The sequence below is a fragment of the Drosophila obscura genome, unplaced genomic scaffold (assembly GCF_018151105.1).
Source record: "Drosophila obscura isolate BZ-5 IFL unplaced genomic scaffold, ASM1815110v1 contig_200, whole genome shotgun sequence".
In the NCBI taxonomy this organism is placed as follows: Eukaryota; Metazoa; Arthropoda; class Insecta; order Diptera; family Drosophilidae; genus Drosophila; species Drosophila obscura.
The window spans coordinates 6,084,891-6,187,025 of NW_024542791.1; the positions used below are offsets into that span (position 1 = coordinate 6,084,891).

Below are 102,135 nucleotides of genomic sequence, written 5' to 3' on the forward strand. Positions count from 1 at the left end.
CAATAAAATTTCAACCTGTCTTTCTGTTTATTCGCTTTTAGCATTCTTAATACTCATACATATCTTCCATCCAGACAGACAGAGAGACAGACAGACAGCACTGCTTCTCTTCCGTTAGCTCCATGTTTGCACTGAATGTCCAATTCAGTGAATCGCAACCCACGTCTCTGGTTCGTGTTCATGTTATTCATATCGATGCTCATGCGAGATCTGGTCACGCCATCTCCCTGCTATGTTTATTTAGAGCTTATGGCAGTGCGGCATTTTTTTTTATTGCTTTATTACATTCCCCTTTTTGAGGAGATATGTGTTTGGCCAATTTCTGGTTGATTTGTTTATTTAATGACGCAAATTGTCTGTAGATGGAGACTACTCATACTCAGATATGATTGTTGCGGGTATTTCCTACTTAATTGGGGATGTTAATTATCACAAGGACTGCCAATTGGCTGGGTCACCTTTAAGCAATTAGCTCGAGTTTTGCGCCCTTTGTCCTGGACTTCGTTACGTCTTTTGCTCCTTTGGCAAGCAATTGATTTACGCTTCAGTGGGGTGGGGGACTTCGTATGCCAGATACTGGTACGGTACGGTATTCCGAAACATTTGAAAGCTGGGGGAAACCATTAGCAGAGGACACACAATACAAACACCCAAATTGGCACACATTTTGCGTAGGACTTAAAGGACTATTTTGGCAGCTGGGGTTTTTGCTGGCTCTCAAGCCCTCTAGCGCCTGCTCTCCTTTTCTATCTGCTACTCTTTTCCCGGATAGCTTTTCTGTTCTCTTTCTCCTTTGAGTGTGCAATGCCAACTCGATTGCGTCCTTGACTGCTGCAAATGCCTTTTGTCAATAGCACACACACACACACAGACATAAAGCCCCATGGCTAAGAGTTGGCACAAGGATCTGGAAAACAGGAGGAAAACTAGGAATAGGTGAAGTTCGACACACACCCATATGGAAGCAGCATCAAAGAGCTTTTAATTAATCAAGAGGCAATCCACTTTGGCGTTGGAAAACTTTACCTTTCCCAATATGCCAATACCAATAGGGGAGTAAGTCAACTTACCTCAGAGTCCCAGCTCCGACTTAACTCTATCTTTGGCTCTGGCACTCGTTTGCTACCAATACCAACTTCCTCTTAGCCTTTGCCTTGCTTGTTTATTCCTTTGTCCTCGCTGTATGTGGAGGATGGGCACACCGACAACTCCCTTTTGCATTTTTCCTTCCTGCATTTCATGCATTTATCGATTGGATTTCGCATTTCCTCCTCCCTCTCTTTATGTTCTACGACTACTCGCATCCTTTCCCTGTGCCAGGATCTGCCTGGGCATACATGATTAGTTTGTTTCGTGTCCAATTCGCAGCGATTTGTAGCTGTCACTTAGTTCCACTCTGTGTATATGGTATGTGTAGTATGAGTTCCACTAATTTGACAGCTGAACCACATTTGATTATCTCTGCGGGAAGTGTAGGAGATTTTCCAGCAGTATTTTTTATAGTCAAGTAAGTTGAGCAACTTTCTGGCTCGATGTGATTTATAGCCAAAGTCAGAGCGCAGTTTCATGTTTGATGTATGTAGTTTTAGTTTGCTAGTTTGTTTAGTGGTACTCATGCCACGCAGCATATGTGGGAGTGGTTAGTTCTAGACGATTTCTGACGATGAACAATATAAAATGCTTTCCTATACTGTCATAGCTGATTTCATGACGCGGCACAGAAGAGAATACCAGCAAAAAGAACATACATTATATATCCATTAATGCTCGACTCGAGATGCACAAGCTAATGCGGCAAATGCCCAAATGACGCGACAGCGTGGCCACCGCTGATTTAAAAGGCTTGGGGCTGTGCAGCAACAGCGTTGCGCCTCTGCAAATAATCTCGATGGTATAATTATGACGGCAATAAAATAATTAAAAGGCACGAATTGGTTTATGGGTTCGTCTTGGAAATACAAGTCGGTTTTCTTCTTAGGTTTGGGATCAGAAAATAAATCATTAAATACATTTTACACTGACCCGCACAGTAGCTGTTATTTTTCAGTGCCAGTCAGAATAAATTAAAAATCTCTTAAGTAAGACTAGGAATTGTTTTGTTCTACAAAGAATTTAAAAAATGTACAATAATACTCGTTAATTACCCAAGTAACTTGATACCCATATGACTAATCACATAAATAATCATAAACATGGCAAGTTTCAATTTGCCAGAGAAATATTTAAGTATCTTAAGTGAATGAGTGTAAAAATGTATACCAGACATAAATAATAACCCAAGTAACTCTGCTGTCTCTTAGCCCGATTCTTCTTGAAATGATGCGTAAAGATAAAAGACCCAATTATACCAAGCAATCAAAAACAATCTTTGAAAGATAACAAAAGTTTGACTTTACATTTTCCTATAGATTTTGTGCAGATTTTCCTAATCAAATATACTGAAAAAAAATCCTGAAAAAGTGGATCAGTTTTATTAAAAGAATAATCAAACAGTTTAACACAAAACACAAAACAACTTTTCAATGTTAGCATAATTTATATGACTACCCCCACCCCAATGCAAGCCGCCAAAACACAAAGTCTTTAAAAATTAAACACTCGCAACAAAAAGTCGCTTAAAAACTTTTACCCAAACCAAACCGAACCGAACTGAAAGAAAGCGAAATGGTAAAAAAAGACCATCAAGTGGAGCCAAAAAGTGAGTGTGTTTTAATTTTTATTTACACGACATAAAATGAGAATCTCCCTGGAGAAGGAGTAAAGGAGCGCGAGAAATTCGTTTTAAAAGGCAAACCCCAAGATGGGACCAAGAGAATGGGTTGTACCGCCAAATGTGTGGCAAGTGTAAATATTTTTACGTAATTAGTGCCGCCCCAAAAAAACAAAAAAACAGGAAGGTCTCAAAATGTGCTTAAAAGCGCGTGAAAAGTGCGAAGCTCATTTTGTAAAATAAACAAATTCATTTAATTACGTTTAAGCGACATGTGAGTGGGGTTCCCAGACCTCTCTCTATCTTTTTTACCGAAAGAGAGACAGACAGTGCATGACAAATGAGATAAGAGAAAAAGCTGTGACAGGGACACCAAATGTTAACCGGTAATGGAATGTAATTTCAGCTTAAAGCCAATTTCCCCTTTTACCTGCAACTTTAATTTCATTTGGGAAGGATGTACATTGTACATATATATATCACAGGAATGAAAGAATAAAAAAAAAGACCGAAGGTTGACATACTCTTGGAGATCACACTCGTTGGATATTACCATCATCCGTGAGTAAGAATATGCTGCTATTGGAAATGTTGCTCAAAAATACTTTTATATATGATAGATTCAAATTCCTGTTATCCAGAGGGTACATATGTACATATATACTGTATTAGATATGAAGGTTGTCCAATGACTCTGTAGTCCAGTGGCGAAGCGATCCACTTGCATTGAGAGCGATACGTCCGTACCCATCTTGAGAACATATTCGTATCACCCTCTCGAAGGGTATACAAAGGATATATTATATATATTGTACATATATATTTTTAATTTTATCAATTCGATTAACAATAAAAAGTCAGTGGAGAGAGCAAACACAGGACAGGGAGCAAGAACCCTGGAGTGTGGGCAAAAGACACAAAGGCAAGAAATCAAAAGAGAGAAAAATGCAATCATGTTGAAAATATTTGCATATGCGCAGCCCCCCATCCGCTGTTCTTTTCCGTGCCACACACTCCATGCCACTCCACTCCCCTTCGTGCCCCATGCCAACCGGAAACGGAAGTAAACAATGGCCAGCGCGGAGACCCGTCACAAAAAGGCTGCCCGGCGAGCGCCCCACGCGTTCTCTGAAAGCGCCAAAAGCGTTCCAATAAAACTGCAGGAAACAAAACGGGCGGGAAAAAGGAAAAAAAAAATACATGGCCAAAGAAATAAGTCAAGCCAAAAGAAGAAGTGCTTCCCCATTGATGATGAAAAATCGAAAATGGATGCTCGTTTTTGGATTGCTCGCCCGTCCATTGTTGGTTCAGGATGGGGAAAAAAATAAAAAAAGAGAAAGGGTGGAGAGGGGAGAGAAGACTAACGGGGAAAAACTGATGAAATTGAAGAACAAAAATGTGTTCACACACACAGCGAGAAAAAGGCTAACTACGAGTATATTGTATGGTGAATGCAGGAGATGGGGAGTATTGAAAATTATATGACGACTAAAGGAATACGAGTATACTCGTATACTACATATATGAGGGAGGCTGTATGGAATGCCATTGTTCCTGTCAAACAAAACGAAAAAAATTGGTAAAAAGCGACATCGGCCTCATTCTGGCCGATTGTACTTTCATTTTGTATGCTTCATTGTTGATCGGGGATAAATGAAGAATGAGATATGATAAATATATTTGGGTAATATTCGATTAAAGATTTCGAATTTCATTAAGATTCTGAACATGGAATGTCATATTTTTTGCGTGTGGCTACTTGATTGGCAGGGGTAAACTTTAATTTCCATAGCAATCAACAAAATTATTGAATAAGTAAAATAAAAAATTGTAAATCATTAAAATCATTGAACAAACTCAAGCTAAAAATTTGAATATTAATTATCTAGAGATAGAAACTTCAAAGGAAATCCTTATCGATGGGAAAGACTTCGAATGAAAGTACATAAACTTGGATATAAGTTTTCCTCAGCTAAATCGAATCTGTATTGTAGAACCTTGCAAAATATTCCAGTTACACGAAAAGATACTACTCAGACCATTAATTATACATTCGAAATAATGTGTGAAGACACTAAGCGACATTGTTCACATTTAATTAGTCACATGAGCTTCTTTAAGCTTTAAATGCCAATAAATATTTAAAACGATTGCAAAAATTGTAATTTGATTTCATTAATGAAACTTTCAGGAATAACCAGGGGGCTTTTAATTGTAATCTCAAAAGCCTAAATTAAAGTCAATTGAATCTTATCAGCTTGTAAAATGTTGTGGCTGCCTCAAGTATTTTAAAAATCATATCATAAACATTAATTCCATTGATAAGATATTACCAGACAGATATTACCCAACAGAAGCAATAGTAAAGATTATGCATAGATTGATTGGCTTATATATTGAATTGCTACCGTAGCCGGCCGGACTTAAATAAATTCATGTCTGGCCAACGATTTTCAAGACAATTAACAAAATGTCTGTAATAATTTGCATATGCAACACTTTGTGGCGTGCTAAATATTGCACTTGGCCTGCAGCTGTAGCTGTGCCTGTCTGCGTCAGACATTAGAGAATGGGAACCAGACACCGACATGGATACAGAATTAGATTCAGATACCAACGTATAGATATGGCTTGGACAATGTTTTGTTTGCACTGGCCTGCTACCATGCAGTCGCACTCCTGCACTCGCATGTGTTGTGGGACAAGATTGACAACTCGAGATTAGCAATTTTGCAATTCCAATTACCAACCTGAATGGATATTTCTACGCGACACTACGAGCTTATCGCGATGGAAAACTGTGAACAAGATATGTCCAATGAGATAGCAACATATCAGAAATTAAGCCAAGTGCCAGCTTGGCAACAAACCACAAATAAATGATGCTTTATTGTATACTTAACTCTTTCTTATCCGTAGAGTGGTCAATATACATACATATGTGTTTAGCTTATCTGAAAAGACTGCTTTTACCTCCTTTTTTTTGTGTGCTGATAAGCCACACCATTATTTGTTATCTGACTGATGATTGGTTTTATAGTTATTGTGCATTGCATATTGGACTATATTGTTTTATACTACATAATAAATATATTCTCGTATCTTTAATATAGCGAATTGGAAGCTTTATTTATTTTCCAAATCGCAATAACATATAAATAAAAAGGTATTTCAAGAGTTATATTTATCAACCTTTCGGGATCTGTGGTATATCCTTTGTTTTATAAATGAACTTGAATGACCATCTAGATAATGAATCATGGCCATATTCCACATTGCCGCTATTCATTCCGCTCCATTCGGTCCATTGTTGCCGTAAAACAGCTGCTGCAACGCATCCATCACACCACACACTAAACACCATCCAAAAAGCTACCAACTTTCGGAAAACAATGAGCACAAAGGATGGCGCCGCCTGCCACTGCCTCGGGAACATCACTCAGAAATGATGTGTACTGGTATCGGAAGGAAGCATTGCATGGGATGCCTTTGGGTCCGTCTCCAGGCTATGGGCAATCAGTTTCAGCTTCAGTTCCAGTTCCTGGCCTTCGGCTTGGACTTGGGTTCTGTTCTGTTCTGTTGAGGTAAACAATGTCCAAAGCCAGTTAGCCAAGGGCCTTTTGTTGTTGTGATTTATATTGATGAGGAGTCGGGCCAGCTAGTCAGTCATTCAGTCAACCAGTCATCCATTCATTCAGCCAGCTGTGTCCCAAGGAAATTGAACGCACTTGGCTCGCAATGAATTGGAGTTGACTCTGACGTGGGGGCTCTGGTTTTGCGGAAGCTCAGAGGTTCTTTGTCCCTCCAGTTAGTTGTTTCCAAACAATGCCCAGAGTGATCGCATCTGTGCTGGGTTTAAATTATGCCAGGAAACCAGAAATTCCACTTGATCGTTGGGTATTTCTGTCCCCTTCAATAAACTTTCCATTTCCACTGGATACATGACATAAGGTTTGAGATCGCTGATCGAGATGTGCAGACGCTGCGACAATATCCCAGTAATGTGAACATCATCCAAGCGAAAGTACGGTGATCTTTGGGCTTCTGCATAGAGTTTCTTTGCAACATCTGTACTGTAAAGGACCGCGAAACCTGGACAAAAATCGGGATAACGAGAGCCAGAGTACTCCCTGAAGCTCACACGCCATTTGGAGCGATAGGAACGCAAAACTGGATCTTTTACGACCTTCGTACACAGCAGAAGTTCGCTGCGTTGCTGTATGAGATTGTCTAGCTGCTTATTGGAGAGTTTTGGTTCTTTTAAGTTCTTCAAAAGTAACGGAGCATTCACAAATATATCGTCGTCCACTTTAAGCAGAAACTGAGCACTATTGCAGTGGTAGTTGAACCATTTCAAGGCCATCACATGCTTGTAGGTAATGTTGCTGTATGTATCTATGAAATTGCCCTGCAAGAGATCACCATATTGAGCCTGCTCATCCAGAATCGCAGATTCCAGGGAGCTATTCTGAATGTTTCCCAGAGCAAAGATCAAACGAAGTGGTGAACCACTGGGGGAGTTGACTCCACCCCAAGTCTCACGTATCACTGAACGTTTCTCATGATTATCGGGTGCTGTGTGGACTATTATGAGTCCCTTGGTATCCGATTCACATGGTAACTGCTCTATTATATAGGAAAAGTTCCCGAAATCAATCAAATGTGCTTCATCATTCGGAAAGTTGTATTCCACTAAAGTGGGTACATCCTTACGCGTTTGATTCGGTGGTATAAGGTAGATCATTAGGCAAAGTTTCACCCAGACAATTAGAGTTATCCAAGAACGTACGTTGGACATTTTACGTCACTTTTTGTATACTTTAATTCCCGGAACGTTCTGCACGCGACTCGTTTCCATACTAAACTGACAACGAAATGTTTCGCCGCGATGTATACCTTATCAATTTCCCAACTGAAAAGCGCACCTAATGATTGCTGTTATCTGAACCAAAATGAGTTGAGTTCGTAGATAAAGGGTTGTATAAATAAACGTTCGGAAGTAGCTTCCCACGTAGTCCAGGTTGTTAACATTGGGAGCTGGGATTTAGTAGAGTTCAAGTTTATCTTATCTGAAATTTGAGTTTGTATTTGTATCTGAAAATCAAAAGTTAAATTGAATGAAAGAGTTGCAGCTGCATTTATGTATGTGTATTAATGAACCTTTATTTGTTGGGTGATTTCTGTGGCGATATTTAAATATTAAGGAGTCCATTTCCTTCATCACAACATGACAACTTTCGCAATTTCGCTTTTAGAAAGTAGTGTGGCCTTTCGCCTGCAAATTAAATGCAAGTTACGTCAATTTTTGTTACAACTAAAGTTTTTCCATTTCATTCGATGTTGGTACGTTTTTCCCGCTGTCTTTTTTTTTCCACCGCCTCTTGCACATCATTTGCATGGCCATGCAAATTGTTGAGGCTTTTCATTTAATTGATGGCAATCGCAACAATGTATGGCAGGATTGTGCACAATGCGTAAGCTTTTGTACAATATTATGGCAATTACTGCCAGTAGTCATATGTATATATTTTTTATGCAATATATATTTCAATTTATCGCAATCATAAAGGTTTGTTCGGGGTCTACCAGCTGGTACATCGGCTAACTTGTTTATCATGGATTTATAATAAAAATTATTTTTATTGAATGAACGGGATTTTCAATGATAAGCAGGAAGACAGAATATAGGTAGGAATATAGATATCCCACAGCATATTCCATTTAAAGCAATACTTTGAGATATTTTGCGTAGTTTACAGACTACCGAAAACAACTCTATTATGTACTTCAGTAGAAATTTCTTTAAGTGTCTTTCCCTTTGCATGACTCTTTTACTTTCTAAATTTTTCGGAAAAGCAAATTGTTTTTATTTCGTGTAACATTTGGACTGTATATACTCGATATGACTTGCTTGCAAACGTAATTAATTTTCTGTGTTTTTCTAATGCTTTTAAAGTGACCCAAGAAACCGTCACCTGCTCAACGACCAAAGGTCAATCATCCATATATGTCAGTTATGCTCTACTTCCTCAAAATATCAAGTAGTTCTGTTTGAAAATCGATTTGTGGGCGACAACAATAAGAAATACATGAATATATTCCAAATTTTGTTGTACTCCCTTACTCCAAATATTTAAATTAACTCAATTTGTCAGATCGTGAGATGCGAATTGACCTTGACCATTGAGAGCGACGCACGACAACACAAACGACCGAGTGAACGAACGAACGAACGAGCGAACGAACGAATCGACCCATAAACTGACTCATCATATGAAATGCAGATGCCTTTGACACCTATTATACCTCTCAGGTCCCCTTGTATGCCTGGGGAACAGAACCAGTTTGACGCTCATGGATATGGATTGCCCTTGAATATTTCTCTGGTAGTGGTGGCTGCTGCTCTGCGGCTGCTGCTTCTCAATGCCCATTCACAATATGCACAACAAGTTTATATTTTTCTGATTTTGATTATGCCCATACGGATTTAATTGGCCAGCCAGAGGTTGTTCGGCCGGCCTGTAATTTGTGCCTATCAGAGACCTTATCAATTTATCAAAAACAAAATGCGGGGAGCATTCGTGCATCTCATTATGGCTTGTAATCATCCAAGACTTGACAGCAGTTGTCAAAATATTGTGACATGATGTACGTACACGTACATCTTTATGGGTTCAGATGAGAGTTTGATTGAGGTATGTCTTTTGGCATTTAATTTATATTTACATTTTGATTTTAGGCAGTCAATTTACACAAGGGAATTCGAGTATCTTTTATATACCCAGTAATTTATTTAATTGGTTCTTTGCGTAGCTAAAAATAATTGCTGCTCAAACAATTTCCTACGATATTTTTTTCATTTATAAAAAGCAAAACAAATAACCATTTCCCTAATAAAATAAACCATTCAAGTGGAATTATTGTTTCAATGAAAGCGAAAATTCATTCTCTTGCCCAATAAATAAATATTCAAACGCAGAAATGCATTAAGAAATCAGAGACCAAATGGAAGAGAAAGTTCAACAAGGAAGTAGTTTCTCATAAAAAGTTCTTTCAGCCCCATATCTCATTGGTGCTTTGCGCATTTATCAGGAATCCAACTTTGACCCACTTATGGCACACTTTTCCATGGGAGTGCACATTTCATTGGCCAATTTTCCAGACCATAAAGGAAAACATTTATTGGCCAGCAGCTCGACTTTGACTTCACCTTTCATGAAGCGAAACTTCAAACACATTTATCGGCCGCACTTATCGCATTTCGTTGCAAATTTCCTTTAATTGCTGCTAATTTTTTCCATTGCTAAAGACAAACAAAAAAGCGAAAAGCTAATCTCCTCCGCGCTGCAGTGGCAACAATTGGCCAACAGCAATCTTCATTGGCTTTATCTTTTGCATTTGGCTTGTGCGCGGCCCCTTTCAGTTTTTGGCCAACTCAAGACCCACTCAATGTCGCTCCAGGCGTTGATTTGAGCAAGTTTTTTACATTGTTTCATTGGCCAATTTCCGCAGTTTTCTGTTAATGGTTTGTTTGCCTTTTAATTGCGCGCATAATTTGTCTCTTGCTGGATTATAAAATCAAAGAGTTTGCATTGATGATGTCATCCGTCATCTGGGATTACTTTAGATTCCTCCTTCTTGCACTTTGACTTGATTTGATTTCTTTCCCTTTATTTTCTTTTCTGTGGCAGATTTGCGTTTATTTGTGTAACGACGCCGACACTTTCCTTAGCTTCGGATCTTTATGCAAATACTAAGCTGCTGCATTAGCCGCTGTAAGTCCCGCAAACCGAATCGACTCCACCGACTCAACCGAGCAGCTGCTCTCACATATGGCCAAGTGCACTTGCACTCTTGGCAACGTCGATTGACTGAAATGTTTGCATACGGCTTTTAGCATCCGTTCGGCACTTGGCTAAAATTGTCACGTTTTGGTCAGTGGATCGATGGGGTGGGAAACGAAAATGGAAGTGGGTTGGCTCTGCAAAGTGGGTAACTTTTTAGCAGGTGCTGCAAAATACATTTGCCATTAGCCATTCAACTTTTTGGTTTTTATTAAATTTATAGCATCGATAAAACATAAATATTAAGCACGAGTTAATAGTAATAAATAATTTAATTTATTTATACTTGCTCTTTAAATTTAAATTTAAAATGTAAATTTCAAACCCCCAAAGTGTGGTGTCCTCCCGAGAACAATCACAATCCCAAAAGAGCATCCGGCCGTAAATATTTGATTTCCAGTTTACGCATTAAATGGGCAGAATGCCGCTGCCGAAGTGTCAAATGCACAGAACACATTCCTATGAAAATTTAAATGTAATTTACAAATTTATTCTACGAGTATTTTGCTTGAAATTAAATTAAATTTAAGCCTAACCAATTGGAGTAAAATACGAATCGAAATGAACATGTCACATTAAAAGGTGAGTAGCGTGGATTAAAATTAATGCCAATTGGCATTTTAATGCCACAAGGGACTCCACAGCCTGACAAAACATTATGGCAGGGAAAAAAATATATTTTGTCAGGTCGAAAATGAAATAAAATTGGACTAAATGAACGGAGATGAATGCTGACACGCAGCCAGTGGAGCAATGTTAAAATGTGTGAATAAAACTAACAAAATTTATGAAAACTTTTGGCTCTGGTAGAAGGAGGTGGATGAGGATGTATTGCATGGCAGAACCCACAAAAACCATTGGGAGGCAGACTCGCTGTCAAATCTGGCTAGCTGACAATGACAGCAGTAGCAGGGCAGACGTCAAGTTTTACAGCAAAATAAATTGTTTTCGTTACACAATTTTTTGGTGTTATGCGCGCCACTTGACTTGTAAACGGGCGATGGCCCCAAACAACCAGAATAACCACAAAGGAAGCAAAGGCATCGCTGGGAGGAGGACCTCAAAGTGCGCTTCCTCCTTCCCATTGTTGACCCAGTTATGAGTCAACACACAAATAACAGCCAAGGCGGCATCTACTTCAACATATCCCCGTGCCATTGCCATTCCCTTGTTCTGTCTGAAGAATCTTTCCCGCTAATGACAGCAACTCAAGTTTGGTGCGCTGAAATGTATGCTATGGCAAATGTGCTGACATAACAAGGAGCATAAAAAATTAAAGATATATGAACCCCGACAAAGACGCGGAGCAGCCAAGAATGTTGACCATAAAACTGGCAGATAGAAACCACAAGCCCAGACAGCATGACGCCCAGGGGAAAGTTCTGACACAGGCGGAGCAGCGCAAAAACCCCAAGAACCAGACGAAAGTTTTCTTCAACGGAACTCCAACGGATTGGGGCATGGGAGTGCTCTGGTGACAATAGTCTATGAGCTTGCCGAAGGAAGTTTAACACATTAAACAGTCGGATTAGTTCTGGGGAATGCATAAACAAATATAATTGGGTTTTGCCCTAAATATAACTGGTGGGGGAAAGATTGAAATGATAAAACGGAAGGCTATCAGAGACACTTTGTTAAGTAATGGAGGTCAAACTTCCATGGGAAGAGCAAGGAACAACTTTGTTGTGTTAGACTCTACCTAACCTAACCTTCAGTGGCCTGTCACAATTATTGTTTCAGTGTGGCATCCCTACAGCATCTTCTATTCTCAACAAACACTTTACCATTCAGTAAGTGCTTTAATTTCCCACAATTTGATTTTCACAATATGTCAAATGAATATTTATTTGGACAATTATTTCCCTCAAAATATTTTGCTAAAATTCACCAACTAAAATGTATTTTCCCAAGCTTTTAGCATTCCTCATTAATGTCAGCTTCGACTTATATCCAAGCCCAGAAAAAACCATTTTGGAAAACTCCCATTTAAACTCCCAAATTCGTTCAGTTTCTGTGAACAAAATCATCAACCAACCCCGAACAAACAATTCAATTCAATCTCTAACATTGTTGGCAAAAAGTCAACTTTGTCCATAACTACAAATGATTAGTTTTTCCTGGTCAGGAGTTGATGGTATGGTCCGTGCTATCCACTTTCCACTCTACTCGATCTATGCAGACCCCGAAAATATTTCAACCAAATGAGTGAAACTAAAAATCTATTATAACTTTTGCCCACACAAAACGTCGAAACTTTTCACTGGATCCCGCTGCCCCTGCGGGGTCCCCTCATCAGCACTCATTCCTGGTTGGCTGGTGGGAAAAGTTTTTACATGGGCCAACGCGGCGTATGCGGAATGTGCTGCCAATTAGAAGTTTATGTTCGTCAGAGAGAGAGGGAGAGGGCTCAAAAGGGCAGACAAATTAATTTGCCACTACCTCTGCCCTTTGCTACTCGGAAAAAAACTTTAACTCAATTTTTTTTGTGTTAATTAAATAGACATCGCCCGAAACAGGGCCCTGCAGGGTGCCAACATTTGTTACAGTTTTGTCAGCTTATAATAATTAACTGCGTGACCCGGCTTAGGTGGGCGGCTTTCTAGGGTTACGAGGTGAAAGTCTGAGCGATAAGAACGGTAAGAAAACAAATCTCTGACATGACCGCAATAATCCTCCACAAATATTGCATACTTTAGGGCGGCTTAGGGGCCAAATACTTTTGGTATTCCACTCAAGACTCATTTATACCAAAAGTTTCCCAGAAATGTAGCTTCCTCTTCCACAATTGTGTGTGTATGTGTGTGTGTGTGTCTGTGTGTCTGTGTGTGCAACCAAATGTGGCAATGAAATATGCGATTGCATTTCCCGTCTCCGGGCCCCATGTAAACCCCATTAAATGCCACTTACTGTCCTTAATAGTTTGCTTAGGCAACAATATGTTGCCCACTCTTTGGAACGACTTGCCCCCACTGTTCACCCCATACCATCCATGGTGTCTAGCCGGGTTTTACCACATTAACCTCATGTTTTACGACATGGCAGGCCGCATGAGAAATTTATTTACATTTCATGGCGCTCTGGCAACATGTTGCACTGCTCCTTTCCTCCTTTAACGCACATACTCGTATATACATATTAAATTGCTATTGCATATATATTCTTATATACATATATACATTTATGTGTGTGTGTAGCTGTGTGTTGCCTGGGTATATATATACATATATATATTTGACACGAGTCCAAAGAGGCCAAAGCGGCCGACAATACATAACTCAAAGTGCAGGCAAACAGCTGAAGGCGGATAAAGGCAAACACCAGGAGACGGAGAGCCGAGAGTCGAATTCGTAGCAAAAGCCAAACGTAAGTTGACATACGGCCAGCCAGCGAGGGTTGCTTGAGGTGTTTCTGGAGAGTGCTCAAAATGGAGAATCACAGAAAATCACGATGTCAGATGAAATATCAGAAGTAAAATAAAATCTGTGAATGTTTAAAACTCAAGTAATTATAATAAAGTTTCTACATATTTTGTTACCCGACAAGCCATAAAGCCCGTAAAGAAGGGGAAAATCCAGATGAAGTGAGATGCCTTTAGAACTGCCCAAAGATGTATTTTTACGTCGCAAATCTAATGGCATTTATTTCAATTTGAAGAACTCAAATACATCTTATATAATAAAAAAAAATATAAAATAAAAATAACTTCTTTAAATTTAAGAAAAATACGAGCTCTTAAAGCTCTTTCGTAACTCTAGTATTCATTCCCACCCAAACTTATGTTTTTCATCTTGCAATCTCTTCAATAAACCCTCGTTCCACTCGACTGGGAAAAAACTGCAATCTCACTTTAGCGGTGCAGCTTAGCGGGTTTACCGTCTCGGATCCGCTTCGCTCTGCGCCGCTTCTCGCTCGTCTCTTCACAGCTCTTCCCGCTTGTCACTTTTAAGCAAGCGGAAATTCTATTTAAATTCTCTTGCTCTGCTTTTTTTCGCGCTACTTTTGCCAATAAATTTGTTGCCATAAATTTGGGCTCCGCATCGATGTGGCCCCCCCCTCCACAAGAATCGTGTGAGGCTGCTGCTGGCCACGCCTTAACTGTGGCATCCCACATGTAGTTCCCTCTCTTTTTATCCCAGCAAAGAACCTCATCCTCTTTCATCTGGGGCAGTTTTTAATTGCGCCATAAATCAAATCTACGATAAATGGCAAGCAGTTAAAGGGCTGCTAACCAAATGGGAGCCATAAGCTGATAACAGACTGTCTAAGGGGGGGCAATCTGGGGCTGAAGCAGAGGCAGGAGCAGGAGCAGGGCCAGATTGTGGCAGAAACCTAGGCAGGTTGGGGGGATCAGTGTAGGTGGTCGACGTGCCAGCGATAAGACCACCGCCGTCTGGCTGCGGCTTTAAAGTGTCAAAGTGCTTGGCACCGTATCCGGAATCAGTCGCCGTCATCCGGGGAGTTGCCGCCATCTCCATCTCCCCCCCGCAATCTATTCGCAAGCCACTTTAGTCATTCTCATCGCGTTTAAATTTAATGCCCACGGACGATGGACGAGAGTCAACGTAATCAAGCCTCTAATTAAGTTGATAAACTTTGTCGGATGTGCCACGCCCCACAGCCTGCTTGGTGCTTTTCTTTTGACTCCTGTCATGGCATAGCCAAAAAAAAAATTAAGCAGACTGTAGAAATAGTTTTGGTGGCCGAAGCTGCAGATACCCTTGGAGGTCTTGCGAGTGCTTTCTTTTTTAACTAAGGTGTATCGGTATTTTATTGAGCTATGACATACGATGATCCTTTCTCTGCACTTCAAAGACTTAGCCAAAATTATAATACTCTTTTGTTTTCCAAGGGTACATCACGAAAGAATCACAAACTAAATTCCGTTTGGCAGACGAAAGTTGTCGGCCATTTTACGGCACAGTGAGCTCTGGAAGTAGCCACGCCCCACCCCACGCGACTTACACGACCACCAAAAGCAGATGTCTCCTCAGACTGAGGACTGGAGCGCACAACCCCCCTTTTCCACTGCCCCAAAAAGTTTTGGCATTAGTTTTGTTGATTTGCTGCGAATGTCGCCGTCTGTTCGAGCGCCGTTTTATTCCTGACTTTTCGCATCGTTCTGGTGCCACTGTGCGAGGGGAGAGCCGGTCGCCTCTTCTAATTTAATTAAGTGCGGCGACGCGGCGCCTGTTGGTTTGTTTTGGCCCCGAATAGAGCAAAAAAAGTTTGCCGAGCAGCAGCTGAAGCTGGTAGCTGGGCGAAAAAAAACGCGCCACTGAAAATAGAATTTGGAAAAAATATAAAAGGGAAACTTGGTCCAACTTGGTCCAACAGTTGGCGCATTTAATTTGCTGGTTTTATACTTTTTTAATTGCTAGACAAATGGATGAAAGGCGGCGAGTCTGTCGAAGTTTTGTCCCAGGAAATTCCTTCTATTTTAATTTGTTTGTAGATTGTGGCAAATATTTGGCAAAAAGGAACGGCGTCAGTGGGTCAAGCTAAAGACGAGAAAATTGCAGATGATTCGACTTAAGCCATAGAAAAAACAATGAGGAGAACTTAAAGACAGCGGAAAGAGATATATTGGGATCGTTATATCAAAGAGGTTTAGTAAGTCAGAAAATGGAAATATTATGTGCAGTCTAAAGGTTACTTTAAGTTGGAGCACAATTTACGCATGCATTTTATTACGTATATACTTAGAACATATATTTCCTATGTCCACATTCCACTACATGTTTCCAAATAAAAGTTAAGCAATTACAGGTGGCAACTTGTGCATTGCAACTTCCACCTAATGTTGCAACTCCATCATCAGCACCCCTCCCACATGCCCCGTACCATTTGCCCATCGCAGAGCCCACCAATGCAGTCGTTCGCTTTCAGAAATTACACCTCCATTGAGGGAACAGCAATTGAAGTTTTTACGATCGGAAATTAGTGAGTTTTTGCTCTGGGCTTTTGCCAGGGTCATAGCACTCCCCTTGCACTCTGTACTCTGCACTCTGCAGTCCTCTAGCAAATCGTTCCAATGCCTTTGCCCTTTTGGGGCCGCCTCAAATGAGGTTGCCGGCTGCTGGGGCAAGACGAGAATTTCTATTCGATTTGTGTAACGAGTTTTCTATAAACATTTTTAGCTTTTAAAGTTAGCAGCTGACAGTTTGCTGCAGTTGTTGGCTATTGCAAACACACACGCAATATAGCACTCGGACACTACCGGACATACGTATAGAGACACTTGTACATGTTCCATTTACTTTTATGGCATTGCAGGGCAACTGATTCTCATGCTCCTGCTCCTGCTCCTGCCCTTGCTCCTGCTACATCGTGAGAGTTTCGTTTGCCAATTGGCTTGCTCTCTTTTTGGATACCCTTGACGGACGCATCTTCAACATTATAGAGGATCTACAGCTAATCTATCCATATAAGAGTCTCAGTTGGCGAATGACTCTAGGCTTACAATAAATAAAGTTTGATAACTTCCATGGAAACGAAACATATATAAATGCTTGGTCTTATTGCTGGAAGATGGTTAGCAAAATGCCTGTTTGAAATAGTTTTTTTGGTCGTAGCAAAAGATTGATCATAGGGTACACAACCTTCGGTAACTCGAAGGCCCTGCCTTTCTTTCTTGCGTTGCCTTTGAATTTTGTGTTGAGCTTGGACTTGTCCAAATGCATTTCACAGTTGTTTGTCTGCTGGGTCTCGGCTCTTGTCCTGGTCCTGCCTGGCCGCCATGTGTCATGACCCTGCCCGCAATTCTGGCAGCTCATTTCGACAAATGGCCAACAGGAAAAGTGTTCGTGTGCGCTTGCACTTTTCCCCATTTTCTATCCGCACAAGTTGACATTTAGCGACTTAAAGCGCCTTCTTAAAGTCTCCTAACTCGCCGTCCTCTCCACACAGTGCACTTGAAGCCACAAAGAAACTACGAGCCTCAGCTGGGTCACGTAATCTCCACAGAGAGAGAGAGGAGAACTTTTGTTTTTGTGTGGAAATTGTTTATTATTATGCTGCCGGAATTGATTGAGTTAAAGTTGATTCAGCCAGCTTTTTGCCTTATTGACACATTCATTGAATTATGGCTCAGATAAATACATACATCTGTACGCATGAGGAATATACTCGTTGTCTGGCCAGAAGCCACGACTGTGTCTCTGGGCCTCATCCATGTTTGGGTCAAGTGTGGCTGACCGCGCATAAATCAACCAAAAACCCAAAACCAAAAAGAAAGAGAGAACCCAAACGATTTCGAGTCCCATTGCTCTGGCGGTCCCCCCCATCCTGGCATCTCAAATATTTACAGGCAATTTTCAAGCAAATATTTTTCTTTTTACTAGACACTGCCGATGTCCATTTGCACCTCCCCAGCCCCTTATCCACTCCATAGAGACTGGCACGGAAGCGTGACCCAAATATTTGCTTGATTTATTAGCTTTGGATTTTTTGTTATGTGCTATAAGAATACTTGAAGTAGTAGGAGTATGTGCGCTTGGGGTATCGTTAATGCATGATGAAGTTTGTGCAAAGATGGGGCAAGGATTTTATGGGGATTTTGTATGATTTGAGAGTATAATAGGAGGACTGATTTGAGTTTGAGTTGAGTTATCCATATCATGTTTAATATGGGGATTTATAAGGGCAATTCGAATTGATGTAGACTTAAGCAAAGATATTTGTTTCTTAACAAAGGGAACTGGCTTGTAAATGTATCAGACTTGATTGATAGGCTTGTTAAGACTTCCTATTACTTACCTGAGAGAAGGTGCTAGGCTACCACACCATTTATCATTATCAAGACAGTTCTGACTATCATTCCCAATTATACAAATTACCCCAGAAGTAAACCTTTTCCAAGAATATAATAATCTCCAAATAGAGTATTCCTTGATTCCACTCCATAATTCTTGTGAATTCAAGTGCTGCACTCGAAAATGATGTGCGACAGTTCGCACAACTTCTAAGATGCAGCTGACGGATAGAAAACAAAGTTTCGACTTGAAACTATTTGTGTGTGGCTAAACAAAATTCTCACCTAATTTTTGGCAGTACATATTTAAGGTTACCTTTGGACAAGATAACCAAACAACAAGTGGAAGTGGCTGGGCAATGAGGAAGCGCAACCGAAAGTATCTTTGGGCTGCGCCTTCCTTCTGCAGCTGGCTTTCGATGATGGGTCTGTTGCATCTTTGGGCTGGTAGGTTGTTTGTTTTGTTGCAGCACCTTGTTTATTTTCCTTGTTAGGGCCCGTGCCGTGGCCGTGCCGTACTGAAAACACTGTGAAAAATCTGCTGTGGCAAGTGCCGTCGCTGAAACTTGTTTACGGCACGATGCCGGTGCCGGGGCCGGTGCTACGCGACTTGCGCAAGTTTGTGAGCAAAACTTTGATTCAATTTCCACTCGGAATTCTTTTTGTTTGTGTGCTCACTTTTTGTTGGTCAATTGGATTTGTTTCTTACGGGCTTCTTTACGGGCGAGGAGACGGAATCAATTGGCCAAGCTAAACCAGATAAATTCCTTTTGGCTCAGGAATTTATGACTCCCAGTCCCAGTTCCAGTTTCCTTTCGTTTCGTTTGCGGTCTCGTTTCGCTTTTCTCTAAACAATTTGTCACGCTCTCTCTTCAAGGGCTGGGCAATGTCAAAGCCATAGACAATTGGCAATTTGCCAAAAATAAAAAAGAAAAGGACGAATACTTGTTGAGTATCTTGAAATGTATCTTCGGTATCTGTTTGGGAGAGCGGGAGCCTTTGTGATGTTCTCAACACTTCAATTATTCAAATGCCTTGCGATTCCGATAGGCCAGCACCGCCTCCCGCTGGGAATCGCATTTTTACCCCAATTCAGTTTCCTTTTCTTTTCATCTGCCTCTTCTTTTGTGGATTTTCCATTTTACTTTTCATTTGCATTTCCCTTGATTTGAATCGACTCAGGCCATTGAGGCAGGTCTCTCACTGCCTCTCTCTCTTGCATTCTGAATTGAAATGCTTTTAGCCCTCGACTTGTAACATAAAACTCTGTTCTAATGGTTACTAATGGAGTTCTAGAACGTCTGTGAGTTGCTTTACCCCTTTATCCCTTTGGTTCTTCCTTGGGGTTTTCTGTTTGATGAGTCAGATGGTTAAATTGTGGTAACTCACCTGCGATGTGGCCTGGTTATGTCTGACTATAATAAATGTCTAAATTTCTGGCTTAGAACTATAGAATGCATGCAGGGGAATATTATTAGAAGCTCATAAATTATGTGACTTTGTGAGAGTTTAATTTTAACTATTTAAATATTTAATTTTTCAAATAATTTTCCACACTTTACTTTGAATTAAATCAAGTGAAATTTGTGCAATTTCTAAACCAGAATCAATACCTCCCTCTGCTGTTTGTCAACTGTTTGGCTGCACCATCCCATTGCCAAGAGTTGCATTCGAAAACCTGCCCAAAACCAGCAACCAACAACCCATCAAGCATCAAAACCTCCTGAAACTGTCAATTGCCTGTGGCTAATAGAACTGCATGAAGATGGAGGGGGGAATACTAAGGAAAACCGACTCACTGACAGACAGACAGCTGGACATTTCAATCAATGGTGTGTCTCTACCTGTTGGACGATGATTGCTAATCACTTGACTGCTCCATTTGCCAAGGCTCTTGAGCACTCTCGAATCTCGTGCCCCAGTCCGAGTGAAAACAGTTGGCAAATGAATTTGATTTATGCAACTGCATTCGATTGGAATGGTCTCAATGCTACTTCTAATAACTGGAACCCAATCGGAGGCCATAAATCTTGTCCACGCTGGCGGTCTGTCTGGTCGAAGGAAAGGAGGAACGTGCCTTGTGTCTAATCGGTGGCATCATGGCCTGCTCAGGGGCCACCTTTCTTCCTCCATATGCTGTCATGTTGAACCTTCTTCAACATCCCACCCGCAACTCCTCTTATGGTCTCACAAAAACTTTTTCAATTTTGCTTGAAAAAGTTGTAAAGTTCCAACCAAAAATTTAAGCCAACATTTTTAGGGAATGAGGAATGGGGATGGGTAAGGGGTAAGGGCGGGTATGGGGTATGTGGATGCCCATCTACATAATGCTTGCTCTATATGTATCTCTTGCGCTGTATCGCAATGTGGACACGGACATGCGGCTGCATGTACTGCACTCGTGGATACTCGTATCTGTATCTGCATCTTGCCACCACCATCTTGTTCTTCCTGCTTCCTGTATCCTCTGGCTGCATGCAAATTTGATGCAAAAATATGTGAAATTTTCGATTTTAAATGACGCCGCTGCTGCGGTGCATTCTGCATCTCCTCGAACGCCCCTTCAGTGTGTTACTGCCACTGCGACTGCTACTGTGTTACTGCAACTGCCACTGCCACTGCCACTGCTGCTTCTTGCCTCACAAAAATTTATGGCGTTTGCATGTCTGAATTTATCTGCTTGTTTCACATGCAAATGCAGCGAACAGCGGAGGCAGAGGGGTACTATTCGAGTATGAGAAAAGAGTTTGGTTTGGGCACTGGATCTGGGACTCGGGCTCCGACTTGTACTGGTGGTATTTTTCCATCTCGTAATGGTGATAAAAATAGAAACATTTTACTGGCAAAACGCGAGCACAGCTCCCGCACAGAGCACAGAACATGCCAACTTGTGTGAGTATTTGCTGGAAGCAGGCCTGCCTGTCCTGTCCCTCTGCCTCCCTGCCGCCCGCCGTTTGTCTCTTGTCGGTCTGGGTCTCCGTTTCGTTTGGCTTCGTTTGGCTTGGTTTCAGTTTGGCTGTCTGTGCGATACCTTTAACAGATTTTCTGTTTTGGCCTGGTTAAGCGAAACCATGTCAGTCCTGAGGTGGCCTCCAGGGAGGAAGTGGGTTGGTTGTGGCAGGAAGGGACGGCAGGTTGCACTGCACGAAGGTGTGTGTTTGTCGAAAAGGGCCGCACCACGCACTGTGGGTAGGCCGAGGACATTAACGTCTTAAAATGTATCAGAGTGCTTTCGATTATAAATAAATAATAAAATATTAGATTAATCAAGTGAAGATACAGCAAAGAATTTGAATAAATAGAAATCGAAATAAAAATGTTTTTCAACATTTGTGCTTCCTGCCTTTAGCGCGACGATCTCCCATTACCCTTCGCTTTTTATTTAACATCCGAAACGTTCTTTTTCCATCTCTATAAAAATATACACATACTGTTCGTCCAATCAGTCGCCTGGTTTTTAGTGCTCGCACTCCCATTGTAGGCTCCATGGGCGCGTCGCGTTGCTCTTTCATCATACGTGTTCATTCATAAAAATTTTATATTTATTTGCATGCACAAACAAGAGGCAAAAAGTGGGGCCCCAAAAAGGAAAACGAACACTGAAACAAGCCCCCGATGCTGCTGCTATCCAACATCCTTCATTCGTGAGTGTATACATATATTCTGACGACCTTGAGCTATGGCACAGCTGAGACCAGGCCAAGAGGCCCACTGTTAGCCAGTCAGCTTTTTGGGCTCTACAGTTTCAGCGACTGTTTTAATATTCCTTCAAGATACAAATACGAATATGCAAGAGAGAACTGCCTCCTCGACCTCCTCCACTTCATTGGATCCCTTGGCTGTGTGTGTGTGTGTGTGTGGGGGGGGGGGGCTCTCTGTGTCCATTTGAGCGATTCCTTCAGTTTTTTATTATATTCTTTTTCGGGTCGTTTATAGCTGGCGGTTATTTGTTGCCACCTACGTGACTCGGACCCCCTCTCAGCCACACTCCACTACAAGCCCTCTTTGACTACGTTGCTGGGGCAACAAGTGTGTCCAGGAGCGCAAAGTGTAGGTGGAGCGAGCGACCAACTTCAAAGTTGCCTTAGGAACATTTCAACATTTTCTTTAAGGCTCAGTTTTCTTTAAGGCCCCCAAAAGTTTTCGGCTTAAAAGTTTTCTTTGGGTCCCAGCGACAAAGTCTGATTTAAGCGAATTTCTGTTGCCATTTATGATGGCTTTTAGATGGTGAAGTTCTAAAAGGCCTTTTGAATGCGTTCTCAAAGCGTCTTTTAATGGTTCAAATGGTACTGCTGAATGTTGTTCAACTTGTGGGTGTTATTGGATGGAAATTATTGAGTTAAAATTTACTGAAGGCTGAGGGAAAGCAAACAATTTGAAGTGGTTATTGTGCATATTATAGCATTTTTGTTGCTGTTATACATCTTTAAAGACATTCGCTTTACTCTAAAATTATTCCTTCATTTATCCAGAACGTTGGCAAATTCTGTAAGCTTTGCCTTCAAATAGCCTTTTTAAACTGGTTTCTTGAACCTGGCTTTAAAGGTTTATTGGACTGTATTCCTTTTGCCATAAAAATATGTTACGATACTTAAGTTGCCCAGGATGTTGACTCTTGATGAGTGTCATACTTATGGCTCACTCTGAGTCACTTGTGAGTCATCGTGAGCACTTCACTGATAACATTTAAACGGTTTGACTGACGGTTTCCCATGCCCCTGGTAAACTACTTCTACCATCTGAGACCAAAGTTGTTTGCCTGTGTGGCCAGAACTTCCGTTTAGCAGGAGGCATTACCTTCCTCTACGGCATCTTCATCTCCGTCATCAATGGCAGCATATTGTAATAGAGCACTATTCCCTCTCTTCCTCTGTCCCTGCCTACCACTAGCGTTAAACATTTCAACTTAAGTGGGAAAAAAAAAGAAAAGAAGAAAACATTTTAGTAGACACAAAGCGGCGCCTTCTTTTCTGGCCAAACAAAGGGGGCCTATAACCCAGAAAACAAGAAGAAAAAGAGAAGGAAAAAAAGCCTGGCAATAGAACCCTACGAAGGAAAAGAGGTTAAGCAGAGGAGTAGATGGAGGGATGGCTGAGACAATGGATGAGGACACCAGAGATATATATATGTATACGAGTATAGAGGAGAGGAAGAGACGCGTTAAACTCAAGCGTGGGACCCAGGAATGAAGGAGCAACGGAAGCCCAAGGAAGTGTCTGCCTCCTGGTGTTGTTAACAAGCCAACAGCAACACCAACAACAACAATAACAACGAGAAGAGTTGTAAAAAAAAGGAAAGGAAATTGTTACCCTACAGATAACTCTCTGTATAACGGAAAGCCAGACATATTTTTTCACAGATTTTAACGAGGGAAAAGAGACACCGACGACGACGACGACTACGACACTGATGATGCCCAACTCGTCTTCAATGGCAAAGGCATTTGTCTCTGGCCATAGGAATACCATACATATATATATGTATATATATATATATATCAGGATATCTCTTGTCTTATGTGGGTGGGTGTAAAGTGGGCGTGGCAGTTGAGTTTACGTGCTCGTATGACGATGGCAACATTGTGCACTCTGGCTTTCGTTTCGTTTCGTTTTGGGGTTATATTTGTCATAAAAGTGGCTACAAAGTGTGCCAGGTAGAGGCGAGTGATAGACAACTGAAAGTTGTTGCAAAAGGAGATAAAAAAGGGGTGAGCAGCATGTGGTGAGGGGACGTGGAAGATGAAATGTAACTACATTCCGGTGTCGGAATTGTTTCGATATAAAATCCTATTGGATAAACTTGTTTGCACTCAAAATGATTTGGAAGTTTAAGAAGTTGATGGGACAGGCGCAAATTTCTTGGTTACAATATTAGCTAGTGGTTCGAATTAAATTCAAAAATGATCTCTTGATTTATGACTTATTTATCTCAACTGAATGCCCCTTCTACAAATTGATGCTACATAGTACCATTATTTAAGTAAAGGGTGAAAGAGTGTCTCCTTCCGAATTCCATTTGCAGTTTTTCCCCAACTTGAACACAGCTTGTCTTGGAGTTCTTCCTTCCCGCTCTCTATCATTCTCTCTCTCTTTCTTAGTCTTTGGGCCATCGGTTACTTAGTCTGTTTGTTCATGACTGCCGCACCCACTCCTCCTCTGCTCTGGGCTCTAAGCGTTTCCTCTCGTGCATTCCTGCACTCGTAGACTCTCGGTGCTTAGTAAAGATATCAACTTGAAAATTGTTAGAGACACGCCCCAAGCACAACGCCCCCCACAAAAAAAAAAACAACTTCATGTTCTCCACTGGTAGCTTCTCTTCTCTCCACCGAATCCTTCTCTCTGTCTCCTCTTTTGGCTAAGCCAAAAGGAATTCATTCATTACAATCACAGCAACAACAGCCACAGCTACGGGGAAAACAATTTGAGCCAAAAGTTGCCCCACCCACTGCCCCGTCTCCGCTTCCAATCATAGCTCCCTCCCCTACCAGATCTGTGCTCCACTTTGTTTATCGCTCTTGACTTTGTTGGCCTTTTGATGCCCTGGAATAGGGTAATATGGTTAGGGCCAGATGCTTGAAACCAAAAAGACAAAAAACTTGTATATTTCATAAGAAATTTCTATAAAATATTTCTGCTTAGTGTTTCCACCACTATTCCCTATAATTATACTGAAATTTTATCACTATTTCATGTACATTCCATATTAAATATCCAACTTAAAGGGCATCTAATGCTTCGGCTTAAAAATTATATATTTTCTTCGTACTTTTTGGCCATGTCCGTTCTGTTATTGTTTTGCCTGGAAGTTTATTGGCATTTAACCTGCAGACCCGCCCCCAATTCAACTTCCCCCCCACCCCACTGATTGATTAGGGCGATCAGGAAATGCTAATTATTGTCTGCCCCTCCGGCGTTTAACGTCGATTTCCCATTTATTTTCCCACTCCAAAAAACTGTAATTAACAATTTTAATTTTGTCGCAGAGCAGAAATAATAATAAAAAGTTTTACTGTTCAAATTTAATTTAATTGTAGTTTGGAAAGTGATTTATTTATTTATTTACCTTCTTGATGTCGATAAAATTAATTTAAAAGATACATTTTTAATCCTTTTTTCTCAGCTCGAAAAACTTTGCTGCCGGCAATTAAAAAATGTTGCAACAACAACAAAAACATGGAAAACTTTCTGGCTTGCGAAAACTTTTTGCATGGCTCTGTGGGCGGCTGTGAGGTAGGTGGTGACAGGCAGGGGTTGGGTAAAAGGGGTGGAATCGGCTTGGTTTTAATGCCTTAACCCATCATTGCCCACCACAAAGTTTGTGTCGCTACTGAAGCATTTTAGTCAACCTAATTAGCAACTTGATGATTTTTTAACGCTTTATCGAGCACTGGCAATGATTTCATTAGCTTGGCTAAGTGCAACAGAAGGAGTGGCAGTACTGGATAGTGGGTGTAACAGCAGGGAGGAGTGGGTGGAGGGTCTTCACTGAAGTGCAGCGTAAATTGCTTCATGATTATTAAATTGCCTCTCGCTCTCTGGCTGGGATTCAGTTTTTGGGAAAATCTTTTCCATCCCCCCACCCAAAAACTTGTTGAGAAGTTGAAAATGTTGCAAATTAGTTGGGGTTAGTTTCGGCTTAGGGGCTTGACGCAACGATGCATGGCAATGGGTTGGGGGTTGGGAATGAGGATGGAGATGGGGTTTAAGGTGTTGCATGAGAATATTTATAGAATTTCATATATAAACAGAACCAAAGTTTAAGGGATAATCTAATTGAGCAAGGGAATTGAATCGACTTTAAAGTTCAACTAAAGCAGGACCTTTCCAAGGTTCTCAATCTTTATTGTTGCTAATTTCTTAATCATCATTCAACAATGTTGAACATTGTTTTACTTTTCTCTATTTATTCCTTTGCAACCTCCAAATCTCTCTATCCATATTTTTGATATAATCTACCTTCTCCCCCGCGCCACATTTCTCTTTGCAAACTTCTTCTAAATTCCCAGAAATGTCTCTTCTCCCTGACAGTCAAGACTCATTACCTTGTAAGCATTTCAAATTGAGCGTTAAATTCAACACGTAATATAAGTTTTATGAGCGTAGAAGCGCATAGCTTTATAGCTTATCACCTACCGTTACTCACCCCAGAAAAGATACAGATACAGGCACAGATACAGATACAGATACAGATATGTACACCCAAACATGTTATAACAATCTTTAAACGCAAGAAAATGAAACTTGTTTTCCTTTGAGCTTAACAAATTCAAACAAAGAACAAAGTTACGGGGAGGAATGAGGCTAAAGAACCTTTAAAAGAACTAAGGTACATAAAAGACACCATCTATCAACCCATAATTCGTTATAATCAGGCATCTTAGCATCTTTGATTTAGTTGGAAAACACACACACTATTTTTTATGGTAGCCCCGACAAATCCTATTTGCACGCTTACCAAAGAAAATCAATTGATTCCAGCACAAAAAGGAATCATAAAATTCCAAGTCTTCATTTGGGACCACCTTCAACCCCTTTGCCCCGTCTTTTATCATTGATCAGGCTTAGGTAAGGTTAGGGGACTGTTTTTTATGATCACGCTAAGATGTTTGCTTCCTTTTTTTAGAGCTCTGACTCATGCCGGATAGCCTTTTTGTGTTTTATTATTTGATTCGTTTAATGGCAATTAGTTGGAAAATTGTTTGACGTGGTTCAAGGTTATTAAATCCCAGGATTCTCTGGAAATCACACATGGAAAAGGGTACACTACGCTCTCTGAAGAAGACACAATCTCGTTATTATTAAATAATGTAGTGTCTGTTCATCGGCCCACACACAAAAATCCAACAGCAGCCAACGCAAATCTTAGGAACTCGAGTAGAAGTTCTCAAGTAAAAGGTAAATGTAGGCATGGGCGTCTGATGATGATTACAAGAATTTAAAGAGGTTCAGCAACAATTGCCGATTGTGTGGGTAATCTTTTACCATTAATCTCTTGAAACTAAATTAAATTTGCATCGCTTTAAGCTTTGTTTGGATCATTTGGCTAATAGATTTTGCTATCAATTTTCTACTATTCAAAACCAGCTCCATGTTGCTGGCAGCATGTGGCCAGCGTTCTCCTAGCTACCTTTGTGGATCGCAACATTTGCTGCCAGTGTAACGTGTATCTGCCAACATTGCATCTCAACATTGCGCATCTCCACCGTTCAGAATCCATCCGAGATCTCGTGCCGCATTTGTTATCTGTAAGTCGTCGGGTCTTGTCTTTAATCGTGGAGCCAGCCCCGCCATTTGCATAGACCAGAAATCAAGCCACACGCAAAGTGATACGTGCCGCATGCCCCATCTATGAGGCCAATCTTCCCATCTTGCAAAGTAAAACCAAACAAACAAATTCGTGCACAAACAACCAGATATCAGTAAAGATATAGGAATATATATATAGTACTTATATACGTACAAGTGGATCTGTGCATCTGTGTGTCAGTGCAAAGTGCGTGAGTGTGTGCGAGGGCGTTTTTGTCTTGCCGCTGGCATCACGGCAAAAGTCGCGCGCGTATTTTTTGAGCGGATTTGTAGGCGATTTGCATAAATGTCGACAGAAAAGTGCTCGAAAAAAGCCAACACAATTTCAATTAATTAAAATTTACTGAAAGTTAAAAGAAAATTTAACAAGAATATAAATATTTAAAGTGTCATATAAATACAAATATTTTGGCTGAAGTAGAAATGAAAAATTGAACAAATAAAATACAGTTAGAGCTCGTGCGAAAAAGCCCTAAAGCAAATTTTATTCAAAATAATTAAACAGAAAACAAAAACAAAATAAAATAAACGTTTCCATTGTTTAACCAAAAATTAAGAGGATACCAAAGTTTCATTGAAAAGAAGTTTGCATCTCAAATAACATTTCATCGGAAATTTTCCAGATGACAAATGGTTGTAGAATACGAAAATAAGTGTCATAAAATAATCTGCGTGCCATAAATGTTAACAATTAAAATTCCATTAATAAAAAAATAATGAAAATATACATTTAAAATTACACCTGAACAGAAAGAAGGAAAATATTTAAGCACAAGTGTCGGCAAGTGTCAAAACACAAAACGCAATAAGTAAAAGCTCACAAAACAAAGGAAAATGTTTTAAAAAATGAATGCATAGATAAATACATATATGCTAAATTATTTATATAGATCAAACAACAAAGGGATTTAAACAATAAGAGCGTGTGAAAAAAGTGAGACAAAGGGAAAAGAAAACAGAGAGGATCTCTCAATTCGCATTTAAGAGCCCGAAAGTAATACTCGAAATGGCGATGCCTCCCCAAGGAGGCGGTAGAGGCAGAAGCGTGCTACTGCTCTTTAATTTTATGGCGATTCTTCTACTGCTAATACTCATCGTGGCCGGGAGTGATCTCAAAGGAGCATCGGCAGTGTTCACTACCACAGCTCCACAGATGGGAAATCACAGTCCCCATCAGCAGCAACGTCTGCAGCTTTTGCAGGAGGCCCAGCAGCTGGAGGCGGCCCATCAGCGTCATCACCATCTGAGGCACGAGCAGCATCTGCGTGCGGAGCTCGAGGGTAATCATAAGCCACCATCTGTGGGAGTCGGACCTGGAGCTGCAACGGCCATGAAGCTATTCGATCAGCAATTGCCGGCGGTGGCCACGGGACAGCAGCAGCACCATTTGCGTCATCACAATCGCCACCATGTGACCTGGGAGCAGAGAGTCTTCCCCGCGCTGCGTCACCAGCAGCATCGTCTGGCCATGAGCTCCACTGCAAGACCCATCGTCACCACCGATGCCCCACATCCACCCCATTCAATGATGAGCAATCACAGTCGCTACTTTGATCGCGATGGAATATATCCGCCATGGGCTGAACCCAGGTCTACTCGTGGACCCAACTGGCGGCAGGAGGTGGAGGTGGATACCTCATCCGAAGACGATGATGATGACGACGATGACGACGACGATGATGAGGACTACGAGTATGAGGAGGATTCCAGTTCCAATGCCGTGGATGAAGAACTGGCCCGACAAATGCCGCGTTATTCGCTCTTCAGTCAAAAGTTGCCACACATCGAATCGAAGGAAGAGGAATACGATGCCTACGATCAGTCCGACGAATCGGATGTGAACTCTAACAAAAATAAGCATCCCAGTGTGGGTAATCCCCATGACAAGGCAGCGGCCAAAAGGAACATCTTCGATTGGCTCTTCAAGAGGGATAAGGAGAAGGAGCAGGATAAGCAGAAGACCCACAAAGACCATGCTCTAGTGGTTGTCAGGAAACCACACACGACAGAAAAGCCCGCAGAGAAGGCCACAGAGAGACCCACAGTGAAGCCCAAGTTGCAGCTAATCGACGCCAATCTGCAGGAGGAGGACGAGGAGGACTCCCCCGATGACTCCGACACCGAGGAGAGCTTCTCCAACGAGCAGTGGAACAAAATCGAGCACGAACACCATCTCAAGCAGCAGAAGCACCAGAAGGAGCTGCAGGCCCTACGGGAGAGTAGTCGCAACACGAACACCCCACTCATAAGGGGAGCCGGTGCCTCTTACAACATTGAGAATGAGGTGAGTCGTCTGGGTTGGCATTGCGCCCATTGTGTGCGCTGATAAGGCGGCGTCTCATCTCCATCCACAGATTCCATGATGTCATTAGCTTTTGTTGTTGCTCTCCCTGATCACTGACATTGCTCCATTGTAGTGTGGGGCGGCTGTGTGATGCTCTGTGTGGCACGAGGGCAGCCCCCTCTGTCTGATAAGAGATATGTATAGTGGCTGTTGGGGGATTCATTCAAAGATTTCCACAACAAAAACAGAAAAAAAAAAAAAGCTGTGGCCACAAATGACCAACAGATTTCGGAGGGGGGTCTGCGAGTATTTGGCTGTGGGCTCGGTTTCGAGTTTGATTTTGATTTTGGTGATTACTCAGTTGGTAAATCCATAAGTAAACAGAACGAAACACTGTGAGAAATTACTGAAATTTATAACATTTTATTATTGTAAGTTATAACAATAGGAATGCCATTACATGAAGACATTGCTCTACACCGTGAAAAATGATGTGAATTTATTGCATTTATTTTTAGTTGTAGTTCCTGAAGGAAATGCGAAAAGTCATTGCATATATTTTTGTTCTGTTTTCTGTACACACCTGCTTTATTTTCTGAATTAATAATTCCAAGCTAATTACACGAAAATTTTGCAATCTTTCTCCCAATTTCAATCCAATTTCTACCCATCTATTTCGCTCAGTGCTTTGGCCATTCCTCCTGCACAGAACGCACTGACCATGGCTAATGCCGTTTGCATTTTGGCTTACAACAAAAGCAATGCCCCATTTACAGGCAATGCGAACCAACAACTACAAACAATTTTGCTTTGCCCTCTGTTCTTGTCAAATATTTACCCAGTGTCGGAAAAGGCCAGGGGGGCGTATGTGGACGGCCGGCAGTTGGAGACCAGCGGTGGTCTTAGAGGAGGCGATAGGATACCAGAGAGCAGTTGGCGCTTGCAGCATTTGCACTTTTTGGCTTACCAGTCACCATTCACCATTGCGGATTGGCTAATTGAAATCAGCAGCAGAGACAACAATTACAAAAACAAAACCAACAGCTGCAACATCAATTACAACAACAGCTACAACAACAGCTACAACGACATCAGAACGAACTAAAACAACAAATGCAAAAACCTTGGACAAGACAACACCAACACGTTCAACAACAACAAGCCTCACGTTGCGAATATTTTGATACCGTTGCAGGTCGATTGCAGTCTCCTCTCGGCTATATAGTTTGGTAATACATATTTAAGTTATGTTTTTATACAACGAAAGCTACCTTTCTTGGCTATCTTTATTTTCTTTGTTGCAAATATCTGATCCAAGTCATCATACCCTTTGTTAAAGGGTACAGCAATTAATGTTTTGAATTTGATTTGAACTTTTTGGATTTCATTCCATTCTGTGAGATGATGGTGTTTGCTTTGAGTCGTTGTTTGTTGTCAGTTTTCGTATTATTTATTTTTTCTGCGGCGAATGGCCAATTTTAATTGCATTTTCATGCGTTTCTTTGATCCTGTGACCCTCAGGTCAGGTCTGTCCTTTGCTCAGTGTAATTACCTCGAAAAAGGACAAATTAAATTAGCCCCCAAAGCAAATAATATTGGTTCTGTGGTAGAGAGACTCCAGTGGTCCTCCGGTCTGGGGATAAAACCCAGTGGTTGGTTCCGGCGGGAAATTGCAGCTAACAAGAGTTCCCTGTTGTTGATTTTAGTGCTGGCTGTTTATTTTTATTGGCCAACCATTTTGACTTTACTGCAGCCGGAATGGAAGTTAGTTGTGCAGCTTGTCATTGAAATGAGTTTCTCGTAGTTGATGTCTTTGGGTAATCGATGTCATTAAGTTGAGCGAAATGAGAAGATAAACGTAAAGAAGAATTTCAAGTGCCTTAAAGTTATTTTAAAGTTTGTTTGGAAATTAATCAGTAAATTGAAAAAATTTTATAAAAGTTCTCGAATTCAAACTGCAAAGTTCTTTACTTGATTCTATAAAATGAAAAGTACTCTACTCGTATTTGCATAGAAATTTACGTTTAATCTTCCCAATATTTGGGGAATTTTAATTTAAAATTGTAGCTAATGTTAAATAAATAATAGTATCACTTATCCGCAAATAATAACAATTCAAAGCAAACCACAAATAAATTTTTGTTGGCAGATATAATTTACAATTTATGATTAGCCCAAACATTTTTTCCACCACATTAAACTCCTCCAAAATTGTTCACCCTGATTAATGTCATTTTAAATATTTGCCAACGCAATTAAAATTAAATCCCATATCCGAGTAAATATTCCACAGAAAATATACAACATACCATATAATTAAAAAAAGAATCAAAAATTTAAATATGAATTGCGAGAGCTGATGACAATTTTCCGAGAGAAGCAAAAATGTAAATTCGAAATGCACTCGAAAATATTGTTAACAGCTAAATAAACACTCGGCTCGGGGCAAAGGCAGCAACAAGATACAAAAATACTATACAATTAAGTACGAATTGCAACAACAAAGAGCAGCTGCGTGTAAAACAACAGTGAAAACAAAAGTTGAACAACAAATGAAGGCTGTTCGAGAGGGGAGAATGGATGGGTGGGCTGTGAAGGGTCGCCAGGTGGATTGGCGCCACCTTGCCACAATTCTCATGCAAGCACACCTTCCCCATGCAATCACCATGCTTTAACGACCAGAACAATACAATTAACACATGTCTGCGGATGAATACGCCGGCTACTCTGCAGGATGTGTCTTTGCGCTGGCTTTCACCTTTCCTTTGGAGCCCTTCCTCATAGTGTGTACATCCTTCCGTCCTTCCTTCCTACTTCCTTCCGCTGCTGGTGCTGCTGTTTTGGTGGCATGCCAAATGAGAGCTGTCGTTCGTGCCACATTTCAATTGTATCTCCATCTCCATGCTAACATGCTCCTGACTCATGCCATTTTTGCCCACTTATACGTCATTTAATTGCAAGCATAACATTTTGTATGCAAGCTTTTTCGTGCTTTTTTATTTATTTTATAGTTTAAATTTGTTTGGTTTTTTTTATATTATTTACTTCATTTTTCTGTTCATTAATGAGTTGCGGTTGAAGTGGCTCTGATTTTTAATGGATGGTCAATGGAATAATTCGAGTGTTTGCAGAGTAAAGAAAGAAATTTCATTAATTTGTGCATGGAAATGACTTAATTTACGCGTCGATTTTTGAGCACAGGGGAGCCTTAATATGGACAAAATAAATAAATAATATAGTAGGTATAAAGAATCATACAGCTTTGTTCTCTTCATTGAAGTATTACTGTACCAGTAAAAAATGTATTATTATTATATAAAATAATATATTTTATATAGCACACGCACTTATCTCTGGCAAAAAAATTTCTTAAATATTTTTCATAATTGCAAAAACAAGTTTAAATCCCATGTTGAAGCTTTCCGAGAAATGTTTAACATGAAAGCCTGGTAATCTCTTGAAACTCGTTTCGTTCCTTTCCTGTATATTTTGCTCTAAAAAACTGATTAGAGAGAAACATTTTCAATGCAAATTTACTTTTCTCTCTTTAGTTTTCCCTTTCTGTTAAAGGTGTTTGAAAATCATTTGCTCAACAACATCAATTTCTATTTTCTATGTGCAATGGAATTTCTTTAGACTATTAAGGCGTTGTGTTGGTGTGTTGTTGTTGAAGCTCTTGGTGTGTTCTTTTGTTCGATGTTGCTTTACTTACTTTAATTTTTGTTGCTTTCTTGTAGTTGTTGTTGTGTATTTCTTTGGTGTATTTTAGTGTTATTTTTGTTAGTGTACATTTGCTTGTAAGTCTTTTTGAGCCTGGAAAGTTTTTGCCTTCTTCATTTTCTTTCTGAACTATTTTCTGAACTCCAATGCATATCCTTCATTTGCACTCCCATACACTCGTTCCGAATATCCAGGCCTGCTGCTGTCTCTGCCTGTGCCCTGCCCCTGCCACACCCACACTTCTCTTGCAGCACTTTCTCTTGTTGCTGTATTTTTTTCCCTAAGCTTTTACCAGCCTTTTGTGGGTATCTTTTCTATATTGCCTGCCTGCTGTTCCTTTTTCCTGTTCCTGTTACTGTTGCTTCCTTCCAGGCCGTAACCTTTGTGGCCTTCTATCTTCCTGTGTGTTTACCAGGTCTTGACAGAGCAGTAAATGGGAAAAGAGAGAGAGAGAGAAAAAAAGATGATACCAAGAGTGGAGCTTAGCTTTTGTACTTACTTATATCGAAATGTCAAAAGCGGTTAGCAAACGCAACGAAAGTTCATCACTTACCACCCGTTGATGTGGCTGAAGGCTGCCACAGCGCGCTGTGGTTGCAGTGACCTTGAAGCCAGAATCAGCGGGAGAAAATGCGGCTTATAGGTAAAGTGGTATTCATAGTCGCAACTCAAGGATAATGGATGGGTAACGATAGCTACTTATAGAAAAGTAGCATGCATTAGACATTATTATTACATATATTCTACCCGAAATTAACTTAAACAGACAGACAGACCAAGAAGAACAAGTAAAACTAATATGAGAAACATGAAGCTTTTATGTTTGAATTGAAATGTTAAAATTAAAAAAATATTATCTTGTACATGTATCTTTTTCGTGGTCTGAAACTGCGTCTCCTGTTTGTGCTACTGCTGAGTGCTTTCTGTTTTTCCTTGTATGGATTATACTCACATAAATATATCCAGAAAAACACTGCCATCCTTTTCTGTTAAATTTTCTTTTTATAGATTTTTCCTATAACTTTTTCCGTGTGATTTTCAAGGTTTTTTCTCAGTCTTTCTTTTATTAATTTTTGCCAGCAACTGGATGCTTGTGTCTTTCCTTTTGTAATTACTCTGTCTTGGATTTAGAAAATTTTCCTGATTTATTTGAGATATTTCTTTATTCTGTGGCGTGTCATCTGTTGATGACATTTTTCAGCTAATTTCCACTCGCATTTCAAACATTTTTTTCCTTTTGCCCTGCCTGTTATTGGCAGTGCTATTTTTTGTTCTCCTTTATTTCTGGTTTTTCTGTTCCTGGGTTTCCTCTTGCCTGTGGCATTCATTAGTCCGTCCACTCGGTGCTGTGGCAGTTGCCCCAAAGTACGAGTACTATATCATTTGGAAATAATATTCCCATTTTGTTTCATGGAAAAACATTCTACTGGCTCTTGTTATGGTCCTATTCACCAGCTCTCTGCTGAGAGATTTTCCATTGCACAACTTGTGCTTACTTATTGTCTCCAGATTGCTTCGCTTCGCATTCAATGTTCTCTTTTGGCAGACTTTTTGTTTAAGCTCTTTTTTGGAGGGGCGTCTGGTCTCTTGACTTGTGCCCGCGCTCCCCATAATTTATAGCCGCTTCTAATATAAATTTCGAGAAATTATTTTCTCGTATTTTCTCTCTCGCTCTGAACTGAAAAAAGCAATATAAATTCTCGCAACTAATTGGCAATGTTTGCCGTTGTCTTCTCGGTTTTGGTTGAGTTCGGTTTTGGTTTTAATACTCGTATTGTAGTATGGTACATGGTGGGGTTGCCAGAGGCAGCTCCAATGACTTTATTAGACTGTAAAGATTACATATGTGCAGGGGTTCTAGACACTCCGCTCTCCCCTGTTTTCTCTGGGTTGAATGCTTGTTTCTTTGTGCCACACACATGCTGCAAGGGAAATTCTTGGAATGCCGCGAAATCTTTAGCGGCTTCGTCACTTTATAAATCATGCCACACTCGCACACAAAACATACTCGCAAACGCATACTCGCATAGAAGGGGAGGAATGGGAGGGAGATGGTACTCGTATATGGAAGCTTTGGAAGCATTGTGGTAGCGACGACAGCAGTTTGTTAGTTAATCTGACAGAAAACTGTTTGTCGGTGGAGGCAAAACGATATGTATCTGTGTATCTGTTGAATGCATTCGCAGTTTGTCAGTTTGTTTGCTCAACGGAACTCAAATCGTTTACAGCACTCTCTGGCTTTTGTCTGTGCGTCTGTGTCAGTTTGCATTTTAGTAACTGAAGACACATGTCTGTCTCTGGAGGTCTCTGAAAGTCTCTGAGGTCTTGGCTTCCCTTTCAATCCATTACTGATGCCGACTTTGTGATTGATTTTGATGATGAGCTGCAGCTCAGATGAAGGCTTCATTGAAATGCATGTCGGGATTGGGCTGGGCCTCTGGTTAGCCCATGAATCGGGGTCAAGGTGGATGGATTGTCTGGGTGCGTTTACAGTTAGAACTCTATTACGATCCGCGATCACGTTGCCATGATATAAGCGCTGGATTGGAGAGCTTTGGTGACATAAATATTTTATTACGTGACGAGAAATGCTGAAATTTTCTTTGGACAAGTGAGAGAATGAGCGGCAATAACCATTTTACCATTTTAGTTTATGGTTTATGTGAATGGGTGTCTGGAAATAGATAGATGGATGGATATGTGCCACCAGCAATTACCATATAACTTTACGAACTTTACGAACAGAATCGATTGGTCAAAGAAGTTTCTTTATTGAAGCGGATATATCAAAGGAGTTGATTGATTCTGGAAAATTTCAAAGAGAGGTTCTACATAGCCTCAGTTAAATGATCATAATTGATCGTATCTCGTATCTTCTCTGTCAATTATGAGCATTTAACAAACCAATAACCATTAAAAGTATGACTTTAATGCTCAGAATAAAAGGAAATCGGGATTTTATATGTTCTGGGAGTCGGAAAAGGTCAAAAAGAGGGTGAAAGTTTAGTTTTTTAACAGGAATTAGCTAGCACAGTTGATTAATAATCTGTAACTGATTGGAGAGATCTGTTCGAGAGCACAATCCGAAATGTGTCTGTGGCTGCCGAGCTTAAGCACCACCTGTGGATAATTTTATATTGTAAAATCTGCCATACATAAAAAAGTTATTCTTTAACATTAAATATAATTGTCAAAGTATATTTTCCATCATAATTTTCATTGTTCTGTAATTTGATCAACTCAAAAACTCGCGCTGTCTCCCTTCGGTTTGTCCTTGTCAAGGCCGCTCCTTGTTCCTGTTATTTTTTCGTACTTTATGGCCAACAAAACACCTTTAAATCATGCACAAAACATTCTTGTAATCTAATATCCAAATCCAAAACTCCCGCCCAAATGGAAAATGCTTTTATTTCACGCAACACTTGCAAGTGACAAAGCAACAGCCACAACGACAAAGATCCCAACCAGCAACAACAAACACTGAAAATAACACGCTTGTCAAAAGAGTCCAACGATAAATCATGACCAGCAAACGAAAATATTTTTGTTGACGCGTTTGCTTGTTGCAAGTCCATTGCGAAATGCCTGCCCTACAATTTCCGCCACCAAGCTCCCCTCAAACAAAGTGAAAAAAATGAAAGAAAAATGAGAAAGAATTGTTAGTAAATATTGGAGATCGAAGATGAAGATACTCTAGCCGAGTGTTTCTACCACAGGTGCCTTTTTAATAAGATTATCATTAAAACTAAATACATAAGGATTAAAATCATAGCTCGATTATAATCGAGATAATTATCGTTAAAAATTTTTGATCTATGGTTTTAATGGAGATAATGGCGATTTATTTTATTCTAACTCAGACAAGATTCTAATAATCTTAACTTAAGTTTACAGATATTGCCTATTGGCTTTATAGAGAGAGAATTACTTTCTCCTCATCGCTACAAAAATCTAATAAAACTCATAATACCCTCTGTTCATAAAGGGTATAAAAAGTCCGCAAAAGACAAATTGAAAGTCGTGTTAGGCACATCATGGAGGGGTTACAGCAAGGAGGGCTGGTCACGGTCATGCCTGGTGTTCAAAGGCCCCCGTCCCAGTTCCCCCTCTTCCACCCGAAACAACCAAAACTGTAACTAAAGTGAACCATTGAGCTATTGAACTACAAATAGAGTCACAAAAACACAAAAAAAAAACCTGAAAATAAAAAACTCCATTTTTCTGGTCTCAGAGAGACAAAGATTTAAATGTATCTGAAACCCATTTACCAGTGTGGATGGTATGCGTGTGTTTGGTGCATTCTAATTCATCAAACGCAACGAATAAATCAAATCAGACTGGGGAGAAAAGGGAGAGAGAAATAAATGTCGATTTTTGATGATCTGGAACCCCCCTTCCACGGTGTCACCTGCTGTGCGCATAGTCCACCTGTCCCTGGGTTTAAAACTGGTCCTTTGGGTTTTTACTTTTTTACTTTTTTGAGGGTGCTTTGATGTGTAATCTCTGCACTTCACACACTCAGATAATAAAGGTCAAAGGTTGCCTTGCAAATGTCTTTATCCAATGTGAATTGAAGTTGATGCATTGCCCAGTTTGTCATTAAAAATTTAACATAAATCTTTTGAGTCATTTCTGCCACACACTCTTGAGACCCTCCATCCGCATCTGAGACTGTGTCTGTGTGGCTGTGTGTGTGTGAGTCTGTCTGGTATGTGTGTCAAAAAGTCGCAGCAAATTGCAAGCCCATTATATAATACATCGGTATGTATAACGTAAGAGCCACGATTAGAGACTTCGTGGCAAGGGAGAGAGACTCTCCGGAGAACGAAAACTCAAACACACACCCACCTGAGTGTGTAGCAGAGAGCAAGTGTGTGTATCTATGTGTGTCTCTGACATGTGTCACACACTTTCGGTTGGATGCACCGTGTGACCAGATATTATTACTTAACTAAAGTTGCTCTTTTTTGAAGCAAATGCTCAAATATTTAATGTACTTTTAATCTCTTAAATGGGTATATTTATATATAGTTTATTGTACATAACTTGTACAATTCTTCCTTATGTATTCGTCGAGTGTGGAATTTAAAAAGATGAAAAGTAATGGAAACAGAGTAATTTAATCCTTAGATACCGTGCCAATCCTTAAATGGATGTACAAATATAAATATGAAATCAAGCAAAAAGCTTAAAAATTATATATTTATGTAGAATTATTACATAATATATTCACAATTTATATAGATTTTAAGTATTACTTATCTAAAATAAACATGTTTAAATATGACATTTAACATTTAAGTAAATTCACTTGATTTAAAATATCTGCAAATACCTTAATCCCCGTCCCGTCAATTAATAACGCAAATAACATTTATAAAAATACCTGACTGGTCACTCTGTCCGATTAGTCGATGACAAATAGCTCAAGTGACTTGCCTATTCACTTGATTAATACCCATGTCATACTCATACTCATACTATAAGTATTTCCATGCATTTGGACCACTGTAAATCTCAACTCATTTGGCATTACAAAAGTTGACTCTGACTCGGACAAAACCAAAAAAAGAAACTACCCAAAAGATATGCACTTTTTGACAGCTAAATCAATAAACATAATTTTGGGCCATGACAAGAGTCGAATCTCCTGCACTTAGTGCCAGTGCCAGTCGAATGCTGAATGTTGAATGCCCCCAAATGGGGCTGCTGTCATGGGAGGTCCGTATCTGAATCTGTCTCTGACACTGGCATTTGGCAGATTGACAAAAATTTGCATTTGAATGCGTTTTAATTAATCTTTGGCGGCCTATGAGGACGACTCAATTTTTCGTTTGGCATCTGATAATAGCGCTGGGGTCTCCGATAGGTCATGACTTTTGTGTCTGTGTGTTGCCTCTTGTGCAGGCGCGTCACAATTTATGACAATCGAAATTGTTGAAAGACAGCGCCGAAGACAGCAAATTGAATGCCAATGCCAGGCCCATCATCCATAAATCGTCTAATTGATTCGATTGGCATAAAGAAAAAGCCCAGTAGCGGACAACCAGTATGAGCCGCAGCTCTTCTCCATCCATCGATGATGGATTTCTTCTTGTGTTTCTGTTAAATTGTTAGAAATTTCCAACGTCTCGAGTTGCACTCGGCTTGCATTATGCATGAGGAATTGTTGGACGCGGAGTCAAGTTCGTTCGCGGACCACAGACGGCGACGGCGATGGCGACGCTTGACATGCGGACAATGCATCGGTAAATTTCATCAATATTTCATTTTCAGCATTTCGATTGGCCCCAGCCACACATTGGGCCCTGGCATTTATAAGCGATTTTCTTTTATTACACAATTTCATTTCAATTTTATTGGATTCCGATTCGGTTCGTCGGTGAGGAGAAACAAAGCCCTCCAAAGTCTTGAAAACAAGACACGAACTTTGGGTACCACACCACACCATCGTAGGTGTTTTGTATATCAGGGCTTATAACGGGGTGTCTTAATGGCTTGGGTGGGGTTTTTTCTGGGGATAGGGAGTGTAGATTTTGACACTTTCGCTTTTCAATAAACTTCGATTTGTTTGCACACCCAAATAGGGCTTTACAGGCTTTTGAGGGTTCCCTTACGAATCTGTTCTCAAAGGTTAATGAAACATTAATTTATTGCTTGGCTACTTTTAGAATTTCACAACTTTTATAAAAGTTTATTAAGTGAAACAAAGTCAAGGTGATGATGATATCTAAAAATATGTCCACAAATTTCTTGCTGGCAACGAAGCGAGGAATTTTTAGATCTTGTGAAAGATGTTGAATAAAATAGCACTTTGCCTAACTTTATGAATCATAAATTAAATGGGCAAGTGACGTCTACTTTAAAGAAGAATTTAATAAATGTATAAAATGGAATTTACATGAAAAGAATGAAGAAAGAATTACTATTCTAGTGGGTAAAATCTGTTAGTAAAGGAAGCTCCTGCGGTTCGTTCCCAGAATAAACATATATAGTATAATGGTTGAAGAATCAAATTCGTAATTACAAACCAATAAATGAACCTGTGGAGCTAGCTAACGTCTTCATGAAATAATCAGCGGAACAATAATAATAATGGTCCGCCTCAATTAAGGTAGTTCCCGACTAAATTATGGTTATGGTTATTCTTCATAAATTGTATTTCTAGATACATAATTAAAATTCAATAGAGAAACCTTTGGAATCAGCTAAGGTCTGCTACAAGTTTGACTAATTCCCAGAACTCACGATTATCTTCATAAAAACAATTTTGATCTTTTCGCTAACATAAAAGTCCCTTGCTGCTGCACTTTCTGATGTCATAATTTGCATATTCTATCCATCTATCCATCCATCCGTTCATCCAGCGACTCCCATCCGCTTTCCATTGTTACCCCTTCCTGTGCTCCCCCTCCACTATCAACCTCCCACTTGGATGGTGCTGCACCTGCTGTGCGGTTCATCAACCGCAAATGGCTGGAACATTGAGGGGCCCTCGAGGTCAGCTCATAAACTAAACGATATCAAAAAGCCAAATGCTTGCTGGCTTGGTTAATCACTTCATCAACGTCCAAATCGAACGCAAATCAGCCCCAAACGGAGCGGAGCGGTAGGGAGTGGAGCGGCGGTTCGACAAGGTGCAATGGATTCTAGAGTCCGTTGGCAAACAAATTTCAGAGTCATCAAAATCTTTTTTTTGGCATACCCTTTTGAAGAGGGAGTTTTGGTTTTGCAGATAAGTTTGCATTGCGGAATACGAAGAATTTCAGATCGTATTTTGTTGCCACGCTCATAACTCTGATGTTTTCAAAAAATAATCAAATGGTAACTTGGAATTTAACACCATTATGGACTCTTAAACAATTATGTTAAGTTTCATCGAAATTGGATTACAATATCGTGAAAAAATATAAAAATATGTGCAGCTCCGTCTATGAAGCTTTGCTAGATAATTTCATAGCCATCTACTGAGTAGCGCATTAGCCAATAGATTTTTCACATTTAACTTTGGCTCGCACTGAAAACTACTCCCCAGACTCCAAGGGTATATGGACTTTGATGCGCCGTGCATGTTTTTTTCTTTCTTGTTCGTGGCCTTCGTGTCCACCGCGGGGCAGTTGCACTCTTCACGTTAAAATGTGCTCTACGTGGCTGGGTTTTGGTTTCTGTTTGCTGCCAGACAACCGCGATGACGATGCCGACAACGACGACAACGACGACGACTACGTCTACGACTACGACTGCTAACTAATAATTGCCAAAGGCAGGCCACGGTGCAGCGCGGATGGGATGGAGTCAGATGGGATGGTGATGGAGGAGGCATTGGCGACTGTGGAGACGGGGACGACAGGCAAATAAATTTGCACAGAGTTGCAAATCATTTGACAGGCGGCTGCCGTCGCACCGAAGCTAAGAGATTTTGCTGCCTTTTTGTTGGTTTTGGTGCATTTTTGCTTTTGTTTGTTTTGCGCAAAACTTTGGCTGCTGCTGGTGGTGGTGCTGCTGCTGCTGCTGCTGCTTTTGCTTTCTGCTGCTGGCACTTTGATGATGTCATATGCAAATTCCCCTCAGCAAACGAGCCAACTGCAGCCACAGCAGACAAACCGAAAGACAGACCAGACAGACAGATGCCAAATTTTCATAGCTAATCCGTGTTCGGTCGCAAAATGACAAAGGTGATGCTAATGGTGATGGATATTGCAGTCGATTGTGTTTCTTTCGATTGGAATGTCGGATTGCGATTGCGATTGTTTGTTTGTTTGCCAGCGACTTATGCCAAATATTTGACTAATTCCTTATATTTTTTTTTGCATCTTTTTGCAGGTGAGTTCTGACGGATAATTTAACGACATTTGCCGATTGATATTTCTGGTATGTGATAAGCAGGGAACGGAATGTGGTGCGTGAAAGCTGATTTATGATTGGGTTGCATGCCAGAAATTTACGGATATTTATGTTGCATTTAGATAGATTTTGTCATGATTTTAGCGTGGAAAAACTACTTAAATATCCCTTAAAGTAAAGCAAATTTATGCTTTATATCTACTATATTCATAATTGTTAGGATAGTACAGATAATAAGTATAGTAAGGATATCCCGTATCCTTTTCTACTCTTCAAGAACATTTTTATGAAATTAATAGCTAAACCCACAAAGGTTTATTCCCCCAATAGTTCTCTTCTCTCTTTGCGCCCTATCCTTGACCTCTACTTAAAGTTCACTTTGTAATCAGTTCAAGTTCCCCATCATTGCCATCCTCCCAGCGAACTGCCAATGAAGCGATATACGCAATTTGTACCTTGTTAAGGAGCAGGCACCACCACCACAGCCCGAGCATGACTAACCAGCCAACGCGCCCTGCCCTCCACCTGTTTGCCTCTTCTGCTGGCCGGACATATGTCTAACGACCCATTAGTCACGTCAAATCATCATCACGAGCACTCCACAACGACCGCAAGTGTGAAAACAAGGGAGACATCGCCATGACGGCCCCGGAAAAACCAAAGAGGAAAAGTACATACAAGTACATTTTGAAAGAAAAGAAAAAAAAACGAATGCAATAAAGCCAAAGTGATCGTGACCAATTGTTGGGTGTTGGTCAAGCAGCAGGCCAGGCCACTAGACCAACAATCACCAATCAACAATCGCCAACAAACAGCAATAGCAACAGCAACGGGAACGGCAACGGCAACGGACAGTAGCAACAGAAGCAGAAATAGACGTGAGGCATCGTTTGGATATCTGCAAATATTTGTCCCATGCTGACGAACTTGTGGCAGCGCAGAGGCTGTCTCTCTAGACTCCCGAGACTGCCTGCTGTTAGACATTTTAGTGGAGAGGTTTTGTGCAAAGACTGGGACTCGGATCACAAAATGTGGTCCACACAAAACCAGACCAGACTGCAGCATCCTTAGGGAGTGTCCACTGTAGCCACATCTATTTCTGTCCAGTGTCCCCACGCCAATAGCTGTCTATTTCGACACCTTCAATCAGAAAATATATATGTTTATGAAACGTGACAGGTTGCATTTTATGTGAAGCGCAAAGAGAATTAAATTATTTGCCATACGGGCATTGAATCGACAATTGAATTTGCAAATTAACATCAGTTTTGGTGTGGATTTTTATTGCAATACGAGCAAATAGCGACAGCCCAGGGACATGTGTGGCCTCATGCAAATGAACACATTTCCCCCCCAAAAACACTAACAACCATGGCGAAAAAGGGAGCAGCGGTGAAGTCAGTGGAGAAGCAGTAACATGCTAAATCCATTTAGGGCGCGCAACCAAAATCCAACCAAAAATTCTGAATCCCAGTTCCAGTTTGAGTCCCGTCCCGGACCTAACCCAACGCCGTGTGGCGTGTGCAACGTGCAGAAAAACGAATTTCAAGCTAAAATTCAACAGCCAAAAAAAAAAAGAAGTGGGATGGACCAGAGGAAAACCATCCTAGAACCCTAGAGTCTCACCCCTTTCTGGTACGAGTAGCCCTCCATTCTATACGAGACTCGAAATCGCCGCTCCCTCACGTACAATCCGAGTGGTGTGCGCTATATTTTTTCTGCCTTTGTCCGACAAGGGTATGATGACTTTATCAAGGGGATTTAGTATAGAAATATGTAGACGGACGGAAGTCTATCTATGACACTAGTCGAATGGCGCGGCAATGCAATAACTACAGAGGCCTGTCCATCAAAGGGAAATGTTTAACCTGTTGAATTGGGGCGTTTGGTGAGCGTTTGAGTGCTTATAAGTGCTTATAGCATCGAATTAGTTGTGGTAAAACGTTAAAACGTTTAGTGATAAAACGTGAGATTAAAGAGACTCTCCCAGACTTTAAGGGAAGGCCCTGGAAATTCCTTTATAATGCGCATCGATATTTAGAACAAACTTTTCGATAGATAGACAAGGGAAAATAAATCATGTATCTACCAAGAATCTTAGTTCATATAATGACTATCTCTAGCACTTATCCATTATAGAGTATCTCCAATTTTATCATGCATCTACCAAAAAAAATGTCATCGTTTGTTTTTCCTTTTTGGGTAAGTGCAATCGTTCTTTGCGCCCACACCCCATGGCAGTCCCCATTCTAAAACATCTACGAAATGGGTCTAGTGCAAGCTCAGCAGCAAAGCATCGTCGTCGTCCACGTTTCATCCGCGTCCTTCGTCCTTTGTCCTTGGTGGCAGTGGCTGGCGCTGTTCGCTGCGTGTTTGCAGGCAAACAAATATAAAATAGAAAAACGTTGCCCGCTGCTTGTCGCCATATGTTGGAAGGGAGGATTGACAGGCCGCAGAGCGCCAAAGAGTGGCAAGAAAGGTTAGGGAGGAGGAAGCCGTGCCACAGCAACTTGCCACATGCTAGACATCCTCGATGGCCCGCAGCTGGAGCTGCAGTTCCACACTGAAATTGAGTTTTTGGCCACGACTTGGATTTATTTGCATAGTAGACACAAAAATTGTAAAAGCTTCCATGGTAGCACCAGATGAATGCCAGATATAAAAGATGGTGAAGAAGAGAGAGAGCATGGGAGTTGTTGGATGGGTCAGTGTGATGTTTGTGGGCGTGTGTGTGACCCTACAGCCTTTTGTGGCAGCTTATGAGCTCATGAGTCCTGACCAAACACGGTCCTCAGCTTCAGCTTTAGCTCAGACTTCAAGTCCGTCCTGTTCCTGCAGCTCCTAATCCTGCAGCAGACCAAAGCTGGCGCTGGACACGAAGCTGTAGCTGTAGCTGTAGCTGAAGCTGAAGTGTAAATGCCATCATAATGCTTGTACCGACGTCAGCTTGACAGCTTTTACAGCCCCGGAGTCGTGTAGGCGTGGCACGTGGCTGACCAAGGCTTCGGAAATGGTTTTGGCCAGGCTGGGCTGGGAGTACCACGCCACGTTTGACAGAGGTGGGTCAAAGAGGCTGGCAGCACCATGTATCCACATGGCGGCTTCTGCTTATTAGTATGCAGCTGTGCTCTCTTTGGGTCCAGAATGGGTTTGGATGCTTCTACCTCTGGTACTCATGGGCCTGAATGCCTGGCTGCATGGATGCCTGGCTGCCTGTGTCCGTGCGAGTGGAGTGCGTGTCTGTCACTGTCATGATTGAGTTTGCCTTAATTAATTTCGGACTGCTCTCGAACGGAATCCAGAAATGTTGGAGCAGGCCGTGAACTGTTTGAAATTAGCCTCGATTGTTCAGGTTGAAAATAGCTATGGTATACATTCTGTATTTAAGCTGACAGAACTTGTAGTCCATAAAGTATGAGAATTCTTAGCAAAGATTATTAAAAGATTTACATAGTGAGTAGATTATTATCGGTAGTTAATTAAGTCGAATAAAATGTTTGGAGAGTGGCTACAATTATATATAGATTAAAGAATGTGCAAACTTTATCATTAAGAACCGTTTTCTTCGTAGGATGTAATAATTAGTTGGGTCGAAAAGTGACTGATCTCGTTGTAAAGCGATAAATGTCGATAATATTGAGAGGCAATGCACTTCATGTACTGCTATTGACAATCTTTCCCCTTTTCCCCCAATTAAAACAATTAAGTCCCGCGAATAAAAACATATCTCACAGTCGTCAGAACCACTATCAGATGCACTTGCTACGCACTTGACAATAAAAAAACGAGAGACGAGTTGCACTTTACACTTTTCGCAGTATACGCAATTTTTGATTACATTTCAATCTGCGTCTGGCCCCTCAACTCGGGCCACATTTACGGGCATATGTACATACAGATGTATATATGTACATGTATCTACAGATGTAGAACATAGAGCAAAGCATACTCGTAAAAAAAGAACACCAAATGGGTCACGTGCCAAACTGAAACGATTTGCGGAAAAATGCAAACGCAAACGCAGTTCGCGAAAAGCGTTTCCCTCTCAGAAAATCCCAGAAATAAAAAGGGTTCGAAAAAGAGAAAAATCTCTGCGAAACTGTGCAGCTAGAAAATATCTATCAAAATTAAATTTCAATTGCAATTGCAATGGAAAATAGAAATGAAATGTTGTTATTTTCGGAGTGACTGAAGTACAGTGACTGCGATTGCGACTGCGATTGAGAGTAGAACTGCGATTGTGATTTCGAGTTGATTTTGTAACTTGATTTATGCAATTTGCTGCTGATTGTAGTTGTTGCTTGTTTGTGGGTCGTTTGGCGTGTGCTGGCGAGTGGAGAAATGTTTTCAGGCTTTGGGGTTCGATTTTTCGGTTATTGGGTTATTCATTTCAATTTGTAATTCAGTCAGATGCAACTTAATTTCGTTGCAAATGCGGATCGATGGGGGGGGGCAGAATCTTGCTTTCACACGAACAGGCATTTTGTGGTGCAATTTTTTGTGGAATTCCCTCACTTGATTATCTTGCCATTGCCATTGCAATGACGAGTGATAGGACTATGATACATATGTACATACATATGTGACGTGATTGATGTCTGCGTGTGTTTCTCATTTCTCTATTTTCCATAGAAATTATTTCAGTTGTTTTTCATGCTGAAATGTTTTCGAGTCGAGGTGTTCTCTGCATAATAATTGGAATTGTAAAGGGATGGAAGATGGAAAGGCAAAATAGGATTTTGGCAGCATATTGTATTTTTTTTTAAATTTGATTTGGATTTTTTTGATTCATCAATTGATTTGCAGAACTTTTTACGGCTGAGAACAATTTGAATATGAATTTTGAAAGCAACGTAGACTGGACTTTAAACCATTCGATCCGAGTACCGTTTCGAAATGCTGGCTTGTTACCCGAATTATTGTTCTGGACACCATACTTGGTGGCACTTGAGTGGTCTCCAGCTCCGCCCAATGCGAGCCCACATCTTTTAAAAATCCACAAACCATTTCCATAAGCTCTTCATATTTTAATTTATATTCCTTTTCTAAGTAATTTCGTTTGGCTCCTGTTTTACGCAGACAAATCTTCTGGATGCACTTTTCTTAGTCTCCCCCAATATGATTTTGGTTGAATATTTGTATTCAACTTTTACGTTGTTCGAAATATTATTCGGAAGAGTTTTCAAAATATGGAATGAAATAGAGAAGAGTTTTAAATGCAGTTCTGGGTAAGAATAATTAAAAAATATCCAAATTCAGAGCTACAAACTCAACTCTCGCTTCGATTATTTTAAATCAAAGTAGACACGAATTCATTCTCCAGATATTTTATTTTAGTACTAGCTTCTACGAGTATTAAGCTGAGAAAATATTAGGACTGAAAAATATGGCGTCTTTCTTAGCCATTGGTTTTGATGTCTACCGGCTTTTATTTTTAAGTTGGGAATATAGTAATGCCCCACGAATTTGGGCTCCAGATCTGATGTATGTCTCTGACGTTTTAATGGCTGTCTATCGGCAAGAAGTATTTGGATTGACGGCTTCTTTACTATCGCCAATCTGGCCTCCAAGACTCCGAATGTGGCCCGTTGCATCATCGGTGGCACTACGATTATTTTGGATCTTTTGATGCGCAGAGGGTGATGCACTTTGGATTTTTGGAGTCCACCGAAAACCTGTACAGTTTTCGTCTACCTGGTGATCCACGAGCTTTAGTTTTGGTTGTGCAGCAAACATTTTGGTTTTTCGTCTATTTTTGTTAAAATGATTCCAATAATAAATAATTGTGTTGAATAAAATACTATTTATTTAAAGTTTACGGTTCCAAAACTTTAAAATTTGTCCATTCTCTCGATCTACTTTTAAACTGGGATAATTAATTTTTAACGTTGATATCCCTGTCTATTCCCAAACCATTTCCATTATCTAACATTTTTATTTCTATTCCTCTTGCAAGTCTTTATCTTGGGACAGACAAATCCTCTGGCTGCTCTTTTCTTAGTCCCTCCTTCAACTCACGTACTCCAGCCGCTTATTTCCCCAGTTACCATCAACAAATCCTTGAGCTGACTATCCCCCCGACTGACATTTCCCTTTTAAAACTGCTTAACTTACTGCCTCGGTTACTGTCACTGCTGTTGCTGCCATGCTGCCACATGGGGGCAGCGGCAGCTCTTGCTCCACTCTGCCCATTCTGATGGGGTCTCCGAGAAGCGTGGCTCATTAATCAACTGGCGGTTGGTCCAAACGAACGAAGCGTTGACGGTGCTGATGCTCTGGCACTGGTCCCTGCCCCATCGTGTTGACGTTCACCTCGAAAATGTCACTTCCTGGGCGTGACATTCACCTCCCAAGTGCCACCACTCTCCCGCCTAGCGCCACCTTCCTCTCGTCTCCTTCCCCTTGGCCGCTGCTGCCACATGGTGAGGCTTTGGTTTTGTGTTGATTAATTATTTAGTTAGTGATTAGAGAAAGAGCGACCGCACTGGGAAAACTAGGAGACTGTGGCGTTGGTCCAATTAAAAACGCTCACGAAACGCTCGAATAACGCGCCCGCGTTTTACTCGATAAGGCACACGCGATTTTATGCTCTCTCTCTCTCTCTTTTTCTCTTACTCCCTCTCTTTCGCTCTTTATTGGCTGGCGGTGGCTCGTGTGGTTCCCCGAGCTGCTGTCGTCTCAATATGAAACGTCAACACCCGTTATTGGGACTCCAGCGATGGGTTTTTCCTTCGCTCAAGTCATATTGTGATACGCTTGCGAGGGCTACTACAGTTTAATTGAGCTTCTAGTGACAAGAAAGCTTCTCCTATTATATAGTGCCAATTTATATTTCTATATTCTCGTCCATCAGTCTGGCCCGTGCCAATCATGGCCAATAATTATAATTATATATGAAGTAATGAACTATTGAAAAATTGGTCCCTTTGGCTCTTGCTTGAGTCTGTTGGAGCTCTCTTTTGGGAAAATGTATCCATCTAATAGACAACATGGTTGAGAATATTCAGAAATTCTGTTCTCATGGTACTTGTGCGTTAATATACTCGAAAAAAATACATGGGAATTGTCGTATGTCTCGACTATGAGGAAATATGTATTACTGTGCAGATTTATTAACGTTTAAAATTAAGCTTGACAAAATACAAAAACGAATTTTCTCTCTTTTGGTTACTGAACTTACAGGGTATCTATGCTTCGGCTCACAGGTATTATCTTTTACTGTTTTCTATTTTTTTTCTCTATTTTTCTACTGAGCGACACTTGAACACACACGCTCATCCACTCTCCGTCTCTGCCTTACTTTTTCTTTTTTCCTTTTTTTTGCACTACTTGTCTAAAATGCAGCCAACCATTCTCCTTCTACCTCTTTCCTCTTCAGCCTTACTTCTATCTCTTTCGCACACGTGTTCTTTGCTCTTGTTCATCCACTTCTTCTCATTGTTGCTGTTCTCGTCCCCCATCATTGAGTCCTGTTCAAAAACAATTCTTTCCACGCAGCAGAGCACAAACACATGTGTGTGTGGGTGTGTGCATCTATGAGAGTTTTTATCTGTGTGTTTGTGTATCTATGTATGTTTTTTCCTCTCAGAGTGCAGTTTTCTGCCTGTGACTGCAGTTCAAGTTTTCATCATCATCGTCATCATCGTGAAAAAGGAGAGCGAAAAATATTGTTGTCGTCATCATAAATGCCTCATTTTCTGGCTAAGTGTTGTCGCCTGATAGCCGCCCATTCAGGCCCTCATCTAGTACAAATACCAAGAGTCTAGCCCCAAGGCAGCCCCATGACATTCCCAACCTCACGTCAAGCCATAGAAACAGCATTCTCACCCCGTTTAATGCTTCAAAACATTTCTATTGTCAAAAGTTTACTTACTTTTCGAATGAGTTCTTGTCGTTTTTCCTTTTGAATAAATTTTGGAAAGTGTTTTCATTTGGTGAGCTGAGGAAAATGGCAGGAAAAATGTGTTTAAATATATTTACAACAAATTTAAACAAATCAATTTGTAGGAAATCTCTCTTATAGCTTGTATCTAAATTCATTTTCATAGTCTTGACCTGAGTGCCTTTCAGTAGAATCATTGTTAGTTAGGGACATTCTCTACCTCGGAGTACTACCACTTAAATTTCGATAAATTTGTACCCTTTCCGAAGCTATCGAATCCATATTTTGTTTACTTTATTAATTATTAATTATAACTTAGTTTAAATTCAAGTGTTTTGGTTACACTTCAACCAAAATGTATATGTATTTTCCTAGCAAAATTCCCACACTTTCTTACATAGTTCTCCAAACTTAGTTTTTATTGTTGTTTCTTTGGAAAAACGTCTTAACTTTCATCACATTAAATAATTTTTACTTTTCGTTCCTTGGGGCTGTCAACTACTTTTTTCCCCATAGAGAAAATATAAGAAAACACTTTGCTGCCAGTCATGTTTGTTCACGTTGAGCGTAAGAAAAGTTTTTCACACAATTAAGTTGAGCAAAATGCTGCGGCAAACCCGAAATTGAAAGGAGTCTACGTCCGTCCTGGTCCACGTCGCTAGGATCTCAAAAATTCCTGCCACTGCTGCAGCTGCTGCTCCTGACGTTTGCTGCGTCTGCCACGGAGTTCCGCATCAACAAAAATATAATAATAAAAAGTTCGCTTGCCAAAAAAATTATATGTATATGTACAATGTACATACATATGTATGTATGTATGTATAATTTTTTCTCACAAGTTTTAATTTTAATTTTCATCTCTGTATAAAGCTAGTCTGGGGGTAAAAGGTTTTCAATAAGAATGATAAGATAAGAATTATACTGGGATTGATTAATTAAAAATTTTGGGAGTTAATCAAACTTCAAAGAACCATTTATCTATATAATTTTGAAATATATTTAGCGACTAGAAATTTCTGATATAAATAGTGATCATAAATACATCGTACATTCATATTTTAGTAGATGTTGAGGTGTAAAATAGACATTCGAAAGATTTCTTTGAATTTTTTTGGAAAGATAATTGAGGATATTTTTAAATGGCTACGAAATGCGATCAAATTTAATAAAGGTGTAAGTGTAAAAAAAAATATGTTTGCTTAGATTTGTATTTCCTTTTTTAACCCTAAAAAACTTTTAGATCTTTTTTTTTTTTTGGGAATTCCACTTAATCCAATTCAAACATCATTCATTGATTTTCCATTTGGACCACAGCCACAACTTTACAATTTCCATTCTTCATTTAACAACACGAAATCAAAGTGGAAATAATTTTCATTTAATTTCATTTTAAATGCACTCGAAAAAAAAAGAGAACCACCTTCAGCGTTTTGTGTGTTATCGCCGAATCGAAATCATTGTAAGGTATGAGACGAGCACAAATGGAAACCAAAAGGTGCAAGCAACACCAATAAAAACCAAAATGACTTGCTTGAAATGCCATTGTTGTTGGGGGTTTGGCTGTTTACATTGATTGCGGGGTCGCGATACAAAAATACAGAACCAGATCGAGAACCAGTTTCAGTTTCTGTTGTTTGGTGTCCTGCTTTTACAGCCCACAGAGCCTACGCAGAGATGCATACATAGATCCTACCTGCCGCAGAGCCGCTCACTGAGTGGTCCATTGTCCGTCACTCAGTGCGGCTGGGATCTGTTCAGGTCAGGCATCAACTTTAATCCAATTAGTTAAACAATGTCCGAGTAGGAAACTGCATTGTCCGCCCTAAAGATCAGTCTCTGGGCTCTGGGTTCTGGGCACTGGTCTCGTGCGGCGCCCAAGCGCATCGAATTTTGTTAGAAACGCACCCTTCACTCCATCCTTCTAATCCTGTCCATCGCCATTTGCTGCACTTAATTAGGGAGGGGTGCTCGTACGACTAAAGGCATTTCAATTCCGTATTCCCAATGCTTTGGCACGTCTCAAACTGGACGATTATAGAAATATGTGGAGGATACGGGAAGTATTCAGACAAGGCGCACGTTGGCATCGTTAGTTCGGCTATTGTACCGGACCGTTGCCATTAACTGGAATTGGCTGAAATTGTTTATGGCCAATACACAGAGCGGGCCTGCTTTTGCTTCTGCTCCTCCGATACACAAACGCATATCAATTGAGCTGCAGATTATTATGTTTAAAGAGAAGGCCAGGCAGAGCAGGCATGGCTGAGAGAGAGAGAACATTGTTTGCTTAGTTGGTGGGAAATAGAGGGGGTTTATTGAGGATGCGATGGCTTATAATGCAGAGGAGAATGTTGGGAAGATGGGTCCTGTTTGGGACCAAGTATAAGAGAATGTTGAGCAGGGAAACTCATGGAAATGATGCTCTGTTTGCACATTGGCTTTCAATGGAATTAAGTTCCCTGATGACTCAATTGAGTCTTTAATTCTGATTATTGGGGCTTATAATATTTGATGTTAGGTAAGGAATATGAAAAGCTAAAGGGGAAAAGGCTGTAAGATGATAATTTCAAGATGCTATATCATCTTTTTAAGCTACTTTAAAGGCTTAAATATTTTATGTGTTCAGTGTTCTGCTTCTGCTATGTAATTTGAAATATGCAAGCAGATATTCGCACTTCCTCAATTTACTTAATTTAAAATATGGTTTAATACTGAATGCTAGACTAGTCTTCGTTTTGGGTATTTTTGACTGAAGCAAAGAGCAAAATGGAACTAATTTTATAGCAGAATTATTAGAGAGTATTTAAATAACATGAATATCATATAATCCTAATATTATTACGCTTAAATTTTTAAAATTTATTTTTAGAAATAATCCTAATGCAATTTTCAAGTACATACGAATGGAACTGATTTCGCACAGTTTCTAGAGAGTTCCCAGAGAGGTCTTAGGCAACCTGAATAGAACATGATCCTTACATCATTCCCCTTCTAATTTGTAAGGAAATTTCAATGCTGACTTCTTATAGCATAGTCGTAAAAACTTCCCCCTACGTTTTTACCCCAACATCTTCTGCTTCAATTACCTCGAAGACAACATAAAAAGATCCCCCCTCTTCATGTGATGATATCCTCTCTCTTTATCTCTCCCTCGAACGCAGATGCACTTCTATTTTTATGCTCTACACGCAACCTGCTGCAGTGGCAAGTACACTCCTCCTCCTCCTTCGACTAATTGCAGCTTCAACGCCTTTCAACACACTGCAAATGCCGCTTTAATAGTTTCCATCTCCCCTTCTACCATTCACATGGTTGCACCTTCTCCTTAAATCTTTCCTGCTGCTGCTTGTGTTTGGGGAATGCAAACCATGTCATTGGGTCTCTCGGAATTTGGGAATCTCCAAATGCATTTTCCCAAACTGCATTTTCAGCTGGATTTTCGACTAGAGTTTGCTTTTATTGTATTTTCTTGCCAGCTATTTACATTTTCCTTCTGCTCTTCGTTGCATTTCCATTGAAAAACTGTGGCCGCTTCCCGGGAACTTGGCAACTCGTTAAAATGGTGCCATGAAAATACCTTCATCTCCATCTCCATCTTTTTGTACCTTTCACCTATTCCATATTGTGCGTCCAGTCGAAAAGTTCTTTCGCTGCCTTCTTCTGTAGGCTTGGATTCCATCTGTAAGACGAATGCAAATTTTCCCTCTCGCTGACAATCGATTGACTTTTGTTGTTGCTGCTACTGGGATGCTACTGGGATGATGGATGTGTTGCAATCTTTTTGAAAAGATCTTAAGCCATATGTCACAGACCCCACCCTTGAGTGTAATGCTCCCTGACATGCTTCTCACTCGTTTTACCATACAGTGAGGTTCAAAAGACCAACAAAAATCGAAAGAATTCAATCTTCAAATGTTCTAAAAAAGCAACACAAATGAGAGCAAATATACTTCATTTTGGATTCTAAAATTCTACTTCCATTACATCTACTCTCTGTGAACATTGGTTTGCTGAACATACATAGAAACAACAGTGCTTAACAGCATTTACACTTCTGAAACGCACTGTCAACATACGAATATTGTACGTCATGCACTGACCTTTGACTACACAAACTTTTCTCTGGCCTTCAAAACGAAACCAACGACAAACGAATGTCATTTGATGATGACAAATATTTGAATGCTGACTGGCTGACTGGCTGACTGGCTGACTGGCTGACTCTGTGGCTCTTGTGTCCCCCTGTCTAGCTATCTGTCTCGCTTCATCTGGTACTCCGCCCCAGGCGGGGACAACCGGAAATTGCGTTGCTCTTTAACTGGGGTTGGGCACCCTTTTTTCTGGCGTTGGTTATGGTTTGGCCTTGCGTTGGCAGTTTTATCTTAAGTCAATTTGCGTTTCCCCTCATCATTGTTGGGCTAAGCGGTTTAGGGCTTTCAAAAAGTATTCTCCTCTCTCTCACTCTATTTACGACGGGGGACAAAATACTGTCATAGATCAGCATTGTTGTCCTCGCCGCTGGAAGCCAAAACCTATTTTGAATAATTAGCAGGAAGTGGCTGTCGGAGGAGGAACCCAACCACACACATCGCTAGGGGTTCATCTCAATTAGGGGTTGCCTTCGGTCTGCTCCCGATTCCGTTTCGATTTGAATTGATCCAGTTTTAGTCCCGTAGATGATATATCCTTCTTTCTACTTCTTCTCTGGTCTCTCTCTCTCTCTCCCTCTTTCCCTCTTTCCATCTATCAATTTCAAATTTGATTTTTATGATTTCGATGGCGTCTCATTTCCCATTCCGCTTTGTATTCGGTTCTTTCTGTGTCTCATTTGCATTTTGTATTGAATTCGTTTGCGTTTCGGCAGCTGCTGCCTCGAATGCCTCGAATGCCAGCGATTCCTCCGATGCCTCCGATACCTTCTCGATGGAATGGCAACTTAGGCAAATTGAATGCGGTAAATGTGAATTGTAAAAACGAAGCATTGGAAACAGAGGAAAAAACAAAAGCTAATGCCAAGGGCAATGTGGAAAAGCCGCAGACAAAAAAAAAAGAAGTAGAAAATTATGTAACTGAAATAACGACTAGAAGATACCCCGCCACAGTGATTTAGATCTAAGAGACGTACTTGGTAGACGTTCATCTGTATAATTTACTTGTAAGTTTTTGTTGGAGAGATCAACAGATACTAATCATTCAATCTCATTCAATATAGAACAATACACTCAAAAATGTGGATAGCATAGATCTTTTATAATTTTTTTAAGGGAAGTGAACTGTGTCTTTATAATTCAGGTATTTTATGCTACGCTATGCCAAATTTAGCTTCAATTTATTACACCCTCATTCAAGGGATCAGAAAAAAAAAACACAGAAGTAGAATGATTCGCTGTGCTCATCAAAAGCCTCAATGGAAAATGATTTTGCCAGCAATTTCAGTGGCCTAACTGCGTGGTCTAAAAATAAAGCCAGATCCATTACACAACAGGATCCACGCAGCTAATGGAAAACAGCACCACATAGACCAGCAGCTCCCTCTCTCATTCTCTCTATGTTCTTCTGTGTTTCCCTGAACCTGATTCATTTTAATTAGCGCCAAACAAAAACAAAAAAATTAAATGAAAATGCAGTTGGCGGCGCCTCGTCGTGAGAAAAACGGCAACGTTGCAGGGCACAACAAAAACAACAAAAAACACAATACGGAAAAAAATAAAGTAAAACAAATTCTGTGCCTGCTTTCACCGGGTTGGGTCCCGGACCCTGGAAAATCCCCCCACCGCCACATGAGGCAAAGCTCTTCTTCTACAGATTGCTTGCCCCAAAGGCGGCATCCTCGCCTGGGTGGCCGCAATGGTTTCATGGCTGCCTGTTGTTGTTGTTGTTGCCACTGCTGTATGTGCAACATAATAATTTGTAAACATTTATCAATTATGAAGCAACAGCAGGAGCACCCATTCTCCATTCTCCACCCTCCTGTCTCTCTTTGTTGGCCATGGCCAGTACACTGGCCACATAAATTTCCACGCTGGTCGCCGCCATCGTCACACACAGCAGGAGGCGCCGCCTCTCAAAGAAGAAGGGTGTATGGGGGCGAGAGGGAAAGCATATGGGAGGCACATTCCAGGGGCGTTTTTCGGCTTTGACTTTGGCGGTCTGTCGAGGCTCTGGCAGTGGCACTGGCACTGGCCGGGGCGTTGATTCGCTCGACCAAACATGCAATTAAGCGCAAGTGGGCAACACCTCATCATCATCATCATCGTCGTCAGCGTCAGCGTCATCATCTTTTGGGGCAAGCCACATGGGAGACAGGTGCATGAATGCGGCAGATTCTGATGCGTGTGCCAGGGTTGCACCTGGAATGCTCTGGAGTCAATCAATCATACAGCAGGCCAACTTGTTGACATCACCAGCAGGAGGAGCACGATGTGGCAGAGGCAGGAGTGGCAGGGCAGCAGGCGCAAACAATAGGTGCAACAACGTGACCGAGTGCTAATCCAAGGCATCTGCCAGAGCGGCAGGTGCGAGTGCAAAACTGATACGGGAATGCAATCCTGCTGCTCTGCTTGGGAGGCCACATAAAAAGAGATACTTGAGCACTGGTCAACACTGGTTGAAAGAAGTGCTGGGATGGCCAAAGTAGGTAGATGGGCACTGGAATTAGACGTATGTGATTTGATTTACCAAAAGTAACAACAATTATGAGCTGTCAATTATGATCTGCTGTGGAGAGAGAATCGTAGAATAATTACAACCAGCATGAAGAAAACCAACAAACTTTGACGAATCAGTTTTCCGTTCTATTTCAATTGATATGTTTACCTCAAAATCCCAAAAATAAAGCAAACTCTGCTTCCCTGCTGCGTGTGTGCTTTCTTTCTGATACTCTTACTGCACATATTCCGGATAAAAGCACAAGAAACTAGTTCAGAGCAATAGAATTAGTTGAACAAACAATCAAAATGCAATTCGTAACGCCATAGAATCCCGGCCAATGACTTCACTGGAGTACATTTAATGCAGCAAGAAAACTCTAGAAAATTTAAGTTTTGGAAGGGAAAAGCGTGCCACATATTTGCCACGTATCTTGAGAATCGTATTAATTTCAAATTACTTTTTGTGGCGACAATATTAGTATTATAAGTATATAATTTTAATTTTTTTTTTAAATTTAAATAAGTCCTATAATTTACTGCCCAAAAATATATCAAATTTTGTTTAATTCGAACAGTCTTTAAGTTTATTATGCGGTTTATATTTTCGTTGTCTTATTAGAGAAAAACATCTCAGTAAATGATTGCAGGAAACGACTTAAATTAATTATTTTTTTTGGTTGCGAATTATCCATTAATATTCTAAATAAATTCCATTTTTGAAATACTTTCTCATAATGTTTCCCCTACAGTCAAGCAGGAACATGTTGCAAGGCCTGCATGCATCTACCGCAACTTGTTGCAAACTGCTGCTGCACTCACACGTGCGCAGAGCAATGCGCTCTCTCTCTCTCTCAATATTATTGTTCGTTCCCTATCACACACATCTCTCTCTCTGTCCCTCTCTTAGCGGCGTCTTTTGTTTATGTTGTCAGCTGTTTTCTGTTTATCAACCACACACACCTACCACGTACCGTACTTAGCATCCACTCAACATCCAACGAGGGGAAATGCTGCTAATGTAAGTCGGGGCAACAAATGCTGCCGCATGCTGCCAGCCGGTCAGACACACTGCGAGTGTTGCCAGCCGTCATTCGGTGCCGTTATCTCGAGCTGTATGTCCGCCTGTCCGTGTGTATCTGTGTGTGTTCTGTACAAGTGCGTTCATGTTGCGTGCGTAATTTTTGTATCTGTATCTGTGGATTGTGAAATGGCCAAGAGCAGCGCGTGTTCCGGACTGCCAGCAAAAATTGTGTAAAAAACCAAACAGTTTTTGAACATGTTCTAGAGACCAGAAGACGAATAGACAGCCCAGCCAGAACTCTTGGCATTTGGCAATCAATTGTTTGTCTAGCCGATTTCCTCTGTGTATCTGTATCGGCATCTGTGTGTATCTTTTGGCATCACATCACGAAAAGTGTGTAAAATCCAATTAAACTCAAATGATTCATTAGCAGCATCCATTCACAAAATTCATGAGTGACACACTTGAATTTCCACATCTTTTATGATTTATCGCTGTAAAATGTGTGAAGGAATTATTGTCGAACCAAAATTTGTGGCTTATTTCAAGATTTGTTAATTGAAAAATTACAAGAAAAAAAAAACGACAAGTAAAAAAGAAAAACTACAAAGGAAAACAATTAATTTCACGAAAAGACAAAATGCTGTGGAACGTGTTGCTCTTGTATCCCCTGGCCCTGATCTGTTTGCCTGGCCCATGGCTGGAAGCCAACGCTAATGACCAGTTGAGGAATGGGCCAGAACCAGCACCAGAGGATGATGATGATGGCATGCAGAAGGTGTTGCTGCCACACGAACCTGCCGCCGCCGCCGCTGATGACTTGAGAAAGGAACGTGATAAAAGTTCAACCAAGATGCAGAAGATGCTGCGGCTGCAGAGTTACAGAGAAGAAGGCGAGTCGGACCAGAATCGAGACGAGAATCTACGACTCCGACACGAGCACCATCATTTGCGGCACCAGCAACGGGCGTGGGAGCAGCCACTGGGACTGGAACGAGGACTGGGCCGGCCGGTGCGTCATCATCAGCATAAATCTCAGTGGAGTCCAAAGACAGAATCGGAGGCAGTCAGGGAGATGAAGCTGAAGCAGATGGCGGCGGCCAGGGAGATGGAGCTAGAGCTGGCGAAGTTGGAGCGAGCCACGACAGATTCACCCTGGGATATGTATCTAGAAAAGCAGCCGAAGAAACCCATTCCCATCGAAGATAGCCCAACATTGTCGCCTTCCAATGAGCACATTTTGGTTAAACGCAAACTGCACCACAGCCAATGGGACAACGATGATCCCAGCCAGCAAAGAGTCGCCCCAGAAGGAGGCCTCACTTCCCAGCAGTGGCAACAAAAGCAAATTGCCCATCACCGCCAAAAGCTGAGGCATCTGAAGGAAATTCTCGGCCAGCGACAACAGCAGCGACATCTCCTGACGGGTTTCAATGAGGCCAAATCGGATGATAATGATGTGAGTACAGCGATTGGGGATTCAATTTAATGTTCCTTGGGGAATACATCGTAGCAGGAAGACATTCGGTAGTGGATGGCAGCTGTAATTGAAAGATTCTTGGGAATTTTTTTTGATAAGTGGAATCATTGGAACAAATTAGTGATTCCATTTATTAAAAGAAGAATTTTTTAACTATAAATAAATATTTAAGAAGCTTAATTCTTGGAAAAGTTCCTTTAACTTATGAATCATAATACTTTATTGGGAATTTATGCAATTCATCATCTTTTGATGAAGGTCCACATAGCCAAAAATGTTGCCTACAAGAATCACTATATAATTTCCTAAAATACTCGTGTGTATTCTTGATTCTGATTTCATTGCACTATTCCAAGTCATTGGAGTCTGATTTGTTTTCAATAAAAACCAAATCACGTAGAGAATAATTAAATCATGATCCAGAATAGTCTCCAAAGTGTTTTTAATTCTCAGAATTCATGAAAGTTTTTCAAAATTATTATATCCTCAATATTAGTCTATTTATATCTACTTGTATCAGAGACCAAACAATTGATATTTCAACTGTTTTCCAGCATATTCTAGAGTGTTTTCTTTGTTAAATTAATTGTTTATTTATCACCATTTTGGCTCGTCGAGATTTCGCCAACAAAATGCAGCTCAAAGTTTATGTTTTTTGTTCTTGAATTCAATTAGGGAAAACTCATTCCTCCTCACCCCCGCCGAATCATCATTTTCATTTCATTTGTTTGTGTCTGCCAGCAGAATTTGCCACTTGGCATACAAATTAATTTGTACGAGTATTAATTGTGACTGCCCGGTCGGCACGTTCCCTGTGTAAAGGAGATCTCTTCGACTAGATTATGCTCGATTTGTTGTTTGTTTTGTATTCCGTTTTTATTATTAATTGCTGTGGGTACTCGTACCCGTAATTGTTCAGATTCAATTGAGATTTATTCGATCGGACACGGTACGACTGAATGCAATGCAAAGTGTTTATCAATTAAATGCGTATTTATTGCAAAATGCCCAATTGATTCGATTGAAGTGTTCCACAGTTGGCAACAGTCCCCCGTCTGAGGATTACTCATCGCATAAGTGTCGAAATAATCTTTCAGTTTGATTTCTTTGGATGATTCAATGCCAAGAATTGGGGGTAAGAGACATGTTTGCTGTAACGTTGAGCGAACTTGTGTGTGGTCTTGGAATATATTGAGATTGATTGGAAAACTTCTAGAAGAATGAACACTTGATGAATTTATTGACAGACATTATTTTAAATTGTGAAATAAACTAATGGAAATCTACTGCAAGATCTTCTGGACAGCTATTACTTTTATCATTATAATTATAATTATTTGGTTAGAGTTACAATAAGCGTAGAGTTCCAGCTACATATATTCCGCCCTCTCTTAATGTAGAGGTTCTGTTAATCCTTCAGAACTCATTCGAATGGAATCATACATTGTAAGATTTGTTGCACTATACATATATCTTTTATAACCACAATAATCTCTTGAGTACTGCCCTAAACCACAGTTTTTTCAATGAGTATCCATCATGTGCATAAACAACAGCCCTAATACCATAATTAGTTCTCCATGTGCTAGCTTGTAATATATTGCTCTCAAGAGATTTTAAGTGAGATTTATAAAGGGAAATAATTAGGGTAATTATTCTACTTTTTAGGGAGAGAATGGTTTCTGGGAAGACACCATCCAGAAGAGATTAAGGGGACTAACTTCTTATATGAAGCAATGTCGTAGCGATTTTTTATGCTGTTATCATTTTTATATAAATGTGAAATTGTTCAATTTACCAACTATCTACATAAATTAACTAACTACATTCCTCAAGCATTTATTATACATAATTATTCTAATTTTGTATGATGGGTTTTCTTCTACTTCCCATTTTCTTTAGTCTATTCTTTTAACGAGCTGCTAACTATATCTATGGCATAAACAAATATCCATCTAATTATACCAGAAAGTGGTGGGAGCTCTTTTATCTTTTTATTTTCTTGTATGTGGAGTAAATCGAATTCTCGCCTAATTATTAACACTTTCGATTTGTTTGAATGCATTTTGTGGATGCACTCCCGGTATCGGTTCCCCCTCTCAAACAAACTACTTCCCTCCAATCCACCCCTCCCCTTCTTTCTTCTCACACTGCCTTTCCGCCCACACACTCTTCCTCCCTGTATTATTTTGGCGCCTTTGGGCAAAGCAACCGCCAGTCAATTTTATTTGCTTTTCAAATCGATTCCCAACACTTTCACTTCTCTCTGTACATATCTTTCTCTTGCCATCCTTCTCTCTCTCTCTCTCTCTGTTTTCGACAAATTTCCCCACTTTTCCTGTGTGGTGGCCTCAGCTTTTGCAATCAGTCTATTAGCTTGAGTTTCGTTCTGCCTCACTTGAGGCATATGCACCCACTGCCACTTCTACTCTGACACCACCCCTCCCTCTCCCGACCCCACCACCAACTCCTGTGGGGGCCACTTCAAACATTTTGGCGCGGGTACACACAAACGCAGCTGCAGCACCGAAGGGGGAAAGGCGAGAGAGTAGGCGGAGTACGGTTAGAGAGGCAGCAGCCTCTTGCACATTCAATTAATTCAAAGCATTAAAACAATTAAACGTTTGTGGCATCATTGACTTGCCACACGCCTCCCCATCGCATCCCATATACCCCCCACCGATCGACTACGCCTCTTGTTTGCCAAATGCAGGCACCAATCAACTCAATCTCTTATCCCTGCCTCCCGCGGCCCATGTGGAAAATATTCCCTCTACCCCAAACACAGACGTGACCCAATTTTCACACAAATTAGTGCAGCTAATTTTTAATGATGATGATTTTTCGGTTTCAGCCACTTTACTTGGCATTTTTCATAATTTCCATGGGCTGCCGCCCGCTTGGGTGTGGGATACTTTTCCTCCCAGTTTTTATTTTTACGCAATTTATGATATTTTCACCCATCCCCACCACCCTCGTCGACTGGAGAGGCGTCGGTTGAGTCGGCCGACAAATGCAATTGAAATAAACATGGGAAATACAGATGAAGTTTTGTTCGTTTTTTTGGGAAAAATAGGAATGAGAGAAAAGTGTAAAGAAGTAAAAGGGATAGGCAGTGGAGTGGGTAGAGATTTTAATCCCATAGGAATCTTGAAGGCCAGAGACTAACGTACGCTTTGCGCTTTTAACTCATTTCCACCTAATTGTCATGCAAAGGAGGAAAACAAAAATGATAAATGGGAATAGAAGAGAAATAAAGGCGAAAGGAATAATAGAAGAAAGCATTAGAAGAGAGAACTTAATATTAATCGAAACAGAAATAGATCCACAAAAAAATAAAAACGTAGATAAAAGAGACTGATAGATATGGTAATAAGTAAGAAGAAAGAACTGAAAGGAAATTAAAAAGACAGAAAAAACAGAGAGAATGGAATACAAATTCGTAACCAGAACCCAATTTAACATTGCTCTCCCACACAGCTGTGGCTCCAATCTAACAGATACTGTAATATCCTTTGTGTCCACCCCTTGGAACCAACCGACTAAAATCCAAATCCAACCCCGTATCCTCTAGGGAAAACCCCAACAAAGTTGTTGACTTAATCTGCATTTTGTTGGCACTGCACGCTTTTCACATTTTTATTTAGCTGGTCAGCGAAAAAGCAGCTAAAGAAAATGGAATGAAAATTGCAATGGATACAAAACGAAAGCCAAAAGAAATTTGCATGGCTTGGCTTCTGTTTAAAGATTTCCCCCTGGCTTAAATGAGTAAAATGGAGAGAATAATTTAGTGGTGGAGAGGGATATTCACAGTAAAAAGTTCAGGAAATATTATATTCAAGTCTTAAATACTTTTACCCACTGCCATTTCTCTCTTGCAGCAAAAACTTATTTACACCGTTTGAGTTATTTAATGTGATATTTATACATGTTTTCCGCATGAGAAATCGTAGGAGGATAAATTGTTAAATTTCTCATATATATAAACGTGTGGTCCATGCGCCAGGCAGCTTATAATTTACTCTGAATATTAATTTGGGATATTTTATGGTAATTGCTATCAGTTTTCATTTGCACATCTCAACCTTTAATTGCGAAGCAAAACATAATTTATCTATTCGTTTTCGAGCGGTTAGCAAATATTGTCTTTCATTAATTAACTTCATTTTCTAATTTTCTAACTGTTATCATTAAATCAAATTAAGTTATCCCGTATTAGCATACCCAAGATAATTTTATTATTTCAAATTTTAAAATTTTAGCGAATTTATAGAAGTTTGATGGTTATCCAGTATTTTAACAAACAAACCCACAAAATCACAGGAAAATCTTTAATAAGAGGGTGACTTGATTAAAGCACTTCACATTTTGACCAACAAATTTATCCAATTTAATTTACCTAATCTAAATCTTTAATTTAATTACTCATTCTGCGGGTCTCGTCTCTACCAGCGAAATAGTGATTCTATAGAAAGCCTGAAGTTGCTTTTATTAATACTCCTTTCTGTAGCAGCCAGGTCCTGTTTAGTGGAAAAGTTTCCTGCTGCAGCCCCTTCTGTTTTGCCCTGGCATCCTTTTGTAGTCCTGCTAATTCTTTGTCACCTTAAACACAACAAAAGCCCCCAGTGCAACCATTTTCTCCGCATTCTTTCTTTTGTTAACTAGTCGCCTGCTTACTGCGCCCGCTCCCTCTTTGACTGTTCCTCCACGCTTCTGGCGTCACTCACTCTCCACACCTCTATCCACCCACACGCTTTGTTGTGCCCAACTGTCCAGCTTTCAGGAGCTAAACAAAGCATGGAGTCCCGGTCCCCATCTGCGGGAATACGCAGTGTAACCCCGTCCTCCCTATATAGCGATGGCACCTCGTGAAACGCAATGTTTCATCGTGCGATTTGCATTTTATGCGTTTCCGAAGAGCTCACGAGAATTACTTATAATTAGTATTATTACCTTAAAATCAACAAAATACTTTCACAAGGGATGTTCTTTTCTTTTATTTTATTTATTTATTTTTATTTTTGCTTCTTTAAAGCCAGTGTTGGTCAGTGTCTCAACAATATGGCTCGTAAACCCATCTCTAATCTCATGCATTTTCTCATCCTCTATGGTATTCGTTCTGTTCTTCTTTTTGTGCGGCTTTAATTCTCATTCTCATTTATGCAGCCTGTTTTGCAGTTCGCCCACAGCCCACAAATTTTTTACTCATTTCTTCATTCTCTCATCTCTTCTCCTCTCTCTCCCTGCACTCCCTTTCATGCTACCAATTTTTGTGTTAGCATTGTAAATTGCATTTGGTTTTTTTCAACCTCCTCTCCGTCCTCCTCTCTGTCCATTTTTTGTGGGCCTTTTTTGTTCTCGTTTTGCGCCTGCATATTTTGCTATTTATTTCGCTAAATTTCGCTGGTCCCCTCCGCTCTCCCGCCCACGGTCTCCCTCTCTCTCTGTCTTCTCGTTTTTCCCGTGTTTTATTTCGTTATTTGCATTCTGTCATCATCGTTTTTATTGTTTTTGTTGTGGTGCCCGCTTTTCTCTTTTCCTTTTGCACTTCCTTTTGATCACTCTCTTTCTCCGTCGCTCCCTGTCTGTTCCTCCCCCACGATGCTTTAAGCGGTTTTATTACCCGCAATTTGCGCATTTTCACTTTTAGTTTTAATTAACTAAAAAATTTGTGCGACAGCCACGCCCACAATTCCACGAAAAATTCGCCTCAGGCTACAAGAGAACCATACCATAACTTTTTTCCTCATTTTCCTTCCTCTGCTGTATATTTTTCTCCCTACTCTTGGTGCTCAAATTAGTTTTTTTTATACCCTTTCATTTGGTATTTGGATTTTGAAGGAATCTTGTTCGGTCGCGTAAAGTACATATACGAATAATAAAATTTCAATATAGGCATAATCTTCAGGCTTGTAAAGAAGTTTACATTTGAATATATCGGGCTAAACCTATTTGTTCACATCATATTAAATATAATCATAATATAAGGAATTAAAGACATAAAGACTTTAAGATCTGCAAGAGTATCAGCCCCTCCGATGGTTGTATTCCTTATAGTTTTTCTTGTTTCGCGAATAGATTTTCTTCTTTTATTTTTGTTTTGTTTTATATTTTGCTATTTTATTTGCTGTCCTCGTTTTCTTATTTTATTTTCTCCATTTTTCTGGTTTTCCTTTGCTTTGCATTTAATTTTGTTTATGTTTTTCCACACAATTTTCATGGCATTTTCCTTTTGGTTTTATTTACTTTTTCTTATATTTGTTGTTGTGTTATTCTTTTTAGGGTTTGCTTACAATTTTAATTATTTGCTGGCTGAAGCCTTTTTTTGGGCTGCCGAGAAAAAATATGAAGAGGGTGGCAGTCCTGTCCAGTCGAGTTGGCAGCACTCATTGTGGCAGGGCTTCAACAAGTCTGGCGTTTCGATAAAGAGAGCAATGGGAGGAGTGGTCGAGTGGAGGAGTCTACCACATAGCCACAACCTTCTTCTCGACACCCCATTTTGTTGATCAAAATGCAAAAGCCAATGAAGGCCAAACTGTTTGCTCTCGCCGTCGCTCAGAGCGCAAGCAGAACTCTTAGCGCATGGCTCGAACTCTGTGGGTCTTCCTCTTGATACATATCTCTACCTCGTTTGGCCTTACTGTATCTATCTGTCTCGTTCCTTCTGTGCAACGGCTTGTGGCTTTAATTAAACTGAACTTCTAGACACTTTTACCAAAGCAAACAACAGCAAAAGGAAGGCGACTAGAATGAAACTGTAAGATACCCTATTGGCAGATAAATTTCTCAGATCATATTGGGAATAGTAGAGCTCATGAATTTTTTTTCATAGTCTAAGTCAAAGATAATCGGCGCAAACTTCAAACTTCCCTGATCAGGAATAAAATAGTTTTCTATGTGAGATGTCTGTAGCATACATCTCCTCAGACACAGTATACCCTTCACCGCTGAAAGTACCAGTCTTAGCCTTTGGCTATTGTTCTGCACTAATTAAATATTGGAACTGTGCGTTCTGCTCTAACCCGTAACCCTTCCCTACCTTAACCCCCTGTCAACCCACAAACCTCTTTCTTCCGCGTGCTGTTCCAACTATTAATTTGTTTTAAATCGTTTCTTCTTTGTTGGTGTTTCTTTTTTTCGCTTTGCTTTCTTCTACTCCAATTACAGGGTACCCCCTGACCATCGCTTGTGTGGTGATTAATGATTCCTCGCAATGAAGGTAACTTCATTTTGATTGCCCTGTCGAATCTGAACGGCCAGGCACATCATTTGTTTGGGTGCTGTTTGTTCGCCGGCACAATATCAATACAAAAGTGTACAACATTCCCTCAATGCGATTGGCTTTTCAATTTCCTCATTTCCCCAAATGCTCGCCTAAAAATATACACTTTTCTTGTCGGGGTTTTACTCTCTGGATTTGCTGGATTGGGCCATTAATCAATTTGAAGACTTGGCTCAACCTTTGGCTGTGTGGTCTTGACGTTGGCAGGTCTCTTTTGTAGGCCCGAATCGGCTTTCTTTGGCCAAAAGGGGAGCCCTGTACCCCAATTGATTTGTGTTTACACGTCTAACATCATCAGAAAGATTTGATGGAAAGGGTGAAATTGGAATTAATTGTATACATTTTTGTTCAAACATTGTCATTGTTCATTTTATAATGCGGTGACATCGGGTGGATGGGACTCAACCACGAAGAAGACACAACTTTGTGGATCGGCAGTAAATTTTGTGAAATGGTTTTGAATGATGATGATGAAAAATGGTTTATAAATTAATTGTTATATTTTTTTTGTCGTAGAAAACTTGGGGGAAAAAGACTACAAATGAATAAAGTTATTTCTTAAAATTAGTTCGGTGCAAGAAACAGTTGAGGAAAATAAATTATTTTTTTTCCCGTTTAGTGTCACAGAAAAATTTTAAAACTTTCCCAAGAGAATGAATAGATGAGTTAACGAGGATTTTATTGCAAAATCGGAATTTTCAGTGTCTACTGCTTTTGGAAGACCCCTTGATAGAAATTGTTCTGCAAAAAAAGGTTTTCAACATTTTTTGAATCCTATTTAAATACAAATTCTAAGCCATTCATTCCTCATTTCATAGCTGGAAAAGGCACCTGTAGCTTATTAGAAATAAGTTGATTAGTTGCTTGAAAGGTTTCCTTAGCATATTTTTACATACAAAAGTTAAAAAAAAAGACTTATTTTCTTTGAATTGATTTATCTTAATTAAAGTTCAAATAAATTCATATCTTATATTCCAATTAAAATCGAATTTCAATGGTACGATGGAAACCACACCTGGAACTTTATGTGAAGCCAATAATTCATTTGCAACTTTTTGCATTAATTATGCACGAGTGTTCAGAAATCATTTCGTGGGCTCGTAATTGGATGCAAGTAATCCACTCAAGTTTCATTGAAAAGAGAATTTATAATTCAATTGAATGCAATAACATTCACATATATTTCCAAACCAATCAAATGAAAGAGTTCTCTCTATTTTTAAACGAAAATTACTTTTCGGAGAAGATAAACTTTTATAAAGCTACAGCAAAGAAGAAAAACTTTTATAAAAGTGCAGGGGAATTGGAAAATCTTTGTTTTGTTTAGAAAAAGTTTTTTGGAAGAAATATGAATATTGGATTTCTGTGCAGTGTTTATCTTTGCCTAAAGATTCTACCTTGAAAATGTTTCTAGTATATTCCACTTTGAGTTCAATGCTCCAAGGTCCACTCCCTTGCATCACGTTGCACTGCAACAAGCTCCTATCCATTGCATTGCTGCAGCATCTGTTGCCAAGTGCAAGTGGCACTTTTTACTTACAATAAACACTTGAGGTGCAATCAGAAATGGAAGAAAAAGTACGGGTATGGGCTAAAAACAATTGTACAAACAAAGCAATTTACCGATGACTGCATAAACAAAAGGAAAAAGAGCAATCCCAAACAGTAATCGAAATCCCAAAAGCAGAATCAAAGATTTCCCTCCCACAAAAGGGTCACTCATGCATAAGGAAAAAACTTATCAAAAAAAAAGAGGGATTGCTTTTTGGCAATCTATTAAATATGCCTAGCTGACGATTGCTTTCGAAAGGTTCCAATCGGGTGCAAATGTCTCAATCTTGGAGCAAAAGTTAATGAAGCCCAACAGCGCGCATGTTGAGCAACCAAATGAAGCCAATCGAAGACATCATCGATGGGTCGCCGCTCTGTGAATCCAATGCGAATCAGGGGACAAGTTCCACAGAAAATATACAAAATTTCCTTTGTTGCATAGCATTTTTGGCGCTGAACTGGAAACAAATATTATTAATGGGATTAGCAGGAAAAATTGTCGAGTAAGGGACAGAATAAAGGAATATAAGAACAAAGTAATGAGACTAAAAATAATTGAAGATATTCAAGGTTGTTCACCTGACTTATATAACATTTACACGTTTATTTCAAACAACTCCCAACGTTAAATAAACCACAGAAATTCCCCAAAAAATTCCTGGAAAATTTCTGGCATTCCAACAGTGTGGTTTAGGGAATCTCGCTCCTAAACTAACTAAAAACCAAATATGCACTGACAGGCAAGTTGCCCATGTCCCATTGCGGCAGCGAATTTGGCTATGAAAATTCTCTGGAAATTGAATTGACTGCCGAAAAAAAACAATGGAAAATGAAAATTGAAGCCCTCGTCAAATCTTTCAACTGACATAAACTGATTGAAAATGCGGGTGGTACGTAACAGGGAAAAATAGGGAGCGAGACAGAGAAAGAGAGAGTGAAACAATGTTTGAGAGGGGGCCAACGGCGATTCATTCCCGTACACTGATTGCATCGCAGATACAGATACACAGAGAGAGGGATACCCAAGACCCGTACAGTGGCAATTGCCAAGTGCACGCATTGAGTCATTCAGTCAAGCATATAGTCTGTCTATCAGTCGGGCGGGCAGTGGCAGTCAGTCAGGCATGCCGTCAATTATATACTCTTACAATGTTGCCGTCAAACGAACAGACTATCCAACCATCGAATGTATGGAGTGGAGAGGCTCTGTCTTGGTCTGGTCCGTATCAAGATGATATCTATTAGATACTTTCGTATGCAACGCAGCTAACTGAATTTATGTCCGTTTTTATGTGAAGCGAAGCAGCTAAGGAAAGATAGCTATATACTAGATACAGATAAAGATGATGACTATGACGATGACGCTGACTATGTGATGATGTTGATGTTGATGTATGTACATGATGACGACGATGATGGCTCTCTGACATTCCGTTGATGGGTGGCCTGAGCTCCCATTCCCCTCTACAGCCGGACCGCAGCACACATGTTGACTTCTTGTCTTGTATCTGTCAGATATATATTCTTTTGCTTTTTTTTTGTATTCATTCATTCTTTCATTCGGTTTTGCTCTTGGCGCTTGTGTAGTGTTTTTAATTTTCAGTTTAATTAAATCATTTGGCCAAGGCAGCAGCCACTTCTCTTCACTCCTCTCCACTTCTCTCTTCACTTGTCCAATGAATTATGCTTCAAGTCACTCGGTTCGCGGCATTTCTGGGTCATATTTTGGCCAAAATTTATGACAGCTGCGCTTCTGACTTGTGCTAAGTAGAATCAGCCATAAATTCTGAACAGACTTCAGCAGACAGAGTGCTCTAAGCGAGTTGAGTTCAAGTTTGGAGTTGTTTGAATGAATGGACTGAATGACTGGACTGGCTGGTGTGGATGTTGTGGGGTGGAGGTATCCAATAAATGTGTTGAAAGGTGAATAAACTTTGCATTATATTGGGTGTAAATTAAAGTAAAGGAAGCCGAAGATATCTATAAACAAAACTTAAAAAAGGAACAGGCTTTTCTTTGCCACTTTTAGCTTCTTCTGAATGTGGGAGAGCACTTAGATTAAGTACAGGAACATTCGATATCTCTTCCAAATTAAATCGAACGTAAATCCAATAGTTTTATTAATTCAAAACTTCCACTTGATTTAGGAATGACATAAAACCCGCTCCAACTTTCACTTTTCTGAAATCTTTTAGCCCATTCTATCACAATTATAGTTCCATTGGTAATCAAAAATCAGTTTACAACTCTATCAAATTCCACATCACCCTCTAACATCTTTGAGATCTGAAACCTCTGACACCGTTTTCAACCCTATAATAAGCCTCATAAACCCCATTTATATCTACGACTATTACTTATCTAATAAACGGTCATAAAACCTTCACTTTCATGCCACAGAAGTCAAGCGATCAAATAAAATACAAAAAAAAAAACTGTCATTTTGTATTTTGACCCAAAGTGAAAATTGTTTTTATTATTGATAGTAAAATAATATTTTCCCTGAGCATTAAAGGCACATAAAACTCTCTTTTTATTGTGTCAAATGTCTCATCGGAGATCGGACACACGCCGCACGATGATGATTTTATGGGGGAAAGAGCAAACCCAGAGCCCCATCCCCAGTCCCACTCCCAGTTTCAGCCCCAAAGAGCTGGCCAAGATTAGAGGTTTCTTTTGAATGCCAATGCCGACGTCGTGTGTGCGTGAGCCATGTGATGGTCGACCACAAATTGCTTAATTGGGTTTGAGTGGGGGACTGTGTGTAGTCGGTGGCTATGCGAGGGGGGAGATCTGGATAGTGGATACTGCATAGTGGCCACCGTGAGCCATCAAATGCTGACAGCTTGAAGTGTGTCACACACACACACACACAGACGGTACGGCTCACTGGGGACAGTTTCTTCAAACAAATTATAGACGGGAACGAAACTCCTCCACACCCAGCCTTCCCCCACTCGACTCTTGCGTGTCTCTAATGGATGGGGGGTGCCGGAGCACACATCCATCTCTCGCAGAGAGCATCCTCTGCTTTAGAGGCACCACACTAGTGGCAAGTGCAGGTCCCCCTCCATTCCAGTCCCCTACCTAATTGATCAAAGAGTTCAGAGTTCGTGCTTCGGTTTTTGGTTCTCGGGTGATGAGTGAGTCAATATGGAGGTCATGCTGAGGCCACTCTCCAATGATGAATATCTATCGGTAATTGGCTGCTGGACATGCATTTCGAGAGTGGAATATTATGGGGCTATAATATGATAATGATAGGCTTGCATTTAAGGAATAAATAACTATGAAAGATCAGGGTTGAGTGCACGCTCGAAGGTGGAGATTAATTCTGAAGATGTTCCTCCGCTTATTTAATTAAGTTCTGGGGCCCGCCCTAAATATGTTAAACATTATATGACACATTATGGGAGAATTGTAGACTTTTGATAGGATAATGACAGGTTGATTAGAGACAAAAGATCAGAGTTCATTCCATGCTTTTGAGAGAGGTTCAAATCATACATCATTCAAGAAGGATAAAGAAGCAATCTGAATATATATCCGTGGATCAATCATTTTTATTTACAATTTTTCAATGTGGAATAAAATAAAATAGTTTTTGGAATTCTTGGAAAGGTATTATAGAGAGTGAGCCCTATAATTCATTAAAGGGAATTATTTGGAAAAGCCTAGAATTATGTACATCTCAAATCAAATGGGACAACTCCATTTTAATGGTTTATGCCTTGAACAAGTGCAAGTTTATTTAACAGATAATTCTCGATAAGATAAACAATTTAAAGCGACAATGGACATAAGACGCACCTGAACCCCCATTCAATTACTATAACAACTTCAGCTGCATTTTATGGTGTACACAATCCCCTGATTTTACCTTGTTTAGGTTGGCTACGCTTTGGAGATTTCACGACATTGAAGGGGATTTCCTTATGTAGGGTCTCGGTCTCCCTCAGCTGTGCCACTTACAAGTTGAATGTAAATAACACAAAGCAACGTAAAAGTGACACATGCAGCACTTGGCACTAACCAAAGCTGAACACAAGTATTTACAATCAATAAAGTCCAAAGCGAAAATGAAATTGAAATCGAAGTCGGAGTCGAAGTCGGAATCGAAGTCGGACACGACACATTGAGTGGGGGCTGGAGACCACTGGAAAAGTTATGCATTTGTTGGATACATTTTGAAATGGTACCGAGTGGAGTCGAGTCGAACCAAAGCGAAACCCAAAGTGGGCGTTGCTAATTAGTGTTTGTCCGATCGACCTTCTGTGCAATGGGTGGGGAAAAGAGATTTATTGTGGGATTAATTTTAAAGAAAAAAGCCAAGAAAAGAGAAAAACGATGTGGGGGATTCGCTACCAATAAGCTCACTCACTGAACTTCCTGTGTTCGCTTGTTGAAATTTGTCTTTGTTAGTGAATCAATATAATTTAAATTAAACTAGATAAGCCAAACACAACCCAACCAGATAGCGATTTTCCGTTCGTTTTGAGTTCCGCTAAGTGTTGAAAAAGGTAATGAGTATTGACAAGAAGATCTACATAATAGATTAGTAAATAATTTCTGTGGGTTTTGTGTGTTTATTTAATTTATTTAATAACTTTGTTTATTCCAATTCTTAATATTTTTCTTTCTTTTTAATAACAACTATTTATTATTCGGTATAATATTATTATACATATGTATCAAGTACTTTAAAATATGTTCGATTATATTGGATAATTGGCACATTTCTATTATACATTTATCTCCATTCTAATTACTCGAATGTATTGATAACTCATTCATTGTTGGATTCCATTTTACATCTCAGCATATTGCTATTCATTTAACTCATTCGTTGACTTACCCCTACAATAACTGTCTCAGTTGAGTAGTGAGTGAAATAACAGTTTGAAACTTCTGGCACTTTCTGTACGCACACACACAGTCGTGTACAAAACTATAATTTATATTGTGTTTGCTAGCGATTTATATTTACGCTCACAATATTGGCAACTTCAACAAGCCCATAGATCACTTTAATGGCATTCCCCGACTCTGACTCTGGGCTGACTCTCGGCTGACTCTAGCTCTGACTCTTAGGCCATCAATGGCAGCCGCCTGCGTTTCATTCTGGTAGTAGGCATTCGAGTGGTAATGTCAGGGGCGGTACTGGTGGGAGGTTCGGGGGAATGTCCATGGAGGTTGGGGCGTGTTCAAAAGTTCAACGATTCGACAGAGCACTTGATACTTTTTATGTTCTTGTTGTCACTGCACATTGCAGCATGGCGTTCTCTGCTTGTCAATGGCAGAGCTTGAACAAGTTTTTTCTTTCATTTTCACGAACTTGACTTAGTCACTGTGTACACAACTGTACTACAGACAAGCAGAAGAATCATGCTGGGAATTGTTGATGCACTTTGGGGGCGCATGAAGAGATGGAAGAAGAAGCTGGGGCCGAATTGAAAGTGAATCAGGATGGCAGCCAGTAGGAAATGCAGCTAAATCAATGTTGAGTTCTCAATCAACTCAAACAGAATTGAGGTAAAAAATTGTATGGCAGTGGACTGTAGGTGTGCAATCTAAGAGCACAGGGAAAGCTTTCAATAATGTCTGTTATCATGAATAAGTTTGTAGGTATTGAATGGAAGGAAAAGGTCATGGATGATTAAAGAAGTGTTGATAAATTGATAAGGATTGTGAACATTTTTTCAAGATTAATTTTGGTTTGTTTTGAACTAAATCTTTCCTGCTGTCAGTGAGAGCTTCCTGATAGTTTCTCTACTTCCGCTTTACAATAGATCTTCTTGAAATAGTTCTACATTTTTCTATGGTTTCAAAAGCCACTGTCCCAAAGTTCATCTGCAATTTGTTCACCGATTAACTTCACTTTATTCCACACTAAAAACACTGATCTTTGCTGACATTTTAAGTGCGTCTCCCCATCGCTTCCACTTTCGTTCCGACAGATCCGACAAACATCCATAATTGGATGATTGCTCATTTGCATCCAGACCGCTCAATCTCACCCACTCTCCTCTCCAGCATTTCCCCGACTGAATGCCAACTTCCCCTCCTTCATTCCGACTGCTTATCAACATCGATTATAAAATTGTTGTCACGCTTCTGTCACCACACAAAAATGGGAATACAAAATAAAACATGAATGCAACGGCTTGGTACGCGAACCGAAGCATTGGATACCCTTGATGATCAGTTGTGTGTGTGTAGCTATATGAAATAGTCATCAAATTCGGATCACGATTAGCTTTAGCTTATGTTAAAATACATAATAATGTTTAGAATTTTGAGGATTTTTCTTCGACCGATTTGTTGTCTTGCAATTTCGGCTGATCCCATCCCCTAATATATAAAATAAGTTTCAGATATCAGTTTATGTGGCCGATAATCCTTCCTTTTCCGCCTCTAAGACATCATCTCAAAATCATAATACCCTTTTCCAGGGTATCAGCAAGAGAGGAGAACACACTTAAACCATACTGGTGACGCCTTCCAAAATGATGCCATAAATTCACAAAATTATGACATAAAATAATAAAAACACAAATGAAAAACGAAGGCAAAAAAGTCATTATCAATTACGCCACTTAATTATTTTTATTGGAGCATAAAATGCTCCATTTCTTGGGAAGACAGCAGCGAGCACAAAAGAGCTCAATATCTCATTCATTCGTTCTCTCCCCCCATTCTTTCCCCCAACTTCTTTCTCTCCAGAGACTCCACTCTTTCTCCTTTACCCTTTTTCTCTCCCTCCTTTCTCTCCATTTGTCGCACATGGTGTCAATGATGTGCTAATTGTCGCGTGCGCCCACTTCAGTGAGTGTCTGCATGAGAATATTTCTTGGGCTCTTTTGGGGTCTCAGTCCTGTTCTGCCTCTGACTGCTAGGGGGATTCCCCTTCTTTTTTTTTTTGCATAATTTGTTGACAGTTTCTTCAAGTGTATGAATATCATATTGTTGGTGGGCAACTTGCGGGCTTGGCCCCAGCACCAGCACCAGCGACAGCTCGAAAATTGGAGGCGTTTACGTTCACGCACTTTCTAAACGAATTTTGAATAATTTTTCCGTATGGCAAAATTATTCAAGAGCAGTTGACACCAATCACTTACAAATTGAAGGAAATTCCCTTAGCCAGGGCGATGGAAATAGAATTGGCTGTGTGTCAACGAAAATAAACGCTTGGAAAATGCGACAGTCACTTGATAGGCGGTGATTAAAGCAGCACCGTGGAAAATCCCGGAAAATCAGAGCTCTGAATATTTACGAACATGCAATCCCACAAATCGCAGTCACAAAAATCAAAAAGAACACTTAATACAATAAATATGTGCACACATTGTCGAAGATAGAGACATGACATGCATTAATCTGTGCAGTTTTAATGCATTTTCTACTCATTCAGTCGAAAATCAATGAAAAGACACTCGCAATACTCTAGATTAGCCGCAACAGACCCACAAAAAAAACACTGATGATAACTGCAAATCCAGTAAATGAATTTCCAAACGAAAAATCAGCAGTGCAATTAGCCAACTCAACCATTTTTGTGCATTTTCCAGTTAGCCAATTGTCTAAGATTTTACCGCCAGCTGCTCCACGTCTGACGGAGCAATTAAAAAATCATTTAGCTGGCAGCAGGGGAGGGGAAAACTGGAGCGACATGTGTTGGTGGCGTTTTATAGCGCATTAATTGACTTTTTGTTGATTGAAAACCATTTCAATTGTGCAAATGCAATCTTTTACTTGAGTTTTCTTCACATTTCTTGGGTTTATTTTTTGTGCAATAATTAAATTAAGGCACGGCCTAGGCCCCGACCACCCACGGCAAAATTGATTTTGTTGAAAGAAATAAGTGAAGAAAAAAGGAGAGCCTGACTGCAACAATTTGTTGGCCTGTCTCCGGCATTGTTTGCGTGAAAGTTTCCAGCAAAACAAAAAAATCGGAAAACATTGTTTGATAGGCATGGGAAGGCTTCATCCGTTGTAATATTATACATTACATTAACCTGGGCAATTAAGTTTGGGTTTTGTGGTGAGTGGAATGCAATTTCACTTGTCAACAGCCACAAGGCGAGTCGAGTCCCCCGTTTGTCCCGTCATATTTAATCATAAGCTTAAAACCCAAAAAACGTTCATATATCATCCATGTTGAGGCAACATTGTGGCTGTCGCTGTGGCTGCCACTGGGCAACATGTTGCTGCGGATTGCTGGACAGGCCTCAAAAGTTTTTCGGTTTTCAGTTTTCGCTGGTAGTTGGTAGTTCGACCGATGATTGATGGCTCGTTAGCCATTGGGGGCCGACACTTGAATACTAAACAACCAAAATGACTCAACAAGTTGCAGCTTGTTGCAACAACAGACATGTAAAAAGAAGAGCCAGGCCAGGGAGAAGCAGGTGGCAGGTACAGGACGCCACACCCACGCGAGACCATGCGGGGGCCGTTGCTGGGTTTCTCTAATGTATGTTTGCATATGAGCTGATTATGATTATAGAGGAGGAGCAGATTTGCACAGAAAAAACCAACATAAAGAGGAAACTTTTAAGTGCGAATGAAGTTTACCGAGGTAGATGGGTGTCCGAGGGAGTTGGGGAGGATTACAGTTTTCCTTGCCAAAAGATTATCTTGGTAGATTTTACAAGGCTGTAAAGGGAATAAATTCTATGAGATTGCAGTGGCTTTACCAGAGTGAATGCCAGATAATTGGATTGTTGGATTATGACTTGGGAAAGGGATATAGGAAGAATGCCACAAATCCATCTTAATACCATGAGGTTCTCCGCTCCAATTTCATCTTATCCAATTTCGACCAGCATTTTTTTGTACTTATCTCTTTCCTTAAATTTGTGGCTAATTCTCATTCAAAATCATCCCTCACACAATCTTGATTCCTTGAAGTGAGTAGACTTTCCTAAGTACGAGTATATTCCGCAAAACACTCAAGCCCTCCGACTATGCTACCAATAGAAGTACGCGTAAGCAACTTTGAAGTACGTCCGTAAAACACTCCCTCCCCCCTTGACTATTCTTGGGCTGGTTGGGCAACACTGGCATTAAGCACTTTGCTGGGAACTGCCAGCAACTGTTTTTATACTCTACTACAAAAAAAGAAAAGAGTAAAAACTTTGGCCAGCCCCGAAATGGTTGCGCACATTAGTGAGTGGCACAGACAGAAGAACTCAGCAGAAACAGAAACAGAACTTCCAGTTAGACAATTGCAACTTTGTTTCGAGCAACCCACGAGTAACTTTTTGGTACAACTGAAATAATTTTTTCTCTCTCTTTCTATCCCTCTTGTTGCAGGTAAGTGCTGGAAAGACATTAGAAGACGGCAACGATGGCCATGTAAGTACTCAAAACAGCATAAAATCCACCCACATGTTGGTTGTCAGCCCCTCAGCCACATATTCTATGAGTCTCTGAGTCTCTGAGTGCATGAGTGTGTGGTCCGTGTGCCAAGTGAAGTGTACTGAAACCACACCAAAACTGAACCACTCCTGACAATTGCTGGCACTTCCGTTGCATTGAACTTCGCCGTATACGCCCCCATCATCACATCATCATCATCATCATCATCATCTACATCATCAGAAATGCATCTGTCGTTGGTGCGCCACACGGGTAGATGACCTGCGAACGATCCCATCCATATACTCTACTCGTACATTACAATAGGCGGCTGCTTAACGATCGTGACCAATTTGTTGGTCAACGAACAACAAGATCTCCCCCAACGCATAACCTCAGCTGCATCTGCCATCGTTTTGCAAATATTTACACTATGAATAGAGAACGGATCTGCCTCTCGCTTTATCTTCGCGACTAGGGGGGAACGCTATTTGTTTTGCTGTTGCTGCTACTGCAGCTCTCGGTGCACCCCTCGTTGTCACCGCACCCACTGGAGACCTGTCTATCAATTTGAAAAGCGCTACGGCTGTGCCATCGTCTGTGCCTTGAATATTCAATTAAAAACTGGCGTCGACAGACGATTGCCATGCAAAAATAGGCAGTAGGGTAAGGGAGAGCATGAGAATCTTATGCCGAAGACAGAAATACACTAGCACTAGGAACTAACAGGAACTAAGTAACTAAAGCTGCGAGTCCAAGTTAGATCCCTCTCTAAGTAGATCCTTTAGCTCGTTCCTCATTCTTTAACTTATAATATCTCTAAGTATTTTGTTCAAGTTCAATAGCCTCTATTCATTTGCCATTTCCGTTCTGCCAACCGTAACAAGCTTCCACCGTACATGAACCCACTTCCATATAAGGGTATTCGATTCAACCGATTCATTACCATACCCGTAGTCGTATATAGCTCTTGGCGCTTGTGTCAGTGGCTCAGAGTGAAAACGTGACTTGTCTGGCTCTTGTCTGTCAACAGTCTGGCCTGGGCGAAATGATTCGCAATGAACTTAGTTAAATTGAATCGTTGGCCAGAACATGACGCTGATTTGACTGGAAATGTCGTGGGCTATACTCGTACATATCCCAGTAGTCGTACTTACATTACTTACTCTCTGACCTAAATATAGTACCATTAGAAGTGGGAGCAATTGGGTTGGCTTGAGAGTAATGGTGCAGGCGAGAAACAAACAAACCCGTAGCATGTTTCTGCGCAAATTTATGACTTTCATTTGTGTTTTTCTCGCACAAATCACGGAAGAGCCACAGCAGCAGTTGGGACAGCGATAGCGACAGTTCCGTACCGAATAAAATAAATTGAAATGTGGGTCAATGTTTATGTTGTTGTGGCCATGTTTTCACGAAGGGAATGACCCCACCACGCAACTTAAATACGCGTTTATGGAATATAGGGGATTGCCATTTTGTTTGCTCAACTGCCAATTTATTTGCCCGAAAAACCCTAAACTGTCAAATGCCGGAACCCACGCCCCAAAAACAATCAGATTTCATTGGATCTATGCATCTGCATATTCATGCAGGACAATAAATGCACACCAACACAAAATAAATAAGAACGAAAGGATAAATTTGGTTGCCAAACCTTCAGATACCCTTGCAGAGTCATCGCTCTGGCTAGACAAAACATTTAATAATCCGCTTTGGGACATTTGAGTGGAATCACTTTTTTAGGGCATAGAAATATTTAAATATCGGCGAGAATATTTTAAACAAATATTTAGTTGTCCTCCTTTTGAGCGGACACCAAGCGGACCGGACAGAACACCAATCCAAACAATCAAATGGACAATTGGCAAATTCAATTTGTGTCCCGCAAAAACCTCGTGAAGGCTTTCGTTTGTTCAGCAGTTTGAAGGAGGGATATAGCCATGTGAAGTGGATAGATTTATATAAAACATTTTCCTGCTGTCGTTTGCGATTTTAATTTAATGCAAACATTTGCACAACAAAGATTAATTATTAAATATATATATATATATGGATGCCAGATATGTACATACATATGTATGTGTGTGGCCAGATTTTATTGCTGCCAGCATGGAATTTTAATTACTTTTTTTTATTCCTATTTGGATTATATGTACATAGCTGGAAGGGCTGGTTTTCGAGAACTGAAGTGAGCAGCTGTCGAATGCAGCCAATAAATGTTGCTTATAAATATGGTAAACATTTCAGGGCTTTTTCCCCTGCTCTTTGTTATGATGCATTCTCAGGGGGCACAGATAACGTTCACTCTCGTAAGATTTGTTTGCTTCAGCAATAAAAGTTTAGTGGTTAAAAAAGTTAAAAGGAACACAATTGAAGTGTTAATTGGAGTCTTTCTTATGGGTTTAATATTTAATCACAGCATTGTATGATGTGAAAAATGCACTAGTGATGAATGCAGTCATAAACTACAAGATTTCTCTGATGAAAATATTGTTACAAAACGAATTAATTTAAGATTTTATCTGTTAAATATTGTACAATGGTGTTCATCAAAACACATATGCAATACAATAAAAGCACCTGGCAATATGGAAATATGATAGGTTTAATTTAACATCATAAATCCCTTAAGGTCTTCCCTTGTGGTTCTGCTTTTATGCACTTTCATTCGACATTTATAGACTTCCTGAGACTCCTCCTCTTCTGGCATGCACCCATGATATCCCTCTTCTTACCTACCGCCGCTACACCTGCACAAAGGATCTCCATAAGACCCAGGCCACAATTATATTGGTTGTATCATCATCATCTTTACTAATTAGATTTGTGTATACGCACAAGTTCTACCTGCTCCTGCTCCTGCTCCCGCTCCAACTCTCCTACCCCTCTCTCTCACAGCCACAGTTCATTAGCCTCTATTAGAGTAGGGAAAGGCGGCAACTACAATAACCAATGTGTGGCAAGGGGGATGCCAGCACAGCAGAGGTACAGGGAGCAAACTGCATTTACTGTACAGAAAATTTTAAAACTCCGAAGCCGAAGCCGAACCCAAAGCCAAAGCCAGTGTCGGAGCCATTCAATTACTTAGAGCAAACAACACTGAAAAAAAGAGGAAGGAGAGGGGGAAAAAAGGGTAGCAGCAGGCCACACTCAAAGAAAATTTCATACAGAGCAACCTCAGACAAAGTTCAAAGTGCAGGCGCTCCCCAGTGCAGAGTGAGAGATGGGACGAACAGACATGGCACTTGTTCACCGGGTTTAATGTACGATAAACGCCCCAGCCCCATATACCCAGACCAAAACTCAATTCAACTGAACTCAGAAATGATAAGAAATGAATCTCAAGTAGCTTGGGGGACCCGATGACACTGGTCTGGGTAGAGCAATTAGCCCCTGGATTATCGGAAGCTGTCGAAAAATATTTGTATATCAGCAATCAATTGAAAGTTTTTTTCGTGTCTAATGAAATTACTCAAGCGAAAAGAACTAAAGTTCCCAACAACCAGGAGGAGTAGGGAAGAACGCGAAAGATACTAAGAGGAGCCCAAAAGATATAAGAGATGAAAAGAATGTGGGCTCCAATGGCAGCAGACGCATCATGAGATTCAGCTGAGAAGCAAACACCAAGCCAATGAACCTTAAATCAGAATCAAAGGCAATTGATTTTGACTTAAGCGCGCTCCTCCATCCCTATCTCCATCTCCCAATACCCAGAGCTCATCCTCTTGTGCATTGATAAAAAAAAATAAATAAAACTCTGCACAAAATTCTTAAGAAACTTCACACCAGAGAGAAGAGCATCGATAATGTTAATGTTGCCTCGTTCATTCGTGAATTTTAAGCCCTTCAACAGGCATTTGGCCAACATCATCATCATTTATTTAAGGCAACTTAAGCTCTGTCTTTGCCATGGCCTGTCACGGCCCGATAAGGCCTCTCAAGGAATTATGAAAAGGAATGTTTAAGAAAAGGAAAAATGGAATAAAACCCGAATGAAATCAATAAATTGCAACATCTCCAGGGAGCAGAGTAAGGAGCAGGGTGAAGGATGTAGCCGGAGCGAAAATGAGAACTTCCATAAACTGGCATTAAATATGCATGCGAAACACTTTCGTCTTGTACTCGTATATTTATACACATTTATTCCCGGCAAAGAACCTACAGAAAGCACCAAAAAAATGATGTGTGTGCAAAAGCAAAACGAAGGCAAAGAAATGTTCAAAAAGATAAAATGAAGAAAAATGCGTTTCCGAAAGATGTTGAGATGTGTCAAGCGGGCACCGCAGGAGGATGTACAGCACGAGGGGCATTCAGGTTGATGGTCTGAGACACGCTGAAAGACTCGCATGTGAGGACATAATTTTCCAGGAATTACTCTAAATGAAATATGAAGCTTTGAAATGTTAAAAAGCAGACGCTAAAATTTCTTGTTGCTAAAAATCGTTCTGAAAAATTTAATTAATTGCAAGTGGGTTGCTAAATTGATTGATGAAATTCTGGGGAACTTCTTAAATATATGAGATGATGAAAATTTAGAGAGAAAGGGAATTTTTTATGTAGGTTTAAATTGAAATGTCAGAGTTTGTGGAAAGATTGTAAAGACTTTAAATGCAGAATTTGAGGAAAAAAACAACATCAGACTTATGTCAAGAAGGGCAAATTAATACACATCGATACCTTTTGTGATGAAAGTATAACTAATCAATCAAGATAAAGCTGAAACCTATTTCCCAAGGAGATGTAATCTGTCCTCTAAGCCAACTTTGAATCTGAATCACTCACTCTCTTAAATATTTATCTAAACAGAATTTCCAAGGCAAGTTTCCCAGTTCTTTCTCTACCCCAAATCACAACCAAAGGGTAGATCTTTCTAAATGTTCAATTAAATATAACTAAAACCTACCAAGAAATATTGTGCAGACTCGTCTTGAGCATCCCTAGTGTCGGCTTGTCTTGACCAGGCCCACAGAACTGAACGAATTTATTTATTTTCAATCAATGCCACAAGCTCCAGTGGTGCCCCTGACTGGTGGTGTGCGCATGCCACCTCCTGCTTCCCGGAGCAACTTTGTCGCCTCGTCTTGCCACTTTTTGAGACAGGGCCGGGCAGGGGCAGATTGCTTCGAGTGCGGTTGTTTGGCGAGAGGAGCGCGTGCCGCTTGGAATATTTATGAGCTGCGACGTCCATTGCCTCGACATCGTCGTCTTTGGCCATCAACAGACGGAAATCAATGTTGACCCACTTGGATGGGCGGCAAGGACGGGAATGGTACATGGTACATGGACTTGGAATTGGACTGGCAGGGGGATCGGATCTCTTCCGTCGTCTGCATTGTTGATGCGATGCCGATGCGACCAAGTGAAAGTCAAGCGAAGAAATTAATTTCGCAGCAAGTCATTAATATTAAGTTTTTTTTAGCAGCAACCCAAAAAAGGTCATAATGAGAGTCGACGGGATCCTAACTGTCGCACCTTCAATGAATCTTTGTCGCGCCAGTTGTTGGCCTTTAATTGCTGCCACATTCATAACGAGGAGTGGGACCTATAAACGAGTTTCTCTTCTTCTTTTTTGTTAGCTTCCTCTCCCCTCGTTTCCCCCTCTCTCACGCGCTCTCTCCTCCTCTCGAAATGGTGCTCTGATTTCCGTTTCCGCTATGCTCGTAGTTTATGCTTTTTTTTTGCTGTTTTGTATTTTTTTGTTTCCTTTTTCCCTAAATTGTTGCCATGTTTTTGCCCAAATCGAACAACCCTTTCGGCACCGCCCAATTGGCAGCCGAAACATAAATCTGATTTATTGAACAAAATTACTGCAACAGAAAGTTGTAGCAACAAAAAAGGAGCAAAGAGAAGGTGATAAAAGATGGTTGGCTGCAGTCGAATAAAAGATATACTCTAGTGATGATATATCTTCTGGGAAGGTCGTAGATTGCTTTTAAATCTCAAGTGAGTTGAAATAAAATTATAGATTCTATCGATCAATTAGAACGTAATTTCTAATGCAGTTTGAAATGCATCTGTGGGTCAAAGTTTGTATACAAATTAAATAAATGTGCTACTTCCTTTTAGCAGCCCTTTCATACAAGTTAATGTACCCTTCGTTACAGTTCAATGCAATCGAAGGGCATAAACTATTTTATCGCCTTTGGCATTTGGCTTTGCGTTGCATTTGTAGCATGTATTTTTTGTTTTTGTATTTGTTGCTGTTGCCTGGACTCGGACATCCTCCCTCGCGGAGGATGTTTACCCTTCCGGTACACAGCCCCTTCTGTGCTCCTCCAGGAAATCTGCGTTGGATTTCCGGTCCAATCGATAGCTGGGAATTTATGGCCAGTGTTGCCTTACTAAATGAATTTATGGCAAGCGTTTAGTTTAGCACCCGGGTTCGCCTTACGAGCGTTGAACAAATAATATGCGTAACTCTTGCTCTACCTCCCCTTCCGCTCTCTTACTTCACTTCACCCAACAATCCCACAAAAAGTTGGCAACACTGAAAATTCATTTTGGTTTTTGGGCACACTCATCTTTTATTTTTTTTTGCTGTGCTGTGGCATGGCAGTTCAACTGCAACTTTTTGCGGTTTGTGTTTTTCGCCTAAAAGCAGACTTTATGCACGTAGCCCGTGCATAACCCTTTGCTTGCCCCTTGGCCCAGGGCTGACCTCTCACCCTCTCACCATGCCAAAGCGATGCAGTTTTAAATTTGTTTTGCAAGCCGTTCATAAATTTGACACTTTTTGGCTGCCTTTCGCTCCTTCTGTGGCAGGCATGTGAGAAGGTTCTGCCACAGGCAGTATGCAGGACGTAGGACGCAGGACTCTGGACATGTCCAGGTTGGTATAGCGACGAAGACAGAATAGAACTGGTATAGGGGAGCACAAAGGATAGACATAGCAAAGTTGGCAAGTATTTCTGTGGTTTTATCTATGCAAAGTAAACTTTTGGCGCTCGCTGCGGTTTTTTGCGCCGCTTTGCATTGCAAAATAGTTGAGGTTTAAGAGGTGGCCATGGCATAGTCCGCTGCATGGTGCATGCGCCTTTGAGGCCTGCTCAGGCATTAATGTTGTCCTTGTTTGTGGCAACGGCAACTGCTACAACGACCGCTGCTTGAGGTTTCCTTGCCAGCAACAACAAACTTCCCAAGAAGCCAGGGCTAATTAATGAGAGTTTTAGGAGTTCTCTGGCTAAGTAGGTTGCTATTTTTGGCTATAGTTTTTGCTAGATTTTATGTAGAGAGAATATGGCTTAAGCTTTAATTGTGGAAAGTATTTTGAAGTAATATTATATTAATATATGGAGTAAGACTTTTGGGGGACGTTTCATTTACAGAAAATAGGCATAAACATGGCCCAGACAGACAGTCTTAAATATCTCAATAGAATAGCTTGTTTCTACCTTTAAATAAGACTCTGAATTATTTAAAATATTCTATTAATTCCAGATAATCAATTGGCTGTTGAAATGCCAAATTGAATCTATATTCGACACATCTTTAGTTCACATCTACTCGTAGTTAGTTCTCTCTTTTCGACAGCTGTCAGAAGGCCAGGAGGTCTCTGACTCGCTGCCCTTTGTGCCCATCCAAAGCAAACATTCCTCACCGACAGATGGATGGACAGATAGACTGTTAGACAGATGGCCCAGTGAAAGTTCACAAATAGACAGGCCTCTCAATAGCCTCAGACCATTGTGCTACATATCATGTCCCATCGTATCGTATGGCGTTCCCCAACCCCCTCCCCGCCACCTTTTGCCGTTTCAAAGGCGCATTAAATTGTGGGCTTGTACGAGACCATTGTTAGGGGAGGTCAGCACATAGTCCAGGTACGCCAAAAGGGTCAGTTACAGCACAGAGCCAGCAAGGTGCGCCAAACTTAATTTGAACAATGGGGAGGGGACACGGGGCCAATATGGGTGGAGGTGTTGGGTCTATAGGTAATGCACGGTCTGCATAGGGGCAGTGAATATGCATTGTAATGCAGCCTGATGTTTAACAAAGGAGCCCTGCCCTGCCCTGCCCTGTACTGTCCTGTCCTGCACTGCCCTGCTGCCCTGTTGTTATATTACTGCCACTGCAGATGACAAGCAGAGCGATGCATAACCAGAGCCTGGGTAAACATACCCACATGGATATACATACATATATGTATGTATGTATATGAGTAGGGTGGGATGTATGTCCGTTTGTTCGTATGTGGAAGGGTTGGGCAGATAGCAAGGGCGCGCATTAACCTGCTTAATGGCGGACACAACCGAAAAAGAATGAAACGTATTTACATATATGGACATTCCCTCATGGGTGATATGCGAAACCAAGTTAAGGCCCCGCAAAGAACTTGGTGCGGAGTAAAATTGTAAAAGCGCCCATCGTTCAGTCAGTTTATCATTTATAATTCATTTGATGGACTTTAAGGACTTTAAGTTGTTCTTTTTCGGCGCTTTCTCTTTGCTGTTTTTGCTGTTTCTGCTGTTGGCAAATGAAATATAAGGCACCTGGGAAATTTGCGTAAATGCTGACGCCAGCAGCATATAAATAAAGGAAAAGATATACGTATGCATATACTCGCACCATATTTATTCAGTGTAAGGCAAATTACACGGGTATTCGTGTGACCCGAAAAGTGTGGGAAATGTTTTAATTAAATTATAAGTGATTCGAAAGCGGCACAAGTTATGGAAGATACAGGGAAATGCATCAACATAATGCGGAGGATATCTATGTAGCTCTCTAGATTCTCGCGTTATGTTCTCATAAGTTAAACACGTATTTAAATATAAATTTAATAACACGCCACACAATGGCGGCCACAAATCGCTGTTGTAGTTACTGCCACAACTTTTCATTTAGGCGATATTTATGACCGAAAAGTAGTCCGTAAAGCAGACAAAAAGAATTGCCACAAAACATGTTTCAAAATAGCTGCCAAATGCACATTAACCACACCAAACTCAACCACCAACTGAGCCACATATTCGCGCCACACATACCGCACCACACACAAAGAGAGACAGAGAGAGAGAGAGAGAAGGGGAGAGAGTGCCACTGACTGCAACTCAAACGAGGAAAACTATGTGCATTCATAATAAAAATTTATGAGCTCAGCCTCCAAAGAAAAAGTTGTGCAGGGAAAACAGTAACAGAAAAGTTTTGTCAGTAAAGCAGAGGAACAAGAAGAAAAACACATAGTAAAATGCCAAAGAGATAGCGGGAGAGTAGATAGAGTAAGAAAGAGAAAGAGAAGAGAAGACCAACAGAATGCAGGAGTAAGAAAGAGACGGCTAGAAGTTGAAACAAATTGCTTCGTAAAAACATCAACTTCATTGCCATTATAAAGTTCAACAAATACAATTTAAATGCAACACAACGCATCAGGCAAAAACAGGTAACAATACAATGAAAGAGAGAAAGAGAGAGACATATATGGAAAGAAAAAGAAAGGGGAGACATACAGACAGATGATAAGTAAACAACAATTACCCAGGCGAACCCACATTTTCCATTGCATTGTTGTGGATAGAATTTATTTTTCACTTTTCCTTCCACACACACACACACACACACACACACAGACAGAAAAGAAACTTTTCAATGGAAAACTTTTCTTGGGTTTCAGTTCAAAACGGTTTTTATCTATTTCCTAGTGTTTTCCAAACCAACTTTTATGGGCTTTTTATTTTTTGTTTTTTATGCTAAACAATTCCTAGCGTCACACGTGGCGTATGTGCAATATGCATGGCTCCCGAAAAGTATGCAGCGGAAATTTTCAACATTTTTCAACTCCCCCAGAAAGGAGGGAGAGATTTTATCTTCTTCCTAGAGTCAATTTAGCATGCAGCTAATAAATATAAGCATTCAACTTTGATATGATATCCCTGGCTCCACCACCAATGTCTGGACGACAGGGATGGCGGGAAGGAATATGCCAAAAGTGATGTGCACACCAGACAGAGCAGAACGGGGCCGGAAGGGAATCGTGGGAGCCACGACTTCAGTGAGCCAACAATATTTCAGCACTCAACTCGACAGTCAAGTGTCTGGCAGGAGGCGGCGGGGAGAGGGAGAGACCCAGGCGGTTGAGTTTTTAATAAGCAGCCAGGGAAGCGGAGCGGCGTCAAATGCCAGAAGTTTGATGAAAGTAAAGGCAGCTTGTCTGGCATCAGCTTCCTCTTAGCCCAGCCAGCCAGCCAGCCAGCCAGCACCACTTTTACTGGCATTGCAGTTTTCAAAATTGAATAAAGCTGACAAACGAGGCGTGGCAGCAGCAAACGCCTCAAAAGGGAGACGGAGAGAGCGAGAGCGATGGCACACTAAAGGTGATAAATTCTCAACGAACGTCACAGACTGAAGTGTCATCAACAGCAGTTGAGGCAAGCAAAAAAAAACACACAAATTTAATTGCAAGACTTGGCAGCTTTGAAGAGACATAGAAAATGGCGCGGCAACGGGAGGAAACGGAAGTATACGGGTCAGGAAAAATGATTTAGGAAAATGCAATTTGTGAAATGAGATAAAAACTCGAGAGTCTGATTCGGTATGGAAGGGTGAAGATAGCTTCTCCTGCAGCAGCAGCAGCTCCTATTCCTGCCACTTTAAATTTTTCTGTGCAAGGACACAACTCATTAGGGATTTCCATTTAGAACGAGTGATGGAGAGCACGAAATAATTCAACTGTCAATGGACTCATCCGACGGTGATTTATAAAGAAATGCAATGAATAAAGTTAGGAAAATGCGGTAGCTAGGAATAAGTTTTATCGGTCACTAGCTATTTCTTTTGCTTATATGAAAGATAAGAGAAACCTTTACTTTAACTGATGTAAAGTGTCAGATAAAATTATCTGTAGAGGTAATAATCCTAGATGCAAGTGTAACAAGTGTAAACTTGTCCTTCAACCATTTCAAGCTAAGATTTCAATCTCAAATTTATCACCATTTTGTTCAAGTATCTATACATAACACAAAAGTAATCTCTTCTATCGCGTCCAAAGAACGCAAAAGTATTTCCAGCAAATTGCGTTATCGTTTAATGTGGTGCCGAATGGACAAATGAGCATCCACCTGGCCATAAACCAAAGACCAAAATGCCATATACTCAAGCATTAACGCCACATTCTTGTCAGGCTTTACTTTTACACCTCAGTATTCTCCTCAAGCCCCGAACCACAGAACTTCTCTACCCCAAACCTCAGCATTCCCCTAAAGCCACAAAATGAGGGAGAGATGGACGAGCCATACAACAATGGGCTGCCCATTCATAAGCCTCAAGGTTAAACCGCTAAAAATCATTGACCAACATCAAAGAGCCATTGTTTTCGGCCAGGCCAAATGGACCAGAAATGCTAAGCTAAAATGAAAATGAGAATGGAAACGGGAATGACCGCTCGAGCATTGAGCCGCAGCTCAAGAGCAATACAACAGCCAAAGACGAAGATTTATGCCAATTGCTCTTGAGCACCTTATAGCACAGACCAGCGACCTCCTCACATTTTCTCCTTCCTATACCCAATGTGTGACTAATGAACAGACTTCCACGGCCTGTGCGTTGCTGCTGCTTGTTTTTTGGGCCTTTTATTTAGCCATTGGCCCGGCCCACCCACATTTACAGAATTTACGATTTTTTGTGTTCCGTTCCACTCCGTACTATATATACCTACTCGTATTTTGTATATACGGAGGAGCTAAGGCCACAGCCAGCTCATTAATTTCGCTTAACTTCACAAATTGCCAATTGTGCGCATTGGTCAACAATTTTACTTCGTCTCGATGTTGGTGCTGCTGCTGCTGCTGGTGGTTCTGCTGCTGGTGGTTCGTGGTTGACCGGTCTCTGGACCCTGAATTCCCAGCTCCATGTCGATGTTCATGTCCATGTCCAACAATTTCTTCTCTATTGTTCTCTCAGTCGTATTTATTGCCTTGAATGCCAATTTGTTTCGTGTTGCCATTGTTATGCACTTAAGAGGTCAAGGTATCTCGATTCATTTGTAAAGTTGGTGGTTTTTTATGGCAGATGAAAGATATGGTTCTGTTTAAAATGAAAACTCGTCAATGAATATAAAGTCACGATCATTATCTTAAGTAATAACTCTAGCATTATATTGAAAATTTCTGAAATTTTCTAGAGAATGAGTAGAAATTAGTCAATTTTGATAGATCTATTTTTTCTATCTGTGAATCTGCAGCATTCATTTTCGTAGTTCATAGAGTATTAACAGAATATCAAAGAAAGAATACAGTACATTTTTGGAGTTTTTAGGGTTCAAATGCTTCCCTCTTTCTGCTATATGTTGCACACTCAATCGCATAAGAAGTAAGGGTATTCAAGTTTCGCTCTTAGCCCTCCTACCATTGTTATTTTTTCCTCGTTGGGTCTCTGCCTGTTAGTGGGGCTTTTTCCTGTTGCTGTTTCTCTCGGTGCCGTCTGCGTGCACATGAATTCTTAGTTTATGAACTTCAGTTGGTCCAACTTCTGGTTAATGTTCATCTGGCGTGTTACCTCAATCTGCGCCCACCTATTCCACTTCCACTCTACCTGCCCCTTGCCTCTTCCTGTGGACACAATAAAAATTGTGACAAATTGTCATAGCACGGCACAAATGGTGTCATTATTAATGTGAGGCAACTTTTATGGAGCGGCTCAGGCGGCGTATGCGTAATGTGAATGATGTGTTGGGGGCTAGAAAAAGCTCAGGGGAGACGAACAACATGAACAACTTTTTTGCCATATCATACTATACCGTACTGTACCTTACAATCAATTAGCATGAGCAAACGAATACTAAACTTTTGTTGTGTTTCCCCCTGTTCCTTTTTGCAGGATGTTGAAAACATTTACTCACCCAACTACATAACTGGAAAGCTAACGCAGAGAAAGGAGGAACAGTTGGGTACGCCAGAGGCAGCGCTCAAAGCCAGACGACAACAAGCCCTGATGCAGAAGCGGGAGAGAGGTAAGTCCACACACAATGGAAGCCGGGAAGCCCGGAGAATGGGAAGCACATAAAGTAAACTGGAATTCCCATTGCAGCTCTGGCCCAGGCCCATATGCATCAGGTGATGACGGATGCCACCTGTCGCGTGCCCCAGCCCCGTTGCCAGCGCGTCCAGCAGGACCCCTCAAAGATCTACACGCCCCACTGTACCGTCCTGCACCGCTGTAGCGAGGACAGCGGCTGCTGCCCCAGCCGAACCCAGATCTGTGCCGCCAAGAGCACCCACAACGTTGAATTGCATTTCTTTGTGAGTACAATTTTAGATATTTATACCACGGAATTCGATAGATTTAAAGCGATATTAAGAAAAATGTTTTGTAAACTTGAAGAGTGAAAATCAGAAAGTCGTGCAAGAGCCGCATTATCGTAATACTGACTGAGAATTGAGAATTGAAGGATTGAAGTTACTTCATTCTTGTTTGGAACTCCATAATGAAGCTGCTCATATCATATCATATATCATATCATTAAAAAATTAACAGATTCCCTACAAACCAATGCCTCATTTTTTCTCACTACAGTGATTTCACGAAAAATAAAAAAATATTAAGTCTTTCCTCCCCATTTAAAAACCCTATTATTAAGGTCTGATTTCCTTACTTGTGCACCAAGTAATAATTGCCAACTAAAACTGTCCCCTTTCATCATGCACAGCGCTGTTCAATTCTTCCATTCAAAGCTTTCGCTTCATGTGGCATTTACGATTATTATTATTACATCAGTTTTCTATTAACTCCCTTTAATAGGCCACGCCCTTGGGTCTGTCAGTAAAAACTTTCGTTCAAAAGTTGTGCTTGGGTGAAGCACCAAAAACGAAAACAAAAGTAAACCAATTTCATTCTGGTTCGAGTATGATGTCGGAACAAACGCATTCGTTGTGTTTAGGCTTTCAGTGAACACGCGCACGCTTTTGAAAAGGGTAAACGCACATTCAATGAAGAGACTTCTAAAAAAAAGCGCCATAGAGATGGTAGAAATATCGATCATTTTTCGATTATAAATGCGATAAATGCGCAATGACATAATTATGTATTAAGTGTCATGATATTCAAAGTAAATTATATTATTTTATACATTTCGTATACTGAATTTTTTACTAGAAATAAATTTAAAATTGTTTACAGTTTTATTCTGTTTAAAAATCAGTTTGAATATTGGTAATTATGTGTAGCCTAGAGAAAATATCCCAAATTATACACCATAAATATTGAAGTTTTGATCGATTTATAAACAATTATAACCAAACTGTTCTGCTGCAAAGAGAAAAATATAAAAAAACATATTTGGATATCGAAGCATCATGCAGATGTACCTATATAAGCGAGTATATATCGAAATATGTATCATTTATTGTACAAAATTTCGACTATCTGTTTTGCCATCACCAACTCTAATGACCCTCCGCTACTGCTCATATTTACCTCTCTCAATACCTTCTTCTCCTACCTTCAACCGTAATTGTCGTTGTCGTTGCTCTTGTTGCTCTTAATGTTGTTCGTGGGCGTAGGTCATGCTTGAGGGCGCCATATTGCAGCATAATTATATCGCTTCACCTTTATTTTCATTTTACCTTTTTTCCGTTGGTATAAACGTAATTCTTTTTTTTCTGTGGGCTTTTGACTGAAATGACTTTTTAATGACGCAATGATAATTCAATTTGTTTGGTGATTTATGCTCCATGATATGATTATTGTTGTTACCGTTTGCAGTGTCCGTTGCTCTGTCGCTGACATTGTTCTTGCTGCTTTTTGTTATATAACGAGCTTTCAATACGAGCACGAGAATATGTGGAAATTGAGAATGTAATTAAGCATTTGATAGTGGGGGGAAACTCATTTTGTACAATTTTAATGTGCTACATATTGGATTGTTGTTGACTTGATGGATTGTTAATAATTATATCAGATAATTGGTGTGGAAAAGCCGGTTCAAAAGGTGTGTGGGTTGAAGTGAAAATGTGTTCAAAGTGAGGATAGCATAAGGATTCAAAGTAAATCAATGTCAGATAAAATTATGTGGAAACTAATAAGGAATCTAGTTCGAGTAAATGTTCATTAGAAATTAATATGAAAATCATGTAAACCCAAGATGGAATTGAGGTTAGAATTGGTCGTGTGGAAGAGTGGAAGTGGAAGATTTAATAAGGAGTGAATTATTGAGGGGAGGATTGACGCTCACATTTGTCCTAAGAACTTTAACTATCCACTGTAGAGCGACTCATTTCCCAAGTTCCTCTTAAGACTTTATATATTACAGAGAATATAGCAATTGGCCTGGCAACAGTAACCCATAAAAAACTCAATTCCCTGAGATCCCTCATTGCCCTAACATATGTATCCTGTGACCTTCTTTTGGACGGCAAACATATGCCCTATTCTTCATTATTTCTCATGGCGAATCCTGTTTCAGCTTTGCTTGCCTTTGCTTAGTTTTCCATTATGAAAGCTCTTTTCTTTTTGCAGAACTTTCATAAATTTCCTTTTTGCGGAGCCCTTTTTAGCAGCTGCAACGTTTTTTTTGTACACCCTTCGAGACGGGCATCCAAGGAGCTCGTAACTCTCTGAACTCTTCGGATGGCTTTTAATTTTCAAATATTTATGCTGCGCTTGGCGCAAAAAGTTTCCACTTTCAAGATTTATGCGCACACACATTGGGATAGATGTGGGGGTGGGGGGCAACCGCAAAATGCTTAAGAACAAGACAAACATACCCACATATGAGCTCGGTTAGGAGGGTATTGGGATATGGAGGCAGAAAAGCTACCCCGCTTAATTATCCAATAAAACTTTGCAGCAAAAACCACACAAATTATTGTAGGGTAATTTAACATTTTCGGCATGGAAGCAAAAACCCTATTAAGTGGAAATAAAAGATGAATGGAATGGATACACCAGAAAATAAAGTGAAGGTTTATGAGTTGCTAGAGTAATCCAAGGAAGCTAGTTTGTAAAGAATGTAATCAATCAATTAAATTATAAGGGAAATTTATATAACAAATTTAAGCTCTTTCCAATTAATTCATGTTAAAATGTTGGGAAAAATCAGTCGGTAACTGTCTTCTTTTTACTCTTTTTACCTACAGAGAAGCCCACTAGCTTTGGCCCATTAGCAAGTACACCATAGAATATTTATGTTTTCCGGTACTTTCTTTAGGAGTAAGTAATATTTTTTAATATTGGATGGCGATTTAAATGTTTTTGACACCCTTGAGGAGTTGGACCTATTATGTTAGGCTTGTAATAAATCTCAATAGATAGCAAAATAGCCATTTTTTAACCCAGGCTTTATGATAATTTCAATGGAACCCGCCCTCAGCTGTAGTGTATGTTTAGTGTCCTTTTTGATAGCCCTTTCTTATCCCCCTTCTTTTATACTTATAATGCAAGCCATAAAGCACAACAAATATGTCTAGCCAGGGGATTCAGGATGCTGTAGTTGCCTTTCAAAGCTGTTGGCATTCTAAAGCTTCACCACACACAGAAAATGTGCAACAAAAAGCAGAAGGAACTAAGGAAGCAGTCCAGGAAGAAACAGGAAAAGGGGAAGAAGCAGTTCAGCAAGAATAAACAGTGCAGGAAGAAGCAGAATAAGAAGAAGGTGCTGGAAGAAGCAGCTAAAAAGTCTGGAGAAGAAACAGCACGAGCTTCGGTAGGGAGCCCATCTCAGCGGTTTGTCATTGAGAGGTGTCAAGTGGCAGGCAAACAGCTTGAGACCCAAGCACCAGAGGGCAGCAGGGACCAAAATGTGGAAAAGAGGGGGGGCCTGGAGGTGAGAAAAGATAACCAGACGAGGAGTATGCAACCAACAACAGTAGAGGGAACCATGAAAGAAAAGGCTACCACCGTATGGCGATGCATTAGATACCCTGATAATGTCCGAATTTGATCAACTTTATGTACGATTAAACCATATTAAAATGCGATTTATAATAAATCAGTGGATTATCTTTAAAAACCCCTTTAGTTCCTACCTTACAATAGATTAGACACTTCGAAGATTCGTTCATTCAGCTTTTCTTATCATTAAGGAATCTTAATTTGAATAATATAATTTTCCACCTCTGCATTCCAAAAATCTTGTCAAAAGCCCAATGCCCTCTACAAGAGTATATAAAAAGGTTAAACAGTTTAACAAAACGTAATTTATGGTGCGCAAATTTTCGCATTTTTGTGGAAAAGAAAAAAAACGAAAGGGGGGGAAGATTCTGCACTGTGGAACGTTCAGCACGGGGCAATGCACTCCACACCCACACATATTCCTGCCCCTCCCGCCTGAGCCACATGTTGCAAGCGTTGAGAGATTTATGAGTTGCTCGCATGGTCCTCCCGGTTCTCTGGGGTTCAATGCACTCAACTTTCACCCAGGCCGAAAAGGCGGCAGGACAGCGGAGAGCAGAGCAGAGCAGAGCAGGCCAGTGCCACAGCCACAGCCACAGCCAGGAGAAGTTGTGGCTAGAAAAGCAAAGCTGAAATCAAAAGCCTCTAAACGTGAAAGCCAACGCCCACCCACACTCAACCAAAGCAAAACGCAAAGCCAACAAACAAAGTTTTGCTTGTTTAGACCAAAGTCAAAGCTGGGGCCAAGACCAAAGTAAAAGTCAATTGGCTGACAGGCAAATGGTTATGGCCATGTCCCAATGTCCTCCCCCGGAACGCAGGCGATTTAATTAATTTGCCACAAAATGTGGCTAGCTCTAGGCACATGCATAATCAGCTCCAGATGAGCATTCATTTTGCTAAGCTAAACAATGCTGCGAGGAGAGAGTAGTGCTCGGGGAATGGGCTTAGTGGGTGGCACTCTCGTGACACATCCGCCGTCGTCGCCAGTTTGAGCTGCGTAATGCAATTTTCCCAAGCATAAATCCCCAGGCCAACTGGAGAGAGCAACAGAGACAACAGCTACACGTGTGCCTCGAAGCGACAGCAGCAGAGAGAGGCAGGTGTAGGAGTATTACACTGAGACAAATTCGACTTTGGAATTTGCATTCAAGGAGTTTCACTGGAAGAGGCTTACAGTCTTACAGCAATGTTACTCAATAATAAACTACTTCTAAGCTACTCTGTAAGAGAGAGAAAGTGAGCAAGAGAGTGGAGGTACGCTACGCACAATAGAGCGATGGATAGCTTCTAGGTATATTTTTTGCTCAGTGTAGACGTTGAGTCGGGGGCAAATGCAAATTGTGAGCACGTAAGCAGGTGGAAACAGGCAACAGGAGAAGCAGCACCTGCAGGACCCCAAGCAGTTATGGCGAAAGCTTCTCTAATGCTCCACTGATGTTCCCGTTATGAAATGGATGAGAAATGGCCTCTGTTTCTCTCTCTCCCTCTCCCTCTCTCTCTCTCTGTCTGTAGCCAAAACTTCTTTGCTGTTTCTCTTTCTCCCACGCTGCTAAAACTTTGCCAGAAATGCTGATGACAGTTGCCGTTTTGCATTCTTTGGGCTAATCCAGTACCAAGAATGCTACGAAGAAGGAATTCCTGTCTAAGCTTTCCACTAATTTGCTGCATGTGTGTTTACTACAGAAGTTCAAAGATTCATTTGCCAAAGTTCAAAGTTCTCAAACTAAATTCATCAATTGCGTTCAGGTGGAAAGGGTAGTGTTGTCGGGAACGGGGCAGAAATTGTCAGTGCAATCTGAATAATTCAGTTGATTGCGCTTTCAGGGGTAGTAGTTTTGGAGTTTGTTTTAAATGGAATAACAAATGTAGGGTAGAGATAATTAAGGCCATAAGTTAAACCATTTCATTTAAAGTTTGAACGATGTTCAAAATTTTCTAATGGACCGTTGTTTCAGTATGCAATGTCCAATGTGTTAGTCCGTTTTAATTCTAGTAATCGATAATTTAAAAATGCAATATTCAGATATTCATTGAATATTCTTTTCTCCACTTAAGCAAGGCTCAATCCTCCGAGGGAATCGGTACGTTTAGTGCTCTGCTCGATTTGGGTCTTAGCACAGACCATTGTTTGGGTTTAAAAAAGAACAAAAGAGGAAAAGAAAGTGCATGCAAATTTAGGAAAAACATTTTACACACATATTGCCGACTTAATCGCACTTCAGCCAGCTCCCAGGGCCTCATTTAGCCATCCTTCTAAGCAAACCTAGTAATAACGGACTAATTGCTCAAGTCACATGGCTTCATACGGACACTCAAGGACAATCATGAACACACGCATATTCCCTGGAGAACAGAGAACAGAGAGAGAGAGGGAGAAAGAATGCATGGCATTTGCATGCATAAAAACCTAACCTCAATTAGAGAAGCCATCTTGGAAAATAAACCACCCTCCACACTTATAAACAATATAGTTATATATCATGCTATAGGCATAGTTTTGCATATTTGCAGGAGAACAGGAGAAGCACTTTAGTGCAGTTTTTCTGCTCAGATGTGGTCAAAAAGGGTGAAGTGGAGTGAAGGGATAAGCGTAGGGGCTAAAGTAACAACAGCAGCACTTTTGCACTTCCGTTTCCGGCAATTACTGTTGTTCTTAGTGCAGAAAAGGGCCACAGTTTCAGATGCAATCCAAGGTTCCGCCGAGGGTGAGGTGAGTGTGTGAGAGAAGCAGTTCCTTCAACGGGCTCTCATGATGGAATTTTTTTGTGCCATGGCATGCGAATGCAAACCGCCACAGCATGGAGGCGAAGGAACTTTCTGTTGAGCATGAAAAACTTTTTCAATTCGTTGCATTCGAGAGCATTTACATAAGCATTGGCCAAAAAACCAAAAAACCACACAGCACACAGCATACAACACGAACGAACCCGCAACGAGCCAAACTACCTAAAAACTCAATTTGCAGCATTTTCATAAATACATTCAGAGAATCTTGGTGGGAAAAACGTGGTTTTTTTTATATCCCCCTTTTCCTTTGTCAACTTATTGGGTTTGTTAGTTGTTCCGGTTTGATGCGTCCAATCAAAATTCAAATGCTTCACAGCATTTTCTCTGTCATTTCAGACGAAGGTTTGTCTATCCTTTCCATATTTTTCTGGCTGGTCTCCTTTAATATTTGTCTATCCTCTTACTCCTTCTGCTTCTGCTGCTCCTCCTACTCCTCTTGCGACTCAACACTCCTCTCTGCTGGATGAGTGCCTGAGTCTTGATTAATAACCAACTTGTTATTTTAATTAAACGAATTCAACTTAATTTATGCAATTCATACGCATTTCATCATTTTGCACTTGTCATGCAACACAAAGCACACACACATAAATTCGAACGAGAAGGAGAGACAGTGTCAGTGGCAGTGGAAGTGGCAGAGAGACATGGGTCCACAGTCTCGAGAGTAGAGACCCAGAGAAGTACCAATGCAATCCAATCCCCAGCATCTCGACAGCTGTAGAAGTTTTGCGGTCTGCTAATGGCTGCTGGACAGAGGCGTCCACCCCAAATGAAAGGGGATTCCCCATGGCAAAGAGTTGGAAAGCTAGAAAAGATTGTTCTATTTGGAATAGTTTGCAAGTAAAACTATGGGACAAAGTGTCTTCTGGGGAGTATTTGCGATAAAAAATATTACTTTACATGCCATGTGTAGAATAAGTTTGGGATGTGATTTCGCCAGCGATAATTTGTTGTAAATTTCAATGGTAAATGAGTTATTATTTACTATGCCCCCCAGCGAACGGCTTTCAATAATCCGACGCAGCCGCTGCCATTGACAACTGACAACTCATTTAAGAATTACAAGAGCTATAGCTACAGGGCGACAACGAGCCATGGCAACAATGACAACAAGTTTGATGAGCAGTCGGCTTAAGGAACTGTCAACTCTCAGATACACATCAACAGATATGTACACATAAATGGATAGTTGTATATGCATTGGGGTTCAGTGAGTTCGGGCGCACATTGAGGGCATTATGCAAGCTCAATATGCAAATAGTTTGCTGACATAATTAATGCTACAACAATTTATATGATATGGCATCTCTGATTAAGGATTTAACACCCCATTTTACGCCCAATTCACAGGTGAAAAGCAATAAACAGCATCGACCCATTATCGAGAAGAGAACTTTTGTGAATCACACCGAATGCCACTGCATTGAGAGGTCCAATTTCAAGGAGGATGCCGTCGCCCTGGCCAGCACTTCCATTGTAAGGGCCACCATCCTGAGTTGCACTTGTCCGCGCAGCTTCGAGGTGATTCTGCAGGACAATGGCCAGTGCCGTTGTGATTGCAGCTCCGGCAACTACGACTGCGACTGGCTGAAGCGGGGCAATGAGCACTTTGCCGTGGACGATCGCAAGTGAGTCATGCAATCAGAAAGCTTTTCATTCCTCAAACTCTATTCCGTATCTCTCCCTTTTCAGATGCATAAAACACGGCGGTTGCAAGCCCCCAACCTGCGAGTACGGCCACTACATGGACAAGCATGGACGCTGCCCCAAGCAGCATGAGCAGCCTTCCGTCTATAATGCCATGTCGTAAGCGCAAGGAGAATCCCCCTCCCAAGTAAACCTGGAAAAGTATTATTCGGTCTGTGTACAGTCTCGCAGACAGGCAAAAGTTGAAAAGGCAAAAACCAGGAATGGAAAGGCAAAGGAAAGGCTTTGCGCAAATGATCCATAATTTCCATTCAAAGAGAATAAAGAGAATTTAGTTGCATATCCTATACAAATCCCATACGAATAAAACCACAGAAATCTATATAGATATCCTGGACATACATACATATATTGATATATCTGCTGATTGTGTATTAGATGTTTTACAACCAAAATATTTTGCCCTCAATTTGAGTAAAGTAAATGTCTGTAAACCCAATAGCTGTAAAGAAAAAGTATCTACAAACGAATTCTATATCTTCAGCAAAACAAGAAACAAGACTTTTTCGCGCATGTTTTAATCCAAAAAGAAAAGAAAGAAAAAACTCATAGCAACTGCAACAAAATGTAGAATTGTTCATAAATGTTTCCACATTAATTATGCATATAAAAACATATTGTGAGGAAAACAAAGTTATGCGTATTCTATGATAAAGAAAAATGAAATTCCAAATATATAAATTGACTGCGTTTTTAGTTTTAATTAAGTAATGTTATGTTATTTAATTATAATAAACGAAACAAAAACACACTCACACAAATCATTAAAATTAAAAATTAATTATATAAATTACGTATAAAAGAAAACATACAAAACAAACTTTATTCATATAAAAAACAAACGAACGACACACACAAAAAAACATCACAAACAAAATTAAATTTTCATATTTAATTTCTAGTCAAATTTTAATTTTGTTTTCTTTTTGCCAGCCACCAAAATGTTTAATCCAACATTTAAACAAACGAAAACAAAAGGCATTTAAAAGCAGATACACATACACAAGCATAAATATTATAGAAAATAAAATAAAATATCTACGGATAAAATAGTGACGGATAAATGTATAAACCACACTCGTACTCGTATGAATGTGAACTCTTGCTTATTCCCTGCATTTTTTGATAGCTCAACTAAACTAAATTAAGCTGATACATACATCCACTTTAGAAATACACACCTCACTCTCTTGAAAGCTGCTGTTATACTGTTGCCATTCAAACTATTCACACAAAACCAACCATTTGAATTTGAAGAACTCGGTCTCCCTCTTTAATAAGTTTTTGCATCAGTTAAATGCCATTTCGTGTTACTCACGAACCAACGATAAGAAACGTATCGTAGAACAGCAGCTTTAAAAGGAAAATCTATAAGCGAAATTTACACAAACTATAGTTTCTATTCCCGCACAACTCTTTTAGTTTAATCCAATCGATATAGTTCAAGCACTGTATATATATATTTTAGATGAAATCTTAAATTTAAGCGGCACCCGAAATTCAACAACTTTTGGCAATAAATATAATAGAATAATATCATTTGCATATTAATGAATTGCGAACAATATAGGAGCTCAATTATTAAATTCCAAACGATATACATATTTTTTATGCGACTGCATTTTGGGATATTTAAATATTACGAAATTATTTAGCACTTAACCCGCGACACAATAAGCCTTTTAATGCATAATGCTACTCCATTCTATATTTTTTAATTTAATTTACTTTTATCGTTTATTTGCCATAATTTACGGGCAATATATTTGCTTAAATTTATATGTATATTTATTAAATTTCGCCACACACAACTTCATCATACCACACTAAACCAAGCGCAATCTCAATGCAATGCTAAATGTCACATAAATATTTCCATAAATCTGTGTCCTCCAATCTATTTGTCTCTATAGATGCCACCACAGAAATACCAAGCAAAATATATACGAATAATTATTACAAAGCAACAAAACATTTCAAAATGATTTTATTTACAAATTTTAGCATAAATTTTAATGTATAAAAAAAAACTAGAAGCAAACCCAAAAGTTGATCAAAAAAAAACAAAAACCATTACTAATAAAAGGAAAAATATTATTACTATGCAAAAATCCAAATAAATATGACAGTGAACAAAAAAAAAACACACCCGAACAATGTATAATTAATGATTTCCGCTATGAAAAGGGAGATCGGGTGTGGGTTGGTGTTGGTATTGGGTGCTTCATTAGCAGACTGGCGCTAAAGGAGCTGTTGGCCTAATGAGTTCCAAGCCCGGGGAAAGTGAGTGGGGGAAAGTGCAAACTGCGGCTAATGAGTCGAAGAGAAACCTGAATTTATGCAATCGCCGATGGCAGCGCATTGCCAGAGGAAATATTTCCATCTGCATATGTATGTACATATGTATGTATGAAGAAGTAGAGTCGCTCGCTTTAGTAGAACTAGGGCAATTATGCGCGAAATATGGGAAAGATCTCACGATCAGTGCATACTTACCGCAAACAGGCATTAGGATGGTTTTATGAAGTCAGAAACCCATTACATTATATTCTTAATAAGAATAATTTGAATAACTATGACCATATTATACTCTTTCTCTCCAGGCCGACATTGAAAATAATTTGTAAGTACTGTTAAATTGCAACCTTTTTGGACTATTAAAAGTGTATTTGGGTACAAAAAATTATGAATACCCGCCATTATATGCATAGTTAAAAGTGCTCCCAGTTCCTTAGACATTTCCTGATTACTCTTTGACCAACTTTCCAGCTAAAAGCCTACTAAAAGCTACACCGGTGAGCACCCAATCTTTGCAGCCAATTTTGTGCTAATGACAGCGCCCAAGCTGGATAGTTTGTACTAATGAAAATGCATAACAAATAGTAGCTCATCTTTTGACCCATTTACCTCCCACCCTCCCACACGAGAGAGAGCAACATCATCAAGCAGATGTAATTTTCACACACACACAACACGACAAACGCACAGGGCGGGGGGTCGAGACTTGGGGCCGTCTGCCCACATTATGATCTAAAATTTATAGAATTTATAAGCAGTAGTGCACCCCAAAGGGTTAACACTGATGACAGCGCCACCATGAGACAGCCAAGGCAACCGCATCACAGATATATCCA

The 102,135-nt window shown here is 40.3% G+C and overlaps 2 protein-coding genes across 4 annotated transcripts; one reads left to right on the top strand and one right to left on the bottom strand.

The window, feature by feature from the left end:
* Positions 1 to 5,687: 5,687 nt before the first annotated feature.
* Positions 5,688 to 7,582, bottom strand: LOC111073350 (beta-1,3-galactosyltransferase 5-like). The gene has a single exon (XM_022365624.2). It carries the CDS (start codon positions 7,506 to 7,508, stop codon positions 6,519 to 6,521), a length of 990 nt encoding a protein of 329 aa, XP_022221316.2. The 5' UTR covers positions 7,509 to 7,582; the 3' UTR covers positions 5,688 to 6,518.
* Positions 7,583 to 27,986: 20,404 nt separating this feature from the next.
* LOC111073355 lies at positions 27,987 to 99,727 on the top strand. Of its 3 annotated transcripts, XM_041593878.1 has the most exons (6): positions 58,094 to 59,469; positions 77,636 to 77,677; positions 90,494 to 90,626; positions 90,704 to 90,915; positions 98,645 to 98,922; positions 98,987 to 99,727. In XM_041593878.1, the coding sequence occupies exons 1-6, from the start codon at positions 58,651 to 58,653 to the stop codon at positions 99,102 to 99,104; spliced, it is 1,602 nt and encodes a 533-aa protein (XP_041449812.1). In that variant the 5' UTR covers positions 58,094 to 58,650; the 3' UTR covers positions 99,105 to 99,727. The 3 variants fall into 3 exon arrangements, with proteins under 3 accessions (XP_022221325.2, XP_041449812.1, XP_022221326.2); XM_022365633.2 differs by lacking the exons at positions 58,094 to 59,469; positions 77,636 to 77,677 and adding an exon at positions 27,987 to 29,893 and having other exon boundaries at positions 98,987 to 99,725; XM_022365634.2 differs by lacking the exon at positions 77,636 to 77,677.
* The last annotated feature ends 2,408 nt before the right edge of the window (positions 99,728 to 102,135 follow it).

Coding starts and splice junctions, on each gene's coding strand:
- LOC111073355 (XM_022365633.2), top strand. CDS start 28,616: ATGGCGATGCCTCCCCAAGGAGGCGGTAGAGGCAGAAGCGTGCTACTG. Junction 29,894..90,493: donor CTTACAACATTGAGAATGAG/GTGAGTCGTCTG, acceptor TCCTTTTTGCAG/GATGTTGAAAACATTTACTC. Junction 90,916..98,644: donor ACGTTGAATTGCATTTCTTT/GTGAGTACAATT, acceptor CCCAATTCACAG/GTGAAAAGCAATAAACAGCA.
- LOC111073350 (XM_022365624.2), bottom strand. CDS start 7,508: ATGTCCAACGTACGTTCTTGGATAACTCTAATTGTCTGGGTGAAACTT.